This window comes from Camelina sativa, chromosome 10 (assembly GCF_030686135.1).
Source record: "Camelina sativa cultivar CO46 ecotype springtype chromosome 10, ASM3068613v1".
Classification (NCBI taxonomy): domain Eukaryota; kingdom Viridiplantae; phylum Streptophyta; class Magnoliopsida; order Brassicales; family Brassicaceae; genus Camelina; species Camelina sativa.
The window spans coordinates 24,665,355-24,776,885 of NC_141889.1; the positions used below are offsets into that span (position 1 = coordinate 24,665,355).

The window sequence follows — 111,531 nt, forward strand, 5'->3', positions numbered from 1 at the left end:
ACAATTTCAATTCCTCCCTATACTTGATGCAAGTTTGAAACAGACTTTTGGAAATTTAGCTGCAAAATCAAAATAACCTCACCCAAAGAAATCAGTAGGACAGACTTTATCAACCAAAGCGACCAAATCATATAAACTTCGTTGCACATTCTTCAAATTGGATCTGGCTAAAAAATACACAAAGTGATAAAATTAGAATTATATATCTCAATCAAAACATTCACACAACGGAAACAAAGCATATATTGAAAATTCGATCTCACCAATGTAATAGAAGGTAGACGACGAAGACGACAACGTAAGACCAAGTGTCTCCGGAAGTCGAGCTATCCCTCATGTACGCACCCGTGGCGGTAATCATACTTGGAAAGATTCTTTGATGGTCGTGAAACCCGGTTTCTTTGCGGGTCACAAGAAAATAAGAAGAAGACGAAGGTAGAGAATCAGGAAGAGACATGCATGTCGTGAATCAAATGATTTGATTCAAATCGATGAGATTCAGAAGAAGTAAAGAAGAATGAAGGGGAAAAGAGAGGAAGGAAGAGATAAATGTCTCTGTTTTTTTTTTTTTTTTTTAAATGTCTCGTTTTAGTTTTAGTGTATAGTTTTTAGGGGTAGGGTTTAGTATCTAGAATTTAGGAATTAGTTTTTAGTATTAGAAATTTAATACAATTATGTTGTATTTTTTGAAAAAATTACATTTTAGTGGTATTTTTGGAAAAAAACTAAATTGTGGTATTTTTGGAATAAAAACCTATTTTAGTGGTATTTATGACAATTACCCTTTTTTTAATAACGTTATCTCTTTTTTGTCCCATTTACTACTCAGCATTGTAATTTTTACTTTTGTTTTAAGAAAATTTGTTTCTTCATAATAATTTGCACCTATATAATTTGGAAATTTATAATAAATTGTGTGATAACAATAAATTCAATTAAATTTTTATTTTTATTACACCATATGATATATAAATAAACTATAATTTATATTTGTGTTTTTGCAAAATGCGGGACTTTTGTAATTTTTGCTTCCGTCCCATCCCCTTTCCAATCGTAAATAAAAGTTTGTCGGAAATGTCCTATATCAAGAATTTCCCATATTGGGAATGAGTTTTATTTAACTATTTTCAATTCTCAAAACCTAACTAATTTGATTAAGCGTCAACTTAGAAAAAGGTAAATATCTATTTTATGATATATCGAAACGAAAATACTGAGTTTTCTGTTTGGATCTTTTATCCAATCCCTTTAAATGTTTTATATAAATTAGGAAAAAAAATATATGTGATGATCTAAATTATCAAGCTGCACAAACACACCTAGATAGTTGTGTCTGCACACACCTCGATAGTTGTGTCCCACATTACTCATGTGGGTTTCACGAAAAGGGCTTTATATGGGTCAAAAAAATAATAAATCTGTTGCGAGATACACTTATTAAGGTGTGTTTGCGCAACTTGATATTTTAGGTCATCCCATTCGGAAATTTTAATTTTTTCTGATTTTTTTTCTAATTTAATAGTATACGGGTTTAATAAAAAATTTAACGGTTACTAATTTGGTTCAAGTTTGATCCAGTTATACCGTCATGTGGATTAAAATTTTGTAGTGAAATCATAATTATTTCAAATATTCACAAACTTACTAAAACCAAACCAATTTAAATTTGAGTTATATTGACATATATAACTCCGCACGTACGGGTCCCAACTTAGTATAAATCTATATTTAGTATATTTAAGTGAAAATAACGCGTTCTTTAATCATTTAAATAAAATTTCTAGCTTAAATATATCTTTCAATATTTATATAATAAAATACATTTGAGTATATGACTCCACGACAAATTGTGATCCACAAATACGAGATCCCGCATGATAGAAAGATCTTAGATCCATATACAGTAGATGTGTTTGTTATATTAATGAGTAATCGTGCCCTCACTATGAGGGCTGCTTTGAACTCTTTCATTATATTAATGAGTTAACGTTGGTAATACCAGCCGTATGACTAAGATCAACATACAAAATTATGTCTTTTTCTAAGAAAACAGAAATTAGTTTTGTAATTTGATCCGAATACAACCAGAAAATAATCATAAAACAATGAGAAATCAGAAAACTTCAAAACAAAACCATTCAAAATAAACAACTCAGACCTTTAAAATTAGAGGTCTCCTCCACTATTTTTCGACGTCTTTAGATGATGACAATTAATTTGAGTATATGGTTGGCCGTGTAAACCTACCACACACATCTCCATAGGATAGAAGAAGTGTCGTCTCTTCCAATCCATGGAATCGTACCAACAACACTAGTAGACACAACTATCAATACCAAATACCAAATAGAAATGTATCTAGTTGGTTTATATGGCCAGACACAAGCTCTAGAGAGAAAGATGAAAAAGGAAAAGAGAGAGACCATTTTGGGTGTTTTGTTATTTCTTGACAATGAAGAGTTTTCTGGAGATGGTAAAAGCTCTAAAGAGAGACAGAGGGATAGTTTTTGGTGAAATTGCTTACAGAGGGACACTGAATTTATAGTGGATTTGTGTGTTTAGAAATGAATGCAGAAAATCTTATCCTAAATCTACCCCCAATTATGTTTTTAAGGTATTTGTGTTTAGGCTAACCCAAAATATTTGTTACTATATATATATATATATATATATATAGATATCTTACTGTTTTCTAATTTTTTGAATTACAGTTTGATTCCTGTGAATACTATTTGCATAATAATCTTTGTATATTAGAAATATATGTGTATACAAGTTTTATGAACAAATCTGTAAACCAATCTTTGGATACATTGCATAGTCAACTAAATTATGAAATTTTTAACTCAAATATTTTATTAATAATTTACAATAAAATCATAAAATTATATATATATACTAGATATTCACCCGCGGTACACCGCGGTCTATATTTTTAATTAAAAAAATAGAAAAGATAATTCATTTATTATATTACATATATATATATATATGTAAATAAGATGTTTTCTTTTTGTTGAATGTACTATAATTATGTAGTGTATAATTTCCATTGACTACATGTTATTGTTTATTATATATATATATATATATTTTTATTGGTCATTAAATTTAATTTAGTCAACAAATATACAATTTTTAATTGTTCTTTTTCATTTACAATGTAGAGATAATAGTATTACATAATATATTATAAATTTATAATTATATGAGTATAATATAATTTGACTTTGTATTTTTTGTTGTTTTATTTCTATATTATTTAACACTTTTGTATTTATAGTTGTGCAAGTCGATTATAATGGTGAAGTGTTTTTTATGAAAAGTTTGATTTACATCAATTGTTTCTTATTAGTATTGATTGAAAATCTAAATATTAATAATATATTAGCTTCTAAAAACATTTCAATGGGAAATTTTTTTTTAAAAAATTAATAATTAGGCTTGTTCGGGCCCAAAAATATTGGCATGATGTCTTTTTATCCGAAAAATAAAAAAATATTATTTTGTTTTATGTCTCGATCGATTATTCTTTCCTTATCATCTCCGTCTATCTGGTTTTGTAAAAATGAGTAATCAAAATTCCATTGTTTTGATTCTTCATCGTTTTTAATAGAAACGACAGAATAATTTAGTTTCTCGTCTGACATCTAAAAACATGCTTCATCAAAAAAAAATTTGAGCGTTTTCATTCTCTCAATTACAGATCTATTCAAAGTAATCCAATTGTTCCAGGTAAATTTTTATGTTCTTTCTGTTGATTTTTATGTTAATTGTTTAGTGCAGTTTTATGGAAAGATAATATTGAAATAAAGAATCTCAATTTGATATGATTTATTTTGTAATTAGTTAAATCAAAAAGTTTAATACAATGACAGTCTTGTAAATAGGTGGCAAGTTCAGAATTTATTTGCTAAATGTACTTGTAAAATGTATATATATATATATATATATATATTTGGTATTATATCCTTTGTAGTACATTGTATATCTAAACCAGTCAACATATACAGAGTTTTAAATACTTTCTTGAAGTAGCATATATAGGAAAAAAATATCATCTTTGAACAAATATGTAAAACAATATTTTATACATTGACTAGTCTACTAATTTTTTGAATATTTGACTAAATAGAGATTTTTCACCAGAAACAAAATTTGTTTTACCCATTGACAAAAAAGTAATTACTAAGCTTTTCATAGCTTTAGTTTAAAATAGTAAAAATAATACATACGTATATGATTGGGTCTGTTACTTTAAATGGTTGGTTAATAGTTAATACTATCATTTGTCTGTGTAAATTTAAATAATTGTAGAAATAAATAAAAAAGAGCATAAATGGAATTAAAAAACAATTGATTGGTTAAGCATAATTAGTTTTGGACCATCTTAATTAAATATATTTAAGATAAATTTTAGAAGTTGAACTTCAATATCCAAATTTTAATTCATCTTAAATTACATTGAATTTTTTGTTCAAACAAATTGTTTTTAATTATAAATATATAAAATTGAAGATATCGAACCGCATAATGTCACCTATGTAAAGTTGGTATGGTATGGTTTCGGTTGAACATCTTATTCCGGTTTAGATACATTTGCATATTTTGCTCTCTCTCTATTATTTTGTAAACTCTTTTGGTTATTTCAATATTTTGTTTACCTTTTCGATCTTGCATAAGATCTTCTTCTTAAAGCATTTGTCTCAATCGAGTCATGAAAGATTCTCTGATTTTGGTGTTTCCTTTTCTAAAAATCAAAATCTTTATGAGCAAATTGGATTTGTTTTCTCAACGGTTTGGTGGATAAAGTCGATACCTTTAGGGTAAAGATGATAATGAATAGATTCAAGAATATAGGGCTTCCATTAATGAATCTCGTCAAGCTTAGAGGAACACCGATTCTACAGCAATTGGTTTTAGAAGAAAGGCTACTTAGATCTTCTTCTAAGAATTGGTGTATTATTAATGATGGAATCAATATTGTTCCTACCATTGTCATAGGACTGTCAGGATAACAAAAGCTTGAAGATACTCTATCCAAGATACCTTATTAATACATTATTAACTTTACAGTGATTTGCCCTTTTGTATGCCATCCAAGCGCACCGAGAAAAACGAACCATGCCACCGTCCCTAGAGCGCCAATCGTTCATGTCTACGTTTGTGTAACCGGTGAAGAAGATCGTAGAATTCATCGCAAAAAAAATGTCAACGATGTGCAATCCTTAGGCTAAGGTCACAGTGGTTCCATTTACTACAACTTTTGATATCAAGATGATGAAGGATGGTGAGAGAGACTCTGAGAAGGATAAAAACATTTTTCGATGATGTCAATTAATATTTCTAGGATTATGAGACCTAAAAGGAGCTGAGCGGGCGTGATGGAGATTATAGAGACATATGTCTCTGTAATTCACCGTTGATGGAAAGATGTAAAGGATTTTCAGCATGAGATTCAAAGGCTATGGTGAATTAGGAACAAAATTGTTTATGATTTTGGGATTTTTTAAAAAAAATCTGAACAATGTATTCGTGTTTCTATGAAATTTATGATTTTTATATTATTTTATTTATAATTATTGATTTTTAAAAATAGCAAAATTATTATAATTATTTCTAAAAACTAACAGTAAATTTATCGATTATTCATATTTGATTTGATTTAAATTTTTAATTGTAAAATATACAATTATTTGAATCATTTATTAAAACTGATATTGTCTTAACATCAGCTATTTAAAATTGACATAAATATTTAGCATCACTTACTATAACCGAAACAAATATTAAAATCATTTATATTAACTGATGTAAAATTAGTATCATTTTTTGCAATTGATACATAATAACTTCAAGTACAATAATCGATACAAATATTTGTCTTGATGCGAATTATTTGCATCAACAAAATATAAATCATTCATTAAACTGATGTAAATTATTTTTGTATCATTTCAATCTGATACAAAAAATATAATATAAATGATGTAATACCATCTTTTTTTGTAGTGTCATACCATTGTCATGAGACTCTCACGGTAAAATAAGCTCTTTAATTTTTGGGAAATTCTCAAAAATAGCACAAAAATAAGTTTTTTCCAAACTTAGCACAACATCTCTAAAATTTCAAAAATAACACCAATTAATCTTTTAAAATCAAATCCTAAATTCAAAATACTAAACTCTACCCCTCAAAACTATACCTTAAATGTGAAATTGAGAACCCAAACCTAAAAAACAAAATTCTAAAATTTAATTTTAAAAATTTTAACATGTTAAATAGTGTTATTTTTGAAATTTATTGAATGTGTGTTATAGTTGTCCATAAAAGTTGTTTTAATGCTATTTTAGGGTATTTCTCTTAAAAAAATTTTGGGGCTTTATAAAAATATGATCTATATTTGAGAATGTGTTGTTTGGTTTTACATAAGGAAGCCTTGTGAACTTATTGAGATTGGATCTGTTGTGAAAGATGGGATTCCGGTTATCAAGAGATTTAGTGGTGAAGGAACTGTGGTTGTTGATGAAAGTAGTGTTTTTGTCAGTTTGATTTGCAATAGAGATAAATGTTCCAAATGTTCAGCCTTGTCCACGCTCTGTTATGGCTCGGAGTCGTTCTTTGTATAGCGATGTGTTTTACGGGATCAACGGCTTTCAGCTGCGTGAGAATGGTTTGTTTTGTTTGAAAACAGATATGATGTTCTGTGTTTTTTCCTATTTTGGCACTTTGAAAGTTTTAAGTTTTTTAGTTTGTTTTGGGGTTTCATATTATGTTTTTGGTGATCGTAAATTCGGTGGGAATGCTCAATCGATAACGACGAATAGATGGATTCACCATACATCTTTTCTTTGGGACTATAATGAGAATAACATGGCTTATCTTAAGCATCCTTCAAGAGTGCCTCAGTACCGGCTCGTAAGTTCTCTTTGATTTGGTACAGTTTTGTTATCGATCACGTAAAGAGATCACAGAGATTTCATTGAAAGGAAAACAGTTTATAGAGAAACTATAAATGCAGTGGGAAAACAGTTTCTGTTAAAGGAACTGAGCTTGGATGAGATGGACGATTCCCGTGAAGAGCATTTAGAAACTACTAGACTTCTCACAATGGATGATGACCTTTAAGAATCATTGGCAAACACTAGTCAGATTTAAGAGTATTGCTCAAGCTGTTTAAGTTTTTTATACCTATTGTGGAATATGTTGGATTGCGAGAGAATTTTAAACTCTTAGATTCTTCAGCTTTGTACTTAGGATTTAAGTTTTACTATAAGAGCTCAGAAAATAGAAAAACAAACACTTTGACTTTATTTGCAACCTTGTTATTATTAAGGATAACTTGATACACAAGTTATTAGCATATATATGTATATATTTAGATTTCCTTTTCGTAGATATTGCCGTATCTTTTGGCTTTGTAACTTGTATAAATACAGACCTTTAGGTCACATAATCAATAACACAAATCATTCATTCACCTCTTGTCATGGTATCAGAGCAGGAAAACTAAAACCCTACAAATTTTTTTAGAGTCTCCTATCTAACGCCTCTCGGCATCTCTTTCTCTTTGATCTTACTATGTTTTTCACATTGAAAACAGAGGACTATTCTCTTCTTCCTCTGTTTTTCCTCTCAAAAACAGAGCATACATCTCTTCTTTTCAGCCTCTCGGCAATCATCAACTAATCTTCAAATCCATGTGGATTACAACAACCGATTCCAAACACAAAACCATCTCTCCCTTTGATCTCACATCTGGTGATAATCCTGGTGCTATCATCTCTCAACCGCTCCTCAATGGACAAAATTATGATGAATGAGCTCTCAACTTTCGGATGGCGCTTAGTTCACGGAAGAAATTTGGCTTCCTTGATTGAAGCATCCCACAACCATCTAACAACTCTTCAACACTTGAAGACTGGATCGCCAATAATCATCTTATCGTGGGCTGGATTAAGCTCACCATCGAACCTAAACTTCGCTCTTCCATCTCCACACGCGAAGTAGCACGTGATCTATGGGAAATCATCAAAAAGAGGTTTTCTCTCAAGAGTGGGGCTCGTCTGCAACAATTGCGCAACTCCCTAGCCACCTGCAAACAGAACGGTTGCTCTGTTGATGATTACTTTGGTAGACTAACAAAGCTTTGGGATGGAATCGCTGAATGCACAAATTCTAAGCATTGTAGCTGCGGTAAATGCGAGTGTGATCTTAACACAGCTCGTGATAAAGAACTTGAAGTGCTACACATTCATGATTTTCTTTCTGGTCTTGACGATTCTGTTCATGGTGTCATACGATCACATTACTCCTCTCCCTGATCTCGACAGTGTTTATCAAACCGTTGTTCAGAATGAAACAATTCGTCTTGGTGCTACAAAGGATGCTGAGTTACAGAGTTTTGCATCTCAATTATCCGCTTCTCGCCAGACATCACTTTCTCCACGCAACAGTTCAGCACCTCTTGACGCACCTCGCATCAACCGTGATCCCTCACGCATGTGTACAGCTTGTGGTCGATCTGGTCATGAAGCTTCATCATGTTTCAAGGTGGTTGGATATCCCGAGTGGTGGGAAGATCGATCACGCAACAAAAGCACTTCTCGTGGACCTGTTTCTGCTCCGATGGGACGTGGTCGTGGCTTTCCTCCATGGGCAAATATCACTCAAATTCCTGCCGCCAATTCCGCTGTTGCTATCTCTACTATCCCTCTCAATGATGCTGATCGACAAGGCTTGAGTGGTCTCTCTGATGAACAATGGCGTATCGTTCAACGTATGTACGAGTCTCACAACAACACCTCCAATCGTCTAAGTGGTAAGACTATTGACACTGTTTGAGTTGTGGACACCGGGGCAACACATCATATGACCGGACAGGCTGAATTACTTCGGGATATCCGGCCTATTACTCCTGTCTATGTCAAATTACCTGCTAGAGAGGATGTCTTGTCTTCTCAACAGGGCACAATTTTTCTTACACCTACACTATGCTTGAAAAACGTTTATTTGGTTTCTGGATTTCATACAAATTTAATTTCGCTTGGACAATTTGTACGGATAATTTTCTTGTGGGACAAGTAACTGATAAATTGTTGCTTCTACAGGACCGCATTATGAGGACGCTGATTGGAGTTAGTGTTCGTGTGGGAGAGGGATTGTACCGGTTTCATGCTGTTGAGACTGTGGCTTCTAATCAAACATGTGTTAGCAAGGATTATGCTTTGTGGCATATGCGTCTAGGGCATGCCTCTTCTCGTGTTCTCGGTCAACTTCCTGGTGTTAGTAGTTTATCTAAAAATAGTAGTGAGCTTTTACAAGAGAGTTGTGATATTTGTTTAAGAGCAAAGCAAACTCGCCAAAGTTTTCCAGATTCTTTTAATAATGCAAAAGAGATTTTTGATTTAATCCATTGTGATCTCTGGGGTCCGTATCGCACTCCTGCATTTTGTGGCTCTCGTTATTTCTTGACTATTGTTGATGATTGTTTTAGAGCAGTGTGGTTGTATCTTCTACCGGATAAATCGACTGTTTCTCACACGATCCGTAATTTCTTGCAACTAGTTGAACGGCAGTTTACCAAGAAAGTGAAACGTACTCGGAGTGACAATGGCACATAATTTATGTGTATGTCACGCTACTTTAAGGAGCAAGGGATTCTTCACGAAACATCTTGTGTTCATACACCGCAACAGAATGGTCGTGTTGAACGCAAGCATCGTCATATTCTAGAAGTTGCTCGGGCTCTACGCTTTCAAGGTCATTTTCCTCTTGAGTTCTGAGGAGATTGCGTTCTTACTACTGCATATTTGATTAATTGTACACCTTCAAAGGTTCTTCATGGTAAAACTCAGTTTGAAATTCTCTATGGTCAACCTCCGTCATATAAGCATTTACGAGTTTTTGGATGTCTCGCATATGCTCATAACCTGAATCACAATGGTGATAAGTTTACATCTCGCAGCAAACGTTGTGTCTTTGTCGGATATCCTTACGGCAAGAAGGGTTAGCGGTTATATGATCTTGATCGCAAAGTCTTCTTTGTTTCTCGCGATGTTGTTTTAAATGAAGGCAAATATCCTCTTTCTTTGGATACACCAGACGCTTCTAGTAGTGATATTGTTTTACCTATCCCAACTCCTGTTCTAGCTGCACCATCTTCGGAGGAACAACTCTCTCATCCTGTTAACATTATCAACCAAGAAGGCTCGGTTGATCCTTCATCGGAATCAGTGATTGTTCCTCCTTCTGATCCAACAACACCAGCTGATGAAAGTGCACTACCAATCGTACCTGAGACTCAATCAACTGATTTCGCAAACCGATCAACCATTCCTACCATTGTACCTCTGCCTGCTTCCTCTGTTACAACATCAAGTACTTCTAGTTCGACTTCATCTTCTGCAGATCTTGGGGTTGGTAAACGACACAAAAAGCCTCCTGGTTATCTCAGTGATTATGTCGTTGGTACAATCTCCGTCTCTCCTCTCCCTTCTCCCACGACACTACCTCCTCAGTAATCCTCAGGTACGGTTCATCTCTTGTCAGATTATTTGTCTTCACATCGATTTTCTCCTGCTTATTGCAGTTATTTGGTTGCCTTGTCAACTGCTGTTGAACCTCGTTCCTTCAAAGAAGAAATGACTTATGAAGAATGGAAATTGGCAATGCAATTTGAGGTTACGTCACTAGAAGAAAATCATACTTGGGATTTGGTGGATTTACCACCAAATAATACGGTTATTGGTTTTCAATGGGTTTATCGTATCAAGCTCTGCGCCGATGGAACTCTTGAACGCTACAAGGCGCGTGTGGTGGCTCTAGGAAATCATCAAGTCGAAGGCTTAAATTATAAAGAAACCTTTGCTCCAGTTGCAAAAATGACTACGGTACGATTGATTTTGGATATTGCAGCTAAGCGAAATTATGAAGTTCATCAAATGGATGTACATAATGCCTTCCTTCACAGTGATCTTGACGAAAAAATTTATATGAAACCACCTCCTGGTTTTTCACTACCAGGCGATAAAAGGGTTTGTCGTCTCAGTAAATCAATCTATGGGCTCAAACAGTCTCCTCGTTGTTGGTTTGCCAAACTCGCAGATGCTATTAAAAAGTATGGCTTTAAGCAAACCCGCTCTGATTATTCCCTATTTGTCTTTCGTCGTGATGGTATCTCGCTACAAATCTTGGTTTACGTGGATGACTTGATCATATCCGGTAATTCTCCATCGGCTATCCAACAGTTTAAAGCTAATTTTTCTACTTGCTTTCAGATGAAAGATCTCGGACATGCCAGATATTTTTTGGGGTTGGAAATTGCGCGCAGTCCAAAGGGATTTTATCTTTGTCAACGCAAATACGCTATTGATATAGTGACGGAAGCTGGGTTATTAGGTTGCAAACCTGCTGGTTCTCCTATTGATCAAAATCATGGTTTAGCTCTTGCTGATGGTCCACTTTTATCTAATCTGGAGGCCTACCGTCGCTTAGTAGGACGTCTTGTCTATCTCGCATCTACGCGACCGGATCTTTCTTATGCTATTCATATTTTGTCTCAATTCATGCAGAAACCGAAAGAAGCACACTTGCAAGCTGCTTTGAAAGTGAGATATTTAAAAGGGACTCTTGGGCAAGGCATTCTTTTACGTGCTAACTCTCCTCATCATTTGAAAGGTTGGTGTGACTCTGATTATGCTGGTTGTCCCTTAACTCGAAAGTCACTCACTGGCTGGTTTGTTCAATTTGGAGACTCTCCTATCTCTTGGAAAACAAAGAAACAAAAGACTACCTCAAGTTCTTCCGCTGAAGCCGAGTATCGCGCTATGGCTACCATTTGTCGCGAATTGCGTTGGCTGAAATCCCTCCTCTTCAAGCTTGGTATCGATCATAAGGAACCCATCTCTCTATTTTGTGACAGTCAAGCGGCATTGCATATCAGTTCAAATCCAATTTTTCATGAACGCACAAAACATATTGAAATTGACTGTCATGTTGTTCGTGATTATATCGTGGATGGTACCGTCAAAGCTTCTCATGTCGACACTACAGATCAACTTGCTGATATTCTTACTAAAGCTTTAGGCCAACGTGAATTTGATGTGTTTTTACACAAGTTGGGCATTCAGAATTTGCATGCTCCAACTTGAGGGGGTATTAAGGATAACTTGATACACAAGTTATTAGCATATATATGTATATATTTAGATTTCCTTTTCGTAGATATTGCCGTATCTTTTGGCTTTGTAACTTGTATAAATACAGACCTTTAGGTCACATAATCAATAACACAAATCATTCAGTCGTCCTCATCATAGGATTAAAGGTTACAAATACAAAGTTGTTTCTTCAAGAATGTCCTACCCCGAGAAAATCAATAAATTTCGGGGTTTCTCTGGTCATTGTATCCGCCGCTTCTGGTGATGATGATGGTTTGGAGATGGAGACATGCGGTGTGAATATTGCCGAGGAGGAGCCTGCAGGGAAGGTAGGGAAGTGATGGTGATGACCTGAGAGTTGCACTGGCATGCGAGCATAGAGGTTAGTAGCTTCCTCCTTTGGCGTATTACAGCTGTAGTTCTTGATCTCGATACCTTCATAACTTCCATTACCTGTAAACCACACAATAATAAACTCTATTGGAGATTTGAAACGGAATCTATGAGATTGTTTAGTTTTAAGAAGACACAAACCAGGAACAATGTAGGCATATGGATTCAGAGGGGCAGGGAAAATGTTATGTTAGGTTCTGTTTGCCTCCATGCGTTTCTGTTGAAATGCATCTTCACAGCATAGTCTGTTCTTTTATTTAGGAGCTTAGCAATCTTCGACCATTTGTTGCCATATAATTTGTGAGCTGTTATCATTAACTGTTCTTCCGCCTTTGTGAATTCTGTCTTGTTAAGCTTTGGATCGAGCTCGTGAACCCACCTCATTCTGCAACCCTGAGCTTCAAAACACTCAACAAGAAGAAAAACAAGATTCAACTTTCATGGCGAGTACCAGGAAAAATAAAATAACCAACTTGTTATTAGATTTTACCTGATCTTGTTTGCATCTTCTCTGCAATGAGATTCCAACTCTCTAGACCGTAAGCTTCCACGAGCTCTATGAGTTTGAGATCTTGTGACTCTGTCCAGAGTCGTTCACCACGAGATGGCCTCTTTGTCTTCTTCTTCTTCCTCTCTTGATGCATCTCTCTCAAAGGTAATTCATTGTTTGCTCCATCCCCATTAGCTGGTCTCTGCAATAAACGTCACAAGGGTATCTTATTAAAAAAACGAGTCTCCTCCAAAACTATGTTACATATATACAGAAACAGATACATAATGTTGTTGTTGCTGTGTTCACCGTATAAATATGCAAACCTAAGGACACACACATATGTTAACAACAGTTTCAATCTTTTGACTTGTTTATAAAGTCAATTTAAGATTGATGATTAATGGTGAAGACAAAGATTGATGATGAAGTATTGAACAACATATTTATTCTATCTTATTCAATCATGGATTTTAAAAAATCTATTAAAATTCACTGTTATTGAACTAATGATTTAAAAATTTACTTTAAAATCCACTGTTATTCAAAACAGTTTTGTGGATTAGGATTTTAATAATTTTTAGGATTCGGGAGGATTCTGGAGGATTTAAAAATACATAAATCCAAATCTCATGGTTTTAGGTGAGATTTGAAAGAATTTTACAGCAAATCATATGAACTTCCCTAAAATCTATCAAAATTCTAAATTTCCTAAATCCCATCAAATTCTCCAAAATCATGGTTTGAATACACCCCCTTAGTTATTAGTTATTAGATTAAACCAAAAGATATGATTTGTTTTTGTACCTTGAAAGCTGACAAAGCAGACTCCATTGAAATGACACTCGAACTCCGGTTTGATTCAGTTAATTAGAAAAATGTGAATTTATAGATGAAGAAGAACTACTACTGTATATAGTACTTTGTTTTCACTTTTAGGAAAGATAAAAGTTTTAATACTTTTGACTACAATTTTGGTTTTTATTTAAATTTTTGGGTGATTATAAATTTGACATCTTTTGAATAATTCCATAATTGGTAGATTTACAAAGGAAAATTTGTTGAATAAGGTTTTCTTCTGAAGATGGTTTTAATTTCATTTTCAGTCATCTCACTTTATTATAAAATTTTGTCATGTTTTAAAGACAGTTAAACAATTTCTTAGCTCATGACAGTGTTTTATTTGTAATTGTATTTTTTATCTATAAATAAAACAAAGAACTTCCCATTTAAAGTATAATTTAACTTTTCATATTTTTGAATTTTTTTTTTAGATTTTGTATTTTTATTGTCAAAATTCAGTCCTCATTTGTATTAACCAAATGTCATAAACTAAAACGGTTAAAAGATTTTAAAACTCAATGGACGGCCGAGATGACATCTTGATAAGAACTCAATGGACGGCTAAGATCAATTGTGCATCGTCTTCATCGTCTTCCTCTTCGACCCTTTTCTCTCATCCTAAAAGGCTAAAACCCTAAATTAATCTTCTTAAATGTTTCTCTCTAAAACCCTAATTCGACGATCGCTCTCTAGCTTAGCTTCTTCATCAGATTCACTTCTTGCCGATAAAGCTTTAACCTTCCTCAGACGTCATCCTTACCAACTTCATCACCTCTCTGCAAATTTCACTCCAGAGGCAGCTTCGAATCTTCTCCTGAAATCTCAGAACGATCAAGAATTGGTTCTCAAGTTCCTAAATTGGGCGAACCCACATCAGTTCTTCACTCTCCGTTGCAAATGCATCACTCTCCACATCCTCACCAAATTCAAACTCTACAAAACAGCTCAAACCCTCGCGGAAGATGTCGCAGCCAAAACCCTAGACGACGAAGACGCTTCCCTCGTCTTCACATCGCTAAAGGAGACTTACGATTTGTGCGATTCGACTTCCTCTGTTTTCGATTTGGTAGTGAAGTCTTACTCTCGTTTGAGTTTGATTGATAAGGCTTTGAGTGTTGTTCGTTTAGCTCAAGCTCATGGCTTTATGCCTGGGGTTTTGTCTTACAATGCGGTTTTAGATGCTACGATTAGATCTAAGAGAAACATTAGCTTTGCTGAGGATGTGTTCAAGGAAATGTTGGAAAGCCAAGTTTCTCCTAATGTGTTTACTTACAATATCTTGATTAGAGGGTTTTGCTTTGCTGGGAATATAGATGTTGCTCTAGGGTTTTTCGAACGAATGGAAAAGAAAGGTTGTTTACCAAATGTTGTTACTTACAACACTTTGATTGATGGGTATTGTAAGTTGCGTAAGATTGATGATGGGTTTGAGCTTTTGAGATCAATGGCGTTGAAAGGTTTGGAGCCTAATTTGATTTCTTACAATGTAGTTATAAACGGGTTATGTAGAGAAGGGAGGATGAAGGAGACAAGTTTTGTACTTACGGAGATGAACAAGAAAGGATACTCGCTTGATGAAGTCACTTATAATACTCTTATTAAAGGTTATTGTAAAGAAGGTAACTTTCATCAAGCTCTTGTGATGCATGCTGAGATGCTGAGACATGGGTTGTCACCTAGTGTTATCACTTATACTTCACTTATACATAGTATGTGTAAGGCTGGGAATATGAACAGGGCTACTGAGTTTCTTGAACAGATGCGTGTTAGAGGGCTTTGCCCTAATGAGCGTACGTACACGACGTTGGTTGATGGGTTTTCTCAAAAGGGGTATATGAATGAAGCCTATCGGGTTTTGAAAGAGATGATTGATAATGGGTTTTCTCCTTCGATTGTGACTTATAATGCTCTTGTTAACGGGCATTGTGTTGCTGGGAATATGGAAGATGCGATAGCAGTGCTCGAAGATATGAAGGAGAAAGGTTTGACTCCGGATGTAGTGAGTTATAGCACAGTGTTATCTGGGTTTTGTAGAAGTTACGATGTTGATGAGGCGCTTAGAGTTAAGAGGGAAATGGTTGAAAAAGGTATAAAACCTGATACAGTTACCTACTCGTCACTGATCCAAGGGTTTTGTGAGCAGAGAAGGACGAAGGAAGCTTGTGATCTTTACGATGAAATGCTGAGAGCTGGCCTTCCACCAGATGAATTTACTTACACAGCCTTGATCAATGCTTACTGTATGGAAGGAGATCTGGAAAAAGCGCTCCAGTTGCACAATGAAATGGTTGTGAAAGGTGTATTGCCTGATGTTGTCACTTACAGCGTGCTTATAAACGGGCTTAACAAACAAGCTCGAACAAGAGAAGCAAAAAGACTCTTGCTTAAGCTGTTCTATGAAGACTCAGTTCCTAGCGATGTCACATATCATACACTCATAGAAAACTGCAGTAACATCGAGTTTAAAAGCGTGGTATCTCTTATTAAAGGATTCTGTATGAAAGGAATGATGGTTGAAGCTGATCGAGTTTTCGAATCCATGCTTGAGAAAAATCACAAACCCGATGGAACAGCATACAACGTTATGATTCATGGCCATTGCAGAGGCGGAGATGTCCGCAAAGCATATAGTCTATACAAAGAGATGGTAAAATCCGGATTTCTTCTCCACACCGTGACAGTGATTGCTCTGGTTAAGGCATTGCACAAGGAAGGGAAGGTTGATGAACTAAACAGTGTGATTGAGAATGTATTAAGAAGCTGTGAACTGAGCGAAGCAGAGCAAGCCAAAGTGCTTGTGGAGATCAATCATAGAGAAGGGAATATGGATGTGGTTCTTGATGTGCTTGCTGAAATGGCCAAAGATGGATTTCTTCCCAACGGCAAAAGTTAATCATGTATCAATTTTTTTGGTTTTAATAACTTTGAACGGTTTAGTGAGTAAAAAATCATTTGCCTTTATTTTTGTACTCCAATAGGTGAAACATTTGTTCAAAAAAAAAAGTAATAATAAAATATGTAAATAAATAAATGGTCTTTTGGCACAATAATGACATACAGTAAACCTCTATAAATTAATAAACATTATAAATTAATAAACTATAATTGAATCTGTGCTATAGCACGGATTGAAATTTCTTCTGTTTATTTCGTAAATTTTTATTTAAAGAACCATATTTGTGATTGTTTTAATTGTTTAAAAAGCTTTTTTTCTTTTTTGGATGAAACACTATGTCATTAAATCATATGTTGAATATGACTTATGGAAAGAAATTGAATTTTTGCCAAAATTACGAAATTAGATTTTTCCGCCAAAAAATTTGAAATTTATACCTTGTAAACGTTTTTAAAAATCATATAATAACCTTTTAAAAATCTTGTAAAAGCGTTTACAAGGTTTTTATAAAAAAATTAAAAGATTTTTTGATAAGGTCTTTATAAGGTTTTTATAAGGCATTTACAAAGTTTTTATAAAGTTTTTATAAGGTTATTTATAAGGTTTTTGTAAGGTTTCTACTTATAAAAACTTTATAAATGTTTTATAAATATTTTTAAATCGTTTAAAACCTTATAAAATCCTTATAAGGTATTGAAAAAAAAAATCTTTTGCGGGAACTTTTTTTCGAAATTTTTTTTGGGGGAAAATATGTCAGAAATTGGCGGAAAAATTTTATTTTTCATTTTATTGATTAAAATATTTTTCATGTAAGAGTAAAATGATTATTAAAAATTAAAGGAGGACAAAATTAAAATTGGCCAAAAAATTAGGTATTTTTGAAAAAGGTATATCAAAAAGATTATTTCTAACAAATTCTCAAATTAGATCCGTGTGCAATCTCAACACCCTCCGGTTTCTTCTTCAAACATCTATAATAGCATCACCAGAGCATTTCGCAGATGATCAAGAAGGCAACCAATCCCAGTTCAGACTTTAGCTTATGGGTTTTAAAGATGACTAAGAATAAGTTAAGGTGTATTTAATCATGGTTACTATTTTCTTTCCTTTCTTGTTATTGATCAGAAAAAGAGCACAAACGTCGTTCATTTTTATAATAGATCTCAGATGTTGATCGTGGCTAATGCTCTTCTGACTCAGTGAGGTTATCTTTCAGGTTTTCACATTTTTTTTGTGAGCGTTTGACTCACCAAGGTGTGGTTTCCTTTAGGTTATCTCTTGTGACTCAAAAATTAATGTATAAAAACTTTTTAGTAGGTAAAGTGAATTTAGTGCCGTGGCCAAAGGTTAAGTCCTTAATGCACAAGGCACCATCACACCAAAGATCGAGTTCCCTCTCCCTACGAATGTAGAGATTAGGCTAATAGGTCGGCCTGTTGTGGCCCAATGATTGACAAAAAAAGAAAAAAAAACTTTTTAGCAGAAGATTAATATAGATAGATACGATATATAGGGCATTCTCAAAAAAAACACTTTTTCATGCTCATTTTTAAAAATATTTTATATGTTGACCATTTTCAAAACTACCCCTCTTTATGTACAAAATGATAAAATTAATTTTTTGAGTGAGAGCAAAAATATACAATCACCAAAATAAAAAAAACAATTATGCCAAAAATGAAAAAAAATCCCGCCAAAAATTATTTTTACCGCCAAAATCAAAAAAAATTCTCGCAAAAACAATGAAAAAAAATTCCCGAAAAAATTACGAAATTGGATTTTTCCGCCAAAATTTTTGAAATATATACCTTATAAAAACCTTGTAAATGCTTTTAAAAATCTTATAAAAACTTTATAAAAACCTCATAAAGGTTTCTAAAAGGTTTTTGAAAGGTTTTCTATAAGTTTTTTATAAGGCATTTATAAGGTTTTTATAGGGTTTTTATAAGGTTTTTTATAAGGCTTTTATAAGGCTTTTATAAGGTTTTTATAAGGTTTTATCTTATAAATATTTTTAAATTGTTTAAAACCTTATAAAAGCCTTGTAAATTTTTTTTTTTGCGGAAATTGTTTTTTTGGTAATTTGACGAAAAAAAGTTTGGCTGGAAATTGTTTCAAAAGTTTTTTTGCAGGAAATTTTTTTTGAAAAAAATTTGATTATAAATACCCTTTTCAAATCTCAATTCGTTTAAGCTTATGATATCTATTTGTCATTATTATAATTTCCATCAAATAATATATAGTATATCAAATTGGCAAGTATATGAAATGTGGCTTTGAAAATTCCAAACAATGGTTGGTTAATATAAAATATCCATTACAATTATCTATAACAAATTGAGTGGAATATATCAAAAATGATATTTCTAAAAAATTCTCTAGTTTTATAGGCTATTAAAATATTATAATTGATATTATTATTCATAAATTTGAATTTATGTCTGTCATGTGTATAAGCCAATTTGTTTATAGTATTTGTAATTTATTGTTAGTAATGTTTCTAAATATTACAAATTCAACTCCAAAACTATAAAATTTATAACATCTAAAAGTCTAATTTTATTTTGCTAAAATTGTCTCAATTCATAATTTGTTAGAAATTTAAATAATTCAAAATATATCTATAAATTAAAAATTATTAATTTACACTATAAAATACTAAATATTAATTTATAAACAAATTAATATTACTATAAATTAATAAAATGTCATGGTTCCAACATTATTAATTTATAGAGGTTCTTACTAAAAAAATTGATATTGACATAACCCATCGTCTATATATTTTAAGGCAAACAACTTATATATCGTACGTAATACATATATTATAATACGCATTACCGAAGAATAAAGATAAAGAAAGTTAAGAAACCATTGCAAATTTAACTAAGAGAACATCTTATAGGTTTTGGCTTGAAGGACGATCTGTCTCGCTCCACCTATCGGTGCTAAAACCGCGATTTGGACTCCAACTATTATCGAGATCTGTAAATAACATATGTTCAAATAAAGATATTTTAATTAGCATTACATTATAACCTAGTCTATATATATGTTTGGAAGAAGAGGTATAGCTTATTTACCCAAGATGCAGTCCAGTGACAGCTCCACTGTTTGGGTTGTTTCATGACCAACCATATAATGCATGGCAACTGCCGAATACACAAAAATATATATGTTGTTACATAAACTGATAAAAGTGTATTACTAGAAAACCAATGCAATATTATTATAAGCCACCATTTTAACATGTTTTCAGAATTTGTGATTAATTAACCAAAAGTAAATATTAACACAGAAAATTTCAAGAAGTAGTATATATCATTGTAACAACGAACCTGATAGCTTCCAATTACATGAAGAAAGACCATGAAGTTAGCGACCCCGATTAGCCAATTAGGTTTTTGGAGGGAGATAAGAATATCGTCTTCCACTAGATTTCCAAACGCCCAAAAACCGGAGATTGCAACGGTTAAATAGCAAAAGAGGACAATAGCGTAAGCCACGACGACTCCTTTCCAAGTCGGTTCTTGGAAAGGACCTCAGGTGTTGAAGGTATGGCCGCTTGTATTTCAAGACGTCCTGCAAACGCAAACGCCACCGTCCCTAACGCATTCATCACGTCAAACGCTATATCTGCAGAATCTTGTGATCGAATTCCATAGCTAGACGGGTTGTGTTGTTCCGCTCCTTTAACCGTTGAAGCAACAAAGGCTATCATCGAATAACAAATAGACATGACCCGGCCCAACATTAACGAGGGCCCTACACAAAATTTAAAAAATGTGTTTTTTTCACCTATGACAAAAGTTATAGGTTTTCTATAAAAGGCCACCACTTGATATTTTAAAACCTTTTACATATCCTACAAATGAAAAAGGCTTTTTACATGTAAATCAAAAATTCTTTATACATATACTTAAAAAAAAACGTTTTGTTTAATAGATTTTTAAATGAAAGAGGCTTTTAAAATTTTGGGTCCGAATCTTTGGCTTCACTTGCTTCCCCTGTAGGCCGGGCCTGGACATGACCGCCTATAATATTTATGTTATTTCACATGATATCAAACACAATTATTCAAACGATTAATTAACATTAAACTAGATTCCTCTCTCAATTATGATCCGTTCTAATCCTAAGAAATGTATATGTCAGCATATGAAGAATAATGTACCATCCAAGTTGTGAAATGGCAAAGGGCAAACCAAGAACGCCGACGCCCACCATGGCGGTAACATTGTGTAAAGCAGAGTACCACCTCTTGGCCTTCCGAGATGCTGTTACCGGTAACCAATTGTTCAAATCGTCATTTTGTTGATCAATTTCCATCGTTGAGTTGTCATTCATCTTGTGTTCCTTTAGAAACAAAATTAACACAACGTTTCAAAATTATCACTACAAGAAAACAAGCCTTTTGCGATGACACATTGCGACGGAGTACAGCTCTCGCAAATTTGCGGTAGATTTGCGAGGGATTTACTAGAAAATAAAAAACCATAGCACATCCCTCGCAAATTTGCAAGGAACTCAGTCGTCGCAAATCCGCTGCTCAATTGCGACGCATTTACGACAAATTCGCTGGGAAGGTCCCTTTCCTCGCAAATCCATCGCAATATTGCGACGATTTTGCGAGAACATACTCCATAGCAAATTTGCTATGGAATTGCGAGTGATTTGCGAAAGCCATAACAAATCCATTGCAAAGTTAGGATAATAATTTTTTATAAATATTACAAAACTTAATAGAATTATTTTGAAATACATTTGAATGTGTTCATAAGGTGAATTTACTAACTTTTAACATTATTTTGATGGTTTTTACAAATTAGATATTCAAGGTTTGCGACAAATTTGCGATTGATTTGCTAGACGCATAGCAAATTAGTCGCAAATCCATCGCAAACTACTCAAAACATAGCAATCCCCTCGCAAAAAAAAAACTTTAAACCCTTAACCCTAAAGACTTATTACATTACTATTAATGATTAAAAAAGATGAATCCAAAACTTATAACTTATAATCAAAGATAGCAGTGCAACACAAAATTGTTAGAGAATTGGACAATTTGGCAAATATTCGTCTCAATGTAATGAACATATATGTGATATAGTGTAGAACATCATCATGTTTAGAGTAAAATGCAAAATTGGACAATTTTGGAAAGTTTGATGATAGAAAAGAGTATGATGACACCATTGGACCTTATAATATACTTGAAAGTTAATTTGACTAATTTGTTACAATTATTTTGATGGTTTTTGCAAATTAGATATTCAAGATTTGCGACTGATTTGCTAGAGCCATAGCAAATTCGTCGCAAATCCATCGCAAAGTACTCAATACATAGCAATTCCCTCGCAAATAATAACCCTAAATCCTAAACCCTAAAGACTTATTACATTACTATTAATGATTAAAAAAAATGAATCCAAAACTTATAATCAAAGATAGCAGTGCAACACAAAATTGTTAGAGAATTGGACAATTTGGCAAATATTTGTCTCAATGTAATGAACATATATGTGATATAGTGTAGAACATCATCATGTTTAGAGTAAAATGCAAAATTGGACAATTTTGGAAAGTTTGATGATAGAAAAGAGTATGATGACACCATTGGACCTTATAATATACTTGAAAGTTAATTTGACTAATTTGTTACAATTATTTTGATGGTTTTGCAAATTAGATATTCAAGATTTGCGACAAATTTGCGACTGATTTGCTAGACCCATAGCAAATTAATCGCAAATCCATCGCAAACAACACAAAACATAGCAATTCCCTCGCAAATAGAAACTTTAAATCCTTGAACCTAAACCCTTAAGACTAATTACATTACTATTAATGATTAAAATGATATAATTCAAGAATTATAATCAAAGATAGGGCACTAATGACAATTGCAAATCCTAAACCCTAAAGACTTTGCGAGGGATTTGCTACGTTCCCTCGCAATTTGCTCGCAAAAACTCTAAATTATAAAAATTTAAATTAATTAATATTTGCGATGCTTTTGCGAGGGAACGTAGCAAATCCCTCGCAAATTTTGCGTTGGAATTGCGACGCCGTTAATTTCCTATATAACTAAAAAACCTAGTTTGAGCGAAGCTTAAACCCAGCCGACAAACCCTAATTTCCTTCTTCTTCTTCCGATTTCTTTCTTCTCTGGTTGTTCTCTTCTCCTCTCTCTTCTCCGGTTGTTCTCTTCTCCTCTCTCTTCTCCTCTCTCTTTTCCGGTGAAACCTTCTCCGACCCTTACTCCTCCTCTTTTCTCTTTTCCTTTGAATCTCTTGTCCGGTAAGTCTCCTCCTCTCCCCTTCTACCTCTTTATAGTTAGAAAGTTTGCTTAGATTAGGGTTTTAATTCGAATTTGGGGATTCAAATTTGGGGTTTAGGGTTATGATTCGATTAGGGTTTTAATTCGATTTTAGGGTTTCAAATTTGGGGATTCAATTTGGGGATTTTAGGGTTTCGAAGTTATGATTCAATTTGGGTTTACGGTTATGATTCAATTTGTTTTTAATTTTGGATAATTTTAGGGTTCTAATGATTTTTACCTATTCTCCTTCTCTTCTCAGATGTCTTCTCGAGATCGAGACCTAAACGGATCTGTCAATCAAAACTATTACACAAGGTTTATATCTTCACAAGGATTATCTGCTCCCATCCCTGCTCGAGGGGTACGCTCTACTAGCTCTGCTCAAAGGCTACATTCTACCGCCTCTTCTCAAGGTACTTCACTGGTGCTAAATGATCATCCTCCGGTGCAAAATAATCTTCCTCCACAGCAAGATGATCTTCCTCCACAGCAAAATGATCTTCCTCCTTAGCAATCAACTTCGCGTGTCAACGGTGTAACTGCCTCTCAAACATTTTTTAGCTTGGAAGAGTTACTTGCAAGTCCTGGGCGAGCTAACTTGACAAAACTAGATCCTAAGCGACTACCGGGTACTCTTTGGTGAGAATATCTTCTATCTAACATTCAATTTATCTGTTGTTTTGTATTTTCATATATCCTAATTCCATTTATGTGTTGTTTTGTAGGTTTGACCAGGATTCTTCGGTTGCTGCTACTGTCCGAGCCATCTTTGATAGAATCTTTGATAGAGATTTCAAAGAACCTCATGCCAATTGGACCGATGGTTTGAAATTTTTGCGGTAAGTTATAAGTTCCTTATTATGTTTAAATTACAGATTTTGTGTTTTGCTCACTTGATTTGATTCTGATTAATGCTTATGTTTTTACAAGCAAACATATAACTGGGACCACTCCATCAACGAAAGAGTTAGAGCTGAGTTTGAAGCTAAGTTGAAGACCCGGATGAGTGATCAAGTGTCTCGGTGGAAGGGTAAGTGGAAGAAGAAAGGTAATGAGGCAATGTCGCGGTGGCTTGATCCTCTCATGTGGGATGGCTTGGTCACTTTTTGGTGTGAACCAAAATCAGAAACAAAGAGTATCAATAGCCGCAATGCTCGCTATAGTGATCCTGAGGGCACCGGAATACATAAGCACCGGTCTGGTCAGACTTCTTTTAAAGCCAGAGCACGAAAGCATGTAAGTTGTTTCATTTCTCTGTTTAACACAAGTTGATTAACACAAGTATCTACAATATTTAACACAAGTTGTTTTATTTCTCTGTTTTTAGTCTGAGAAGATTGGTGAGCCACTTCCTGATTTCCTACAAGTCCTAGAAGACACTCATAGGAGACCTGATGGGTCTTTTGTTGATGGACTGTCCGAAAAGGTGTACAACGAAGTCTCGTCAAAGATTGCTCAAGCTGAGTCTGAGCTATTATCAGGGGATAACATGAAGAGTAGTGCTTCTGGGGGGTTATCACTGACTGTAAAGAACCATATTTATGCCGAGGTAAAACATGCTTTATTGTTTATGTTTGTGTTTTGTATCTTCATTGTCTAATTATTAATGTTTGAGTGATAAATTGTTCATTGTTGGCAGGTTGCTCCTAAGAAAAAGAATCGGGTATATGGAGTTGAAAACTTGCAAACAGAAGCATTTTCAGCTCAGATTGGTCAACCGCCTCCTCCTTCTAAAGATCCACTTGTTCTAGCTGGGAAGTCACTAGTTTCTACAATACATTGTTGTAGCCAGCGGGGATTGTACAAACTCCTTCATCTTCAATCTGTTAAAATATAATAGTTTTTTACGATGTTGATATACGTAAAATTTCTGAAGGTTTATTCTTTAGATTGAATAAAATAAGAAAATACAATGACTACAATACTTTTTCTTTCGTCCAAATGATACTAATAGTGCTATGAAATTTTTTGTTCTTCTAAAATATTGTAATAGAAACATATAAAATATTCGGATCCCTGACTCAAGATTATACAGCAGTATAAAAGATATAGATTGAAAATCTCTTAATTATTAAAAGCAAAAAAATCTAATGGATTCTTTTAGAAAAAAATATATATACTATCTTAATTAGGCCATATCCAAATAATTTGAAGAAAAAAAACTACTTTAAGTAGATGTGTATCCAAATAATTGCCGACAAATTAGAAGAAAACAAAAGGAACACGAAGGAGTTTCATACACTAACTGGTGTCACTAGCCGTCGAAGTCTAACAACGCTGTCGTAAGAGAATCAGTGCCACGTCTTTCTTACGCTGGATCCGCCAACTGTTCAATATAGGCATCATCGTGTTTTTTAAATTTTTGACGTTGTTATATAAAAGTCAAAACTCGGATTAGAGAAATGAACATACTTATATAAAACATAAATAACGGTGGAAGAGACACAACACAAAGATGAGTAGCTCTGGTCCTCAGCTTCACAATGTGTTCGTCTATGGTGGCTTTCAGGAGCCAGACGTCTTCAATATCTTGCTTGACCGTACTCCTGAGATAGTCTCCGCAACACTCCCTGGCTTGTACGTATATCTTTCTCTCTTTCTCGGTTGAGTAATCTCTCTGTATATAGTTCTGAGAGAGATTTGATAGAAATTTTGGGTCTTTTCTTTTTCTTTTTTTTCAGTCAGAGGTTTCGGCTTAAAGGACGTTTGTATCCATGTATTGTTCCCTCTGAGAAAGGAGAAGTTCATGGGAAGGTTTGATTTGTGTTTATGAATCGTATAATTGGGAAAAAAATTAAGTTTTGAGAAATTTGGTGAATTGGTTGGCATAGATACTAATGGGATTAACAAGTGATGAACTTGAGAATTTAGATGCGGTTGAGGGCAGTGAGTATGAGAGAGTGACAGTTGGAGTTGTACGAAATGTAAGTTTGAAGAATCTATAGTTATTGTCATGTTTTAATATATAGTTTCTTAAAAAAAAACTATAACACTATTATATGAATTTTAAAACATTTTTAGTGGTCTTGATAAGATTATAAATTTATGATGATTTTGTTTTGCATTTACAAGGACAATTCGGAGAAGTTGCCAGTGAAGACATATATGTGGATCAACAAGGATGATCATGATATGTGTGGAGAATGGGATTTCGAGGTTTGATGATTTACACAATTTTTTATTTTGTTAAGACTGACTTGTGAATGAGAAATGGTACATTGGTCCGATTTAGCGTGTTTTGGATTATTGCTTCTTTTTCTTGTTAGGAATGGAAACGATTACACATGAATAAATTCATAGAGTCGTTTAAGAAAATCATGGAATGGAAGAAGAATCCTGATGGAAAAGGAAGAGATGATTTCAGCCATGTCCTACGGGAAGATCTATCGGATGAGAGTACTCCATCGTCTTGATCGGATGGATTTGTGTGTTCATGAGTATGTTATATATATAGCACCTTTGTTTCTAAATCTAGATTTAAATAAAACATAGAGAGTATTGTAAAGGGTCAACGAAAAGAACAGTAATGTCATGTGTTATTTGTAAGATTTGATATATCATGTGGATTGTATTATCGTATTCATGAGTCTCTAAATTATGTACTTAAATCCTTAAAAAGGTTCCACTTCCACCTTTTTAAAATCAATTAGTAATCAGTACCAATTTGGCTGAGTGCGTTCGGGATAATTTAAAGTTTTATAATAAAGTTGGTTAAAGTTTTCTAGTCAAGTTGGTCTGTCTACTTATTTTACTTTCTTTTTTTTCGTTTTATTTAATGAAATGAAAAAAAAATTATTGATGCAAATGAATAGGAATATTTATTTATAATATCGACTATCGGGACGTGGCTTTCTATACGGACTGTTTTGACTTGGTGAAAATGGTGTTTTTTTCTCACGATTGGCCAACTTTTACACTCTACCTCGACGACATCAAGATAGATCAAACGGAGTTTTCTTCCTTTTTCCTATCTCTCGTTTCTCGAAATACGAATGTAAGTGCGGATTTTTTGGCACGCCAAGCGTGACTGTCTCCGCAGCATATTTTGTTTGTAGACTCTTTACCCTCTAATTGGCTCTTTTGAGCTGATTCTCTTGTTGTCAAAAAAAAAATATATATATATATATATTAGTCTACAAACAAATAAATCTCATATTATTATTCTTAAATCTGGTGAGTATCTATATAATATGAGAATGTTTTTCTCAGCTTTTGCTAAGGAGATGACACTTGGCATGCTATCTATCTAACATCTGTCTTCTTTTATTGTTTGGACATAATTACTTAAATTAATTTGTACTTTGGACCTAAATAATTAGAGGCCCATAAAACAAACAAAAAAACTCTTAACATTTTCTTTTTCCATTTTGATGATTAGAGGCCCATAAAATTCATTTGTAGATTTAGATTTTCATATCTGCTTAGTTTATGGCGTTTAATCTTATACTCCCTCTCTCCCTCAAAGATTGGTGTTTGAGGGATTTCACACAAATTAAGAATTAATGATTATTAATTTTAAATATAATAAAGTTTTTTTACTAAAAAGTATTATCTTTCTCCCTTTGTCTCATAAAGATTGATGTCTAAAATCTTTTACACATTTTAAGAAAACAATGATTATTGAGTTTAAATATATTTTTTCCTTTGACTAAAGAAATATTTTTTAATTTTAAACTAATAACAATTCAAAATTTTAAATATTTTCAATGATTACTTCTTGAAGTTTACAAAACATCAATCATTGTAGGACAAAAATAAATCTCATAACATCAATCTTTATGAGACAGAGGGAGTATTATATAAACATTAGTTCTCAAAGTTAGTAACTCACCAGATCGTGACATGTGTCAATTTAAAAAATTATTAACACATCAAATCATGACAAGTGTCAATTTTACACAAATTTTTAATTTTAAAAGAAAAAAATCTTACTAACTCACTAGATCGTGACACGTGTTAATTTCAAAAGTTACTAACTCACCAGATCATGACAAGTGTTAATTTTATACAAATTTCTAATTTTAAAAGCAAAAATATTTTTAAAAAATCAAGAAATAAAATAATTACTAATCCTAAAAACTTATTATAAAAAGAAGGGTTTTCAAAATTAGTCTTTAACAAGATCATGACATGTGTCAAGTATACTGATGAGATGTTGACATGTTTCAAAAAATTATTATTTTTTCAAAACAGCTAATTAAGATAATAACATTAAATCTACATAAAATTTACATGTTTATATCTAAAAAGAAATTTCCTAAATTAAAAAGGAAAATTAACAAACAAATATATCTTTCATTGTACGCTAATTATATTATACGTGTTTTTTTAATTAGATGTTGACATGTATAAACAAAAAAAAAATCATTAAACATGTATATTATTATTAATCAATAAATAGGGAATACCAAATCTAAAAAGAATAACATAAAAATGTCAAAAGAATTGTTATTTTTGAAATGTAATGAGACAGCTAATTAAGAAAATAACATTATATCTACATAAATTTACATGTTTAGAAAGCTTTGATCTTTGATTTTTTCCTGATATAATTTTGCTTATCTATTGTGGGTCTTTTATTCGTGCAGGTTCTTCAATGGAAGCTATCATATGCAATGAAATGGAATCAAAGTATATAAAGCCCGCTAAATTAATCGAGGATGGAGATACTGATGGATGTTCCAAAAGTGATTCTACAGTTAGTAGCATTATAAGTTTCGAAGATTAATCAATGGTTGATGTTTCTGGTCAAAATCTAGAGTTTTCTCTTCTGGATAATGTCAATGATTCCAGTACTGAAACAAAAGCTACTTGATCGAGTAATTGAGAAGCGATTTTGAAATTTGGGAAGTTAGAACTGTAAACCGTTTTAAAATTGGTTTCAAACTGGATTTATGGGATTTTTAACAGATTTGGTTCGTAAACCGTTTAAACCCAGGTATATAGAGAAATATATGAGAACTCTTGACTGGGTAGAAATAAGTTGAGAACTTACGATTCGAGAATATTTGAAACGAGATCATAGTTCTAAGTAATTTTGGTACAATGTGATACTTCTGAGGAGTAAACAGGTCATCGATCCTTTAACGTGATTATGATATATATCATGTTTTTGATTGTTTATAAAGTTTTTATTTTGAATTGTTTATAGTTTTCAAATTTTTAATTTTGTTAAGTTATATTAACTTTCTTTCAATTTCTCAATTAAAAACTTTTATTGGATTGGTCATAAAATCATTGTACTCAAGTAGATAATTTTCACCAATTGTTCATCTAAAATATCTTTGGAGTAAAAAAATTTATGGTTAAAATTTTTTTAGTAATTATAAGAACTATAATTATGCCAAAATGAAAGTAAAACAACATAAAATTTGTTTAATTTGTTTAAAAGACATTTTAGGTGGTGATAAAGAGCATATTTTAACAATAAAATAATTTTGGGTGTAAGAGCATATTTTTAATGGTAAAACATACAGTAAAATTGTACATGGTTATTAATTATATGTTGTTTTGATGAATTATTTGCATGTAAAATATTTTGTAATAAGTTGTGAAATGTTCTTGAAATTTGACAACAATAATATTTGTAATGATGAGTATTTGGCAAAAGTTTTGGTGGGATATAAATTAACTTTAGATTATTGTAATAATTGTTATAATATATTTAAAATATAAAAATATAAATAAGTGTATGAAGGTAAATACAAATATGATTTTTTTTTCTAACTAAAATTATTAAAATACTTACTTCAAGAAATATTTTTTTGTTTCTATTTTTAAAAAATTGTTTAAGGTTTAGGATTTATTTTATTCATCAATTTTAAAACCCACACATCGTGCGGCCCCTTATCTAGTATTGTATATACATAACATATGTTAAAACAAACATGTTAGCAATAATGCCCGTCTCCTCATTTTAATTTGTTTCATAAACACTAATTTTTTTTAATCAAGATAATATTTTTTTCTCTGTAAGATTAAAAGATACCGTTTTCATGTTATCAATCATAAGAAAATATAATTGTTGTCTTACTCTTGCTAAGTTTGAAGTAATTATGTATGATTCTCATCTTACTTTTGCGACATTCAACTAATTTATTTAGTAAGAGAAGTTCAACCTTAAAAGTATTACAAAGATAAATTTATTTTGTAACCCATCAGTATTTATATTTGAATATCTGACGATATATGCAGGATCTTATTATATAAAGTTGGGTTTTGAAAGTTAGTCATTAACAAGATTTTGACATGTGTCAAGTTATCAATCTGAGATTAAAAGATTTTTTTTGTGAAGTTAGAAAATTATTTTTACTTTCATTGGTTGTCGGAACAAGCCATTTTGAGATAGCAAAAAGATGTGAACATATTTTCTCCACATAGGAGAAGGGCAGAGCCGAGGTTCTCCCTATGTTAGAGAATGTTGGAGACAAAGTTATCTCCGCAAGGGAGAAAAGTGGAGGAGATTGGACGCAATGTTATATCTCCAAGGGAGAAAGACGGAGCCAATGTTCTCTCCATGGTAGAGGAGGTTGGACGCAAGGTTCTCTCCATAAGGGATGAAGGCGGAACCGATGTTTTCTCCATGGCGGTCATACATTATTGTGATGAGACATCATTGATTAGTATATTATCTAATATATTTTTTATTCAAAATGATTTTTGAGCCAACAATTTTAGTAATTAAAAACTATGCAAAAGTGAAAGTAATATACTTGGTTTAATGTGTTTATATAGACAATTTCTAGATGATAATAAAGAATATTTTTATAACATACAAAAGTACATTTAAGTATAAAAATATACTTTTAATAGTAACATATGTAAAAGATTTGTAAATGAATATAAATTAGTGTATTATAACAAAAATAAAATTTATATATAACATACAACAAATTTTAAAAAATTTAATTTTATTTATAAAACTTCAAACCAGTACATGAGCCCGATCCTCGTCTAGTAATTATGTAAACAACAAATATAATCATAATTGTGGTAAGAGAATCATTTCACGTGTTTCACCAGTTACGTGTTTTTTTTTTTCTTTTTCGTTATAAAGTCATCATCAAAAGCTCTATCTAACATTTGCCCAACCAACAAAAAAAAAAAAAAACAGAGAAGAAGATCCACACAAAAACATGAGTAGCTCTAGTTCTCCTCAGCTTCACAATGTTTTCGTCTACGGTAGTTTTCAAGAGCCTGATGTTAACCACGTCATGCTTAACCGTACTCCTGAGATCGTCTCTGCAATACTCCCTGGCTTGTAAGTTGTACCTACCTACCTACCTACCTCTCTCTCTGTCTCTATCTCTCTGTATCGATCTAAGATCTAATGGTCATGTTGGGGGTGTTTTTTTTTTTTTTTTTTTCAGTCAGAGGTTTAGGCTTAAAGGGAGATTGTATCCATGTATTGTACCCCGTGAGAATGGAGAAGTTCATGGAAAGGTTTGATTTGTAGGATCATATCAGCTACTGTAACTCTTGTGGGTTGTTGTGTATTGATCTTGAGAAATTTTGGTGAGTTGTTTGTAGGTACTAGTGGGATTAACGGATGATGAACTTGAGAATCTTGATTGGGTTGAAGGAAACGAATATGAAAGAGTTACAGTTGAGGTTATAAGGAAGGTAAAGTTTTAAAGATTTAATGATTTGATCTCCAAAACCATAACTTAAAAATTAAAAACGTTTTAGTGTCTTCTCTTGATGAGGTTATGTATTATGACTTTTTTGGCACATGTAGGACAACTCAGAGAAGATGACAGTGGATACATATCCATGGATCAACAAGAATGATCCTGATATTGGTGGAGATTGGGATTTCGAGGTTTGATGATTTAAAACTTATTTTTTTAATTAATCTTGTTAGGTCTTTATGAATGTTCACTTTGTGTGTTTTTGGGTTATTAGGAATGGAAACGATTGCATATGAAGAAATTCATAGAGACGTTCAAAGATATCATGGAATTTAAGAGGAATCCACAAAAGGGAAGAGATGATTTCCAATATGTTTTACGCGAAGATCCCGGGAATGCTCCGTCGTCTTGAATGGAATTTGTGTTTAGTATGTTTTTATATATCATCTTTGTTTTTAATGTTCCAAAATTAAATAAAACCTAGAGAGTCTATGACTATGACTATGTATTATCATTTCCTACTCTCTGTGCCATGATAATTATACAACTTCTCGACACAAACATCCGTAAACCGTTTCAGCACCATAATAACTAGCATCAGACAAACACTTGGCGGCTGGACATGCTCCATGAGCATTTTGATCCACTTGATGTGGATTTGATCCAGGCTATACCATTGGGAGGAAACCAAAGGGGAGACCCTTTCGGTTGGCATTTCACGAAATCAGGGCGATATACAGTTAAATCGGGGTATCACACAGCACGACTTGATGTAAATCAGCCTTTCATGGCTCGTGGCTCTGGGCCAGACATAACACCCCTTCTCGCTAGTGTTTGGCGGGTCCGTTGTCCTCCAAAAATTCAACATTTTATGTGGCAAGTGTTATCTGGTTGTATTTCGGTCTCGGCTAATCTGGGACGTCGTGGTATTGCATGTGATTTAGGATGTGTTCGATGTGGAGCGGAGGAGGAGACAATAAATCATGCCATTTTTGTTTGTCACCCAGGTCGTCAGGTATGGGCTTTAGCCCATGTGCCGGTAGGCCCAATATCCTTTCCGACAGAGTCGGTGTATGCAAATGTGGATCACTTCTTAGGACAGCATAACCCAGGGGCTCATGTTGAAGCCTTTCCTTGGCTCATGTGGTATATTTGGAAAGCCCGGAATGCACGAGTTTTTGAAGATATTGTGGAGAAACCAGAGGATATTGTTAGGGTTGCAGAAGGAGAAGCTACAGGGTGGCAGCAGGCTCAATTGGAGGATGATGCAGACATCTCTCGCCCTATCCCTGTAGTTTCATCGGGTCGAGAGAATTCAAATTCACTCCCGTCCGTATTTTCGGGCAACCGTTGTTTTATAGATGGTTCCTGGAAAGCAGGAGACCAATTTGCAGGTGCTGGATGGCTTTGTACTTCGTTCCAGGCTGTGACACCGTTGATGGGCGCTAGGAGTTTCCGTCAAAGTCTATCACCACTACATGCCGAAGTTGAAGCTTTTCTCTGGGCGATGAGGTGTATGATTGGACATGATTTCCGAGACGTGGCCTTCTATACAGACTGCTCCGATTTGGTGAAGATGGTGTCTTCTCCTTCTGATTGGCCAGCCTTCGCGACTTACCTGGAGGACATCAAGATGGATAGAGAAGAATTTTTATCCTTTTCTTTATATTTAATTTCAAGAAACGCTAATGTTCGTGCGGATTCCTTGGCACGCCAAGCGCGTACCTCCCCGCATCATGTTTTGTTTGTAAACAACTTTCCTTCACATTGGCTCGTCTGAGCTGATCTTTTGTCGACAAAAAAAAAAAAAAAAAAAAAAAAAAACTAGATCTCTTACCACTTTAATTTTTATAAAGTTTTAGCTGGTAACAACATTTTTTTTGTTTTTTTTTTGAATTCACTAAATTTTACATTCATACAAAAAAAAAATATTAAATTGTAAATAATGGTGACTGAAAATTGTCCTTGTAACATTCTTTCGTGATAAAAATTAGTTTATGTTCAATTAAATTATGAAATTTTCTTTAACCAAAAAAAAATAAAATAGTAGACCATATCGGTTTTTCTTTATTACTAACTGTCGAAGACAAATTTTTTTTTACTTCCCTTGTCGATTTTGCGCATATGATACCATTCTTAGTACACGATGCTATTAATGGGACGATGGGAGTGAGCATCGCAATAGGATATTAAGATCTTTTACATAAACAGAGTCATGACTCGTAGTGCATATGACAAATGTCAAAGCCGAACGCTGAAATAAATCTATCAAAGTCCTTGAAACATATGCGCAAAATCGACAAGGGAAGTAAAATTTTTTTTTGCCAAAACTGCAAAGCCAAAAACTGTCGACAGGTTCATATTAATCAAAACAAAATCAAAAGCTATCAACAGATTCATGTCAGTCAAAACAAAATCCAAAGCGGTCAACATATACATATCAGCCAAAACATACCTTAATTATCCCTATTCATATCAGCAACACACTTGTATGAAAAGGACATTGTCCCTCTTTCTTCTCTATATATTACTTGTAAATTTTAAAGAAGTATAGAAAGAAGGCCAATTCAAAAAGTCACACAATGAATCGTCTCTCGTGTTTGATGCATGCTCGTTATTGGATTGTGCGTAGGATTGAGTGATGCGTTTATATGGAATGAGAAAAATGCTGTATTCTTCAAAAATTCCCTTGGTCGAAACAACGTCTTAAAGATTCATTGTTTATCAAGCGACGATCTAGGCTTTCATTTTTTGCGTACTGGAGAAACCTACGATTTTAGTTTCCATGACAGTATTGGGAAAACATCATTTTATTGTTACTTATGGCAAGGGCCTAATTTCAAGTTCCATGCAGAATTCGAGGCATATGAAGGTGGTGGTCTCATAGTTCATTATGGTAAAAAGAACTTTTGGGATGCTAGAGAAGATGGAATCTATTTCACACATGGCACAGAAATGCCTAAATTAGAGTATAAATGGAATTAATAATTAACTGCTCAATGAATAATGCAGTTTTAGCTCAATTTTTATAATGTATTTCTTTTGTCAACAATTTTAACCGATTTGCTCAAATGAGCCAATTATGAGAAATATTGTTTACATATGTCATAGAATGCAGTTCGCATTTGTACCAAATTATTTGGTTTGCCATTTGCATTACGAGAAACCTAAGAAAAAGAAGAAAAAACAAATCTCCCCTATAGTTTTGAATTTCGTCGAAATATGTAGAAAAGTCAGTTGGGGAGACATCATCTTCCCCATATTTGAGGAGTCCGCAAAGAAAATTATGTTTTGGTTGTCGGCATCAATCATACATTTCATTGCCCAAACAAACTGAAGAAAGTGATTTATCATAATACTGTCCATGAGGATAGGTTTTTTGAACTCATGTGTATTGTCCTTGGCACTATCTAGCAATTACATAATAGTTGAAATTTCAAGCTAGTCTAGAGTTATGTTTTAATTTTTTTGGTTATTGGTTCTTGAATTAAGTAAGATGTCAACAAAATGAAAATGGAGAAATTTACACAAGATTTGTTGTATTGGTTATGTGATGATTGGGGGTGAAGCAGCATGGACTTAAGATCAACTAATTCTATGTCTAGTGGGTTGAAGCGTCATGGAAATAAGACCAACTAATTCCAGGTCTAGTGGGTTGATTAAGATTCATAATAGTTTTTTTCAACCACATACATGTCTAAAACCTAAAAAAGATAGTTTACATTTTACATATAATTTCTTTGCCACGAAACAAACCAAATAAAAGAAAAACGAAACGAAAAAGTTCAAATAATTTTTACTATAAATAAAATAATAAAAAAGACAAGTCATCCCAATGAATATTGAATTATCTTCAAGCTCTAACTGTATTAGTAATTTTTGAGGATACAAAAAAATGGTTTTGAGTTTTTTTTTTTTATTATTTTCTAAATATCTTTCTCTATTACTTTTTCTTATATCTTCTACCTAGCCATTGTATCCATTAAAAATGAGAGAAAATGAAGTACGAATACGATCGAAGAGATTAGAAAATAAACAATTACAAGAAAATAAGATTCCAACCAAGATCTATACTTAAGAAGAAGAAGAGGCAATTACAACATTTTCCAAATAAAATTTCCAACCGAACTTTGGCCAACTTTACATAAAAACCCGAAAAACTTGATGTAAAATTAATAGTACATCAGACATAGATTCAAAAAAGTCTAAATAAATATAACATTTCATCAGAAGTTTAAGAAAATAAGAAATTAAGATTCTTTGTTAAGAATATTAAAACAGATCACCAATGGCTTTTCTCAGCTCTTGCTTGATCATTCCTACTGATAGTCCCACGAAACTGCATAACAAAAATCGTTATGTGAGAGTTAATAAAACTAAAAATATGTCTCTTCCAAACATCAAAAACATTGGTTTGTTCATAATCAATTTACCTTGGCCTTGAGATTCAATGTGAGAAATTTATTGAGTGTGTGAGATCTAACAAAGAAGATCTACGATCTAAAGCATATGTTTTACCATTTATCTGATGAAATTTTGGTGAAAACCTAAACGCATAAAATAATAAGTATTTAAATATGAAGTTATTAGTTTTTTAAATAAATATTATAGTATCTTTTATAAATTTTAATTATAAATCAAATTTAATAAAGTGTTTGGTGTTTTAAACATTTATATAATTATATATTATATTTATTATATTTTAACCGCTATTGCATCTACTGATCGGCCAGTCTAAAACTCCGACAAACACATACATTTTAAAATACTAAACCAATAATTTAAAACGTTTAATAACACTTAAAACTATAACCACCGCTTCCCCACCCTCAACAAAAAAAGAGCAGCTGCATTTGAACCACTCCTGACCCTAAAAAATCTTTTTACTTTTTACCTCCTTCACCGAAGAACTAAAAGAAAAACATAAATAAGTGAGAGACGGACTATAAAAAAGTCCAAATATAAAAGCCCATTGAGCCCTATTCATTAAAACCAATCGAGACCGTTAAATATTTTTTCATCCCAAGTAAATCGTGGCCGTTGATTAGAAGAGCCCAAAGAGGAGCCTAGGGTTTTGTCATATAAGCTTGATCTTGCATTAGGTCAATTCCGCCTCTTGCCTTCTCTCGTCACTCATCTCCACAGCAAACAATGGTAAGCCTTTTTAACCTAAGATCTCTCTTTCTCTCCGCCACAGTTTCCTTTAGATTTCTCCACAGATTTTGGGTTTCATTTCGTGTAGAAATCTCCTACATTTCTTTTTGATAGTTATGGTAACGAGAATTCATGAGCCTGTGTTTGTTGTATTCAGTCTCGTAGATGTATATTCTTCATGGGTTTTTGATTTTGAGGATTAAAGTTTGCAACTTTATGTTTTTTTCTCATTGGGTTAAGTATTAAAGATTGAGACTTTAGCTTTTTGTTCTGTTATAGAGGTCACTGATGCGTTTAAATGGATGAAGAGTTTGGATCTTAAGATTTAGATTTCTGTTTGATATATATAGACTAAATAAATTTGGGACCTTTCTGTTGTTAGGTGTTTGTAAAGCCCCACAAGTCGAATGCTTACTATAAGAGGTACCAAGTGAAGTTCAGGAGAAGGAGAGGTATTGATTGATTCTTAATTTCGTTTACTACTCTTGTATTGTGTGTGCTTCTCTTTTGGTCAACCTGTTCTGAAAGCTGTTGTTTCATGATTCTGTAGATGGAAAGACTGATTACAGGGCAAGGATCCGTCTTATTAACCAAGATAAGAATAAGTACAACACACCTAAGTACCGTTTTGTTGTAAGATTTACCAACAAAGACATAGTGGCGCAAATTGTGTCTGCAAGCATTGCTGGTGACATCGTTAAAGCCTCTGCTTATGCACATGAGCTGCCCCAGTATGGACTCTCTGTTGGTCTTACCAACTATGCTGCTGGTAATAAATCAGTTGTATACTTTTGCTTTACAATTTTTTTATGTTTGATTATGTGTGTATGACTTCGTGTTTTTTTCTCTGTTGGACTTCGTGTTTTTTGTCATGCTAGCTTACTGTACTGGCCTTCTCTTGGCTCGTCGTGTTCTGAAAATGTTGGAAATGGATGACGAGTATGAGGGCAACGTTGAGGTATGTTGTGCTTTTGATTTCATCTTCAAGTTAGAGGAGCTTGAGATTTTTTAGCTCTTGATTAATAACTGAATCACAATTTACTGAATTAGGCTACTGGTGAGGACTTTTCTGTTGAACCAACTGATTCCAGGAGACCTTTCCGTGCTCTTCTTGATGTTGGACTTATCAGGACCACAACTGGAAACCGTGTGTTTGGTGCACTCAAGGTATTAAAATGGATCTCTGTTTTCATGTGTTCTCATGTGTTGTGTTTTCATGAGCAAATGGTGATTCTAGCAATTCTTTTTGTTTGCTTCATGAAACTATAGGGTGCTTTGGACGGTGGTCTTGATATCCCACACAGTGACAAGAGATTCGCTGGTTTCAACAAAGAGAACAAGCAACTTGATGCTGCAATCCACAGGAACTACATCTATGGTGGCCATGTTTCAAACTACATGAAGATATTGGCGGAAGATGAGCCAGAGAAGTTACAGACTCACTTCAGTGCTTACATTAAGAAAGGAGTTGAAGCTGAAGGCATCGAGGAGTTGTACAAGAAGGTTCACGCTGCTATTCGAGCAGACCCCAACCCAAAGAAAACTGTGAAACCTGCTCCCAAGCAACACAAGAGGTAAAAAAACAAATAAGCAATTTCACTACTGCCTTCAATAATATTGACTTGTTGTTGTACTGGTGTGTCTTACTGGGTTCTTGACTCATTGTGATATAAAATAAAACAGGTACAACTTGAAGAAGTTGACTTACGAAGAGAGGAAGAACAAGTTGATCGAGAGAGTTAAGGCATTGAACGGAGCAGGTGGTGATGATGATGACGAGGATGATGAAGAGTAAATCAGACCAGCCCTCTTTGTCTCTTGCCTTTAGTAGCGTTTTACTTGAGTGTTTTCAGACCAAAACAATCAGTTTTTGTTTTCACATTTTAGTTGCGTTTGAGGATTTTGATTTGGAGGATATGTTTTCTTTGAAGAATTTACCATCTATCTTTTATTACACCACATCTTCAAGAATTTTCATGTCTTACCCTGGCTTCCTATATAAATTTGTGGCTAATTAATCTTGCGTCTATTGACATTTCATCACTTTCAAAGAAGGGATATTAATGAGTTAACGTTTCTCTTACGCTTACGAATAAGAAAAGCCGCTACATTATTTAACCAAAACATTGCGTAACATTGCCCATAGGAACCGAAATCGAAATCATATCAAGCGAGGCCCCGACAGCCGTCCAAAGGAATCGATCTCTAGTGTGACCGTAGATATTGTGTTGATCGTTTGATACCATGTAATTTTAAGGGCTCTCTAATCTTAAAACAAACATTTACATAAGGTTAGAGCCCATAATTTTAAAAATGTAAATTGGCCCAAAAATTCCTAATATAAGGCCCAAAATTTGCATTAAAAGTCTATATTTTTAAAAAGCTCTAAACTATGTCATAATTTTGTCTATAAAATGGTTCAGATTTTAACCAAATATCTCAAAAAAAAATATGTATTTAAGGAAGAAAAACTCCATACAATATATATAAAACCCAAGAGCTCAGATTTATGTTGGCCGGGTTCACTCCGCGGAAAATCTTTGGAAAGATGAGTAGTTTTGTTGTAGTTGGGAGAAGAGAAGAATGGTTTTGATCTTTATCTCTCACTTTTGTATGATGGAAGTAAAGGGGAGTATTTATATTGAGGTCCTTTACCTGATATTGATATGGTAGGAGTCAGTTCGAGTTATCCTACTTTATGAACTAGGATGACGCGAAAACGCGTTGGTGTCAGTTGTTGTGGCATGGAACTTGGAAAAATGAACTAATTGACTTGTTACTATGCGTATGAATCCATGATATAGAACATCTCATTATTACTACTAACGCAATTGTTGCTTGTATTTGAGGCTGTGTAACATATAATAAAATTATTCCGTTTGTTGCTGGGACAAGTCGCGTTTGTAGTCTTAATTATACTTGTGTCGCCCGTCCAGTCACCTAGTTGTTTGTTCGAAAGAAAGCAGTAAATGTCCCAACAACAACAACGCATGAGATTAGAAAAAATATTTACTACTACTGTGAGACCTTTTTTGTTTTCTTTTTAAATATTTGACTTTATGCCTTTAGGTTTAAGACACACTTACTCAGAGACTTCAGTAGCTACATTTATTACGCTTTTCACCGCAAAATCTAACACGCACACTCTTTCTTGACTCCACTCTCTTCAGTCTTTACCTAACCATGGTTAAAAAACATCCAACCTTAGTTCCCTTGATTAAAATATCCCCAAACCAAAAAAAAAATCTAAACTTTTTTTATTTTATTATATGAAAATCATTAATTTTAATTTAATAGTATTGTCCTTTTTATATATATACAAATTTCTTTATTTGCTTCAGCAACAGTCGTCAGCATCATCATATCATTTTCTTCTTTTCCTCCCCTCTAAACGAATATTACCCAAACAAAAACAAAAAAAAGTTAAAATAATCTCAAAAAGCTTAAGAACCTTTTTACTTATCTTTTTATTTCTTCTTCTCCATTTTTCTATTCACAATCTCTGAAACTCATACCAAAGCTCTTAACCCAAAACCCTAAGTTTCTTTTTCTATATTTTCTTTCTCTTCTTTACATTAGACTATTAATGTTTTAAGCTATGATGGATATGACTCCTACTACCATAACAACAACAACACCAACTCCAACTCCTAAATCACCCGAACCCGAATCCGAAACTCCGACCCGGATCCAACCGGCGAAACCCATCTCCTTCAGCAACGGCATCATCAAACGCCACCACCATCCTCTCCTCTTTACTTACAAAGAATGTCTCAAGAACCACGCGGCGGCCTTAGGCGGCCACGCTCTCGACGGTTGCGGCGAGTTCATGCCGTCTCCGTCGTCTATCTCCTCCGATCCAACTTCTCTCAAATGTGCTGCTTGTGGCTGCCACCGTAATTTCCACCGCCGTGATCCTGACAACAACAACAACAACAACAACGACTCTTCCTCCCCAATCCCTCTTCCTCCTTCCGCCGCCGTAGAGTATCAGCCTCACCACCGTCATCATCCACCACCACCACTACCTCCACCACCGCCGCCACGTAGTCCTAACTCATCTTCTCCTCCACCAATCTCTTCCTCATACATGCTCTTATCTCTCTCCGGTACTAACAACAACAACAACTTAGCTTCTTTCTCCGATCTCAATTTCTCCGGCGGCCACCACCACCACCACAACCAACGTAACCTTCACGGATCTCGTAAAAGATTCCGAACAAAGTTTAGCCAGTTTCAGAAAGAGAAGATGCACGAGTTCGCCGAACGACTTGGTTGGAAGATGCAGAAACGTGACGACGACGACGTCCGTGAGTTTTGCCGGCAGATCGGAGTTGATAAAAGCGTTCTCAAAGTTTGGATGCACAACAACAAAAACAATTTCAACCGCCGTGACCTCGCCGGAACTGAGATCCGGAAAATCGATATCGGCAGCGGAGGAAACCACGCTCCGATTCTCTCCGGCGAAATTAACAACAACAATAACGGACACCACGGCGGAGTAGGAGGAGGAGGAGGAGAGCTTCACCACAGTGTTAGTAGCGGCGGTGGCGGAGGAGGATTTGATAGTGATAGCGGCGGAGTTCACGGCGGCGGTAACGTCAACGGTTCGTCGTCGTCGTGAAGTTAAAGATGAGATCAGTCTCAGATTAATAAGAAAGCTTTAGAGTAAGCTTACTTTGTATTATTATCATCGTTAATAACTTTTTAATTACAACCTTTAGTTATGTTTGTTTGTTCTTGCATTATTATTAGTTTTGTTTTAAATGAGGAATAATAATTCCATAACATTCCGAATTATATCATTTCATTTGTTTTAATTTGATTAATGAACCCGAAATGTAATTAAGTTCCACTTTAAAAAAATGGATACACTTTCATGTGGTGATCTTTGTTTCGGATCAAGAAACAAAAAGATAGAAAGTAGTAGTATAATAAACTTTTGAAACATGATTAGATTACTATAAATATTCATTTGGTTTCTTTCTTATCTTTAAAAGTACTTTTCTTAATTTTATTTGCGACCAAACTAGAGATGTGTATGTGTACTTTTTTCTTTATTAGATCCTCTTAATTAATGTTCTTTTTTTAAAAAAGCGATGCGTAATTTGTATTTTCTATATTAAATGATTAGCCATCGTTTCTTTTATTAGCATTTTGTTAATACTATTTTCCTCATTTAATCTATGTCCTTGTCATGGATTCATTCCGATAACCTATTTTTGGTATATATGCTTAGTTTTAATTATTCTCATTTGACAAGTACAAACAAAGAATATACCTTTTTTTTAACTTAAGACGAAAAATTAGTACAATTTCATACTCAAGTCATTAGATTTAGACATAAGTATTATTGTCTCACATCGTAGCAGGCATTATACTAAATAGGGTTTAAGGAGTGGCACTAACACTAATGATTGAGTTGATGAAATAATTTATAACAGTAACTTTCCATTTGAGGAAACGTAGGGATGAGAGTATTGATATGTCGGCTCTCACACAAAAAAGAATAGTATTAAATAAAGAGATTAGGATATGGGTATCTCCCATACGGGTTTGTTACAATTATTTTAAGCAAAAATTCATTATTAATATTTGAGTAGTAGTATTCATTATTTTGATAATGTAACGCATTTAGTCAAGTCACAAAAATATCTTTCCGTATTATCTCTTTTGGTGGGGACAAAGCTTTTGCACAAGCTGAGGTTATGGCCCTAACTGCCATATACCATGTGCACCACTTATTAAATAATTTATTTATTTTCCTGTAACGTACCAATTTAGTCATCAATACATACTATCAAAAACAAATCAAAATTTAGCCATCATAATGCCAAGTTTCAACTTTTCTTCTAATTTATAAGAAACTATTCCTATATTTAGAATTGAAAATAAAATATATTAGGCTAAATAAGTAAAAAAGAAAATTATATATAACCATCAAAGTTAGGATAAGTATATCTATCAGAAAATTAAATAAGATATGACAAACACAGTATATATGTTTTTTCAATAAAAAATGAAATGAAAGCATGTTTTGAGTTATTAAAAAAGTTCTTGATCGTATAATAGATTATAAAATCTTTGAGATGAATCTCGCAAAACTAATTACAAGATAATTTTTTTTTTATAAATCCTTCGCATTACCTAGTATCTATGACGATTTTAGTTTTGTTATTCTAAAGTATATTGTTGTTAATTAGTTATGTGTGTTAAAAAAAAATAATTGGTTTTAAGACAGACAAATTTTCTCTTCTCGAATTAGACAACCAACAAAGGAGTGATACTATAATTTGATGTATGGTTGATACCAAAAAAAAAAAACCTCCCATGTACATATTATTCTTAATAAATAGTTGGACACAAATTCTGAACTACAAGATAACAAATAGTTCATTCATAAGAATATAACTAAAAACAGTTGGTTTTTTAGCTGAAATTTAATATTTATTGACATAATTATACATGGGAAGTTTTATAACACTATATATGAAATAAAATGTTCAATATATTATCAAATAATTGGACATACATTGTGAACTACAAGATAAAAAATAATAATTGGTTCATAAGAATATAATCATACGCAATTGTTTTCAGCTGAAATTTAATATATATATTGACAAAAAGAATTTTACCCCATATAAAAAAGGTTTCACCATAAGTTTTTTACATTTATTAAACAAAGTACAGTTCCACCATATGATGGACAAATGTAGTAGACCTGAAAAGAAATGGCCCACCATGTTTTGTCATAAATGTCTACATTTTCAAAATTAAATGTGCTAGTACATACCAATTACATATTGTAATTGTATAATGTTGCAATTTTATGGAAGATACTCATGAGAAAACTATATACAAATTAGGTATGGATAGGTTTTCAATATTATAAATATAATACTATGCATATAGTAAGGTTGGCATTTACCTTTCTTAAGCACCTAACCGTAATTTATATTTTTCCTTGCCAAATTGATAACCAACATTAAGCAAAAGTGAAAACCCTTAAATATTTTGTTAATAAAGTATGACACCAACTTAATAAGGTGAAAATAGAGATTTGTTTTGGGAGATTACTTGTGAAATTCTCTAACACCATTTAACAACAACAAAAAGTCTTAATTCAATAACTACAATTCTACCCAACTTTATCGCCACTTTCTATTTCACTGTATTTTTTTTAGTGTTCGGATGCAATCTATTTCACTGATTTTTTTGTTTTTAAAGTTTTCGGATGCAATCTTGATTTATTTGAATAGTTGAATTGAGTAAATAAATATTAGACATTAGTAGGTTGGTCCGGACTAGATATATATAAAAGAAAAATAGGGTTTTCAGACTATTACTAGAGTTTGAAATGCAAAGTCCTAGGCATTGTCGAGAAAATATAGTTATCGATTGTAAAGGTCGAATAATCTATATAACAAGAAACAATGTATACTTTTCTAAAGAGAGACCATAAAAAAATTAATCAGAATATATCTAAGAAATATCAAATTTAGATATATTGTACCTATACTGGTTGTGTTTAATATAAAGATCAGAGAGCTGAAGTACTTCTCAAGTGGAAATCGATAATCCAACACTAATTTGTAGATAAATAGATTGGTTTCGAAGTTACTGTAATAGTAAAAGAAAAGAAAATAGTATGAGGGATAGAGACACGAGTAACAAAAGAAAAGTCCACAAATTCTAATTCAGGTCCAGCACAAAACATAGGTTAGTTCTTTGGATTTAAATGCTTCTAAGGTAAATTTATTTTTGATATTTCCCCAACAGTCCCACTATCCTTGTTAGGTCCATTTAGTGTGTGTTTGTACAAAGTAAGTGTTTCTCTCTATGTTTGAAAAAGATTATGATTTTGGAATAATTAAAAAATGTCAATGTATTTTGTAGCTGGCCCTTGATTAATTATCTAAACCACTCCAATCAAAAAAAAAATGGATAGAAAAGTTGGCAATAAAGATGAGGAGGTTTGATAAGTTCAGATTGTAATACCCTAATGGTACTAACAGTCTTGCAGTTGTAATACTCTAGGAAATTTCTCAGGTAATTATGAAGTATTAAATCAATAAATTAATTAGGGTTCATGCAATAAAAATCAGATCTAGAACTCTAACCTTTTTGGTAAAATAATTCAATTCTCACTGCAATTATTATCTAAATTTAAAACCAGAAAATCTAAATATCTTTGTAAAATTTCAAGTTAAAAATCAGCTTTAAGAACAAGTTTAGAAAAGTTCACAAAATCACTAATTCAAATCTCTTTGTAAAAAGTAATTTTGTTCGTCAATGGTTTTAATCAGGAAAACAATTATATTCTCATATCAATTAATTTCCCTAAGATAATAATTCTAGGTGATCAATCAAGAATTATGGTGAAGAACAACCAAGGATGAAGATCATAAAAGATTAAGAACCCTAAAAATCACAGATCAAATAAGTCATAAAAACCCTGTGAAAAATCATAAACCTAACAAGCAAATTACTCAGACATATTTAATGAAGAACAAATCATTCTGAATAACATGCAATAGATATTAAAAGTAAAAAGAGGGAGTTTAGAAATCTTCTCTCTACAAAGAACTCAGATCTTTCTCTCCCAAAAGCTCTTAATATCCCTCTCTCAAAAACTGCTAGAAGATAACTTAAGGGTCTTCTAAAACCTAAAAACAACATATATATACATATATATATGTCTTAAAACACATCAGGGACTTGTGTTGCAATTTTGGGAAACTTTGGGCAGAATTATAAAACTTCCAATTTCTTGTTCTCTCGTTGGATAAACAGGGGTGTCGATCGATGCTCCTTCCGTGTCGATCAATGCTCTCACTCAGATCCGACTCCAAGTTCTTTTCCTTCGGTTAAATGCTCCAAAATCATCCAATTTGCTCCACTTCGCTCCATCCATGCCAAAATCCTAGATAACCTGTAAAGACTCAAAAACAACCTAGAAACAAATCAAAAGACTCAAAAAGCACACTTATATCATGGTCAAAAACCGTAAAAACCATGATATATCAACTCCCCTAGACTTAGCATTTGCTTGCCCTCAAGCAAAACAAAAACTTAGACCTGTGAAAGAGGTTTGAAAACATAGGAACTCACTCAACTGCAGATAATTGATCTTCGCACTCTTCATCGCCTTGACTCTCAAGAACTTACTTCATATACTTTGTCATTTGAAAAGCATCAACATTCCTTACACAAATCCCACAATCCTCTGGAATCCCTAGTCTCACCATTGTCATCTCATTACATAAATTAAAGCAAGTACAAGTGAGTTCTTACCTTGGTGTATCGATCAGTGGCATATGGACTCTCTTCAGACCAAGACATTCTTCATACATCTCCTTTCCTCTCCCTTTTTTCACTTATATGAGTTGATTTCTCCTAACTTTCTCTTGTTTTTTTTTCTAATCAAAGATGTAAGCGAATACCGAGGTCATTGGTAATTTACATATCCCTCGCTTCCAAGCTTTGTGTGATCATTTGACTCAAGAATAGAATATTGAGGTCACGGGTAATTTACCTACCTCTCTAAACTGATCAAAAGCATCTCATCTTTTATTCTTCCTTTTTTTCTGATCTTTCTCTCTCTTTATTTTACACAACACTGAAGGGAAGAGAGAGGGGAGACATACTTTGAAAAATTGCACTGTCTTGTATGGCCTGAAGAAGAAGTCTAGTCCACTGATTTCCAACCCCAAAGTAAGAGATTAAGTCCGGTTAAAATTCTGATAAAATTTGAGACAATGTTAGTCTTTTCCACACTTCAGTTCTGAGGTCAAGCTTAGTCAAGAGTTATTAGAGTGTTAGCCAAAGAACAGTAACCATTAGTTAGAGATCATAATTCAAAAATTTTGAAAAATTTGACTCAATAAAAACAAAAATCGGTTTTGACACACTAAAAACCAAAAACTATGTTAGTAGTTAGTACTAACCTCCCCCAGACTTAAACGACATTGTCCCCAGTGTTTTCAAGCAAGGGACAGGTAAAGAAACAAAAAGTGTGTTGAACAATTTTAATGAAAAGATGAATTTTCTCGAGTTACCCATTGGTGCTGACCGATGCCAGAGTGGTGTCGATCGGAACCCTCGGCGAACAGTGAATACTTGGCCGAAACTCCTTGTTAGTTGCAGTTAGTTGTGTTCTTATGTTGTTGGATCAATCCTTTGGGTGTTAGTTCTGTTAAGAAGCACTCAAACACAAACACAAGTTAAAAACAACATGATAGAGAGATATTCATAAGTTCAAACAAATTTCAAACACAAACTGACTCAATGCAAGAATAAAAATGACTCAATCCTAAAAAGGGAAAAAAGATAAAGAAAACCATGATCAGAAGCTAGCAAAAACATCATCGTCATCAGAGACGGAATCAGCAGGTGGTGAAGATGCTGAAGGTGACCTGCGCGTAGTACGACCAAGGCAACAGCAACGAGACAATCGAGAAATCGCGTTCCAAATGGCATGCATGGTGGATGTCTGGTACTCTTGGTAGGCGCCCGGACTCATAGTAGCAGAAGGCTGTGATGGCTCCGGAAAAACAGGAAAGTCAAAGGCTGCAGTGCCAGAAGAAGATCCAATCTCAAAACCCCCAGCAGGGTTAGGACCGTCTAAGTCCTCAGCAGGTGCAGCAGCGGCAGTAGCCCGTGAAGTCCGATGGCGACGGGAAGGAGGAGCAGTGACAAAGTCAGCAGCGGATGGAAGAAAACGCAACTGCTCTGGATCCTCTCCAATAGTAGTAAGATCAGGTCGCGGAAGGCGAACAAAGTGCTCTCCAGTCTCATCCATGAATCTCCACAACAAACCTGGTTTCATCTAGGTTGTTCTCCTCATATATTGCTCATCCATGAGAGCCCGCTGTGGCAGAACACTGTACCCGTCAGTCGGGATGTTTTAAATCTTGCGCTCGCGACCCAAAAACAGCTTGGTCTGAAGGGAGACCAAGTGATGTGCAAAAACAGCACCAAGTTGGGCGATGAAGGGTCCCGCCGCACAGTCAAATCCGGAATCAATCGTCCAACTCCAATCCCCAATAGATAAAGCTCAGCAGCTCTCATCTTCTTAGGCTCCATCTTACATTGAAAAGTGGTCCCAATAGCACGAAGGACATATCGAAATGCGGGATGGCGAACATTTGTCTGAACACTCTTCTTAGAGTCATAATCTCTGTTTCCTATATAAGACCACAAACACCAACATCCAAATAGGTCTGAGGCAAAGCAGTACCTTCGAAAAATAGTGGCCAGCCAAAAACATCACATATCTCCTCCAATCTCATCGTGTACTGTACCCCCCCCCCCCCCAATAAAGAAACGCAACCAATTGTCTCGTGCCTTTGGTGCCTGCTCATTGGCATAAATGACTCTAACACTAGCCATAAACTATCTGACTAAATCCGGATAGCAATCGTACTGCTTAGTGCAAACAGTCCCCAGATGTATCCTATCTATCAATCTTAAGACCTCATCATGAATTCCAAGTCTACGCAGAAGAGCAGGATCAACAAAGTTGGTCGGTTCTATTTCTACTCCTAACCAGGCATTATACAACATTGTCTCATACTCTCCCCCAAACCCCTAATGGTCTGTTGATAAACTCAACTTTCTTAAGCTCTCCAAGAGGATTCTCCCATACCTGTTGAGTTGGCATTGGCTCATTTTCTGCTTTAGGCCATGGGAAACGAGATGGGATGGGAGAAGGCAGTGAAAGGTCTGGGAGACTGGAGGAACGACTCGCCGGAGCTGGCAAAGGTGACCGGCACGTGGATCGACGAGAGGATAAAGCTTCGCTGTCGGTGGTTCTTGCCTTCTTCTTGGGTGTCATCACTTCAAACCGAGAAATTGACACTGGATCTGGAATGAGGGCTCAAAATTGACCGGATTAGGGCTTTGAATCACTCAAAACCGATCGAAAACGAGAGAGTTACGGTGAATTGAAGCTATTCGGCGGTTGGGTTGCGAATGAGAGAAAGAAAAAGGCTCGAGGGTTTTAATTGGGTGGTCCTCGTTTTTAACGGTGTCGACTGATGCTCATTAAGTGGTATCAGTCGATGCTGGTTCATTCGGACCCGGCCCAGTTGCAATTTCAGGCCCAATTCTCGCAAACCCAATTACTTAAAACCCATTAAACCTTTCTTCGTTCTGCGATCCAATAGATGTGCCGACCGATACCCAGGTGGTATCAATCAATGCTGATGCTTGATTAATGGTATCCGAAACTATTTCCTCCCCTTTTTTATTTTTTTTTCTGAAACAATAAAACTCAAAACCAAAAATTAATATGTTAGTAATCCTAAAAATTGAAAAATAAAAATTCCCTACCAGTGGGTTGCCTCCCACTCAGCTCTTGTTTAAGTCATTAGCTTGACATGGCAACAGATTAGGCGGAGGGTGCTTCATCCAAACGCACAATGTGTCCATCCGGTATCTCGGCTTTCGCCCAATAATGTTTCACCTCTTGGCCATTAACAGTGAACTTCTCTCCCTTGGAATTCAGCAACACAATGGCTCCATATGGTCTAACTTCTTGGACAATAAAAGGACCAGACCAACAGGAACGAAGTTTACCTGGAAACAACTTCAAATGAGAATTATAGAGAAGTACCTGATCATTAGGCTCAAAGTGTCTGGAGATGATCTTCTTATCATGATAAGCCTTGGTTCTCTCCTTGTACAACTTTGAATTCTCAAATGCATGAAATCTCAGCTCATCCAACTCATTCAACTGCACTAACCTTATATCTGAAGCTGTCTTGGCATCAAAATTCATCAACTTAACTGTCCAGGCTGCCTTGTGCTCTAACTCCATTGGAAGATGACATGCTTTCCCATAAAGCAAATGAAAAGGTGTAGTGCCAAGTGGTATTTTATATGCAGTCCTATATGTCCATAGTGCATCATCAAGCTTTGCAGCCCAATCCTTCCTTGTAACACCAACTGTTTTCTCAAGAATCTCCTTAATCTACCTGTTAGAAACCTCTACTTGCCCACTAGTCTGAGGGTGATATGGAGTAGCCACTCTATGTTGAACTCCATACTTTTTCAACAGCTTGTCAAACACTTTATTAATAAAGTGCTTACCTCCATCACTGATAACAATTCGAGGCACTCCAAACCTTGGAAATATAATGGTCTTAAACAGCTTAAGAACCACAGCAGAATCATTCTTTGGACATGCAATTGATTCAACCCACTTTGAGACATAATCAACAGCAACTAGGATGTAGTTGTTCTTATAGGAAGATTGAAACGGTCCCATAAAATCAATACCCCAGCAGTCGAACACTTCAACCTCAAGAATGAATTTTTTTGGCATCTCATTCCTCTTGCTAATATGACCTTTCCGCTGACAAGCATCGCATCGTGAGACAAACTCACGAGCGTATTTGAACATCGATGGCCACCAAAAGCCTGTTTGGAGGACCTTGGACACTGTCTTGAATGTAGCAAAATGTCTTGCATAGTCAAATCCATGACAATGAAACAAAACATCAGGTACCTCAGTCTCTGCCAAACATCTTCTGTAAACTCCATCACTGCAATGCTTATACAAGTAAGGTTCATCCCAATAATATTTCCTAAGCTCTCTCATGAACCTCTTCTTGTTATAGCCAGAGAATTTCTCTGGTTCTACCTCTGCAGCAAGATAATTGACAATATTAGCATAAGAGGGTAGATTGGAGCTAGCCACAACAGCTAAATCTCCATCATATGACCAATCTGTCTCTGGAAAGTATGGGTGTCGACCGATGCTATGGTGGTATCGATTGACACCATCTGCATCCGAGGACAGACACTTGTTCTCATCAGTCTGAAACCCTGTATCCACAAAATAGACGTGTTCTTCAGGCAAACAGTCTTGTATTGGGACATCATCATCAATTCTAATCGTGGACAAGTGGTCAGCAACATCATTCTCTACTCCTTTCTTATCCTTCACTTCAATGTCAAACTCTTGAAGTAGAAGAATCCATCTCAAAAGTCTAGGCTTTGCATCCTTCTTCTGCATTAAATACTTCAAAGCAGCATGATCAGTATGAACAATGACTTTGGATCCAACTACATAAGACTGAAACTTTTCAAAAGCAAACACAACCGCCAACAACTCCTTTTCTGTTGTTGCATAATTTCTTTGTGCATTATCAAGTGTTCTGCTTGCATAGTAAATTGCATGAAGCTTCTTGTCTCTTCTCTGTCCCATCACTGCTCCCACTGCATAGTCACTAGCATCACACATAACTTCAAATGGGAGATCCCAATCTGGTAGCTGAACAATAGGAGCACTCACAAGTTCTTGCTTAATCCTTTCAAAGGCTATCATGCACTCATCAGTGAATTCAAACTTGACATCTTTGCACAACAAAGCAGAGTGGTCTAGCAATCTTGCTGAAATCCTTGATGAATCTCCTATAGAACCCTGCATGCCCAAGAAAACTCCTCACTGCCTTCACATTCTCTGACATTTGAAGACATGTCATGACCTCTATCTTGGCGCGGTCAACTTCAATTCCAGCTTCTGAAACCCAGTGACCAAGCACTATACCATCTCTAACCATAAAATGGCACTTATCCCAATTGAGCACTAAAAGCTTCTCTTCACATCTAGCTAGCACCTTGCATAAATTGTCTAAACAGTTCTTGAATGAAGACCCATAAACTGAAAAAACATCCATGAATACCTCCATATAGTCTTCAATCATATCAGTAAAGATAGTCATCATGCATCTCTGAAATGTCGCAGAAGCATTACAGATACCAAATGGAATTCTGCGGTATGCAAAGGTACCATAGGGGCAAGTGAAAGTGGTCTTCCCTTGATCATCAGGATGAATCGGAATTTGGAAGAACCCTGAATAGCCATCCAAAAAGCAGTAGTATGAATGATTGGCTAACCTCTCAAGCATTTGGTCAATGAAGGGCAGCGGGAAGTGATCTTTTTGGGTTGCAGCATTCAGCTTCCTGTAGTAAATGCACATCCGATGGCCAGTAATTGTCCTTGTAGGGATCAGCTCATTCTTGTCATTCTTCACCATTGTTACTCCACCTTTCCTACGAACAACATGTACCAGACTGACCCAATTGCTGTCAGATATAGGATAGATGATCCCAACATTTAGCAATTTCATGATCTCCTTCTTGACAACATCTTGCAAATTTGGATTTAGCCTCCTCTAATGATCAATGGATGTCTTAGCTCCTTCCTCAAGATGAATCCTATGCATACACAAGTATGGAGAAATTCCTGTAAGATCATCAAGAGAATAGCCAAGAGCTTTGCGAAACTTACGCAGCATGCTTAGCAGTAAAGTGACTTCTGCATTATTTAAGGAAGCATTAACTATAACAAGATAAGAGGAATTTTCACCCAAGAATGCATACCTTAAACCAGCAGGAAGTGGCTTGAGATCAAGCTTTGGAGCTTTCTCAAAACTCCAATCAGAAAATTTTTCAGCTTGTGAAGAAGTACTAACCAATTTCTCTTGTGCAACCAGCTTCTTCACTTGTTCATTAGCATCAAGTAGCTTGACATACCCAGCAGCAATGTCATCGAGATGCTCAACCTCTTCTACAGAAGCAACCAATGCTCTCTCAAGTGGATCTTCAGGATGCAACTCCTTGAATACCTCTTCAACAAGATTAGACAAGGTGTCTACATAGAATGTCTGACCATCAATGGTTGGCCTCTTGACCAGCTTACCTATGTCAAAACGCATTTATAGATCACCAATATTAAGCCCAATTTGTCCCCTCTTGACATCAATTGTAGCTCCAGCAGTGGCTAAGAATGATCTTCCAAGGATAAGAGGGTCCTTAGGTTCTTCTTCATACTTGAGTACCACAAAATCAGTAGGTATCAAGCATTCACCAATCTTCAAGAACACCATCAGGAATGCGAATTGAGCGATCCGCAAGGATGTAGGCTTGAAGTATGTCATTCCCAGACTGAGAGCTACTGATTTTGGCATTAAGTTGACACTAGAACCAAGATCACACAAAGATCTAGCAAATATGTCAGTGAATATAGTGCAGTCAAGAACAAAACTACCTAGATCATGAAGCTTTTTTGGGATCTTGTTCTGGATACTAGCACTGACTTGAGCTGATATCATCATGACTCCTTGCTCAGCATTCAAATCCTTAGTAACCATTCTCTTGACATATCTCCTAAGCATTGGAAAAGTCTTAACAGCATCAATCAAAGGTAGCTCAACAATAAGCTTGTCCATCATTGCCTTGCATTTAGCATCATCTAGCTCTTGTTTGGACTTCCTTGGATTCTTGGGGAAAGGAACCTTGGGTTTGTAAACTCTCTCAGCAACTAGAGTGGAAGATGTGGCTTTATGGGTTTCTGTCTGTGGTTGGCATCAATCGGTACCCAGGTGGCATTGATCGATGCTGTCTTATGGAGTAGAAAACATGGTTTTGGGTGGACATAGTGTCGACCGATGCTCATCAGTGTCGGTCGGCACTGGCTCGGCAGAAACTTTCTCATCGTCTTCAACATCAACAACTCCTGTAGATCATCAGACTGATCCTTCTAGGGTATAGGATGGAGTCGTTTGCCACTTCTCAATGTCACTGCATTGCATGAATGCTTGGGATTTGATTCAATTCTCCCTGGGAGAAATCCCTCTTGCCTTTTGACAGATCCAGCTGTTTGTGCAACCTGACTTTCCAGCTTCTTGACATGAATGTTCAATGCTTCAAACTTCCCATTAAGCTCAGTGTAGACATTGTCAAGCTTTCCATTGAAAGTCACTGTCATTTTCTCTTGACCCTGCAAGAGTTGCTCTAGCATAGTTTCCATCCTACTACTCTCAGCTATTTTTGGAGGAGGAGACTGATATGAATTGTTGCCATAAGTCCTTGTGTATCCACTGCTTTGTTGATGCTTTTGATAGTCAGGTTTGGGAGTGAAACCAGAAGAATTGCCCTGAAAGTTACTGCGCTGGTTGTTTCCACTATAAGACCTGATACCTTGCTGATTTCCAAACCGCTGTCCCTGATTCCCATAGACATAGTTCACATCCTCTTCTTCATGATTTTCTTGATCAGGCTTTGGCTCATATGTCTCAACTTCAGCAGCAAAGTGAACAGATTTCTTACCCACAAAGAGATTGTGCACTGAATCCAGCTTAGCATTAACAGAAGCTAACTGGTTTGAATCAAATCCTCCATGTAGTCTCTTCCTTTCAGCATCTGCTATATTAGTACTATTGCTAGAAGCCAAGTTTTCAATCAAACCTTCAGCATCTTCTGGAAATCTTGTCTTGAAATTCCCATGACTTGCAGCATCTAAAGCCAACTGATACTCCCAGTCACACCCTCTGAAGAAGATACTCAGCAATTTAACCCTTGAGAAACCATGGTGTGGACAGTCCCTTTGATAAGCTTTGAATCTCACCCAAGCGGCCTTGAAAGCTTCATCTGGTCTTTGCTTGAAAGAGGACAGCTTGACTCTCAACTCATATGACATTTCATCATCATAGAAGTAGTTGAGGAAGTCCACCTTGACGTCACGCCAATTTTTTAATGATCCAGCTGGCAACTGCTTCAACCACTGAGATGCCTCTCCTGCAAGTAAGTAAGGAAAGAGTTTGCAGTAGATGTAATCCTCAGTCACTCCATTAGTCTTGATAATAGTCACCAGATCCTCAAAATGCTCAATGTGGTCCAAAAGCTTCTCATTGGGAAGGTTAGAGAAAGGTATATGCCCAACTAGTTGAAAGTAAGAAGGTTTCAACTCAAAATCATTCCTCTGGAATGGAGGAGGAACAATATCAGACCGGTTTTCATACACAAGATCAGCCCGGTTGTAGTCAGCAATGGTCCCGATCAAGTCTTGGTTGTTCTCCTTTCTTCGAACCGGATTATTAACGTGGTTTGCAGCTCCACGTCTGTCTGCAGGAAGGGGGTGTCGATCGATGCCCTGTTGGCGTCGGTCGGCACCATCGGCCTGTTCGTCAATAACAAGAACTTGCTCGTTTCCGACAGCAGCCTGCTCATTGACAACAACAGCTTCAGCAATAACATTCCCTTCTTCATCAAGCTTTTGGCCCTGCTCTTTGCGCAAGGGGTCCCCCTTGATCCCTCAAAGCACCATCCTCATCACGAACCAAAATTATTGTGTTAACCATCTTCAAGGATTTGGCTGCTTTTCTGTTCTCGCGCTCAAGTTTTCCCAACTCTTGGTTTGAAAGCTTCACAGTAGGATCAGTCTTGTTGCTTCTTGTGTGAGGTCTTGGAGGCATGCACCTGAAATACCAAAGAGAAGAAAAACAAGAACGTGTAAGTAGAAAATAAAAAAGAAAAATTTAGACGAAATACAAAACTTAAATCTAATGGTAGATCAAAGAGTCCTTGACAACGGCGCCAAAATTTGATAAGCTCAAATTGTAATACCCTAATGGTACTAACAGCCTTGCAGTTGTAATACTCTAGGGGTCGAATCCACAGAGACTCAAGATCAAACACAATAAATTATAGAGTTTCGTTATTACGCTAAACAGAATGGTTTAAATCAATAAAAGCAATGCAAAATATTAAACTAAACTTGTTGTGAATTCAGGAAATCAAAAGGTTAAGCCTAGGGAATTTCTCAGGTAATTATGAAGTATTAAATCAATAAATTAATTAAAGTTCATGCAATAAAAATAAGATCTAGAACTCTAAACTTTTTAGTAAAATAATTCAGTTCTCCATGCAATTATTATCTAAATTTAAAACCAGAAAATCCAAATCTCTTTGTAAAATTCCAAGTTAAAAATCAGCTTTAAAAACAAGTTTAGAAAAGTTCACAAAATCTCTAATTCAAATTTCTTTGTAAAAAGTAATTTTATTCATCAATGGTTTTAATCAAGAAAACAATTATATTCTCATATCAATTAATTTCCCTAAGATAATAATTCTAGGTGATCAATCAAGAATTATGGTGAAAAACAATCAAGGATGAAGATCATCAAAGATTAAGAACCCTAAAAATCACAGATCTAATAAGTCATAAAAACCCTGTGAAAAACCTTAAACCTAACGATGGTTGATGGATCATGGAAAGGTTACGACCCTTTTCAAGGTCTGGGTTGGTGGTGCTGTGATGGCGAGGATTCGACGCTTCTTCTGGGAGCACAGAGTCATAGACGAGGCCCTACTCCCCTACATGCGGAATTACAAGCTCTGATTTGGGCTATGGAGTCTCTCCTGGCGGTTGGAGTTGTTTGTCAAGTCTTTGAGACGGATTGTGCAGAGCTAGTTACGATGGTGCAAGCGCCGGACGATTGACCCGCTTTTTCGACCTTGTTGGAGGAATTTTCGCTGCTCCGAACGTCTTTCCCCTCCTTCACCCTCACCAGGATCCCCCGTGAATCCAATATCAGGGCAGATTGTCTTGCTCGGTCTTCTAGAACTTTAGTTTCTGCATCTACTTTTGTAAACTTTTATCCTCCTGTTTGGGCAACCAATCTTGGAGTTCTCTTTTAATTGGTTGAAAAAAAAAAATTAAAAAAAAAAAAAAAATCCTAAACCTAACAAGCAAATTACTCATACATGTTTAATGAAGAACAAATCATTCTGAATAACATGCAATAGATATTAAAAGTAAAAAGAGGGAGTTTATAAACTTTTTCTCTACAAAGAACTCAGATCCTTCTCTCCCAAAAGCTCTCAATATCCCTCTCTGAAAAACTGCTAGAAAATAACTTAAGGGTCTTCTAAAACCTAAAAGCAATATATATATGTCCTAAAACACGTCAGGGACTTGTGTTGCAATTTTGGAAAACTTTAGGTAGAATTGTAAAACTTTCAATTTCTTGTTCTCTCGTCGGATAAACAGGGGTGTCGATCGATGCTCCTTCGGTGTCGATCAATGCTCTCACTCTGATCCGACTCCAAGTTCTTTTCCTTCGGTTAAATGCTCCAAAATCATCCAATTTGCTCAACTTCGCTCCATCCGTGCCAAAATCTTAGATAACCTGTAAAAACTCAAAAACAACCTAGAAACAAGTCAAAAGACTCAAAAAGCACACTTATATCATGATTAAAAACCGTAAAAACTATGATATATCAATGTTCAGTCCTAAACAGAAACTAGACTTCCTATTTCACATCTACAAAAAAAAACATAAACGCTAATGCTAACAAATTGTCAATGAGATAATAGACAAATTTATTTCAGATAAATAAACTAAATTAAAATATTTAGATTAGAGCAGTTTTAACTAAAAATCAGTCAATGATAAATAAATAAATTGGTATATATTCTTCTTATTGAGAATTATTTATTGTTGTCTCACATATTCTTTTTATTTGCAGTTAAATCAGAACTAGAAGTAGATATAAAAACTAAAGATAAATGCACAAGAATTATAACTTCACTCTAGTTTCAAACCGCCAGAGGTACATTAGGGGCAGACCCACACTATGGTTAGTCGGAGAGACTTGGCCCCAGTAAATATAGAAATAATAAACCTAAACATCATGTATAAATTTGTGTTCTTAGACGAGAAAACGAACAGAGTTACAGTTGCTAATTATGCTGTTAATGGATTAATAAAGTAGTAGGTATCAACCCGCACTATGTATCAATCTGCACTATGTACGAGACAAATCGATTTAAATAAAATATTATGAATAAAATTATTATTTGAGATTTAAGATTTGTTTGTGTAAAATAAAATATGTAAGTAAATTTTTTTCGTTTATTCAAATTTGCGTTTATTTTCTGTAAAATACGTTTCATCCAACTTGGAAAAGAATTTTAAGGTGGTGTAGAAAGTTTTGATGTCTTTTGTGTTTCTAAAAATTGAATTCACATATTTTATGTTTCACATTATTATCAATATCACTATACCATTAAATAGATAAAGCAATATTTTAAAACTAATAGATTTAATTTAAACTAATTCTAAGTTTAAAAATGCAATGAGAAAAATGATATAAGTGATAAACAAATGAATAATTTTTTTTCTTGTTTGTGAAATGTAATTTACTTTTAATAAAAGTAAATAGGTTATAAAAATGATAATTAAATACATTTTGTGATTTAATAGTTGATTAAAACTTTCATTTTTTAAAATTAATAAAAAAACATTGGCTCATAATATTTCAATGGCATATTTATGTAAATAACAATAAGAAGTAAGAACATTTATTAGAAAGGTACAGGAACTCTGTGAACGCGACACCTCAACTTTTTTGTGAGAGTGGTTCTCTGTTAATATATAGGGAATGTTAAATATTGTGACCCACGAAAATAGAACCATCGTCCCGTATTATATTGGCAGTGTAATCACTTTGAGGTATAAAAAGTGGAAGTGAAAACCTTCAAGGTTTAAACTGAGAGCTGGTGTCACTTTTGTGGTTTATTTTAGGATTTTCCCAAAAAAATTACATTAGAGGAAAGTGTAGTAATAAAGTGGCAAAGTAGTTTGAGTTTAACCCATATTGTCGAAGTTGGAGGTTCGACTCCACGTCTCCACCTAATAACAATCTTGGGATGTATTCAATCTTTGTACGTGACATACTGATATTTGATACTGGACCTCTGATGCACTACAACAAATTATGAACTTTTAACTTAAAATCAATTAGTAGAAAAGCTTTATCTACTATATATTAGTGTTGAATCATCTCTATATTTGATTTCAAATATATTAACCAATGTACATGTAATCCACATGACTTTATGCATTACTTTCCTCAACAAAAATTTCTGAAGTTAGAAATATATCATAAAATATATAGTAACATGTACAATATTGATTAGAATTTTTTTATTATTTTTTCGATTTTTCTTATAATTTGCTTTTTTTTTTTCTTAATTTTTTTTGTTTCTTTGTCAATTTTTTCTTTTAAACCAACATTAATTATTCCATTGCTAGATTTTAAAACATCTTACAACCATACATATATGTGTACATATATTTTAGTTATACATGACGTTGGATGGCATAAATTGGAAGATATGGATATGTATACGGAGAATCAAAGCTCAAATTTCGTGAATCTATAGCCCACTCCCTTTGCATAAAAACACATTTGTGTGTGAGAAAAAATAAAACAAAAATTAATAATGTTAAAAGTAACATGTGAACGCTATCTTGATAACATCCTTAGTTGAATACCAACTAGAGGACCACAGAATCATAAAATGATCTAAACTACTTTATATAACATTTGTCGATTTTAAACCACAGTTTTAGCAAACTTGTACTTCTGGGACTATGATAATAAAACTCAAAAAGATAAAAGAAGAAAAAAGCTACACAACATTTCTAAATAGAGAATCATTTTCGGGATACATTTTTCTAATCAATTCGACAGAATTAATCGGGAAATAATTGACAAGTTTGATCATGATTTCGATATTCATTTCAGAATCCAAGAAAATGTGGCCACCCAAATTATATTACATTTAAAATGAAATTGAAAGTTAATTTTATTTTAATAAATACTAATGAATTGACCAATAAATTAAGCAATTTGCATAACATTATCATTGAATCATGACCTGTATTGGTCAGGTTACTATGTAGTCAAGTGTTTAAATATTCATATATGCATTAACAGTAAAAGTGAAATATGTAGTAGTAGGTAAAAACGAATATGTAACTTCATTTTTTTTTATATAATATCAAAAAGAATTTAGGAATAAAGATTAATTCACTTTTCTGTGTGGTCCATTTGTTCTCAAGCCATCTATACCTTATTTTTATTATCTTCTCACGTTTTTTCTTTAAGAACTATTAGTACTTATTTTAAAAATCTTTAATCAGCCACACACAAAAACAAAACATGTTTTGAATTACACTTTTAAGTTTCGCATTCATCGACCCTTCACAAAATTAAATACAAAGAGGACTTTCGTGTCTTGATCACATTCTTCTTCTCTATCGAGATGTTTTAACAAAAAACTCCTTTAGAAGTTATCTACTAAATCCAATTTAATCTTGGCCAATTCTCACAGATATCACTAAAATGAGTTTTTTTGAAGAGAAATTATGAAAAGGAGAAGGGAAGAATTGAACCAACATGTGGATAATTCTAACGTTTTGCATGTGGCACCAGACGACCTTGGAACGTGGTCTTAACGTTTTGTGAACTATTTGTGTATGCTTAGCCTTGGAACGTGCATGCTTAGCGTTTGATGATTCTAGCCATTTGTAGCCTTGGAACGTGCATGCTTAGCGTTTGATTATTTGATAACGACATGTTTTGTTGCCTAACGCTAAATAGAGTTGGGATAAACAGAAACCTTTTACAAGTAAATATTACAAACCTCTCCTCCTTTGGCCACTCGTTCCGCCAAAGAAATATATCACGTTTTGTCCATCAAAATTGGGGTGGTAGTTAACCCTCACAGCAAAACGCACCATTTTCAATCGCCTCCATTGTCTTCTTCTTTTTCTTCCTTTTCCTTTTCTTCTTCTCACTGATTGAAGCTTTCTCTTTGTTGCAGGATTCATTCAAAGGTTTCAATTCCAATAGTTAGGACTGAAAGAAAAAATGCCCAAAGGCTAAATATGAAGAAGATTAGTTCCTTTCCTTGTATAGGTATTACAATGTGAGTGACACTAGGGTTTTCTCTGACACCTGTCAGGATTCAATGGATCCCATACATTCAATCCTATTTCTCAAAAGTCAAAACCATTTGACTGACTCCGTACCGATCACAACTCACAGTCTTCTTCTTTTGATCTGATCAATGATCATGCTTTGTTTTGGGTCAATTTTTTTTTTTGGGTCTTCTTTTGCTGGTGGAGATGGCCGTTGAAGTTGAAGGCTTGATAGATCTGTTTTAAAATTATTATTTTAATTTTTTTTTATTTTACCTTTTTAGTATCACAATTATTTGTGTATTTGACTTATACCCGAACATGAACACAATGACAGTATTTGATTATTCGGTTAATTCTGTAGGCTACCTCTGTTTAAAAAAGTGGTGATTGTTGTTTTTTGGCCTTGTGTTGTTTACCTTATCGTTGAACTTGGTTTCAAGAAGAGAATATTTTCAGAGGAACAACAAATTGAAACGGTTATAATTGTGAGCCTAAGCTTCAGTTACAAGCACAAGTGGTTCTTCTAATCACTGTCCGAAATCTAATAGAGCAAGTCGCTAATATATGCACTGGAGCAGTTTCAGATCACTCTCTCTAGTACATAACAAAATGGTTAAAGGGACAAACACTAGAGTAGAAGTCAGTCATTCACCCCAAACTAACTTGTATATATTCTTACTAGCTGATGCCCATATTACATTGTTGCTTTGATTCCTAAGCATTTCTTCTTGCGCCGAAACATTCCCATCCTTCAAAAAACCATGGAGAGATTGTTATAGTTCAAGACTAGAAGTCATCAGTCTGTTATAAAGCAGTACAAGTGTTAAAAAAAGGCTTACTAGTTTAGAATATGCAGAAGCAAGAGACAAAAGTGTTGGGTACGTATCAAGAATAGCTATGGCGATTTCCTCTGTTACCTGCGGCACCTGCAACAAAAAGCATTGTAGAGAAGTTAAACTCCATACGTAAAAGATCCGAATAAAGCTTTAGCAAGACTCAAAATCAATACCTGCATAAGCTGAATAGCAAATACATCGCTGATTGTCATTCTATCAAGGTCTTGACACCTTTTGACAAAATCATCGAACAAAAGACACGAGGCCGGGACTTTGCTCTGGTCATCAATCACCCGGGACTTGTAGTATTGGTATATCGATTTAGTGAGATAACCATATTTTCTTAGCGTCTCACCCAACCCATTTGTCCTCACCACATCAAAGCCTTCAAGAATCTCCGTTGTGAAACAACTAAAGCACATAGATAAAAACAAATTTGGTTTCCAAACCTCAAAGAACCAAATCAGAAATCTTCTGTTAAAAAGATATAAACTTGCGCCGTTTTAATGCTTTCTGATGTTTTAGACTGGTTTGGATCCCCTTCAAGAATGTATATCAGCTTCTTGATTCCTAATCTCTGGCAATTCAAGAAGAAACAACCCTCAACGAAAGATGGAGCAAGTCAGACCTCTAGGAGTTGAGAGAGTACACTAGTACACACACAAACCTGAAGTCTAAGTTTTTGGTCCTTGTAGCGATTATCCATAATTGACGAGTGCATATCATCAATGCTCTTCCTCTCAACAATAAAGTCCAGAACATATTCATCCTGTTGATACTTATGCCGAGCAATCCATATACAGTCCCCAATAGGTAATCGTCTAACCTACAGATGCAACAACGTAACACCCACTTTTCCAGTTAATGTCTGATAAGTTGGAACCTGTTGACATCTATCCAAGAAAAGCAAATGCAAACCTCAATCTTAATCTTGAATACAGAGCATATGTTATCAACTAGGGATCGTGATCTGTGAATAAGAAGCTTTGGGTTAGTGTTACCAACAACAACATAGGTAGGCTATTATCACAGTTTCATAACTAAACCATAAGAAAAAGCAAATAAATAAAAAAGCTAAGTAGAGTTCCACAAACCCCTTGGTGGCAAACTGTTCTCGATCATCGAGTATCATGATCACATCATATGCTTCCTCAAAAACTTCACCAAATCTAAGAGGTGGAAGGCGTGGAATAGTTGTTACTCCTTCGGTTCCATTTGATGCCAACTTTTTACACAGCACACAATAAAGAACAACCAATGCTGATTAGTACTACAGTTGCTGCTGCTGATCGTAAACATAGAGTTACATAATCTACTGAAGTCAGATAGTTACATACAGAAGATGAGCCGGCTTTCATGGGATGAGTCGAACCAGATGAACATGGATTTAAGGTGGATCCAACATTGCAAGAACGGAACTTCTTAGCACGAGATCGCTCAAGATCAACTTCACCTGTATTCGTAGCTAAGAATTCAACATACATCATTTAACAGACACAAGACTAAAGATATCATATCACATGCTTGCTAAAGACTCTTACATGGTTGTGCTTTAGAAGGTCCTGCTGGAATGGATGATTGTGCCCTGGATCTTGCATCGACATACGGCTGTTCTTCTCTCATGGTAAAAGAGTAGGTTGAATCTTGATTATGTGGTCTCTTTGCTTGCTGTGCAGGCTCCACTTCATCATCAGATAAGATTTCAACTGGATTAGATAATCGAGATCGCACGATACATTCATTTGCTGCATCATGGCCTTCAACTGTTAACATGTACCTACAAGAAAAAACAAGTCAAGTCATCCTTTGTCTCAAGGTAAGGCCTACTTCTTTATAAATAATACAAGTCAACTGTTTTAGCAATGAGTTTTTATTTTACTTTGCTGGATTGCTATATTTCACCACCAATCCCTTCTGTATAAGTGTTGTCATGCAGCTCCATCCGCTATACCACTCCCTCTTCGACTGTCCAATTCCTGCTTTTCCTTTTCCTTTCTCTGGTCTATCACCAAGAATGAAGGAATAAATTCAAGCAGCAGTGATTGGGTACAAAATTTAACAACATATCAGAGACTGGAACATAAATTGAATCATACACAATAGGAACTTGTGAGAGCCCACTGGCTTCAGTAGCGTCCATAAGCTCTTGTTTACGCATGAATTTTTTCCCGTTTGCAGTCTCTCTGGTAAAAGAAAAACATTAACGCCATAAACACAGTCCTGAAGAAGGGTTCACTGAGATGAAAGAAAGAACTACATTGCGAGGAAAATACACATGTAACTACTAAACCTGTGCAATGTTATCAGTAATGCATAAGACGCAGTATTAATTTGCGGCCTGTACGGTTTCTTTCCCTTGGCCTTTTCCCCTGAACAGAAATAAAAACATTACATTGATATGTTCAAGTGAACAAATGTGAGATAATAGATAGATACAGCAGTCACCATTACCAGCACGGTTTCCAGGTAAGTGTTCTTGCTCAGAACTTTCAACCCCAGTAACAAAATATCCTTGCATGAGCTTAACCATCAACTTGCCAAAGCCCCTACGCAAACAAATCCAGCCAACATATGAAAACAAAAACCAAACAATTTGGTGGAGATACAAAGCAAAGCAACCCAACACCTACAAGAATGAAAACATCTTGAAGCAACAAATACAGATTCTTTGATTCTTGAACAGTTTCAATCTTCTTAAAGAACCACTAATGTATGAGAGGTCAATAAAAATTGAACAAAGGCCACATCTTTTTCTCAACAGATTGTATCAGAATCATTACCCAACTCAATCAATACTTAAAAAGTCGGAGAATGTCGAACCAGAAACACAAAAAGGTCACATCTTTTCCTGAGAAATTGAACAAAGGTCACATCTTTAACCCGTAACCGAGCAAGAACAGCTAAAAAGCCCAGGAAATGTATGGAGGAAAAAAGAAAGCAAGAAACATACTTGATCTCTGACAAGTCTTTGAGGGTGTCAATTGAATCTTTAGCGTCACAGACATTTCTATACGCCCTAACAAATGTCCTCTCCAAGTGTTCTGACAAACCCTTAGGCCTAGCAGCGTCTTCGTCAACACATAATCAGCTAAACCTTTGTTCGCTTCACACCGTACCCTTCTCTCATCAACCATCACTACCCAACACTACAAAGAGTTTAGAATCTATCAAATTCTTTGGTGCATTATTACACTAAAAGAGGGAATTTTCTTGCAAAGGTTTGATCTTTGGTTTGCTACAGAAGTGTGTGATGAACGCTTTAGGCGTTCTGTTGTGAATTTTCAAAAATTGGGGGATTTGACAAACATCGATGTGACAAGTCAAGAGCCTCAGTCTGACACAGAGGCTTAAATAATCCAAGTTCCAAGAACTTCGATATAAAAGAATCTTGGTTTCAATTGAACTAAACCGGTTTTTGAAATCTCGATCCAACTCTTAACCCAGAATGGAAATCAAATTATAAATTAAGAATTAGACCCGTTTGATTAGTTTGATAAATGAAGTATTACGGAGAATTGGTGGTAGGAGTGTAGACAGGATTTCATCAGGCTTCCCACTTTTGGGCTTAGAATACTTTATCTCATTTAGTGTCTTTCACTAGTTTGAGGACTAGAGTTTTAGTGTGGAAAAACACATTTTTTTCAGCTCTGTTCATCCAGCTTTCAGTGGTTTTTTTGCTTTCTAAAAGTAGATCTACAAAAGGGAGAACAAAAGTTAGCGGTTTTTGGAGAAAGCGAGAATTAAATTCGGAATTGGTGCTATCATCCAGCCTCAGTCATGTCTTCCGCGATGGACAAAGCGCTTATGGCTATGTCACTCAAAGACGACGAAGATGTTCCGTTTGAAATGCCTGATCTTCCTGAATTCTCATCCTGCGAAAGAAACACAATCAGTCTCGTGGGTCGCACTCTGAACCCAGCTCATTAGCCAATGAATCATCTAATCAAAGATATGCCCAGGAAGTGGCAAAAGATTGGAAGAGTTAAAGGCACAGCTTTATCGAGAGAAAGATTTCAGTTTCTATTCAAGTACGAACATGAACTTCAAGAAGTTCTTGATAAAGGGGTACAGACTTACAATCAGTGGGCTTTGGTTATCGACAGGTGGTATGAATTTCCTCCCGACAACTATCTCCAATTTGTGCCTCTGTGGATTCAGATCTGGAAATTACCGATAAACTTTTACACCAAACAAGCGTTGACGGCTCTTGGGGAAATCATCGGTCAAGTCTTGGAGGTTGCTTTTGATCCCGACGAGCCTCAAGTCCAAGAATTTATAAGGGTCAAGGTAATGTTTGATGTATCTAGACCACTCCGAAGATCAAAGGCTGTTTCCATCAAGAATGGTGGTACCACTTCGGTTAATTTTGAATATGAAAGGATAGAGAAACGCTGCTTCGAGTGTCAGAGGCTCACTCATGAGAAGGACATGTGTCCTATTATCCTTTTACAACAACAAAAAATCGAAGATGCAAAAAAAGCGGGTGGTTCTATCGAAAAACCCAAACAAGCTCCAGTTTTAAAGCCTGACTCTTTGGTGTCCTATCAGAAGAACAAGTGGGGATTGATCCAAATTCTGGAAGACCGCGTATAGCACCAGAAGTTCTCGAAGGTATGAGGCAATATCTGAAGATAGGTAATGCTGACGAGCTTATGATTAAAAGGGAGCGTGTAAAGAAGACAGTTGGTGAAGTGGAAAAAGACCCGATTGCTAAAAAATCCGTTCTCCGTCTAGAACCTCCTCCAATCTTTCATCCTGAAGTGAACAAAGGGAAAGGGTTCGTCTTTGGTTTTGAAAGCTCAAGCTTCTCTCCGAGAGTTGTGATTCCTGCTCCTACAAGACAAGAAATAATAGTGCCTGATGCCATATTATATGGAGATAATCATGGTTCAATGGAAGCTTGTGTTTCAGAGTCAACGAGGTCAGGAGGTAGTTTCCTCACTCTGTCCCAACCTTTTCAAGTCAGTCCGACGGTTTATAGGCCTGGCTTTTTTGAGGATGGACCTTCCGGGACTGTCATGAAATTTCAAAAGGCAAGGAAGAGACCATCCAAAGCTACAAGGAAACTCAAGCCAAACGTTCCAGGCCAATTTGAAGCTGTTATTGATTTGAAGCAGGGTTCAAACATAGGGTTGAAAGAGAAAAGAAAAGCAGACATTGTGGGAACAAGCACTGCTAAATCAACAAAGCTTAATCCCAAAGAGGTGATCCCAAAGGGGGGGATTGCCTAAACTCCAATGAGCATAATGAGCTGGAATTGCCAAGGATTGGGACGGTCTCATGATTTGGTGATTCCTCGTCTCAAAGAAATGCGTAAAAAACATTTCCCAGAGATGCTGTTCTTGATGGAGACAATGAATAGAAGAGATGTATTAGTAGACCTGCAAGAATGGTTAGGATATGATAGAGTTTTTACAGTTGATCCCATTGGTAAATGTGGTGGAGTGGCTCTCTTTTGGAAGAACAATATAAAACTGGACTTCAAGTTCTTTGACAAGAACCTTTTAGATGTACATGTGCAGTTTGGGGCACAAAATTTCTTTGTTTCGTGCGTGTATGGTAATCCAAATAAGAGCAACAAAAGTGAAGTTTGGGAGAGAATATCAAGAATAGGTATTGGAAGAAGGGATCGCTGGTGCATTCTTGGAGACTTTAATGAAATATTACACAATGGAGAGAAGGTGGGTGGTCCAAGAAGGAGTGATTCTTCTTTCAAACCTTTTTCTGATATGTTAAAAACTTGTGATATGGTTGAGCTCCCAAGTCAAGGCAACAAGTTTACTTGGGCTGGAAAGAGAGGAGATTTGTGGATTCAAAGTCATTTGGACAGGGCTTTTGGGAACTGTGAATGGTTTATTCAATTTCCTGCCTCTAATCAAGCTTTACTGGATATGAGAGGATCGGATCATCGTCCAGTCTTGGTAAAATTGATGTCTTCCCAAAAAACGTATAAAGGGCATTTCCGGTTTGATTGTCGTCTTCTGCATAAACATGGTGTAAAGGAGGATATTGAAAATGCCTGGAACTCTCGAAAACAAGGGATAAATCTATCAGTGGCAGAAAGATTAAGAGAGTGTAGAAAATCTCTAAGTGGGTGGAAAAAAAAGAAACAGTATGAATGCTATTGAAAAGATTCAGCAAACTAAGGTTGCCCTAGAGAAAGAACAGTCTGATCGTTGGCCAAATTTTCAAAAGATAAGAATTCTGAAGAGAGAATTATGTTTTGCCTACAAAGAAGAGGAGAAGTACTGGCAACAAAAAAGTAGACAACGGTGGTTAAGAAGCGGGGATAGAAATTCCAAGTTTTTTCATGCCTCAGTGAAAAATAACAGAGCTAGAAAAAGACTTGAAAAACTCAAAGACATCAATGGGAACTACCAGAAATCGGAGGCAGCCAAGGGTGAAGTGGCTTCGGCATATTTCTCAGAGCTTTTTAAATCCTCCAATCCAGCTCCCTTTCATGATTGGTTCTCAGGTTTTAGAGCAAAAGTTTCAGCTGTCATGAACAAAGCTTTGATTAGGAAAGTGACTACAAAGGAAATCAAAGAAGTTGTTTTCTCCATCAAAGCTACGAGTGCTCCAGGCCCTGATGGTATATCTGCTTTGTTCTTCCAACATTACTGGAGCACCGTTGGTCCCCAAGTAACCACTGAGATCCGGAAGTTTTTTGTTGAAGGTGTCCTACCTATAGACTGGAATTACACGCATTTGTGTCTGATCCCAAAGACCTATCACCCTACAGAGATGGCAAACTTCAGACCAATAAGTCTATGCTCGGTCATTTACAAGATCATTTCAAAGATCTTGGTAATACGACTGCAACCTATCCTGCCCGAGATTGTCTCTGAAACGCATTCAGCATTTGTTTCTGACAGGTTGATCACTGACAACATTCTAGTAGCCCATGAATTAGTTCACAGCTTGAGGGTTCACCCAGTCATATCTAGTGAATTCATGGCTATAAAATCAGATATGTCAAAAGCGTATGATCGGGTTGAATGGAGTTATTTGAGGTCCTTGCTGGTGGCATTGGGTTTTCATGTGGTTTGGATAGAGTGGGTGATGAGATGTGTTTCTACAGTTACTTACTCTGTTTTAATTAACGATCAACCGTATGGCATGATAAATCCACAAAGAGGGTTGAGGCAAGGAGACCCCTTATCCCCGTTTCTGTTTGTGATGTGCACCGAAGGTTTAACATTTTTGTTGAATAAAGCACAAGAGGAAGGCAAGATAGAAAGAATCTCCTTTTCTGAGAATGGTCCATCGGTCAATCATTTGTTGTTTGCAGACGACAGTTTGTTTTTGTGCAAAGCTTCTTTGGAGCAAGCAGAAATGATCCAACAAATCCTAACCAGATATGGAAATGCAACAGGTCAGATCATAAATCTTTCAAAGTCTTCAATTACTTTTGGTGCAAAAGTGGTTGGTCCTATCAAAACTTTGATTCAACAAAGGATGGAGATTTTCAATGAGGGAGGTGCTAGTGTTTATTTAGGCCTTCCAAAATGCTTCAGTGGATCAAAAGTTGATATGCTTAATTATCTGAAGGATAGAGTTAAAGGGAAGATGTCAGGTTAGTACTCACGACATTTATCTCAGGGTGGCAAAGAAATGCTTCTGAAATCGGTTGCCCTTGCAATGCATGTGTTTGCAATATCTTGTTTCAAACTACCGGTAACAACTTGTGATAATCTGTCAAGTGTCATGTCTGACTTTTGGTAGAGTTCAAATGAGCATTCAAGGAAAACACATTGGGTGAGCTGGGAAAAATTTTGTCTCCCAAAACAGAATGGTGGGCTTGGTTTCAAAGATATAAAAACCTTTAATCAAGCTCTCTTGGCCAAACAAGCTTGGAGACTTATCCAATTCGAAGAGTGTCTCCTGTCCAAAATCCTGAAGAGCAGGTATTACCCAAATGCTAATTTCATGGAGGTTAGTTTGTCGTCAAGACCATCTTTTGGTTGGCGTAGTATCTTGTTCGGAAGGGAGTTATTACAAGGAGGTTTGGAAAAAAAGGTTGGAGATGGTGAATCAATGTTTGTCTGGACTGAACCGTGGATCAATGACAATGGTATGCGAGCTCCTTCGAGGAAAAACATCCTGTTTAATGTTGGCTTGAAAGTTAAAGACTTGATAGATCCAATCTCAGGAGATTGGGATCCTGATATTTTGGAGGAGCATTTCTTTCCCCAGGATGTAATCAGAATTAAAAACTTCAAGCCTATCAGAGAGCACAAGGATTACCAGGTTTAGAAATATAACAAAAGTGGAGAGTATACGGTAAAATCGGGTTATTGGTTTGCAGCTCAATCCTCTAAATCTCAAGTGAGGATGGAGTCAGAAACTCAGCCATCCCTAAATTTCCTAAAAGCAGAGATATGGAGCATTCAAACTGATCCTAAAATAAAGATCTTCTTATGGAAAGCTTTAAGCGGTGCTCTACCGGTTGCGAGTGCTCTTAGTAAAAGGGGAATGGTAGGCGATGAGAGGTGCCAAGTGTGTGGGGAAGAAGGAGAGACTATCAACCACATTCTATTCACTTGTCCTTATGCTAGACAGGTATGGGCTTTATCTGAATATCCTTCTCCTGAGGATGGTTTTCATGCTGGATCAATTTTTTCAAATGTGTATCACTTATTACACAACCGGAAAAATTCTGACTGGCCTGCGGTTGTAAGAAACAGTTTTCCTTGGATAGTTTGGCGAATTTGGAAGAATAGAAATTCTCTCTGCTTTGAAGGAAATTTGTTTTCACCGATGGCTTCAAAGGAAAAAATATATGAAGATGTTGATGAATGGTTTCAGGCTCAAGAGGTGGAAACCGATTCAGGAGCTCGATCGGGTAATAACCACTTCATTCAAAGCTCTGCTGATCGTGAGGGATTGGTTCTTTCAGGCCACTGGTCGCTTCCTCCTGAGAGTTGGCTAAAATGTAATGTGGGTTTCTCTTGGTCTAAGAGGAATGCTATGGCTGGTGGAGCTTGGGTGGTTAGAAATGATAGAGGTGAGGTTTTGTTACACAGCAGGAGATGTTTCTCTAACCTCAGAAACAAGGAGGAAGGGGTCCTAAAAGTTACGCTATGGGCGATGGAAAGTATGTTTAGTCACAGACTATCAAATGTAGTTTTCGCCATTCAAGATAAAACCATAGTTGGAGTGTTGAATAGGCCAAAAGCGTGGCCTTCTTTCAAATTTCAAGCAATGGAATTATTGAAGGTTCTAAGGTGTATTAGTGGTTGGGCTGTGGAGTTTGAAGCAGAAAAAGACAATAGAGGAGCTGGTTTCATTGCTCAAAGTGTTACCCGAGAATTAAGAGTACAATCATATGTTGCAGTCTCTTATCCTCTCTGGATGATGACAGTTTTTGAGGAGGAAACTTTGTCCTCTTTTGGCTAAGATGGATCTTGGAGATCGGTTTTTTGGGGCAAAACTTTTGTAGAGTAGGGTATAGAATGAAATGGTTGTAGTTTTCGCCTTCTTTCTACTGATCTGTATATCAAGAGTTTCTGTTAGCTCAATCTTGTATATTACTCTCTTTGCCTTGGACATTCGATATATAATATAAACAAAATCAGTTGACCAAAAAAAAAGATTAGTTTAATAAATCAAAACCGGTTCAAAGATGTTAAAATTGTTGACTTTGACTTGGTTAAACTGAGTTGATTTGCTTGGTTTAGTAAACCGGAGCACAACTAAACCCAACATCTCAAACACCACTATTATACTGTATTTAATAATAGAGCACCAGTGAAGAAGATCCGTTCAATATCGGAATCAACCCTATTGACCGGCATTGACCATAGTGGTGCACATGAGTTTAAAAGGCTAACCGAAGCCTAGAATATTGTTCTCTTCACACTCAACCTAAGAAAATACCTCAACAAACTCACATCAAGGTTATTTATAAACCAAGGCTACCTCTTTTTTCTATCAAATCAGAAAATATATTCCGCCGACTAGGTTTCACGGCGAGAGGTGGCTCACGGCGAGATCATCTTGACGTAATAACATGAATGAGTCCTAAGTTTCATCATTTAATAGTATAGATATACAAAAGGGTCGCAACAAATACCAAAAAAGTCAAACGTGTGATTCATATACTATAATTCTTTTTTGAATCATAAAATAAAAATCTGAGTTACGACAAATTTTAAAGTAAAATTTTATGAAAAGAAAAAAAGAGAGTGTAATGTTAGTGATAGATGGGTATGTGGCATCCAATAACAGAGTGGAGAAATCCATGGTTCAATTCAAAGCAACCATAAGATTAGCTCAAAGAACACCACACTTTAGATTTTGTATTTTGTATTTTAATTTGACAGTTACAAGTCGCTCACTTGTTCCTTTCCCTTCAATTTCTCAATCTGTTGTTAGTTCTCACTTCAAAATCTATTACTATTATTCATGCATCATCAACATCGTCATCATCATCATCCTTTCGATATTCACAAACGTTTCTTTTGGTTTCTTTAGGTAAAAAGTCTCTTTATCTGCAAATTTACACTTTCTTCTGCATGAGTAAACTAGATAAATTAGTCTCCCCATTGAAAAAAACAAACAAAATTTTCACCGACATAACAACGACTTGTCATCAAAACACTAATCCATTTTTATGTCTTCTTCTTCTCTTAGGAAAATTCTCATCAATTCCATTTTTACGTTTCAGAAATTTGATCTCACATCATATCATGCTCGTTTCGTTCTCTCTTTCCTCCTCAATCTACTTCATCTTCTTCTTCTCCTCCAGGTACTTTATTTTAATTTTCCATTTTTATGATACTTTTTTTTTTCTTCAATTAAATTATGTCTTTACGCGTTAATAAAATAAAATACGCGTTAATAAAATAAAATACGCGTAAATATAAAAAAAAAGTTTTTTTTTTTTTTTTTTACTTTTCTTTAAATATATAAACACAGTAGTGTTCGAAGAGGTTCAATTGTTGAAACCGACACATCAAAGACTCGATTTTTTTCCCAACAAGTGAAGATGGTGATCGAATTAGAAAATTCTGGAATCGATGAAGAAGAAGAAGAAGAGATTAGTGGATCGCCGAAACTGGTTTTTAAATTCGCGTTTCAGACGGAAACGTTCGAGAGGTTGAGTAGAGAAGGTTACAGATCGTTAACTGATGATTCCGGTGTGGAGAGGGAGAGCGAGGAAAGTGTTTTTTGTTCTTCTTCTTCTTCTTCCTCTTCTCCGGTGATTTTTACGGCGGCGGCCAGAATATACGAGCCAGCGTCGGCGAAAAATCTCACTTTTGTTTTGGAAAACCCAAAGGCGGCGACTTTTAGGGTTGAAGACTGTTTGAAAGAGAGATCACAAACAGAGGATCACTCTGTTTTTCACGGCGAGGAGAGAATAGAAACAGAGGATTACTCTGATTTTCACGGCGAGAAGAAAAAATCCTCCGTTTTTGACGGCGAGGGGAGTGTAAAAACAGAAGATTACATTATTTTTCACGGCGAGAAGAAAAAACCCTCTGTTTTTCACGGCGAGGAGAATAGGAAAACAGAGGATTGCTCTGTTTCATCCGTCGAGGATAAAAAGATCAGATTTTTAACAGAGGATGACTTTTTGGAATCGGATTCTGATTTTGTTGATTCGAGTCAGACATTCACAAGCAACGACGAAGATGGGTTTTTATCAGATTCAGACTTTCCGGAGGAAGAGCAAAACCGTAAAAAAGACAATTCTGGTTCTGGTTCAGAGGAAGAAGATGAAGATACAGATGGGTTTGAGAGTTTATGGGAGCATCAAGATTTGATTGAGCAACTTAAGATGGAGATGAAGAAAGTCAAAGCAATAGGTGGGCTTCCGACAATTCGTGAAGATGAAGAAGATGATGATGATGAATGTCCTAAGATCATGGAAGGTTTAAAGCCATGGAGGATCGAAGAAGAGAAGAAGTTTACACACGTTGATACCATTGGTGAAGTTCATAAGTTCCATAGAAGTTACAGAGAACGAATGCGAAAACTCGATATCTTGAGTTTTCAAAAGTCTTATACTCTCGGTTAGTTCTCTCTTAATTCACTCTTTACTTTTTTTAATTAGTTTTGGTCAAATAACTTAGCCTTTATTGTTTTTTTTTTTTTAATTTTCAACCATAGCAAATTTTTTAATTTTGTAGTGTTTTATAAGTTAGAAAAGAAAAGGTCCCACGAAATCTACACATAATAGGGTTTAGAGAATTTGATTTTTTTTTTCTTTCTAATTAGCGTTTTTGAAGTGAACATTACACCAAACCTAAAAGCTGACCATTAGTATATTTAATTGTCTTTATGAGTTTCTTACTAGTTTTGTTTTGTAGTAAATGTTTTCTTGGATGATGTGTGTTTAGATTTTTAAAATTAGTTCATGAAGAATATGGAATAAATTTGTTAGGGAACAGTGACGAATAAAATCATCTAATGTCAGAGAAGAAATTAGAAAGTTTTTAGTCATTTTTTAATTTGTTCACACTCATTTTATCAAACCAGACTAGTGCGTCATACTCGAATATCAAAGTTTTTTTGTTTTCTCTGTTTTTTAAAGACAATGCACACACATGCATATCTTTAGTGGCCTATCTCACCAAATGGGTTTAGTTTTTTGAGGTTAGCTTCAATGTTAGCTTTTATGTTTCTTCTTTATTGCATTGCTCTCTTATGGCACTCCTTTACCTAATTTTTCCCACTCTACCACTAACTTAGTTTGCTAGTGCCAACCTACCTTTCTCATAGTATTAATTTACTCCCAACTTATTATTTTTATCATTATTTAATTTAACTCTAAAAATAACAAATGAAAAGTATACAATATACGATGAAGTTTTGTTTGATTATCTTCTATTGTACAATTTTCTTGAGTTGATACGGTTTAAACTAACATTTTTTGTGTATTGTTTTGGTCATATTGTTCTTGAAGGGCTTCTTCAATCAAAGATCCCTCAACAAGCAACCTCGGCCGTTGGATCCTCTCCTTCCCAGTCGTCTTTTTCATCGGTTTTCTCGGTTAACATTCGGTTATGGAAACCAAAGAAATCTGAAACTGAACCAATGGTTCAATTCATAAAAGATATTCAGGGGGAATTAGAGAACGTATACGTTGGTCACATGTGTTTGTCATGGGAAATACTTCACTGGCAATATGAAAAGGCCATTGAATTACTAGAATCTGATGTGTACGGATCTCGTCGGTACAACGAAGTCGCTGGAGAGTTTCAACAGTTTCAGGTTTTACTCCATAGATTTCTTGAAAACGAGCCCTTTGAAGAGCCTAGAGTGCAACATTACATCAAGAGACGTTGTGGTCTTCGTAATCTCCTTCAGGTCCCGGTTATTCGAGGTAAGAACCCTTAAACCGAATCATACTAAATCCTTAATCCGATTCAGGAGTTGCTAACTGATTCTTGAAATATTGCCTCTTATTTACGTTATCAAATAACTTCTTGATTATATATGTACTTTGCTTGGTTTAGAGATGTATGTGACTGATGAGAAGAACATTTGATTGTGTTAACAGAAGATGGAAACAAGGACAAAAAGAATGGAAGAAGAAGAGATTACGAGGAAAATGAAGACGGTGCGATTAAAAGCGATCAACTAGTGGAAATCATGGAGGAAACAATTCGATTGTTCTGGCGATATGTACGGTGTGATAAGCTTTCTAGCTCGATTCATGATCAGAAATCGCAGACCAAATCACAGATAGAACCGGATCATGAAGAAGACTCGGAAGATCTAGAGATGTTTGCCGAGGTTAAATCACAACTTCAAAATGTAAGTGTTTTTTTTTTTCCCTCATAAAACAAAGTTTAAGAACCGGTTGTTATGGTTTGTGTGATTGATGTGGTTGGTTGCAGAAGGAGAAAAGGTTGAAAGATGTGTTGAAGAGTGAGAGATGTATTATAAGAAGATTCCAAAAGCACAAGGAAGAAGATTCAGCAGAAGATCATGTGCTTTACTTCTTCTCACAAGTGGACATGAAACTTGTGACAAGGGTCTTGAATATGTCCAAATTGACTAGGGATCATTTGGTTTGGTGTCGTAATAAGTTGACCAAGATTAACTTTGTGAATAGAAGGTTACATTTAGATCCCTCCTTTTGCCTCTTCCCTTGTTGACATATTGACAAATTTGTACATTGGAGTAATAATAATATACAAATTTTGGCCTTATGTAATTGTAAGTAAAACTCATACAGTGTCTCAAATTGTGGCTATTACATGTGATGAATTTATTGGTTTCACTAGGGGTTGATTTGGTCCACAATTGAATCAAATTGGTTAATTTCAAAATGGTAAACAAAAACCAGGTTATATCCTAGTTGCTTGTAATGTCTCTTGACTAGTCTCTTATTCTTCAATTATGAAAATGGAGCGAACACTCACTCACTCACTCACTCATTTTTGGTTTATTGCATTGACTCACTCACTCACTCATATTTGGTTTATTGCATTGGGTCAATTCTTCTGGTACTAGAATAGGATTTGGAATGTTTTAAGACTAGCATCTGCAAGCTTTCAAATCTGAATTCAAGGAAATATCATTGGTGGTGGAGTCTCAAAGCTTCAAACTCATTTTTTACCAATAGCTCTTTCACCCAAAACAAAAATTTACTGATATCCAAGGAACCTATCTTTCTTATTCTCTGGATTCAAAGCTAATGTCAAAGAATCAAAACCAAGATAATAATTGAGAGATGTAAATATCCATGAGAACGCTTTTGAGTGAACAAAAGACAAGAAAGCCTAATGAGTCATTTGAAATGACTCCTGTATGGAGCTGATAGGTTCAGGAAAACCGATAACTTTGTATTACTCAAAAGAGATGAGAACCACGAAGAACAATACTTCTTGACTAACCACAAACAAACTAGAAGAAAATGACGAATAGTTAATGATCTATAGACACCTAATATGTTCTTCCTCCCACCTATTTATACAGTTATACTATTCCTTGTATCCAACAGCAGGCTCTATTCGAGCATAAAAAATTAGCAAAAGGCAAAACCCTCCAAGAAACTTATAGTTTATATGTCTAGAGTCTCATCCACACCGGTCTGAATATGTTTAATGGTGTATTACCTAAATGTGTGATGCAGAAAGATGAGTAGCTATTCCACCACTAAGACATTGTTCTCCATCATCCCTTCTCCCGAAGTAGGAAACTCAGGTGAGATCTGCCATTCTCCATCCACTAAGAACTTTATTTCGTACCTTTAATTTCAAGAATTTCACAAGAGATTGAAAGAGTTGTATAGTTTCAAACATGAATAAATTGATGGTGAATGCAAAAGTATGAGTATAAGAAATGGTACCGCCCAGGACGAAGGTATAATGTGGTGGAGAATTTGGTGAATAAAGCTGAGTACTCAGGCGATAGATCCTCACGTTGGCTCCATCCATCGAACGATCCCATTACTTGTACACTCTTATGTGAAGATTATCAGTAAGTGAAGTCGATATTAAACTTTAGAATGTTACGCATCAATATATTGTAACAACATCTCAGAATGTGGATATTATTAGCCTACCTCAGCCATGCCAATCCAGAACACATGAACCTCCTTTGTTTGTGCAGCCTCGACATCTTTTATTTGTTCCTTCAACTTTTTTTGAACAGCTTTATTGGGAGAAAAGGCAAAAATTAGTATACATTACAGAGGGATTTGACGAGAACGTAAATAACGATGAAACCAAGAGAGGAAGAGAAGAAACCGTCTAAACGAGAGAGAAGGTGTGACTGAATGTACTTTCCACTGATTTTTCTAGAACCTTCTGGTATACCAAGGTTTGCTACTTCTTCCGCCAGTTTGACCAAAGCCTGAACTTCGAACTCCATAATCGCAAGGTCACTTTTGATATTAGTTATTTCATCCTCCTGTGTTTTAAGCTGCAAAAAGGCATAAGTAGTCAACAAACAACTCAAATCATCTATAAGGGAATGCAAATCAAACAATGAACAGATAGAGGTACTAAAAGTAAGTATATAAATATAACACAAGCACCTGGCGCTTGAGAAAACGATTCTGTTGATTAGCTTCACTCAATTTTTTAACAAGTTTCGATCTCTCTGCATCAATGAGCAGTGACTTCAACTGCAAAACCAAAGGCAGAGTTTTATTAATTGGTACAGAACACATAGTTCCTTCATCATCAGAGTATTATGCTTAGGATAACAAAAAGAAGAAAGATAAAGCTTAACCTCATCACTAGTGAGAGGTCGAGAAATCGAATCATCAAATGAATCTTCTGATAAAGATGATTCCTCTGTGCCAGCACCAACCAAAAATCTCTTCAAGAGCAAACTGTTCTTGTAATGTTTTCGAGTAGAAGATACCAAAGGGTAAGGAAGTTTCTGGAAATGTGAGATTGTGGTCACTCTTCCGAAATTCCATGCTCTTAAGTTCCATGAAAGAGTAAGGCTTTGTTCAAGACAATGACTGTTTAAGAACAACAACCACTTCAACTATTAGTAGTAACTTAAATCCTACTAATAATGTGAATTACAATACAGAAAAAGATTGAAACTTGTGTACCTTGAACAACCAAATTCAATTCTGGGTACTACACAACCTGCGCATCACAACATTCACAAAAAATCAAAACTTGAACTTGTTTCAACCTTCAAAATTCAGTAATTGTCACAAAATAAAGCAAAATGTTACTAATCTCCGATTCATTTACATGCATAGACATTAGGGTTCTGTTATTGAAGCTCCCAGATAACAATTAAGAAAGAAAAGGATTGAAATTTGCTGAAATAGATATAGCAAAATGAGTGTTGAACCAGAAAAATATCAAAAGGGATGATTTTTCGACATACCCATGATTGGATTAGACTCTATTCGTCTTTCTCAACACAAAATAATGATTAAAAAATTGTCTAATTTTGGTTTAAAACCTTTCAAATTATCAAGAAGCTGTGAAGAAGAAGAAGAAGAAGCTGAAAACACTGAAACAAAAATGGTTGCAAAAACGTGCGTAAATCTAATTTGCAAATCTGATCCCTATATTTTTCATTTCATTGATTTAGAGGTCACATAGTTTCCTAAAAAACAACAATTTTCCAAATTCCACCCAAAAAAACGTCATCGTTTCAACTGTCGTCGCGCTCATTTTACTCACTCACTCCCTCTCTTCTCTTCTCAAGATTTGATACAGATCTGTTATTCTTTTGACTAGTTCTATCGATTTTGCCGGATTTGAGATTGAGAGATTTGGAGGATGACGACGATAGGAGGGTTGTTGATGGGGATTGGAAGATCATTCAGAAGGAAGAGAGCTTCTTCACTTGATATACTCTCCCCTAAACGAGCTCCTCGAGACTTCTACAAGGGCAAAAACTGCAAACCCCATGGTTTCCACACCAGAAAAGGTTCCAACTTTGTACTAGTCTTTTTTGTATCTCTCCTGTTTTGAAAGAGGAGGTCTTACTATGCAACTTAGAACAGTTGGTTTGAATTAGACATATGCAACCTAAGGCAGGGCTATTATTATCACCCTAAGTTTAGGAATATATACATGGCTTAAGAGACCAGATTCTTTAGGTGGAAAGCTAACAACAACTTTAACACATAGTTGAATGATCATTGATTCATTGAATGTTGTTACTTGGTCTTAATCACCAAATTGTTTTGAATTAGATCATTTATGCAACTTTAGCTTAGCTGTTATCAACTAAGTTTCAGGATTTTTACATTGCTGGCTTTAGGTACTAGATTCTTTAGGCGGAAAGGCAACAACTTTAACTGCAACTTTTGATCATCATTTGAATTTGTTTCTAGACTTGATTCTACACCAGAAAAGGTTCCAACTTTTTCTAGTATTTTGTATCTATGGTGTTTTCAAAGAGCTCTCACTGTGCAACTTGAACATTTGGTTTTCATGCTCCAGTTGAGAATCAACTCATTTACAATTCGATGTTGTTTTAGATATATGCAACCTAAGGCAAGGCTATTATCACCTAAGTGTAGGAATATACATGGCTTAAGATACCAGATTCTTTAGGTGGGAAAGCCAACAGGTTTAACTCAATTGATGATCATTGATAATTGAGTGTTGTTACTTGGTGTTAATCACCAAGTTGTTTTGGATTAGATTGATCATATATGCAACCTTTAGGCTAAGCTGTTATCAGCTAGGTTTCAGGAATTTTGCATGACTGGCTTTAGATGCTAGGTTCTTTAGGTGGAAAGCTAACAACTTTAACTCCATTTTGGATCATCATTTGAATTTGTTTCTAGACTTGTTTTTTTACCTTTCTCTAATTTTTGTGACATGGTGTAGCTTGACTGATCGAAACTCAATCTTTCTAGATTTATAATTTTCATGATTGCGTTTAAGTTGGTCGCTTTCCACGTGAAGAATATGGTATCTTAAGCCGAATTGTAGATAGTATTATATACAGTTTTTTGCATTTGTTTTCTAGACTTCGTTTTATCATTCTCTAAGTTTTGTGACATGGTTTTTTACAGGAGGATACATTGTGCAGCAAGATAAATTGCCGAATTACGTAGTCCCTGATCTCACCGGCTTTAAGGTTTGTCATTACACCCTCTAAACTCTTTTGTTTTTTTCTGTCTTTGATTCTTCCATTATGTTGATTGCATCTTGATGAACGTGAGAACTAAACATTAGTGAGAAATCTTCTTACAAGTCTTATTGGTCGAAGCTCCCTAGGTTTGTGATCCTGATAAATCTTGTTGTTTGTTGTAAGTTTTTGTGTTAGGAAACCTGAAATGGGAATGCTTACTTAATGTATTAAGCTTCCTAGGGTTTAATTTAGCTCTGCTGAAAAATAAGTAGCCCAGAGTATGTTGTCTGCATCCTAATTGAACATGAGAACCAAAACACTAGTGTTATCCTCGAGAAAACTTCTTACAAGTTGTATTGGTGGAAGCTCCTTAGGGGTACTGATCCTGATAAATGTTAAGTACCTGAAATGGGTGGCAATGCTTACTTAATTACATTAAGCTTGTCGTGTGATTCGGCTGCTCTGCTGATGAATATCTATTTTGGGTTTTACAGCTGAAACCATATGTATCTCAGTGCCCTTTACAAGTCAACACAAACGAGTCAGCCGAAGCTTCCAAGTGAAAATAGTCAGTCAGAAGATATATGTTTTTAGGTCTTCTTCATGTAGCTTCATCAAGTTAAGGACTGTGTTCTACTAAATTTGTCTTCTCTTATACTTTATCGTTAATCCTCTTGTGCTATTCTTAAAATGGGAGATTTGGTTTGATATTTTCATGATATGATAATACAAATATAGAATTCCAAAATAATTAAGAACATGATTGTGGTGGAGTATATTATATACTGTATATAGTATTCATTTGACAAGTTCGATACATAGTATTATAGCAAACATCTATGAAATTTTCATTCTTTTGTCATCACAATTTTTAAAACTCCTTCTCCTCCTAAATCTAAAGGTCTCAAAGTTCAATCTCCGTTTTATATTTAGCACAAAAAGGACTGACGAGGTGTATATTTCTCAGTCTTTGTTCTGATTATGAGTATAAAGAAGTCACAAATAGATAAGATCATAAGCTTGGTTGAATTAAGATAGACCAACAACAACATATTAGATTCTTATACCAATATCTTCCTATTCTTTAAGAAATCTTAAACAAATACATATGGATTCTTTAACTGAGATTCTTGAAGTAAACATCTATGAAAACTAAGAGTGTGAAGCTTGGTATTACATTTGAGCTTTATTTGTTTTGCTGAATACTAAAAACAACATACAGTATACTAAACAAAATGTTCTTAATCATAAAAACAATTAAGGTAATAAACAAATAATGCATCTGTTTTTGCAATTTTACTCATACTAAAAGATAGAAACAGCTTCACAAAATTGTACCTACTTCGCCATTGACTCTGAAGGAGGTGATTGCTTCAACTTGAGTTGTCGGAATGTATTTAACTGTTAGGGATGGTGGAGAGATATGGTAGACTAGATGTCTGAAGTAGTCTGCTCTCATCAAAGTTAAAGACATAGCTCTCATCAAATCTTGAGATAAGCTAGTTTTCTCGAGAGAAGTGTGGAAACTTATGGTTCCATCAGGAGATAAAGGTCAAGAGGAGTGGGAAGCTGCTGCAGACATAATGGAAGGGAAGGAATCATGTGACATAATAGCAGTATAAAGAGTCACTTCTATATCAGTGTGAAGCTTGCAAACAGTAGCTAGTAGTCAGCATAAGTTGTATATGTTATTGTTACTATTAGTAGTAGATTATATAAACATAAGTTGATCAGTATACTGAAACAGAGTTGAAAACAGAGGATGTTGTTAGATACTTGTCATGCGTTATGCAAAATCCCATATAAATAAAGTAAACATGTATGAAAACTTCATTAGGCATCACAGTTTTTAGCAAGAAAGGACTAAAAAAATGTGTATAGTATTTCGGAAATATTAGACAAGATTGGTTGAATTTAAGATAACAACAACAACAACAACAACAACAACAACACATAATAAGATTCTTACAGAGCTAACAAGAGGAGATGTTCCTAAAAAAAAAATACATAAGGTTTTTTGCAAATTAATACATGTTGTGTTCATTATTCAACTGAGATCCTTGAAGTAGCGCTGAGAAATCCTGATTGTTGAGATTTGATGCAGAGACTGGGATCTGAGAGAGAGTATTGTCTCCATGGTTATACACAAATAGCGAGAACTGCTGGCTAGGGTTCAAAGATTGGGTCGTGAGAGAGGACGATGATGCTAAACTCTGATGCAGGCTAGGGTTCAAAGAATGGGTCGTGAGAGAGGAGGATGATGCTAAACTCTGATGATGATGATCGAGTAGTTTGTGTTTCTCTTGCGACTCAAGACATCGAAGCCTTCGTTGGAATGTAGAGATATTGAGTTGCAAGGACTGAATCAATTGGGGGATTTGGTCGGGAGAGTAGTGATCAGAGATTGGATACTTCAATACATCCACATTCTTCTTCGGAGACGACGTCTTCCTCCTCTTGTTCGGATTCTCCAAACCCTTGTCCTTGTCCTTGAGGAACTCAGAAAGATTAACGCGTTTTTTGCTTCTCAAGGATTCGTTTAGCCGACTGTACCTCATAGCCATGTTTCTCACTTTCTCTATCTCGTGAGGCCACGTTTTAAGTTCTCCTTGAGGTCCATAATAGATAACGCAGACCTCAATTTGACACAGAACCGAAAGCTGTTCTGCTTTCCTAAAGAGGGTTTCAAGTCTATTGCTCAAAGCGACGAGTGGGTAAGAAGAAGAAGAGGAAGAAGGTAAAGATCTCATCTTTGTCGATTGCGGAGACAAACTTTGGCTTTCGTGAAAACAAAAATTAAAGATGATGAAGAAATATTATGAAAGTGAGAAACATGGCTATAGAGAAATATTGGTCACTCACTAGGGTTAGAATGATACGTTTTTATGTTTTTCACTCTCTCGCTCATTGATAAAAAGGAAAATTTACTTTTTTCTTTTTCTTTCACGCTCTCTTCGTTAATGAGATCTATAGGGATTTCCATATCTTGCAAAAGATTGCTTAATTAGCCGTTGAGAGTTTTGATTAAAAAAAGGGAAATATTTACATGAAAATAATCTCATTTATTCCGATCTCAATTCGTTCAAGGCTTATTATAGATTTAATAATAATTATAATTTTCTATCGAATTGGTAAAGTATATTTTAAAAGTACGTATATGGAATGTGGCTTTGAAAATCCAAAAAAAAAAAAAATTGCCTTCTACTATCCTTAATTCTTTTGTGCTATTTCTTAAACAAATACATATGTTTTTGTACTCATACTAAGAAGTAAGAAGCAGCGAAAACATGTAATAATTCAACATCCACAATTAAAAACAAGTTTACATGTGGTTGAAGCTCGGGAAGAAAACGCCAACTCCTTTAACATATCAAGGGGTGGAATCACGGATTCTTCAGACCACTCGATTGTTACCATCTTTAAGTGACATGCGTTTCTTAAGATATAAACCACAATATCTTTATCTTGTGATCTCCCAAAGTAATCTGACCAGTTGAAAATCTGTAGACTCGACAACAAGCATTTAGGAACAGAACTCGGTTGATTCCATGAAACCATACCACTACCCCCATCAATATAATGATCCTGAGACCAAGCAGAATAAAATTAGTTTAAAGCCATATTGGGGCATGCATGCATCAGACTTACAAAAAACAATAGTTTATCGAAGAAACTTACTCCCACTCCAGAGATGTCTAATACTTGTAACTTTGGAGAATCCTTGAGCAACTGGACAAAGAGTTTCGACAAAGTCATTTTGCACAAACATAGTTTCAGTTTTTCAAGATTTTTGAAAACAAAACCATCACCACCATACACACCCTGCCAACAATATTAAAATCATTAACAAAAGGATCACATTAACAATATTGACAATGTAACTTGCAGTTGATATAAAACAGAACCTAGTTACCACTTACCACTGAACATATTGTAAGACGCTTGACAGATGTGATTGATCCAATAATACTGTTGAGATTAGAGTATCCAACATCGACATATGCTTCCGTCAGCTTAGGCATATTCTTAATCAAAGGGGAGTAGTGTTCATGTTCCTCATTACTACCCGAGTCGACAAGTTTCAAATACTTTAAATTAGGAGTATCTATCTCATACCCTATATGAAAACCAATTATCACCATCATTTATACAGAGTGATAAACTCTACAAAGACGGGACAGTAATAGTTAAATCTTTCATATCGTCGTCACATGAACAATCCAGCACCGATAGATCTTCAAGAACAGGACAAACTGATAGGAGCTGTTCAAGTCCATCTACAAATGTCACAAATTCAAGTTTCAATGTCTTCAGAGAGGGAAGACAAACCATAGATGGAGCATCAATGGAAATCGTGCCACACAGTTTCAAGATCACGAGCGATTTGCAGGTAAACAAGCTGATCGGAAACTTGTTTCCAATAAAATCCGAATAAATCGTAATGATCAGTTCACGTACATGGCGAGAAACTGCAATCTCAACCCACAGTTTGATATCTTCAGGTTCAATCAAACTATCATACAACAACACAAGACGCAAGCATTCTATGAAGGGAGCTCTATGTAATGGCAGATTCTTGTAGATAAACTCCCGATGTCCAGGCTTTGTACCCCAAGGAGAAGTGAACTCGAGTCTAGGCAACCACATCCAAAGAAACTCCCATTGTTTCGACAAAACGCTAGTGGACACAACTTCTTTAGTTGAAAGAAACGATAATATCTTCACCAGCAAGTCATCAGATAACAGACTGATTCTGTCCATCTCTTTTACCAACACCCCAAGATAGTACTATTATTGCCTCTGACAAAACAAACACTATATAAGATTCAAAAAGGTTTTGTCTGAATCCAACCAAAACGATATTAGTAACAAATAAAAACACAGCTAGCCACACAGAGGTCAGAGGAACAGGGACAAAACCCTAGAAATTAAAACCAAACGGTCCAAACCTGTGTGAAGTTCAGCGGAAACCCCAATTCTTAACAAACCCAACGATGATTCGAAATCAACAAAAAAGAAACACTGTAAGAAGAATCGAAAGCCAAACGATTCAGTAACAACCGAAACCACAGAGAGAGGAACAGAGACAAAACCCTATAAAACCCTATAAAACCCTATAAAACCTTATACTCTTTTCTTTCTTTCCTTTTTAGCATTTTAATATCATATTAGCGCGCTCGCGCGGCAGTACAAATTATATTAAAAAAAATTAACATAATTCCTTGGAAATTTTTGGTAAAATATTTTCAGTTTATATATATATATATATATATTTAATTTTTAATTTTGCAAGTTTGTTATTTACAATTTTTATTTGGCTTTTTCTCATTAAATACGTTATAGAAATGTAAGATGTGTTGGTGCGATAAACTGATAATAAGAGTTACTGATATGTCACACCATATACCGAGTCAAACAAATAAATAACCGTCGAACGTGATTATGATTTATGAATCTGAAACATGATCTGAAATATTGGTTGTGGTTGCTGTTAATAAACTATAATCTGTAAAATGGATTCAGACAAAACAGCAAAAAAGTCAAGAACATGATTTGCTTTGAGTCTTCTTCATATTTGGAGGGTGCAAAATTTTGGGAAGCAGTAAGAGAGAAGAAGCAACAAAGGTAAGTGAAGACATGAAGTGGAGATTCTTGGGAACATCGTAACACTGATGACACTGGATCATGTTTGCTTGTGGTCATCAACGCTTGCAAAAGACCAGTTCATGTGTTGCAAAAATTGAGGTGGCAAGGGTTTTCACCACTTAATTGTATGGTAAAGAATTTTGAACCTCAGATTTATGAACTCTTGGATCCCAATTGTCGAAAAACTCTTTAGTCTTTGAACCAATCTCAATAAAATTCGAAGCAATCTGATCTTTGTTGATCACGCATGGGAATAATAGAAGGAAATTGAACTTAAAACATCTAATGTTTTACCAAAAAACATCTAATGTTTTACCAGAAAATTTGGTATAAATCTTAACCTTTTACCAAAAAAAAAAACATCTAATGTTATTCAAGTCTCAATATGATCCAAGTCCTTAGCAAATACGAGTTGGCATGTGCTTGAAGCTCGGGGAGAAAGTATCAACTCACTGATCATCTGAAGGGTTGGAACAAATTTTCTCCTTGTATCAGCCAATATTGTTGCCGTCTTTAAGTGTCGAGCGTTTTCAAAATATATACCGCAATATCTCTATCTTGTAGTCTCCCAAAGTATGGTGACCACTTTAATGTTTGTAGACTCGATAACAAGCATTCAGGAACATGACTCGGTTGGTTCCAACATACCATACCATTACGCTCATCCATCACATGATCCTAATTAAGGTCAAGCGGTAGAATTAGATTAAAACCATAATGGGAATCATTAGGTAATTAAACTAAAAATAATTTATCGAATAAACTTACTCTCACTACAGAGATGTCTAATAATCGCAACTTAGGAGAACCCTTGAGAAACTGGCCAAGGAGATTCGACGAATCATTTTTGCACACACATAGGTTCAGATGTTCAAGCTCTTCGAAACACACAATCATCACCATACAAATCCTGCCCAAACTATTAAAATTATTAACCAAAAGGGGATTCTATAAATGAGACTGAACTCTCGTAGTGTTGTAAAACACGGATGGTGGACTTCCATAACCGGCCCATACACGGCCCATATACGTCCAAGACCATAAGGCCCATCAACCACCTCCTCTTAGTCTAAGTCGGTTTAGTCCTAATGTATTTGGGCTTTGTCCCTTCACTATATATATGTATGATTATCGAACATAATGAATAAGAATAAGAAGAAAAAACCTCCTTCGAGTTTCTCTAGTTTACAACACGTTCTCAGCACGAGTTTTCCCTAAACTCCAACTGAGAAAATCCCTAAAACCCTAAACCGCCGCCACACACAAAGTCCTTGTTCGTCCAAGCTCGCAATCAACTTTCGTCCGTGTCCATGGTCGGCTACTGCTCGGCGATCGGTTTCCTGTCCGAGATCTGTCTGTGTTCGTGGTCAGTTCTTGTCCGGGGTGAGTTCCTGTTCAGAGATCTGTTCGTGTTCGTGATCAACTGGTGCTCGTGATCAGTTCGCGTCCACAAACGGTCCGTGGTTCGTTGCTATTTCGTAATCAAGTCCGAGGTTCGTGGTCCGTTCGTGATAAAGTTTGAATATCCGAGGTCTTTAGCTCCCGAATTAATTCCAGTCAACCCCAAACGGTGTAAGGTAAATAAATCAAAACCACCTTCGGACATAGATGTATATCGAACCTGATCTTAATCTATAAGAACTCTAAAATCTACAAGTAAACAATCAACAAACAAAACCCTAAGCTTTAAAAACCCTAAACACCCTAAAACCCTAAAACTTTAATTTCGATTGCTATGAGGTTTAGGGTTGCTTAGATTGTTTGCAAATTAAACTAATTATGCCATGATTAAAATCCGGTTATTATTGTTGATTGATTGCTTGTTTTCGATTGCATGAAAAACCTTAGAACTAAAACCTAAATTCGAATCTAGAAAATATTCAACTAATTGTTCTAGGTTGTTAAAGATCCGATTATCAATGATGGTTTAGTAAAAATCAAAAACCCTAAAATCTAAGATCTTAAAATCGGATTAGTTCCATGTTTTAAATGGAACCCTAAAAGCAAAACCCTAAAATCGAAAACACAAATATTAGGAAAATTACCAAAATAATTCGTTGGCCGTATCTAGTATATTTCAGAAATTTAAATATATTAGACATTATCCTAAAATACTAGAAAATTTCCTAAAACCTTTGTCTTAATCCTAAACTAGAAAAAAGAAAACCTTAGTAAAAGGAAAAACTTAATAAAAGGAAATTCTTGCATATGCTAGATTTTATGTTTATCTAGAACTGTGTTCATGCATAATATAAGCCACGAAATTATGTAAATAAAACAAGACATTCACTAAAATAATCGGCATATTTCGGTCTTAAATACCGCATGTCCCAAACGAAAAATAAATCCATGGTTCGGTCTTAAATACCGCATGACCTAGACTATAACAAACGGCATGGTTCGGTCTTAAATACCGTATGACCCAAGACTATAACAATCGACATGGTTCGGTCTCAAATACCGCATGGCCTAAAAGTTTAAATTGATGGCATGTTTCGGTCTCATATACAGCATGACCTAAGAGCAAAATAAATGCATGTTTCGGTCTTATATACCGCATGCTAATGATCAGATGCATGTCTTATATTGTGTAGATGGCAAAGCTCAACAATCTCCAATAGTCTGCCCTTAACGTTTCTGGAGACAACTATCTCCAATGGGCATTGGACACTAAGATCAACCTGAAATCAAAAGACCTATGCGAATGCATTGAGTATGATAATAATTGCGCTGAAAAGATTAAATATAAGGCGATGTTACATATACGCCATCATCTTGCTGAGAGTCTCAAGAACCAATACCTTACCATAGATAATCCTCTTGAGCTTTGGACAGAGTTGAATAACAGATATGGACACGAAAAGAAGGTGCTCCTACCAAAGACTCAATTCGATTGGAAAAACCTAAGGATCCAGGATTTTAAAATCCGTGGATGAGTATAATTCAGAGCTATTTAAGATAGTCTCGATATTGAAATTATGTGGTAAGGAGGTTACTGAGGAGGACTTGCTAGAGAAGACATTCTCTACCTTTCACACTAATAACATACTGCTTCAGCAACAATACCGTGAAAAGGGTTTTAAGTCATATGCAAGCCTCATCTCTTGTTTGCTACTTGCTGAGCAAAACAATGAGCTATTATTGATGAACAGTGCAGTGAGGCCTCCTGGATCTGCCCCCTTACCAGAGGCTCACAAGGTTGACATGACTAAGAAACAACATAAAGAGCCCAAGGAGACCAAAGAGTCTAACTACGTCTATAGAATAAGCATCAGGGCCGTGGCCATGGTGGAAGAGGACGTGGTGGTTATGGCCGTGGGAACCGGTCTGACTTCGGTCGTGGACGTGGTAGAGGCCGCGGAATTCACAAACCGCAACACAAGCCTAAATCGGTTTGTCACCGATGTGGTATGTCAAATTATTGGGCTAAGACACGCAGGACATCTAAGCATCTTATTGATCTCTATCAAGAGAATTTGAAAAGGAATCCATAAGCCAATTTGGTTCATCTCGATGGTGAAGGAGATTTCGACCATGAGAATGATGACCTATTGGATTATGAAACTTCGGATTGTCTAGGAAAGGATAATTAAAATTTTCTTGATTTAATTTCTATGTTTTATGCTTTGAATTGTATTGAATTATGATTTTGGTTTAAATTCAACCATTTCATTCAATATTTATTTGTTTTTTTTTTCTTTATGTCTAAAACATGATTCTTGTCCATATTGAGAAAATGGCTAAGGACAAGAACAATGCCAATATTAGCACAATAGCGGGTATAGCAAGTCTAATGAAAGGCTACGGCCAGGCACACATCTTGAACTAAGTGATGCCTTATATTCACCCAGCTCATAGAGAAGCTTATTCAGTTTTAAAGACATTCGTTTGAATGGCCTACATGTTGAAACTAAGGGTGAAGGAAACCAAGAGTTCCTACATATTACAGAAATCACCCAAGGATCTAAGAAAATCTTAGAGTCTATACCCGCACTAGCCACTGGTTTATACCATGCTAAGATAAATATGATTGAGGCTAATTTGGCAATGAATAAAATTTTCAATGAACAATTCACTTTATGGAATGACCGGCTTGGCCATCCGGGTTCTAACTTGATGCGTAAGCTAATTATGAATTCTAATGGGCACACTCTTAAAGAGAGACGAGTTATCCCTAAAAATCTCACATGTGTAGCATGTACACAAGGGAAACTCATTATAAGGCCATCACCAGTCTAAGTAACTAAAGAGACTTTCCACTTAAGACTATACGTCTAAGATAATGTTGGTGCATTTACATCCCAAGCGTTTAATGATTATTGTATGTCCATGAGGGAAATGTGGAACACCCTGTGAAACGGATCCAATTAATTGCTTGACCATTACTCGTAAGGTCGAAGCTTCCTGTGTTGGGAACACGCAGTATTACATTCAGTAGAACTTATACGCATCAGGCCATCTAGTGAGTATAAATATTCGCCATCCCAATTATTAACGGGTCATGAGCCATACATATCCCATCTAAAAAAAATATTCGGGTGTGCCGTATATGTACTGATTGCACCATCACAGAGAATAAATATGGGACCTCAAAGGAGGATGGGAATATATGTTGGATATGATTCTCCCACCATTATTAAGTATCTTGAGCCAACTACGGGTGATTTATTTAAGGCCAGATACCTGAATTGTCAGTTTGATGAAACCGACTTTCCCAAATTGGGTTGAGAGACAAACAAGCTGGTCAAAGAAATTTCATGGAATCAAACATCCTTAAATTGGCAAGATCCTCAGACTCTAGCATGTGATGCAGAGGTCCTAAAGATAATACATTTGCAAAAGCTAGTTAATCAATTGCCAGATTCCTTTGTTGACCCTAAGAGAGTAATAAAATCGTACATACCAGCTTGTAATGCACCAGTACGTATTGATGTTCAAAAGGAACACAAGAATCAAGTTGCTACAACGTCTAAGACCCGTTTGAAACATGGTAGACCAATAGGTTCTAAAGATAAGAACCCTCGAAAATCTAAGAAAGGTGCAAATCAAACCGAGGTTAAGGAAATTACAGACATGGCCGCGGCAAATCCTAAGGTACCGAATGAGGTTTGGGACGCTGAACCTCAAGGTCCTGATGGTATTGATAATAATGAGATCTCAATAAATTATATCATGTGTGGAATTCAATGGAACCAGAAATATGTCGACATCGATGAAATATTTGCATACAAGGTAGCACTTAAAATAAATGAGGATCATGAACCCACGTCTATATTAGAGTGCACTCAAAGTAAATATTGGTTAAAATGGAAAGAAGCCATTGACGTGGAGTTAAGTTCATTAAAGAAAAGGAATGTGTTTGGTCCGATCTTAAGGACACCATTCGATATAAAGCCAGTAGGACATAAGTGGGTCTTTGTAAGAAAGAGAAATGAGAATAATTAAATCATGAGATATAAGTCACGGCTTGTAGCACAAGGATTCTCTCAAAGACCTGGAATAGATTATGAGGAGACATACTCCCCTGTGATGGATGCAACGACTTTTAGATTTCTAATAAGTCTGGGTATAAGAGAAAAACTGGATTTGCGGTTAATGGATGTTTTATCCGCATACTTATATGGTCCACTGGATAATGAGATTTATATGAGATTACCAGAGGGTATAGAGCTCAAAGATAAGAGCGGTTCTCGAGAACAATACTGCATAAGGCTAAACAAATCCCTTTATGGACTGAAACAAAGTGGGCGTATGTGGTACAATAGATTAAGTGAATACCTAGCCAAAGAGGGCTATAAGAATGATCTCATCAGTCCATGTATTTTTATAAAGAAGTTTGCAAACAAAGGGTTTGTAATAATAGCAGTATATGTGGATGATTTGAATATCCTAGGAACCTCTGGGAAAATCGCCCAAACAGTCGAATATCTAAAGAAAGAATTTGAGATGAAAGACCTAGGCAAGACTAAATTCTGTTTGGGATTGCAGCTTTAGTACATAAATGATGGAATCCTTGTGCATCAAATGACATATACTGAAAAAGTACTCAAGAGATTTAATATGGACCAAGCTCACCCATTGCCTAGCCCAATGGTTGTGAGAAGATTAAATTTGGAAAATGATCCATTTGGTCCAAGGAAGGACGATGAAGAAATTCTCGGTCCGGAAGTGTCATACCTCAGTGATATAGGAGCGTTAATGTTCTTGGCTAGCCACACTAGACCAGACATATGTTTTGCCGTGAACCTCCTAGCTAGATTTAGCTCTTGTCCAACCCAAAGGCACTGGGACGGTATTAAACATGTATTATGTTACCTACAAGGAACGATAGATTTGGGTTTATATTATACTAACTATAACAAAGAAGGTTTAGTTGGTTTTGCTGATGCAGGTTACCTATCGGATCCGCATAATGCTAGGTCTCAAACCGGCTATGTGTTCACACACGGTGGTACAACTATTTCTTGGCATTCTATGAAGTAAACAATAGAACGCATGACTCAACATATCAGGACATATCAGCCACATCATCTAATCATGTAGAGATTTTGGCAATGCATGAAGCCAGCCGTGAGTGTGTATGGTTGAGGTCGATGACTCAACATATCAGGACATATTGTGGATGGTCGACGATAAGGAGCCTACAGTTATCTATGAAGACAATACAGCCTGCATCGCACAGCTTAAGGAAGGATATATCAAGGGAGATCAGACAAAGCACATTTTACCAAAGTTCTTCTTAACACATGAACTACAAAAGGCTAGAGAAGTTCAAGTGGTACAAGTTCCTACATGCGACAATTAAGCCGATCTCTTCACTAAGTCATTACCGACATCGACATTCAAGAAGCTCACGCACCAGATTGGGATGCAGAGACTTAAGGACTTCTACGGATGCTTGGAACAGGGGGAGTAATGCGAGCTGTACTCTTTTTCCTTCACCATGGTTTTGTCCCAATGGGTTTTCCTGGTAAGGTTTTAATGAGGCAGCACCCCCAAGCGCATTACAGAGATCCTTCTTAGCATTTGCACGGTTTTGTCATCCAAGGGGGAGTTTTGTAAAACACGGATGGTGGACTTCCATAACCGGCCCATACACAGCCCATACACGGCCCATATATGTCCAAGACCATAAGACCCATCAACCACCTCCTCTTAGTCTAAGTCGGTTTAGTCCTAATGTATTTGGGCTTTGTCCCTTCACTTTATATATGTATGATTACCGAACATAATGAATAAGAATAAGAAGAGAAAACCTCCTTCGAGTTTCTCTAGTTTACAATACGTAGTAGATAAATGAAAACTATGATAATTACCTCTCTGCAACATATAATGAGACGCTTAACAGATGTGATTGATCCAATAAGACTCTTCGAATTAAAGGATACGACATATGCTTCCTTCAGCTTAGACATATTCTTAATCAAAGAGTAGTCATGCCTCCTTTGATTCCAGTCCTCAAGTTTCAAATACTTTAAAGAAGGAGAATCTATCTTGTACCTATTTAATTTCCAATTCCCAAGTAAACAAAGTGATAAACTCCGCAAAGACGGGACGATTATGGTGAACTCTCTTAAATCTTCATCGTCAAGATATTGCACCAATAGATCTTCAAGAACCGGACAACCAGATAGAGGCTGTTGAAAAGATTTCGCATTTACGAATGAAATAGTTTCAAGCTGCAAAGTTTTGAGAGAGGGGAGATGAGAGGCACCCATTTGAGTTTCAAGGTCACGAGCGATTTGCAAGTAAACAAGCTACTTGGGAATATGTTTTCACTATTTGTATCATAAGAAATGTCCAACTCTCATAGATGGCTAGAAACTGCAACTTCAATCCACCGTCTGATATCTTCAGGTTTAACATCTGGGCTATAATTATATAAATCAAGACACAAGCTTTCAATGAGGGGAGCTCTATGTAATGGCAGGTTCTTGTAGATAAAATCCCCAAGTCCATGCTTTGTAACCGACGAAGGAGAAGAACTCGAGTCTAGGCAACCACGTCCAAAGAGACTCCCAACGCTTAGACAAAATGCTAGTGGATACACAGCAACATCTGTTAAAAGAAAAGATAATATCTTCACCAGCACGTCATCAGGTAATCCACTAATTTTGTCCATATCTTACAAATTTCAAGCTATTGTTACTGAAACGAAAAAAAAGAAGATAATTAATAAGAATCAGAGGATTTGTATTAATCCAAGTAAACGAATTAATAAAAGGAGAAAACACAGCCACACACACATAAGGACCGAGACAAAACCCTAGAAAACTCTGAAGTTAAATTTGATAAATGGAACCAGACAAAACCCTCGATTGAAATCCTAGACTCATGAACTAACTAGCTAACTATAAACATCGATGTCATGAGTCAAGGATTTCATGCTAATATAACTTGTTGTGAACAAAAAAGTTTGTGAATTGTGTTGTGATTGTGTATTATAAACTGCAAGAAAACACGCGATTTGCGATGGAATAAATCATCGCAAATCCCTCGCAAATCAACATTCGCAGGGGATTTGCGAGATACAAAGATCCCTCGCAAATCACGTCTCGCAAATTTCAAACATCGTAAATCCCTCGCAAATGCCTCGCAATTTGCGAGTATACATTTCCTCGCAAATAACTAGCAATTTGCGAGAAACCAATTTACTCGCAAATCTGAAGCAATTTGCGAGAAACATATTTACTCGCAACTCTGAAGCAATTTGCGAGAAACTGAATTCATCACAAATTGAATTGAAATTAAATTTTGATTGAAAATGAATTGAATTGAAATTGATAATAGAATTGAATTGAAATTAAATTAAATTTGAATTGGGAATAGAATTGAGATTAAATTGAAATTAAATGAAATTTTAATGTCTTAAAAAAAAATACATTACAAGAAAGAGTTTAAAAAGTTTCAGAGAGAGAGGTGATGTTTTTGGTTCCGGTTCCACTACCGGCGTTAACTGTATCATCGGTGTTGCGCCCTTCTCCGGCGTCTGGGTTGGTCGTTGTCGGGCTTCGGAACCTAGCAACAAATTTTGGATCCTTTTCAGCGAGATATTCAAAGTATATATCAAAGCTTTGCATCCTCTCTGCACTTTGTTGGATTTGAGTCGCCTGAATTTGAATGCATTCTTCAGCTGCAGCTAGCTTCTGAGCTAAAAGAACCGGATCATTAGCCGGAAAAGACGACGGTGGTGGACCACTACTGCTAGAGGATGCTTCAAACTGCAAAGAACCAACCCCATAGATCCTGTTTTTCTTTTTTGGAGCAACCTACCAACAAAACAACAAAACACAAATGAACTTCAAAGAATACAAACACAAAACTCAAACAAAAACAAAGACATTCGAAGTATATAAAACAGACAACTTACCGATGTTTAAATTTTGTTTTTGATATGAATTGGCACCCCACCAGAAGCAGTGCTCTCTCCATTCTCCCCCGTACAAAGCTCAGATTCCAACTCTTGGATCTTCGACGACACCTCATTGAACAGAGACTCCGACTTTCCATCCATAAAAGACCCATCAGGCTTTCGATGAGTCTCTTTTAAGATGCATACAAAATAAGGAGTTAACTCACCATTTAGCTCAGACTGAAAAAGAGAAACAGAGAGATGATTAGTTAAAATGAAAAAGAGAGATGAATATGAGAAAAAGAGAGATGATTAAACACTTACATGTTTTCAAGCACGTGCTTTAAAAGAGGTTTGGCCTGATCGGTGCTTATATATGCCGGTGCCATCAGGATCATGATAACGAGCATTCCGACTGTTGGTACTCTTGAGTTCTGATTTGGGATCAAGCCAATATTTAACAAGACCACTCCAAACTCCAGGATCAATCCACCGTGTCTTTGCCTCATCACCTTTGAGTTTCCACTTTAACTTCCACCTCGACACTTGATCACACATCATATCCTTAAGCTTGTCTTCAAACTCCTTCCTAACTCTATCATTGATGGACCGGTCCCAATTGTATAGTTGTTTCAAAAAAAAAGGTAAATTAGTATATGTTTAAAAATGACAAACAAAACATATTGTGTGATTGCAAGACATATTACACTTACCGCAAAAGATTCATACCATCTACCACTTTAGTCGGCGTCTGTGTCCAATTGGCATGAGGCTCTTTGAAATCTCTTTCAAAGATGCTTCGTACAGTAGAAGCAACAGAGGGATCTTGGTCAAACCTTCAAACAAATTACAACATGAAAGGAGTGAATGATCAGATTCAAGATGCAACTATGATTACACAAGGTTCATGAAACTTTCTTACCAGAAAGTTCCTGGAGGTCGACGCGGGTCTAGCTTCGGTAAACCTCCACGCCCTGGACTATCGAGTAACTCTTCAAGGGTAAGATTTTTGAGACGTGTAGAAGCTCCTGTAGAAGACGAACGAGCGGGTGGAGACTCCTCTTGATTCCCATGATTTCCATTAGAAGGTGAAGGAGAAGGAGTATGATAAAACGATGTCTGAGGTAGTGGGTGCGAGGTTGAACGACGAGAATTAGAACCGGTTGGAGTCCGTGTATGGTTAGAACCAGTGGGAGCAGGTACACCTTGATCAGACAGGAACCTTGTGTAATCGTTGTCATTAAACATCTATAAGAAAAACAAAATCAATTTAATCAGATCTAAGACAAATTAGAAACAATTAGGGGTAATAGATGATATTAAGGTTGATAGATGCAATTACGGTTAATATATGAAATTAGGGTTCATAGATGAAATTAGGGTTAATAGATTAAATTAGGCTAAATAGATTGAAATTAGGGTTAATAGATTAAATTAGGGTTAATTGAAGAAATTAGGGTTTATTGAAGAGATTCGGTTTTGACGAGATAGAAACAAAGACGAAGAGATATTAGAGTTAATACCTTGACGGAGAAGACGAAGGTTGGACGGAGACGGCTAAGGTTCGACGGAGAGGGCTACGATTTACCGGAGAAGACGAAGAAGAGCGGCTCCGGTTTGTCAGAGAAGACGAAGAAGAAAGAGAGATTAGGGGCTGAGAGGATGAAGAAGAGAAATTAGGGTTTCGGTGAATGAGTTTGAGCTTCGCTCAAACCACAGCTCGATGGTATATATAAATATTTTGTGCCCTCGTAACTCCCTCGCAGATATTGCGACGGAATAACTAGGAATCGACAAACTGACCAATCAAAATACACCAACTTTGCGAGGGATTAGCGTGGCCCCATCGCACATCCCTCGCAAAAAAGATGCAACAACCGACAAACTTACCAATCAAAATACACCAATTTTGCGAGGTATTAGCGTGGCTCCATCGCACATCCCTCGCAAAAAAGATTAAACAACTGACAAACTAACCAATTAAACACACCAGCTTTGCGAGGGATTAGCGATGGATTTGCAAAGTCCAATAAGAAATCCGTCGCAAATCCGTCGCAAATCCTTCGCACCTTTATAATCAAATTCATTTTATATACCAAGATCATCCTCATTAAAATGTACTCAATCAAAAGCTAAAGAAAGTTTTCCTATGCTTTCAAAATTATTAATCCAATATTATTAGTTTGCTAATCCAATATTATTATATACAAATAGTTTGCTATGTGTAGATAAAATTAAAGTAGGTTCATATTTGCATGTAAAAGATCAAATGTTGGTTACTAAAGTATGTTCAAATTAAAGTAGATAAAATTAGTTTACTAAGTTCAGATTTTCCTATGCTTTGGATGCAATGTTGTTTAGTAATGCTCTTCTTTAATTTGCATGTAAAAGATCAATTTGCGAGGGAACCGTGAGGCTTTAGCGAGGAATAAGCTCAGTGTATCGCACATCCCTTGCAAATTGCGAGGGATCTGCGAGGGTTTTGCGGGTCTTCTCGCACATCCATCGCATATCCCTCGCAAGTGTATATTTTCTTTTGCATTAACTTTATTTCCTTAATGATACAATCTCTATTAATTTCATGTTTTTCCTATGTTTTGGAAAGTTCATTGTTCATATAGTTGGTGATTAGTGGACTATGGACTCTACATTGCAATTGTTGATCAAAACACTTTAACACTTGGTCATATCTATATTCATAATGAAAGTAAATCACATCTTGATTTATATATATCTTATACCCTAAGCTCCAACCCTAAGCTCAAACCCTAAGCTCAAACCCTAAACCCTAAACCTTAAACCCATAATGACCTCACAAATCTGTCGCTACTTCCTCGCAAATTTGCTACGGATTATTTGACTCGCAAATTCGTTGCAAATCTGCGATAGATTTGCGAGGGACAGCTTTTTCCTCTCAAATGAATCACAACTCCCTCGCAAATTTGCGAGGGATGTTCGAGGGACATTTCCCTCGCAAATTTGCGAGGGTCCTCGTCTTCATAGCAAATGACCCGCAAATTCGTCGCAAATTTGCAAGGGCATTTGTCCGTCGCAGGTTTCCGTCACAAAGCACGTGTTTTCTTGTAGTGTATATTAATGAGTGATGAGATATGTATGTTCGAGGAGAGATATACAGATACAGTACGGTTCGACTTGGAAAAACCAAATATTTTAAAAACGTTTAGACCATCTATACATATTAGAAATTAATGGCTATCCATATGATATACATACTATTTTACTACGATTTCCAACAGAAAACACTAATTTTTACGTATATGCCTCAGGATAGTATAGCGGATTGGACATAGCTAATTAGGGTTAAGTTGGTGTAAGGAGTTCGATAACTTTTATTTTATGTAATAATTAGCCGATAAATTAATCTAAAGCATGCGAGGGTGGAACGACAAACTACACAGTTTTTTTTTTGAATCTAATGTTAAAATATAATCAAAAGAAAAATAAACTGTTTGTTACATTTGTGTAATAAAAGACTTTATGTAAAAATGTTTTAAAGTTGATGTTGAATCATCTTAAATAAAATCTGGCGGTAAATCACCGTTGAATGCGAGTGTATCCTCCATCCCCAAGTGTGCTCATACGGTTGCGGACATTCTTGTCAATCAGTTTTACCAGCCTGTCTTTTGTCGACGGTACTTCCCCATGGTGTCTGTCATTGCGTTCTTGCCAAAGAGCATGGATAGGGTTTTGGAAAACATACCCCAAGAGAAACTTTTGTGTTGTATCGAGTTCAGTGCCCACTAACAAAGTCATGATCTCTGTCCAACTAGCCGTGAATTTGTGTGACAGTAGTCCTTTTACTAGCGCTTCCCATACCTGTTGCGAGAAGGGACATCTAAAAACTAAGTGCTCTCTTGTCTCCATGGTCTGGCTGCAAAACACACAATTTTTGTTGGCATTTGAATTCCACAGTATCATCCTTTCCCCTGTTGATATTCTGTTTTTTGCCACCAGTCATGTAATGAAAGCATACTTGGGGATGGCATGGGGAAACTAGACAGCTTTGTACACTACAAAAAAACATGAAAATAACAACTGCACTATTATTCACTATTTAGTCGCTAAATGATGTTTTACGACCAAATAGCGACTAAAACTTGTTGTCGTAAATCGTTAGTCGGTAAAAAAAATTAGTCGTAAATTAGTCGCTAAATAGCAAATTTAGAGTTTATGATTTAGGTTTTGGAGTTTGGTTTTAGGGTTAAATTTTGAAAATTTTGATTTTCTTAAATAGCGACTGATATGCGACTTCTTAGCGACGTTTACTATGAGTCGTATATTAGTCACTAAATTGGTGACTATTTAGCGACTACATATTTCGGTGTGATATATAGTCATAAATTAGTCGCTAAATTACGACTAAACTAGTGACTACGATATGTAGTCGTAAAAAAATGACTGAAATACGACGAAATATTTGTATTCGTAAAATAGTCACTAAATAGTCGCTACTTAGTCGCTAAAAATGACTACTACATATATAGTCGCCAACTATAGTCGTAAAATCCATGTTTTCTTGTAGTGGTAGCCTTCCCTCGGTGGGTGAGTTGTGCGAATGTTCAACCAAGTATTCTTCGTGTTGAAATGTTTGTGATAGGTATCATTCCTTCCTTTCCATAGAGCCACATCGTCTCCTGAGGACCGAGTGAGAGTAGTTTTCTTTATCCCTTCCTCTACTGCATTTAAGAGAGGCTGTTGATGTTTTGTGTTGGCTACATCTTGAAAGTACTTTTTTTTCTGCCAAGAATGTAAAATTTTCAAAGTACTTGTTTTCGTAGGATTTGCAATGTTTTGATTCGTTTATTTCCCGATAGACATGGAAAGTCATCTTGATCTTATATGTCACATGTGACCGAAAGTGGCATTAATATAATTTGAAAACAAATTTAGTCGCATGTATGGATGGACTTACATTTTGGTTAGAATTTATGGAGTCAAGATTTCGCATCCCTAGAGTTGGAAGATTTGCATGACCAAAATTTAATGGTAAGATGAAAAGTTTTGATCATCTAACCACTTAACCCCATGAACCACTTACGATCGGTGTAGGGGTCCGTGGCGGGGGACCTTACTCATCAAGTTATCTGGACAACTGTGTCCTTCAGAGTCAAAAAAAAAAACATTACATTCTGGTGTGTTTCTCTCTCTCCGTCTTGTCTTCTAATCATGTTTTGATTTTGGTGTTGGTGGCGGGGTATTTTTTTTAATATATTGTTGTGTTGATTTTTGGTTGTTTTGTGCAGTTTGATTGTGGGATTCATTCATCCTGCCTACTCATGCATGGCTGCGTTGCCTTACTTTGATGAGATAGATCCTTCCACCATTGATTACTCAGTATGTTTACTTCTTTTTCTTGCTCCTTTCGGTACGTAATAACCATTAATCAGCTTTAAAATGTTTAGTTTCTTAGTTTGAATAGAATGAGCAATTGATGTAGATTTGGGAATGTTACATAAATTTTTCTCATCTGAAGAGATTATTGGGAGGTTACTAGAGCAAAATCTTCAAAGTTTTAAGTTTGTTTATACAAAACAGAAGCGTAAAACATTTCTTAAATTAGTTTAAGTTTTTAGAACATGTTTGTTTGTCTACTTAAACACATTTGTATTTCTTTTTTCTTAGTTTGGTGAAAGTTTTAAGATAACAAACTACGGGTTGATGCTTTTGGTTGTAGCACCATTGCCTTATTTTCTGGAGAAGGTTTGTTTTTCATTCCGAATGACTTCGTTGTTGATGCATTAAAATATAACATGGGAACTAATTCAGATTATTAATGTTTGATTAGACATCCAATGGCGAGTTTTCATGACACATACCACAAAGGCCATCTACAATTTCTTCACGGACTTTCCCGATGGAAACACAATCATGACCCGGAAGAACTGTGAGCGGGTCTGTTGAAATGTATATTAGTTGAGAAATTGGCAAAAACCATTAGGAGATTGGCGGAAAATACAGTGAGTGGTGAAACTAGGAGAGAACGGGAAACTGGTGATCAGGGTCGATGGTAATGTCGATAAAGAGAGTAAGAGTAGCTTTTGAGCGAATTCAGAGTGCTGTGAAACCAATCCCTCTCTCAGCTTCTTAGTAGCTTTTAAAGTCATCATAGAGTTTGGCAGAGTAAAAAAAAAATGCTGAAATGATAAAAAGTTTTTTGCTGACATGGCTAGGATGAAAAGAAGGCGATTACGGTTTTCTTGCTTTTTGGCCAAGGATGTTGCCGTGGGCGGCTTCCCCAGGCTGCTTAGTGGCGATTCAGGTGAGGGTTGGGAGCGATGTGAGGGGGAGAGGGTAATTGCGGAGAAGGGTGACTCTGGTGTGGTTTTGGGTGATGTTTTGTCGGGAGCTAGTCAGAATAAGAAGGAATCAAGGGAGGTGTCATCGTCGGTGCAACCTGCTACGACGGTGCAACGTTCTTATCTACAGATTGTTCAGAAACGGGTGTTTACGAAGCAAAAATTCACAGTCACAGATGTGGATGGACATGAAAAGGTTATTGTACCTAAAGAGGTGTTTTTCAATGCAAAGCCGCTTTGGGAAGATTTTTGTGATTGGAAAGTTCCTCAACTTGAAGGCTCCCCATGTGGGTAAGATTCACATGATTTTGAATAAAATCTGGCGTTTGGGGGATTGTTCCACTGTTATTGACGTGTTCGTTGTATATGAATCAACCGTTAAGTTCCGTATCAGACATGAGGGAATCCGGCATCAGGTCCTCCATTAGGGCATGTGGAATATAATGGACATACATATGATAGTTTCAAAATGGACTCCGTTTGCGGAGGAGGCTTAACCTTCTTTGAAGTCGGTAATATCCCTCCACCAATGTTCACGTACAAGGGTTTGGAGTTTTTGTCAAGTGCACAGTGGGTAAACCTATTAGGTTGCATCCTAAAACGGAGGCCTATGTCAGCTTTGAGGAGGCACAGGTTCTCATAGAGGCTGATTCAACGACGGATTTACCTACGGAGTACCTCATCACCAGGTGAGGAAGAGGGGGAGTTGGATTCAGTAATTAAGTATAGTTACCCTTGGCTTTCCCCGAGGTGTGGCTGTTGCAAGAAATGGGGTCTTCTTAGTGCAACATGTTTGTCAGCTTCGGCGGTGGTTGTCATTGAGGAACAACAACCTGCTACTATTTTCCATGAGGACCGGACTAACGTTTCCCTGGATCAGGAGCATGGTGAAAGGTTGGCAGCTACAGCTGCTGGTGGGGGAGAAATTTATCGATGGAGCAGCAGACACCGACAACAGTGTCTGCTACGGAGAAAGAGGTTGTGAATGATATGCACCTGGAGGATCAAAAACAGGAGACTTGGATCACTCCAAAGTCGTCTTGTGGGAGTCCTTGTACCACTAATGCAGCTTTGACGCTTGGTGGGGTTTCACTGTCAAAAAAATCTTTTTCTGCTTTGGGAGTTGATCAAGACGAGAGTTCTGAGACCGCTGCTGTTGATGAATCTCTGCAGTTGGGTTCAAAGGATCCCCCTGTTTCAGTTAGTCCTAGGGGTTCTGTTAAAAATCAGGGTGTGCAGGAAGAGGTTCCTTTACGAACGTACCTGATTTGAGGCTCAAAAACGGCTCATAAGCATGTTTCTACTCTTCCTGCAGGTTCGACTAGGGACCAGACTCGACATCCGGGCAGGAAACCATCCTCAAAACCTTAATGTAAGGTTTCTCCTGGAATGTTCGTGGTTTAAATAGGACATCTAAACATTCTATTATTAAAGAGTGGGTTGCGCAGAGTGGATTTCAATTTGGTTGTCTATTGGAGACAAGGGTAAAAGAAGAGAAGTCATTAAGGTTGGGGAATAAGTTGTTTCCAGGCTGGTCGGTCTTGACAAATTATGAACATAATAGTCGAGGGCGAATTTGGGTGATCTGGAAAGAAAATGTAAGGGTTGATCCGTTTTATAAGAGTGAACAGATCATTACGTGTTCTGTGAAGTTAGAAAATCAAGAAAAGGAGTTCTTTTGTTCTTTTGTGTATGGTTTAAATAAGGTAAAAGCACGGAGAGTGTTTTGGCAGGAGATACAGGATCATTACGCTTCCCCTTTGTTCTGAAACAAGGCGTGGGTGATATTGGGTGATTTTAATGAAACACTCGATATGGCGGAACATTCTCGTTTTGATGATAGTCCGATGATCACGGCGGGTACGCGTGATTTTCAGGTGGTTGGCAATGCTTGTTCGTTAGTAAAATGACCTCCCATGGTGATCTGTTTACGTGGTGCAATAAACGTGACAATGATTTGATCCTCAAGAAGCTGGATAGGGTGATTGTAAATACAGCTTGGGAACATTTCTTCCCGCAAAGTTATAATGTTTTTGCTGCTGGGGGCTGCTCGGACCACCTGCGTTGTCGGCTCATGGTTCATGGTGAAGCTGGTCCTATTGCAAAGCGTCGACCATTCAAGTTTCTTAACCTGTTGACTGAAATAGAGGAGTTTATGCCACTGGTGGGTGACTATTGGCAGGAAACGAAACCTATGTCTACTTCCACATTGTTTTGTTTTTCAAAGAAGTTAAAAGGGCTGAAACCTAGGTTAAAAAGCCTGAAACCTAGGTTAAAAAGCCTGGCAAAGACGAGAATGGAGAATCTTATCCGGAATACAAAGGAGGCTTGTAACACTCTATGTCAGAAGCAACACACCACCTTATTGCATCCATTGTCACATGCCATGGAGGAAGAAAAAGAGGCTTATAAGCGATGGGATTTCTTGGCAGGGTTGGAGGAGAGGTATCTCAAGCAATAGTCGAAGTTGCATTGGTTTCAGGTAGGGGATAGAAACAACAAAACTTTTCATAAAGCTGCTAAAGCGAGGGAAGCAAGGAAAAATATAAGAGAGGTTCAGTGTCTGGTCGTGTGGCAGTGGTAGGGGATGACATCAAAGCAGAGGCTGAACAGCATTTTATAGACTTTTTGCAGGAAAGTCCTGAGATTTTGAGGGTGCCATGATTGAAGGTCTGGAGAGTTTGTTACAGTTCCAATGTTCAAATACTGATCAGCAAGCCCTTATCCGGGATGTCACGGGTGAAGAAATTAAGAAGGTTCTTTTTTCCATGTCATGTGATAAATATCCTGGAGCAGACGGATACACAGTGGAGTTTTACAAGGCTACTTGGTCGATAATTGGGAGGGAGTTTGTGTTAGCGGTGCAATCTTTTTTTGCCAAAGGGCATCAACACAACCATTTTGGCGCTTATTCCTAAGTCTTTGGAAGCACGACAAATGAAGGATTACCGTCCTATCTCGTGATGTAACGTGATTTATAAGGCGATATCGAAAGTCCTAGCTAATAGATAGACATCTCTAAAGCATTCGATTCAGTGCAGTGGTCATTTCTATCCAAAACTCTCTCGGCCATGCAGTTTCTGTTGTTATTTATACATTGGCTGATGCTCTGTGTCACTACAGCTTCCTTTTCAGTTCAAGTCAATGGGGAACTTGTAGGTTTTTTTCGGAGCTGCAGAGGTCTTCGTCAGAATGTTCTCTGTCACCGTATCTCTTCGTCATTTGTATGGATGTTCTCTCTAAAAATCTGGACAAGGCGGCTGGGGAGCGTTTATTTGGTTATCATCCTCGGTATAAGAATTTGGGCTTAACTCACTTAAGCTTTGCGGATGATCTCATGGTGCTTAATGATGGTAAGATGCGATCTATTAAGGGAATTGTTGATGTTTTTGAGGAGTTTGCAAAGGTGTCAAGGTTAAAAATTAGTATGGAGATATCCACACTTTATTTGGCTAGATTTTCTGTTACCCAAACCACTAGTTACCCGTTTACTGTTGGCCACTTGTCGGTTCGTTATCTGGGTTTGCTGTTAGTCGCTAAGCAACGTACCACTGTCGATTACTCTCCTCTACTCGGACAAATTCGAAAGCGTGTAGGGTCGTGGATATCACGCCATTTACGTTTGCAGGCCATTTCATCTGATATCCTTGGTCCTTTGGAGTTTGTGTAACTTTTGGCTTGGTGCTTTTTGTCTCCGTAAGAGGTGTCTAGAGGCTATTGATTCAATGTGTGTGGGTTTTCTCTGATCGGGACCGGATATGAATATCCTCGAAAAGCGAAAGTTTTGTGGGAAGCAATTTGTAAGCCTAAATCAGAGGGTGGACTTGGTTTCCGTTCTCTTCATGAAGTAAACATTGTGAGTTGTCTAAAGTTTATTTGGCAGGTGGAGTCTAAGGGAGACTCTCTATGGGTAAAATGGTTTCAGACAAACTTGTTGAGAGAGGCATCATTTTGGTCGGTTAAGGAGAACACGAGTGTGGGCTCTTGGGTTTAGAAGAAGCTTCTCAAATACCGGGGGTGGTGAAAGAACCCGACCCGGACATCCCAGCATCCGCGGTCACGGCTTCTATTCGACCTCATTCCCGGCCGAATAACCATTGATTTAACCCGTTTACTTAGCTTTGGCTCGCGGCCTTGGTTTGTAAATCTTATACGCAGCGGAATATAATTTTACCCTTGACCCATCCATTTGTGCTTAGTCATACAACCAACCAACCCCACAGGCTTTCCACATTAGAGATGGGGACATATAGTCTCTTCGGTTCACGGCGATTGGTTGCGCTATCGGTTGCGCTATCGATCGACTCGTCGGCCTTGGTAACAGAGCCATGTTTGATTGAACGATCCGACCCCATAATCGAATTGCCAATCAACCACTAATCGGGCCCAATACTTTCGAACGACTTGTCGACCACCCGACCGATCAATCCAACCTACGACTCGTATTGTAGATCATTTGATCACCCGATCCGACTAGCAATTGAATCACCAGTCAATCCTCGATCGATCCGTCCATTGTCGCAGATCGTCGATGACCGCTCGATCGGTCCGACGCTATGATCAAACCGTCAATCATCCTGCGATCAGTTCAACTCGATGGACGAACTGCCGCTTATCCTTTGATCGGTTTGACCCGATTGTCGAATCGTCGCTCGTCTCATCATACCGTCGATAGAGAGGTAGCATGCGCATCAGTTCGAATGATGTACCGAAGTACTCGCCGAGCCGTACCACCTTTTCTTCTTAGGCATATATGGACGATGGATGGATGATAATGGTGTCTTGGAGTGAAGGCCACACCCTCTATTTATAGGGTCCTGGCCGAAGTCTAGGCCCCAAAAGATACCTGTCCGACAAGACCGTTCGATCGCTCCCATTTGATCGCGCACATTCGGTCGTTCCTGTCAGGCCATAACCTCGTACATGTCTGTTTGGTCATGCCTGTTCGGTCACCGCATCCCATGAACGCCCATGAGCTACCTAGCTGACCCGCACACTGTCCACCACCGTCCAGCTGGTCAGCTCGACAGCTGGTCGAGATAATGGCAGCTGCCAGCAGCTGGTCGAACTGACGATAGCTAGCCGATAGCTGTCCGTAGCTGGTCGAGAGCTGTCCGCAGCTGGTCGAGAGCTGTCCGCAGCTGGGTGATAGCTGTCCGCAGCTGGCTGATAGCTATCCGCACCTGGCTGCAGCTGAGCTAAATTATTCATCGACCTTGTTCAGCTCGTTCCGCTCATATTCTAGCTGGATAAACTAGTAGCTTAGCTACTTAAGCTCATCTACCTATCCATTTCCGTAAAACTAATTGCCCCCTTTAGGATCACAGGACGCGGGTGTTACAAGTCTACACCCTTAAAATGATTTCGTCCTCGAATTCGGTGGGTGTAGAAATTCCCGACCTTTGTCCACTTGAGATTTGATCTATTCCCGATCATGCTCTTTTTGGGACTTGGTCATTTTTCCTTGATCTACATCTTTCCTAACGCAATCTTTTGCCTTTTCAGTTCAAGTCAATGGGGAACTTGTAGGTTTTTTTCGGAGCTGCAGAGGTCTTCGTCAGAATGTTCTCTGTCACCGTATCTCTTCGTCATTTGTATGGATGTTCTCTCTAAATATCTGGACAAGGCGGCTGGGGAGCGTTTATTTGGTTATCATCCTCGGTATAAGAATTTGGGCTTAATTCACTTAAGCTTTGCGGATGATCTCATGGTGCTTAATGATGGTAAGATGCGATCTATTAAGGGAATTGTTGATGTTTTTGAGGAGTTTGCAAAGGTGTCAAGGTTAAAAATTAGTATGGAGATATCCACACTTTATTTGGCTAGATTTTCTGTTACCCAAACCACTAGTTACCCGTTTACTGTTGGCCACTTGTCGGTTCGTTATCTGGGTTTGCTGTTAGTCGCTAAGCAACGTACCACTGTTGATTACTCTCCTCTACTCGAACAAATTCGAAAGCGTGTAGGGTCGTGGATATCACGCCATTTACGTTTGTAGGCCATTTCATCTGATATCCTTGGTCCTTTGGAGTTTGTGTAACTTTTGGCTTGGTGCTTTTTGTCTCCGTAAGAGGTGTCTAGAGGCTATTGATTCAATGTGTGTGGGTTTTCTCTGATCGGGACCGGATATGAATATCCTCGAAAAGCGAAAGTTTTGTGGGAAGCAATTTGTAAGCCTAAATCAGAGGGTGGACTTGGTTTCCGTTCTCTTCATGAAGTAAACATTGTGAGTTGTCTAAAGTTTATTTGGCAGGTGGAGTCTAAGGGAGACTCTCTATGGGTAAAATGGTTTCAGACAAACTTGTTGAGAGAGGCATCATTTTGGTCGGTTAAGGAGAACACGAGTGTGGGCTCTTGGGTTTAGAAGAAGCTTCTCAAATACCGGGGGTGGTGAAAGAACCCGACCCGGACATCCCAGCATCCGCGGTCACGGCTTCTATTCGGCCTCATTCCCGGCCGAATAACCATTGATTTAACCCGTTTACTTAGCTTTGGCTCGCGGCCTTGGTTTGTAAATCTTATACGCAGCGGAATATAATTTTACCCTTGACCCATCCATTTGTGCTTAGTCATACAACCAACCAACCCCACAGGCTTTCCACATTAGAGATGGGGACATATAGTCTCTTCGGTTCACGGCGATTGGTTGCGCTATCGGTTGCGCTATCGATCGACTCGTCGGCCTTGGTAACAGAGCCATGTTTGATTGAACGATCCGACCCCATAATCGAATTGCCAATCAACCACTAACCGGGCCCAATACTTTCGAACGACTTGTCGACCACCCGACCGATCAATCCAACCTACGACTCGTATTGTAGATCATTTGATCACCCGATCCGACTAGCAATTGAATCACCAGTCAATCCTCGATCGATCCGTCCATTGTCGCAGATCGTCGATGACCGCTCGATCGGTCCGACGCTATGATCAAACCGTCAATCATCCTGCGATCAGTTCAACTCGATGGACGAACTGCCGCTTATCCTTTGATCGGTTTGACCCGATTGTCGAATCGTCGCTCGTCTCATAGTACCGTCGATAGAGAGGTAGCATGCCCATCAGTTCGAATGATGTACCGAAGTACTCGCCGAGCCGTACCCCCTTTTCTTCTTAGGCAAATATGGACGATGGATGGATGATGATGGTGTCTTGGAGTGAAGGCCACACCCTCTATTTATAGGGTCCTGGCCGAAGTTTAGGCCCCAAAAGATACCTGTCCGACAAGACCGTTCGATCGCTCCCATTTGATCGCGCACATTCGGTCGTTCCTGTCCGGCCATAACCTCGTACATGTATGGTTGGTCATGCCTGTTCGGTCATCGCGTCCCATGAACGCCCATGAGCTACCCAGCTGACCCGCACACTGCATACCACCGTCCAGCTGGTCAGCTCGACAGCTGGTCGAGATTATGGCAGCTGCCAGCAGCTGACTAGCAGCTGGTCGAACTGACGATAGCTAGCCGATAGCTATCCGCAACTGGTCGAGAGCTGTCCGCAGCTGGCCGATAGCTGTCCGCAACTGGCTGCAACTGAGCTAACTTGTTCGTCCAGCTTGTTCAGCTCATTCAGCTCATATTCTAGCTGGATGAACTAGTACCTTAGCTACTTAAGCTCATCTACCTATCCATTTCCGTAAAACTAATTGCCCCATTTAGGATCACAGGACGCGGGTGTTACAAATGTACCCCCCTTAAAATGATTTCGTCCTTGAATTCGGTGGGTGTAGAAATTCCCGACCTTTGTCCACTTGAGACTTGATCTATTCCCGATCATGCTCTTTTTGGGACTTGGTCATTTTTCCTTGATCTACATCTTTCCTAACGCAATCTTTTCCCTTTTCTTGGACAGTCTCCGAATATATCAAATCTTTTCCCGTCCTAGTTCCATCCTTACTAGCAAAATTTCCCGACCATGGTCCTCCCCGGACTCGGTCGTCATTCCCGACCTTTGGTCGATGTTTTCCGACCTTCTAGTCAAAGTTTCCCGACCGTGGTCCTTCTCGGATGCGGTCGTAATTACCGACCTTTGGTCGACACTCTCCCAACCATCTGGCCGATGTTTCCCGACCGTGGTCTTTCCCGGATGCAGTCGTAATTTCCGAACTTTGGTCGACACTTTCCCGACCTTCTGGTCGATGTTTCCCAACCGTGGTCCTTCCCGGACGCGGTCTTAATTACCGAACTTTGGTTGACACTCTCTCGACCATCTGGCCGATTTTTCCCGACCGTGGTCTTTCCCGAATGCAGTCGTAATTTCCGAACTTTGGTCAAAACTTTCCCGATCTTCTCGTCGATATGCTATGTGTTCAACATTTTAAACAATCGCTCAATTCACGAGCGCATCTTTGCGAACACATTCCTGTTCCAAGCATGTTTTCCATCTTATCACAGATTTCCATTTCGTCCGAACACATAGCACATTTGCATACGTCCTCACAGGATCGTGCATGCTCTGATACCAACTTGAAAGATCCAACCTAGACGTCCTTGCATCCGCGGTCACCGCTTCCATTCAGCCTCATTTTTGGCCAAATATCCATTGATTTGTTTACTTAGCTTTGGCCCGCGGCCTTGCCTTGTATACCTTTATATGCAGCGGAATATAACTTTACCTTTGACTCATCCCTTTGTACTTAGCCATACAACCAACCAACCCTACAGGCTTTGCACATTAGAGATGGGGACATATAGTCCCTTCGGTTCACGGCGATAGGTTGCGTTATCGGTTTCCCAAACCACTCGTGTCCTGAAGCTTGGTACCGGACGTACTGTTAGTTGACCTATCGATCGTATCAGAGCCAAGTCTGATCGAACGATCTTACCCAATAATCAAATCGCCGATCAACCACTTACCGGGCCGATACTTCCGAACGACTTGTCGACCACCCGACCGATCAATCCAACATACGGCTCGTATCATCAATCATTCGATCACTAGATACGACTCGCAATTGAATCAACGGTTAATCCTCGATCGATCCGTCCATTGCCGCAGATCGTCTATGACCTCCCGATCGGTCCGACGCTATGATCAAACCGTCGATCATCCTTTGATTGGTTTGACCCGATTGTCGAACCGTCCCTCATCTCATCGTACCGTCGAGAGATAGGTAGCATGTGCATCAGTTCGGATGATGTACCAAAGTACTCGCCGAGCTGCACCCCCTTTTTCTTCTTAGGCATATATGGACGATGGATGGATGATGATGGTGTCCTGGAGTGAAGGCCACGCCCTATATTTATAGGGTCCTGACCGAAGTCTAGGCCCCAAAAGGTACCTGTCCGACAAGACCGTTCGATCGCTCCCATTCGATCGCGTACATTCGGTCGTGCCTGTCCCGCCGTGCCTATTCGGCCGTGACCGTTCGTACATGTCTGTTTGGTCATGCATGTTCGGTCACTGCGTCCCATGATCGCCCACGAGCTTCCCAGCTGACCTGCACACTGTCCACCACCGTCCAGCTGGCCGAGCTCGGTCGAGCTCCTTGGCAGCTGGTCGAGCTAGTGGCAGCTGGCCGAGGTAGTGGCAGCTGGTCGAGCTGATGCTAGCTGGCCGATAGCTGTCCGCAGTTGATCGAGAGCTGTCTACAGCTGGCCGAAAGTTGTCCCCAGCTGGCCGATAGTTGTCCCCAGCTGGCCGATAGCTGTCCTTAGTTGGCCGCAGCTAAACTAACTTGTTCATCGAGCTTGTTCACCTCATATTCCAGCTGGATGAACTTGTAGCTTAGCTACTTAAGCTCATCTAGCTATCCATTTCCGTAAAACTAATTGCCCCTCTTTAGGATCGCGGGACACGGGCGTTACAGGTGGCTACTACTTTCTGTAAGGTCGATGTGGGGAATGGGGTGAACACATCATTTTGATATAATTGGTGGTTGGACACGGGTAGACTCATTGTAGTGGTAGGGGAGCGAGGTATTATTGATTTGGGGATAAGCCGGCAGTGTTCTGTGGCAGAAGCGTGGGTTCCACGTCGAAGCCGGAGGCACCGGGGAGATCAGTTAAATGTTGTGGAGCAGGCTTTGTCCTCTCGGAGGGACATGCTCCTGGAATCAGCTGATCAAACACTATGGGAGGAAAGAATGATGTGTTTAGGCTGAAATTCTCAACTAAGGATACCTAGAACCATATTCGAACCACGGCTAGTACGATCTTTGGCATAAGGGGGTTTGGTTTACGCATGGTACACTCAAATTCTCCTTTTGTGTGTGGTTGGCTGTTCAAGATCGACTTTCGGCAAGGGCTCAAATGGTAGCGTGGAATTGTGGGGCTGCAGGGACTTGTGGTTTTTGTAACTCCACGTTAGAAACTAGCGATCACCTATTCTTTTCCTGCTCTTTTGTTTCTGGAGTGTGGTCAACTCTTGCCAAGGGGTTGTTTAAAGCTCACTATACAACGG

General features: G+C 36.6%; 10 protein-coding genes, 1 long non-coding RNA gene and 10 pseudogenes across 15 annotated transcripts; 13 read left to right on the forward strand and 8 right to left on the reverse strand.

Annotated features, from left to right (window-relative positions):
* Positions 1-4,832: 4,832 nt before the first annotated feature.
* On the forward strand, positions 4,833-7,181 carry LOC104720622 (uncharacterized; annotated as a pseudogene).
* A 5,539-nt stretch (positions 7,182-12,720) lies between these two features.
* Positions 12,721-13,879, reverse strand: LOC147937300 (transcription factor MYB105 pseudogene; annotated as a pseudogene).
* Positions 13,880-14,474: 595 nt separating this feature from the next.
* LOC109124891 (uncharacterized) lies at positions 14,475-16,919 on the forward strand. Its single transcript, XM_010437557.3, has one exon. It carries the CDS (start codon positions 14,541-14,543, stop codon positions 16,779-16,781), a length of 2,241 nt encoding a protein of 746 aa, XP_010435859.1. The 5' UTR covers positions 14,475-14,540; the 3' UTR covers positions 16,782-16,919.
* Positions 16,920-19,670: 2,751 nt separating this feature from the next.
* LOC147937301 (lysine histidine transporter-like 5) lies at positions 19,671-21,113 on the reverse strand (annotated as a pseudogene).
* Positions 21,114-25,347: 4,234 nt separating this feature from the next.
* On the forward strand, positions 25,348-26,685 carry LOC104719607 (AIG2-like protein A). Its single transcript, XM_010437556.3, has 5 exons — positions 25,348-25,683; positions 25,788-25,860; positions 25,938-26,030; positions 26,179-26,262; positions 26,373-26,685. The coding sequence occupies exons 1-5, from the start codon at positions 25,562-25,564 to the stop codon at positions 26,517-26,519; spliced, it is 519 nt and encodes a 172-aa protein (XP_010435858.2). The 5' UTR covers positions 25,348-25,561; the 3' UTR covers positions 26,520-26,685.
* A 4,380-nt stretch (positions 26,686-31,065) lies between these two features.
* LOC109124717 (AIG2-like protein B) lies at positions 31,066-32,297 on the forward strand. Its single transcript, XM_010437555.3, has 5 exons — positions 31,066-31,366; positions 31,476-31,548; positions 31,636-31,728; positions 31,844-31,927; positions 32,011-32,297. The coding sequence occupies exons 1-5, from the start codon at positions 31,242-31,244 to the stop codon at positions 32,146-32,148; spliced, it is 513 nt and encodes a 170-aa protein (XP_010435857.1). The 5' UTR covers positions 31,066-31,241; the 3' UTR covers positions 32,149-32,297.
* A 61-nt stretch (positions 32,298-32,358) lies between these two features.
* Positions 32,359-33,929, forward strand: LOC147937302 (uncharacterized). The gene is made up of 2 exons (XM_087468737.1): positions 32,359-33,457; positions 33,877-33,929. The coding sequence occupies exons 1-2, from the start codon at positions 32,359-32,361 to the stop codon at positions 33,927-33,929; spliced, it is 1,152 nt and encodes a 383-aa protein (XP_087324863.1).
* Positions 33,930-34,328: 399 nt separating this feature from the next.
* Positions 34,329-34,721, forward strand: LOC104720621 (S-protein homolog 9 pseudogene; annotated as a pseudogene).
* A 2,042-nt stretch (positions 34,722-36,763) lies between these two features.
* Positions 36,764-38,861, forward strand: LOC104719604 (large ribosomal subunit protein uL18z). Its single transcript, XM_010437553.3, has 7 exons — positions 36,764-36,890; positions 37,273-37,342; positions 37,441-37,659; positions 37,769-37,848; positions 37,941-38,057; positions 38,160-38,464; positions 38,574-38,861. Exons 1-7 carry the CDS (start codon positions 36,888-36,890, stop codon positions 38,683-38,685), a joined length of 906 nt encoding a protein of 301 aa, XP_010435855.1. The 5' UTR covers positions 36,764-36,887; the 3' UTR covers positions 38,686-38,861.
* Positions 38,862-40,235: 1,374 nt separating this feature from the next.
* LOC104719603 (zinc-finger homeodomain protein 10 pseudogene) lies at positions 40,236-41,690 on the forward strand (annotated as a pseudogene). The gene has a single exon (XR_015568043.1). The product of XR_015568043.1 is annotated as a zinc-finger homeodomain protein 10 pseudogene (transcript).
* Positions 41,691-52,618: 10,928 nt separating this feature from the next.
* On the reverse strand, positions 52,619-53,131 carry LOC109126895 (uncharacterized). The gene has a single exon (XM_019230797.1). The coding sequence runs from the start codon at positions 53,129-53,131 to the stop codon at positions 52,619-52,621; it is 513 nt and encodes a 170-aa protein (XP_019086342.1).
* Positions 53,132-60,160: 7,029 nt separating this feature from the next.
* LOC147937303 (uncharacterized) lies at positions 60,161-60,810 on the forward strand. Its single transcript, XR_015568062.1, has 2 exons — positions 60,161-60,244; positions 60,358-60,810. It is a non-coding gene; the product is annotated as an uncharacterized LOC147937303 (long non-coding RNA).
* A 96-nt stretch (positions 60,811-60,906) lies between these two features.
* Positions 60,907-64,548, reverse strand: LOC104719602 (crossover junction endonuclease MUS81-like; annotated as a pseudogene). Its single transcript, XR_015568061.1, has 14 exons — positions 64,244-64,548; positions 63,745-63,839; positions 63,584-63,662; positions 63,390-63,476; positions 63,173-63,295; positions 62,835-63,070; positions 62,631-62,758; positions 62,388-62,518; positions 62,212-62,263; positions 61,961-62,119; positions 61,791-61,870; positions 61,467-61,704; positions 61,297-61,383; positions 60,907-61,206 (listed from the first exon to the last, which is right to left on the reverse strand). The product of XR_015568061.1 is annotated as a crossover junction endonuclease MUS81-like (transcript).
* Positions 64,549-65,070: 522 nt separating this feature from the next.
* Positions 65,071-66,524, forward strand: LOC147937304 (uncharacterized; annotated as a pseudogene).
* A 3,103-nt stretch (positions 66,525-69,627) lies between these two features.
* On the forward strand, positions 69,628-70,692 carry LOC147937305 (uncharacterized). Its single transcript, XM_087468738.1, has one exon. It carries the CDS (start codon positions 69,628-69,630, stop codon positions 70,690-70,692), a length of 1,065 nt encoding a protein of 354 aa, XP_087324864.1.
* Positions 70,693-71,583: 891 nt separating this feature from the next.
* On the forward strand, positions 71,584-75,453 carry LOC104732873 (uncharacterized). 2 transcript variants are annotated; one of them, XM_087469183.1, is made up of 6 exons: positions 71,584-71,769; positions 71,963-72,043; positions 72,217-73,310; positions 74,204-74,623; positions 74,801-75,057; positions 75,141-75,453. In XM_087469183.1, the coding sequence occupies exons 2-6, from the start codon at positions 71,985-71,987 to the stop codon at positions 75,399-75,401; spliced, it is 2,091 nt and encodes a 696-aa protein (XP_087325309.1). In that variant the 5' UTR covers positions 71,584-71,769; positions 71,963-71,984; the 3' UTR covers positions 75,402-75,453. The 2 variants fall into 2 exon arrangements, with proteins under 2 accessions (XP_087325309.1, XP_087325308.1); XM_087469182.1 differs by having other exon boundaries at positions 71,642-71,769; positions 72,214-73,310.
* A 617-nt stretch (positions 75,454-76,070) lies between these two features.
* LOC104719599 (protein PTST, chloroplastic) lies at positions 76,071-78,284 on the reverse strand. 2 transcript variants are annotated; one of them, XR_015568472.1, is made up of 8 exons: positions 78,106-78,284; positions 77,819-77,855; positions 77,485-77,722; positions 77,288-77,377; positions 76,998-77,172; positions 76,814-76,902; positions 76,598-76,700; positions 76,071-76,496 (listed from the first exon to the last, which is right to left on the reverse strand). XR_015568472.1 is itself a non-coding variant. In XM_010437546.3 (8 exons), the coding sequence occupies exons 1-8, from the start codon at positions 78,107-78,109 to the stop codon at positions 76,394-76,396; spliced, it is 849 nt and encodes a 282-aa protein (XP_010435848.2). In that variant the 5' UTR covers positions 78,110-78,284; the 3' UTR covers positions 76,071-76,393. The 2 variants fall into 2 exon arrangements, 1 of the variants encoding a protein (XP_010435848.2); XM_010437546.3 differs by having other exon boundaries at positions 76,598-76,710.
* Positions 78,285-78,342: 58 nt separating this feature from the next.
* On the forward strand, positions 78,343-80,566 carry LOC104719600 (uncharacterized). Its single transcript, XM_010437547.3, has 3 exons — positions 78,343-78,657; positions 79,757-79,821; positions 80,310-80,566. Exons 1-3 carry the CDS (start codon positions 78,507-78,509, stop codon positions 80,376-80,378), a joined length of 285 nt encoding a protein of 94 aa, XP_010435849.2. The 5' UTR covers positions 78,343-78,506; the 3' UTR covers positions 80,379-80,566.
* Positions 80,567-81,839: 1,273 nt separating this feature from the next.
* On the reverse strand, positions 81,840-82,587 carry LOC147937306 (agamous-like MADS-box protein AGL75 pseudogene; annotated as a pseudogene).
* A 622-nt stretch (positions 82,588-83,209) lies between these two features.
* Positions 83,210-84,576, reverse strand: LOC147937307 (FBD-associated F-box protein At5g38590-like; annotated as a pseudogene).
* Positions 84,577-85,834: 1,258 nt separating this feature from the next.
* LOC109126894 (putative FBD-associated F-box protein At5g38570 pseudogene) lies at positions 85,835-93,583 on the reverse strand (annotated as a pseudogene).
* Between the last annotated feature and the right edge of the window lie 17,948 nt (positions 93,584-111,531).

Bases quoted from the DNA above. Each gene is read 5' to 3' on its own strand.
- LOC109124891 (XM_010437557.3), top strand. From the start codon at position 14,541: ATGTTTCTCTCTAAAACCCTAATTCGACGATCGCTCTCTAGCTTAGCT.
- LOC104719607 (XM_010437556.3), top strand. From the start codon at position 25,562: ATGAGTAGCTCTGGTCCTCAGCTTCACAATGTGTTCGTCTATGGTGGC. The intron at 25,861-25,937 runs GTTTGATTTGTG...TGGTTGGCATAG, and splicing joins AAGGAGAAGTTCATGGGAAG to ATACTAATGGGATTAACAAG. The intron at 26,031-26,178 runs GTAAGTTTGAAG...TGCATTTACAAG, and splicing joins CAGTTGGAGTTGTACGAAAT to GACAATTCGGAGAAGTTGCC.
- LOC109124717 (XM_010437555.3), top strand. From the start codon at position 31,242: ATGAGTAGCTCTAGTTCTCCTCAGCTTCACAATGTTTTCGTCTACGGT. The intron at 31,549-31,635 runs GTTTGATTTGTA...AGTTGTTTGTAG, and splicing joins ATGGAGAAGTTCATGGAAAG to GTACTAGTGGGATTAACGGA. The intron at 31,729-31,843 runs GTAAAGTTTTAA...TGGCACATGTAG, and splicing joins CAGTTGAGGTTATAAGGAAG to GACAACTCAGAGAAGATGAC.
- LOC147937302 (XM_087468737.1), top strand. From the start codon at position 32,359: ATGCTCCATGAGCATTTTGATCCACTTGATGTGGATTTGATCCAGGCT. The intron at 33,458-33,876 runs GTACCTCCCCGC...TACCATTCTTAG, and splicing joins TTCCTTGGCACGCCAAGCGC to TACACGATGCTATTAATGGG.
- LOC104719604 (XM_010437553.3), top strand. The intron at 37,660-37,768 runs GTAATAAATCAG...TTGTCATGCTAG, and splicing joins TCTTACCAACTATGCTGCTG to CTTACTGTACTGGCCTTCTC. The intron at 38,465-38,573 runs GTAAAAAAACAA...AAAATAAAACAG, and splicing joins GCTCCCAAGCAACACAAGAG to GTACAACTTGAAGAAGTTGA.
- LOC109126895 (XM_019230797.1), bottom strand. From the start codon at position 53,131: ATGGACAAGCTTATTGTTGAGCTACCTTTGATTGATGCTGTTAAGACT.
- LOC147937305 (XM_087468738.1), top strand. From the start codon at position 69,628: ATGGAGTCAGAAACTCAGCCATCCCTAAATTTCCTAAAAGCAGAGATA.
- LOC104732873 (XM_087469182.1), top strand. From the start codon at position 71,985: ATGCTCGTTTCGTTCTCTCTTTCCTCCTCAATCTACTTCATCTTCTTC. The intron at 73,311-74,203 runs GTTAGTTCTCTC...TTGTTCTTGAAG, and splicing joins TCAAAAGTCTTATACTCTCG to GGCTTCTTCAATCAAAGATC. The intron at 75,058-75,140 runs GTAAGTGTTTTT...GGTTGGTTGCAG, and splicing joins TTAAATCACAACTTCAAAAT to AAGGAGAAAAGGTTGAAAGA.
- LOC104719599 (XM_010437546.3), bottom strand. The intron at 77,723-77,818 runs GTACACAAGTTT...GTTCTTAAACAG, and splicing joins ATTGAATTTGGTTGTTCAAG to TCATTGTCTTGAACAAAGCC. The intron at 76,903-76,997 runs GTTTCTTCTCTT...CTCCCAATAAAG, and splicing joins CCTTCTCTCTCGTTTAGACG to CTGTTCAAAAAAAGTTGAAG.
- LOC104719600 (XM_010437547.3), top strand. From the start codon at position 78,507: ATGACGACGATAGGAGGGTTGTTGATGGGGATTGGAAGATCATTCAGA. The intron at 78,658-79,756 runs GTTCCAACTTTG...GGTTTTTTACAG, and splicing joins TGGTTTCCACACCAGAAAAG to GAGGATACATTGTGCAGCAA. The intron at 79,822-80,309 runs GTTTGTCATTAC...TGGGTTTTACAG, and splicing joins CTGATCTCACCGGCTTTAAG to CTGAAACCATATGTATCTCA.